Source organism: Seriola aureovittata, chromosome 13, assembly GCF_021018895.1.
Source record: "Seriola aureovittata isolate HTS-2021-v1 ecotype China chromosome 13, ASM2101889v1, whole genome shotgun sequence".
Classification (NCBI taxonomy): Eukaryota; Metazoa; Chordata; class Actinopteri; order Carangiformes; family Carangidae; genus Seriola; species Seriola aureovittata.
In genome coordinates this window covers 4,375,850-4,485,000 of record NC_079376.1, presented here as the reverse complement: position 1 = coordinate 4,485,000, position 109,151 = coordinate 4,375,850, and the positions used below count along the sequence as shown (strand labels likewise).

General features: G+C 39.8%; 7 protein-coding genes, 1 long non-coding RNA gene, 17 other non-coding genes and 1 pseudogene across 49 annotated transcripts in view; 14 read left to right on the top strand and 12 right to left on the bottom strand.

Moving 5' to 3' along the window:
* Positions 1-17,347, bottom strand: part of mark3a (MAP/microtubule affinity-regulating kinase 3a) — a 52,269-nt gene extending 34,922 nt beyond the window's left edge. For 10 of the 20 annotated variants that reach the window (XR_008829348.1, XM_056393109.1, XM_056393112.1 and 7 more), the window contains exons 1-4: positions 16,739-17,346; positions 11,264-11,446; positions 9,228-9,281; positions 574-622 (exon numbers count right to left, since the gene is read on the bottom strand). Coding sequence is in view for 19 of the 20 variants with exons in the window: in XM_056393109.1 (XP_056249084.1) it covers positions 574-622; positions 9,228-9,281; positions 11,264-11,446; positions 16,739-16,789 (337 nt within the window). In the remaining variant the exon portion in view is untranslated. Of the gene's footprint in view, positions 1-573; positions 623-9,227; positions 9,282-11,263; positions 11,447-14,286; positions 15,025-16,738 lie in introns of those variants that run through there. The other 10 variants (XM_056393108.1, XM_056393114.1, XM_056393113.1 and 7 more) reach the window with 3 other exon arrangements.
* Positions 17,348-19,182: 1,835 nt separating this feature from the next.
* On the bottom strand, positions 19,183-27,896 carry eif5 (eukaryotic translation initiation factor 5). Of its 2 annotated transcripts, none has more exons than XM_056393206.1 (12): positions 27,759-27,896; positions 26,966-27,194; positions 25,169-25,448; positions 24,947-25,028; positions 24,137-24,309; positions 23,845-23,956; positions 23,577-23,707; positions 21,931-22,092; positions 21,322-21,483; positions 20,955-21,119; positions 20,296-20,436; positions 19,183-20,152 (listed from the first exon to the last, which is right to left on the bottom strand). In XM_056393206.1, exons 3-12 carry the CDS (start codon positions 25,238-25,240, stop codon positions 20,054-20,056), a joined length of 1,299 nt encoding a protein of 432 aa, XP_056249181.1. In that variant the 5' UTR covers positions 25,241-25,448; positions 26,966-27,194; positions 27,759-27,896; the 3' UTR covers positions 19,183-20,053. The 2 variants fall into 2 exon arrangements, with proteins under 2 accessions (XP_056249181.1, XP_056249182.1); XM_056393207.1 differs by having other exon boundaries at positions 27,696-27,821.
* Positions 27,897-28,230: 334 nt separating this feature from the next.
* On the top strand, positions 28,231-33,592 carry vps29 (VPS29 retromer complex component). Its single transcript, XM_056393208.1, has 4 exons — positions 28,231-28,343; positions 31,047-31,238; positions 32,119-32,354; positions 33,051-33,592. The coding sequence occupies exons 1-4, from the start codon at positions 28,341-28,343 to the stop codon at positions 33,166-33,168; spliced, it is 549 nt and encodes a 182-aa protein (XP_056249183.1). The 5' UTR covers positions 28,231-28,340; the 3' UTR covers positions 33,169-33,592.
* A 1,565-nt stretch (positions 33,593-35,157) lies between these two features.
* LOC130180356 (uncharacterized) lies at positions 35,158-38,275 on the bottom strand. Its single transcript, XM_056393849.1, has 7 exons — positions 37,971-38,275; positions 37,848-37,876; positions 36,978-37,099; positions 36,637-36,763; positions 35,682-35,844; positions 35,470-35,552; positions 35,158-35,294 (listed from the first exon to the last, which is right to left on the bottom strand). Exons 1-7 carry the CDS (start codon positions 38,039-38,041, stop codon positions 35,158-35,160), a joined length of 732 nt encoding a protein of 243 aa, XP_056249824.1. The 5' UTR covers positions 38,042-38,275.
* A 2,696-nt stretch (positions 38,276-40,971) lies between these two features.
* si:dkey-196h17.9 (exocyst complex component 3-like protein 4) lies at positions 40,972-47,630 on the top strand. Of its 2 annotated transcripts, none has more exons than XM_056392779.1 (11): positions 40,972-41,120; positions 42,618-43,065; positions 43,776-43,893; positions 44,116-44,220; positions 44,342-44,442; positions 44,619-44,720; positions 44,841-44,967; positions 45,067-45,171; positions 45,261-45,416; positions 45,522-45,643; positions 45,991-47,630. In XM_056392779.1, the coding sequence occupies exons 1-11, from the start codon at positions 41,030-41,032 to the stop codon at positions 46,148-46,150; spliced, it is 1,635 nt and encodes a 544-aa protein (XP_056248754.1). In that variant the 5' UTR covers positions 40,972-41,029; the 3' UTR covers positions 46,151-47,630. The 2 variants fall into 2 exon arrangements, with proteins under 2 accessions (XP_056248754.1, XP_056248753.1); XM_056392778.1 differs by having other exon boundaries at positions 45,988-47,630.
* A 1,836-nt stretch (positions 47,631-49,466) lies between these two features.
* LOC130179894 (tumor necrosis factor alpha-induced protein 2-like) lies at positions 49,467-59,980 on the bottom strand. Its single transcript, XM_056393027.1, is given in 13 exon segments — positions 49,467-50,105; positions 51,113-51,234; positions 51,696-51,851; positions 52,174-52,293; positions 52,958-53,084; positions 53,191-53,283; positions 53,416-53,476; positions 53,479-53,509; positions 53,683-53,805; positions 54,179-54,290; positions 54,968-55,616; positions 56,067-56,306; positions 59,826-59,980. Coding segments are annotated over 13 exon segments (2,034 nt in total). The 5' UTR covers positions 59,878-59,980; the 3' UTR covers positions 49,467-49,957.
* LOC130179897 (uncharacterized) lies at positions 56,258-78,406 on the top strand. 2 transcript variants are annotated; one of them, XR_008829339.1, is made up of 4 exons: positions 56,258-56,346; positions 59,849-59,904; positions 61,077-61,177; positions 77,910-78,406. It is a non-coding gene; the product is annotated as an uncharacterized LOC130179897 (long non-coding RNA). The 2 variants fall into 2 exon arrangements; XR_008829338.1 differs by having other exon boundaries at positions 59,849-59,958.
* Positions 61,947-62,153, top strand: LOC130180796 (small nucleolar RNA U3). The gene has a single exon (XR_008829472.1). It is a non-coding gene; the product is annotated as a small nucleolar RNA U3 (small nucleolar RNA).
* On the top strand, positions 62,858-63,064 carry LOC130180793 (small nucleolar RNA U3). Its single transcript, XR_008829469.1, has one exon. It is a non-coding gene; the product is annotated as a small nucleolar RNA U3 (small nucleolar RNA).
* LOC130180786 (small nucleolar RNA U3) lies at positions 65,704-65,910 on the bottom strand. The gene has a single exon (XR_008829463.1). It is a non-coding gene; the product is annotated as a small nucleolar RNA U3 (small nucleolar RNA).
* On the top strand, positions 66,383-66,566 carry LOC130180797 (small nucleolar RNA U3; annotated as a pseudogene).
* LOC130180783 (small nucleolar RNA U3) lies at positions 67,139-67,345 on the bottom strand. Its single transcript, XR_008829460.1, has one exon. It is a non-coding gene; the product is annotated as a small nucleolar RNA U3 (small nucleolar RNA).
* LOC130180792 (small nucleolar RNA U3) lies at positions 68,067-68,273 on the top strand. Its single transcript, XR_008829468.1, has one exon. It is a non-coding gene; the product is annotated as a small nucleolar RNA U3 (small nucleolar RNA).
* Positions 68,932-69,138, bottom strand: LOC130180794 (small nucleolar RNA U3). The gene has a single exon (XR_008829470.1). It is a non-coding gene; the product is annotated as a small nucleolar RNA U3 (small nucleolar RNA).
* Positions 69,861-70,067, top strand: LOC130180795 (small nucleolar RNA U3). The gene has a single exon (XR_008829471.1). It is a non-coding gene; the product is annotated as a small nucleolar RNA U3 (small nucleolar RNA).
* Positions 70,664-70,870, bottom strand: LOC130180785 (small nucleolar RNA U3). Its single transcript, XR_008829462.1, has one exon. It is a non-coding gene; the product is annotated as a small nucleolar RNA U3 (small nucleolar RNA).
* Positions 71,657-71,863, bottom strand: LOC130180790 (small nucleolar RNA U3). Its single transcript, XR_008829466.1, has one exon. It is a non-coding gene; the product is annotated as a small nucleolar RNA U3 (small nucleolar RNA).
* On the top strand, positions 73,133-73,339 carry LOC130180782 (small nucleolar RNA U3). The gene has a single exon (XR_008829459.1). It is a non-coding gene; the product is annotated as a small nucleolar RNA U3 (small nucleolar RNA).
* Positions 73,908-74,114, bottom strand: LOC130180788 (small nucleolar RNA U3). The gene has a single exon (XR_008829465.1). It is a non-coding gene; the product is annotated as a small nucleolar RNA U3 (small nucleolar RNA).
* On the top strand, positions 74,678-74,884 carry LOC130180791 (small nucleolar RNA U3). The gene has a single exon (XR_008829467.1). It is a non-coding gene; the product is annotated as a small nucleolar RNA U3 (small nucleolar RNA).
* Positions 75,625-75,831, top strand: LOC130180778 (small nucleolar RNA U3). Its single transcript, XR_008829455.1, has one exon. It is a non-coding gene; the product is annotated as a small nucleolar RNA U3 (small nucleolar RNA).
* LOC130180784 (small nucleolar RNA U3) lies at positions 77,346-77,552 on the top strand. The gene has a single exon (XR_008829461.1). It is a non-coding gene; the product is annotated as a small nucleolar RNA U3 (small nucleolar RNA).
* A 93-nt stretch (positions 78,407-78,499) lies between the features above and the next one.
* Positions 78,500-104,093, bottom strand: LOC130179893 (exocyst complex component 3-like protein 4). Of its 3 annotated transcripts, none has more exons than XM_056393023.1 (14): positions 103,642-104,091; positions 102,305-102,574; positions 99,402-99,524; positions 97,617-97,835; positions 96,169-96,787; positions 94,144-94,261; positions 93,718-93,843; positions 92,778-92,878; positions 91,177-91,275; positions 88,881-89,004; positions 87,369-87,491; positions 86,561-86,713; positions 85,916-86,037; positions 78,500-81,134 (listed from the first exon to the last, which is right to left on the bottom strand). In XM_056393023.1, exons 2-14 carry the CDS (start codon positions 102,537-102,539, stop codon positions 80,915-80,917), a joined length of 2,382 nt encoding a protein of 793 aa, XP_056248998.1. In that variant the 5' UTR covers positions 102,540-102,574; positions 103,642-104,091; the 3' UTR covers positions 78,500-80,914. The 3 variants fall into 3 exon arrangements, with proteins under 3 accessions (XP_056248998.1, XP_056249000.1, XP_056249001.1); XM_056393025.1 differs by having other exon boundaries at positions 103,784-104,091; XM_056393026.1 differs by lacking the exon at positions 78,500-81,134 and adding an exon at positions 83,050-83,396 and having other exon boundaries at positions 103,642-104,093.
* Positions 81,418-81,624, top strand: LOC130180781 (small nucleolar RNA U3). The gene has a single exon (XR_008829458.1). It is a non-coding gene; the product is annotated as a small nucleolar RNA U3 (small nucleolar RNA).
* Positions 83,848-84,054, bottom strand: LOC130180780 (small nucleolar RNA U3). The gene has a single exon (XR_008829457.1). It is a non-coding gene; the product is annotated as a small nucleolar RNA U3 (small nucleolar RNA).
* LOC130180779 (small nucleolar RNA U3) lies at positions 84,617-84,823 on the top strand. Its single transcript, XR_008829456.1, has one exon. It is a non-coding gene; the product is annotated as a small nucleolar RNA U3 (small nucleolar RNA).
* Positions 104,094-109,151: the final 5,058 nt, after the last annotated feature.

Below are 109,151 nucleotides of genomic sequence, written 5' to 3'. Positions count from 1 at the left end.
TTCACGTTCGGCCACAATCAATCAGCGACAGTCGTCCACAGAGGACACGAGTCAAGACTCCAAGTTCGAGTCACAAATCATCGGAGAGAACTTTATTGTCAGATTTTTTCAATGTCACGGGCATTTTATAAAATGTCAAGAATGTTTCTGGCACAGGCCGAAGAGTCTGACCTCGGCTAACCAACCTCATACTTTGGATGGCTGCCATTTTTACAGAAACTTCTACATTTGCCAGGATTCTTTGATTCTCAAGAACACCCTGCAGCGTCTGTGTGAACCAAAGCTGAAACTAAAAAAAAATAAAAAAACGGGCAAGAAAAAGCTCAACAACACTGAAAACATGCTGATGAACCAGTGGCTGGCAGCATGTTGGTGGTTCATGTGACTGTCCAGGGACAGAAAGGTCAAAGGTCAGAGCTCTGCAAGTCAAATGTCTTTGGGCAGAGGCCGAACTCTGACTTGTTGAATTTAAAATGAACGAATGATTCAGTGGAGTGAAATTCGAATGTACATGTGTGGAAGTTTATAACAGACTTGTGATAACAGTGTCGGCCGTGTTTCACGTGCACTTACCTATATTCGGATGATTCAAGATCTTCATTATTCTAACTTCTCTGAAGAGCTGAAACGAAAAAAAGAGAGAAAAGAAGAAATTATAATTCACCCTGCAGGTTTACCATTCAACACTTAATTACCATTTCAATATAGTTAATACGAATATTTTTGCTTTGGTGAGCACATATAAAAGAAAAACCTCAGGACAGAACATTAAACTAACACTTGCACTTTATACAGAGAAATGAGATGAAGTGATAAACCACATTATTCAATCCAACCAAGTAAAAACCACAATAATACAAAGAGAAATCTGACTGACAAGAGCTGTGTCACAAGAATAGAAGCTTTTGAATCAAATGTCCACCTCATTGTGCAACTGTCCATCTTTACAGTTTGAGCACATTGTGTGGAAATCAGTCTGAACAAAGACAATCTTCTCAGTGTCAAACTGACTCTTTTCTTTCTCACAAAATATATGTGAAATAAAGGAAAAGGAGGGAAAGAGATTAAACAATTACTTTCTTTAACATGTATTTTCAGTGAAATTAATACAATAATAAAGTTTCTTAAAAGAGTAAAGTTAGTAATTATATAAGGTGGCTACATATATAACACCCCAGTTCTCTGCAACTATTAGTTGATTAGCTGTTCAACGGGGAATTAATTGGCATGTATGTATTTTGATTATTATTTTACCATTAACAGGTGCAGCATCTCAAATATGAGGATTTGATGCTTTTCTTTGTCGTATATAACATTAAATATTTAATTTAATCAAATATTAAATACAATATATTATATTTGTGCAAACAAATCCAAGATCAGAGTTAGGGTTGCTCCAAGTCAGATTTTTCTGTCCTGCTCACACGTCTCGATGATGAGGAAACACGTAACCAGGTCCCCCCCCCGTCGACACTGAAATTACTCATTCCTATTCTTAGACGGTTCATTACAGGAGCTCATGGGTTCACAGATCCAAACACTGGCGCTTGTGCTCGCCGACGTCAACACATTTGTCAAGGTAATGTGATCATTTTGTCACCGCCGGCTCATCATCTCCACAACAGGAATCCCTGAAGCTCAGAAAGCAGCCTGAGAGATGCTCGGACAACAGCCGACACCCCCACTTCCTCCCTCCCCCCTCCCAGACGGGGGTCGAGAAGAGCATTTGAATTAAGTTAAACATGCAGCATCACATCTCCCCACCTCACACTAATAACAAGACACTCTGTCACAACACGCTCTCCTCCCCCATCAGCATTCAGACTGACCAGGCAAGCAGATTTGTAACGGCCAAAAATGCTTTTTAGTCTTCCGCTGTGCGAGGCATAAAGAGATCTGAGTGCTATTTATTATTGACTACACCTCTCCTCCCTTCCATAAAAATGTAAAAAGCATCAATTCTTCATGGGGCCGGAGTAGTCCGTGTGCTAGTTAGCTTACCGACGAACAAATCGCAGGGCAGGAAACACACAGATAGAGACACAGACACCTTCTGAAGGGATGAGCGCAGACAGCAGAGCATGTGCTGCTTCCACTGTATTTAGGTTATCAGCTCAAAATCCTGCTGATGCATAAATTATTATATAAAACAAATAATGATATGATAATATATAAAAACCAAAGACAATCATGAAAAACTACACATTTTAAAGCCATAGCCATCAATATAACCACTAAGAATTAATTACATCTTTATATTTTAAGATGACAACAAACTAAATCCTTGGCATTTTACAGGGAAAATTCATCAGTTATTAAAGTGTCACTTTTTTCTGTGGAATGAGTCACTGAACTGAAAAATGATGTTTAATAAACTGACGGATCATAAACTCAAACATCTTGTTAAGATGATAAATCGTTGCTTAATTGAGCATTTTTCTTATTAATCTCGGAGCTTGAATCAGTGGGGAGTGAAATGAACGACGTCAGGAAAGCGAGCAGGTCCCGTGCCGCAGAAAACAAAAAGTTCGATGACAGATTCGAACCCGCGGAAGCCTCGAACCCTCGGGTCCACCGAGACGCCCTGACACAGCCTTCTGTCCTGGTGTCTGCCTGAGAGGCAAACAGATGGTGACAAACAGCGGGTGATGTTTTCACATTCAGTGCGGCGCTGCACGCCGAGGTGCTTCAACACACACAGTCACACAGCTCTGACAAAATGTGGAGAGACGCTCGTTGTTTAAGGTCTCTCTCGTGTTTCACAGAGAACCTGCTGCAGTGTGAACCAGGTCTGTCCTCGTGTAACACGTCCACTGTGTCCACTCTGCAGACTGTGGCGCAGATGTCTTGATCATGATTGGACCAAAACTGTCACATGACACTCACAGTACAGCGTAGACTGTAAATAAAGATGGACGCAGCCTCTGTGACGTCACCCACAGGTTTCTGAAAAGTGGTTTTAAATCTCAGAGTGAGCTGCTCCCGTCGTCGCCATCTTGGCAGGACCTGACTCCCTCGAACTCCCAATATTAAATGTAATATGTTACGTTTGGTTGAGGTCCATTGTGCATAATCACATTTATGTTTTTTGTGTTATTTGTAAACACCTGTAGAGCTACATGCATGTCCCATTAAGGCCACAGCTGAGGCTCATGAAACTTAACGAGCAATTAAGGGCAGCCAGTGACAGGAGGGTCAGCACGACCATGCTGTGGATTATATGGGAAATTATGGATATTTGTTTATGGACCTTTGGGATACCCAGAAATAAATGGTGGAATATTATGTTGAAATGTTTGTACAGTACAGGTTCCAAAAAAAAAAAGTACGATATTAAGAAAAACTGCTTCGGGGTGATGGGCTATTTTTTAATTTGGACACCTCATAGCCAAAGAAATTAATCAACACAAAAGTCAATAGATTATGGAAAATCTCTAATTGCAACCCTAATTGGATGCTTTCAAAGTGGCGTAATATTTGTTGTTCTTCTAAAAAGATATTCTATGGCTGCCGTTTCTCTGTATCCTCCTGTGTTTGTCCAGAAAACAACTTAAACACAAAACACGGCTGTAAAGATAAGCATCGCTTGAAATCACATGATTCTGAAATAGTAGCTTAAACACTGAAATCCTCCGAAGATCGTCGGCTGTGGGAGACGCTGAGATTATAAATCTCACTTCACTCCACTTTTCAGAGACAAGTGAAGGGTTAATTATGAACTCCAGTCAGCGAGGCCTTCAGGATGGAGTCGACCGGTTTGGAAGCCATGTTGACGAACTGAGCCAGGACGAGTCTGGCTGCTGACGAAGAGGAGGAGGAGGAGGAGGAGGAGGGGAAGAGGAGCTCTGGAGTGAGCCTGAGGTCTCCTCACTGTCATTACACTCTGCCTGTGATCTGGCTCTGCCCATCATTATCCTGAAAATACTCTCCTGAGCTCCAGTAAGTGCAGAGGAATAAATGTGAGCTGGTGTTTTCCTGTGCGACACTGGGAACCCCCTCGTCACCTGGCGACTGGAGAGAAACTACAACTGAGCCGCGGGACAAATCAGTTCAAGGTAGTTCGTTTTGTCTGTAAGAGACGAGTACACGAGAGTCTCTTCTCAAAAACTGTGTGACTTTGTGAAGTTTTTTTTTTGTTTTTTTTTGGCACAGTCTGTGCTGCCCTACATAGCAGATACGAGCTCTCTGACACAAACGAGTGTATGGGAATACTTTGTCAGGTATGTTATGCCGTAAACAGAATTAGTGAGAAAAACACCAGAGAGAGGCAGAGATGATTCACCACATAATCCAACCATTAGGCCGAGGACGTAAACCTGCTGATGATCCAGTCATACCACCGCAATGATGCACAGCTGTCCCCATTACGCAATGTGTCTTGTGATCAATACACGGCGTCTTCGGGCCAAACGACGCACAGTTTGAGGGTGAAGTCACACACACACACACACACACACACACACACACACACACACACACACACACACACACACACACACACACACACACACACACACACACACACACACACACACACACACACACACACACACACACACACAGTCCACATCTTAGTGGAAAACTCCTTCCCTGTTTCAGCTAGCACAGCCTCAATTACAAGTGTTGTGAGGCTTGTAAACAAAATCCTGTGGGCTCAACATTAGATCGTTTGCTTTTTGGTTTCATCCCACCAGGTCCAGGGACTTTGAGGTGAGTCACAGCAAATCGGATTACAGCCCCTGCAACATCAGCTCAGAACGACGGATGTCTGTACAGTTTTTCTTTTTTTTTTTTTTTTTTTTTTGCTGTAATTGACCCCTTGAGTTTATTTCACTTCAGACAAAAACATCCAGGCTGCAGTTTACCTTCAGTACATTGTGCTAACCTCAGCTTTCTAAGCAGGAGAGGCTGCTCCTCAGTGCAGTTATCTGTCCAGACGAGAACAATAACGTTTGAGCTTTACTGGGGAACAAGCTAATCAACCTGAGGGAATAAACACTATGGATCAAATTTACTCCTGCAATCACACTAAGGGCAGGACACTTTAAAGAAAACAGGTTCGTCTCAGATTTTTGAAGTTATGAGGCCACAAATAAAAAGACGCCTTTTGTCGATTCGACTGCTGCAAAGAGAAACACAAAACCTCAGCACCAACTTTTTGAATCTTCTCCCGCCAGACCAATTAAGTACAGTGTTTCCCAACCCTGAAACAAAACCATGTGTACTTGTCTCAGGTTTGTCACAGCCGGACTGTCCGAGATCGTTTCATTTGAATAATTTTTACAGGCTGAAAATCTAAAAACATCCACATCCGTCGCTGCTTAAGTGGTAAAAGGAAAACTGATAACTATTTTGATAATCAAGCAATCTGTTGGTGCCACTGTGACTATAAAAGTTCCTATGTTTCTGATTTTCTCTGTTTTATACCAGACCAACTGTGTTATTAAAGTGATTAGAAGAAACTAGATTCTTAAGTATCAGGTTTTGTCAGATAAAACTGTGCTGGGTGAAATAAAAACATGACATTTATGTCTTCAATGTTTTACGCCAAACACACTACTTAATAAACAGATTCAAAATAATTCACATTCAATAACATGCTACTGAATCCCATCCATAAATACTGCTAATATGTATCCTGCCGTATCATAGCAGTTATTAAAATAAAATATATATACGTTTTTCCTGTTCAGGCTTTAGTATCGGCTCTACAACCACTTCATGAAAAGAAAAACCTGGGCACGGGGAGCTGAGGTTGTCCCGGACTCCAACCATCTGATGGACAGTGTTTAGATTTAATCAAGACTTCCAAGTGTCACACTCCCTCCCTGACCCTTGACCTGGACGACAACAAGAACCCCGAGCGTGCTGAATCAGGACAGAGCGGGAGGAACAGAGTGGGAGCAGCTCGCCAGGAGCCAGTGACAGATGTGAACGTCGACTCAGCTCCTCCAAACTATTAAGAACAGAGGCTGAAAATAAACATTTAGGCTTCGGAGACGATATCCCCCGCTATCAGCCTCTCGCCAATTCCTCCAGTTACATAAGAGGTCAGGACACAGCGGTGCCGGCTCTGATGCAGGCTGGCTGTTTCAGCAGCAGCGACTCGGAGGCAGAGACGAGCGTAGAGGAAAATAAACACGAGACCCGCTCCTTTAAAGCTCATCTGAACCTGAACACAACATCTGATGCACAAAACCCGGAGCTGCACGATGGTGTTCAGCCCACACTTTCAACAAAGGCCTCAAAACAGCACAAGTAGAAATGTTTTTAAAAAAAAGGATAAGTTTGACTTTTTATATTCATCATTCATTCATTGCCTAAAAACCCCATGAAAAGACCAAAACCGACACAGCGTCAGTCTGTCTCTCGATACTTTCCAACTTCCCCGGCCGCTCTGTGGCTCTCGGCTCCAAGTCCATTGGTTTCTACTGAAGACATGTACATCTTTAAAAAGCAGCTCACTAATACTCATATTTAATGCTCAGTAATTTCCTAAAAACAGCTGAGAACTGTAGTTTTTAGCAAATATTACTTACACAGGAGAAAAAAAGTGCGTTTGTTGGGAACTAATTTCAGCGAATGAATACACATTTGGTGCATTTGGTGTTGTGTGTTTACAGAAACGGTGCCAGGATGTGGCTCATTGGGGCATTTTTAATAGTTTTTAGTGATTAGAGGAGGTTGAGAGAAATCACGACTGGCTGATTAAATATGCTTATTCTCTTTCTTGTTCACTGGAGCTTTGTTCTGTTGAGGGAACTGAACTTATTTTAGGAAAAACATTAGCCCACAAGATTTCTGCTAGTCACAGAACGTTTTGTGTTTTGTTGGTACGAGAAGTCGAATTCAGACTTTCAGTTATTTATATAAATGTGTCTTTGAAGCGTAGCCTCTAAACTTTACATTTGTTCATAGGACATTTAGAGAATTGTTATTATTGTACTGGGGCTATTTTCCACCTCTACTGATTGTTAATTGATCAAATGAATTGATAGATTGTTTGTGTTCTCTCTGTCATGGTCACTTTGGGTGACCTCATTTAGATCAGGTCTAATCATTCTTGGGTCGGGTCGGGTCGGGCCGCGCTCACGTCCACCTCAGATCAGGTCTGTCTTTTTTTTCGGAAAATGAATTGATGCACGTCGGGCTCAGGTAGGTTTACCACTGGTCTGTTTTGGACGATCTCTAAAACTCACTAATTAATATGTTACATCTGATTTGTTTGATTTGTAGAAAAACCAAAGTGGTTCAGCAAAACGTTGTGGTTCTGTGCGGGTCATGATATTAGAGTCGAGTCGCCATGAGAGAGAACCGGACAAACTGCCCCCCCCCCCCTCGTTTCCAGGCTTTATGCAAAGCTAAGCTAATTGGCTAATGGCCTTGGCTTCATATTCACCGAACAGACATGACTGGTATTGATTTTCTCATCAAACTTTCAGCTTGAAAGCGAATAACTGCATTTTGGAAAAAGTTGAACTATTCCTTTAATGTGAGTGACCCTCGTAGATCTGAAACCCTCAAGATCAGGGCCCGGGCTCAATCACCGAGCGTCATACCCATAAAATAAGCCACAAATCTAATCCATGTCAGGATTTCCTTCAACTCTGAATCTCCGACTCACCACTCGAGAAAGAAAAAGGAAAAGGCAGAGAAAGCTGCCTATAAATAGAAACATGTGACAGGAACGGGAACATTTTACGTGTCAATCATGAAAAAGTACTAAGAAGTATTAAATGTAGTTTCTCGTTTCAAGTGTGTTCCAGTTCCTTAAAATAAACATCAAGAGAAATCTTTATATCCCTGTTGGAGCAGCAGGAAAAATAACCTGACAAATGAAGAGAGTTTTTCTTTTCCTTGACTGTGACAAAGCAGTAACCTAAAAACAACAAGGACCGCCGACAAAAGCCTCACGCTTTGTGCTTCCGTGAACAGCGCTGTCATGACTCAGTGTTTTTCTGTCAGAGTAGTGTCACAGCCAATGCCAAAGGGCCCGGGCCTCCGAGATACAAAAGCCAGAATCAATGGAGCTTTGGAAAAACTGATGGAAAACCACTAGCCGACCGCTGAGAGGGACGAGGGAGAGACGAGCCGGGGCGGCGGGGGCCAGTTGAACATCAACACCCAACATCATCGCCGTCACCACCAGCAACAGCAGCAGCCGCCAAGCTCTGCCCCATCCCCTCCTATCTCGTCTGATGAGCAAAAGAAAAAAGCCTCCGGAGTTGCAGCAGCTGAGTCGATATCACTCCGACTTCCCCGAAATGACTTCCAGGCCGAGAGACAGAGCCAAAATGTACAGCGGCACAGATCAAAACAACCATGTGCGCACACACACACGCACATGCGCACACACACACACACAACACACACACACACACACACACACACACGCACATGCGCACACACACACACACACACACACACACACACACACACACACACACACACACACACACACACACACACACACACACACACACACACACACACACACACACATCTCCCTTGCTAATGAGTGTACACATAAAAAGAAAAGAGAAACAGGGCTATGGGCAGCTCATTCTCAACTCGCTGACTTCAAACTGTAAAGTGAAACTGCTATTCACTGGGCAGCAAAAGCAGCATTCACTCTCAGCCTGTGAAATTTGCATTTTAAAAGCAAACCCGCTTCCTGATTTGGTTGATTTAACAAGGAAAACAAAACTGTCACTCCCAGTTGCATGACAACCAAACAGCATGAACTGGAAAAAGGTAGAGGGAAGGGAGGCTAACAGATGTTCAGAGAAACACCATTAATGACAGAGAAAATTAAAAACAGCCACTTGCAGCAGAAAAGCCTTCATGGGGACAAATCTAAACTTTCTTAAACACTTTGAATTTGCCCTTCTATTCCTGTGCTGGCTGAACTGCAATGAAACACAGATACAGTCTCCTTTAACAAGCTTTACAGTCCAAAGTCTTCATGTATAAACCTAAGTGGGGCACTCAGTGTGGAGCTGAATCGTCTCCTCGGCTGCAAAAGCATCACACTGAAATAATAAAAGCTCTTAAGTCACCCCAGGAAGCTATATGAAGAACACATGCTCCGTCCCAGCATGCCCCGCTTCCCATTTACACAATTAATACTCAATCTGTTGTGCTTCATGAATTAGTAAATGAATTCTGCCACAGCATGAGAGTATAAGTGAAGAGAGAGAGGAGGAGGGAGGGGGGGGGTAAATTACCTTCTGAAGGCTGTTTGGGTTCAGCTGCGTCTTGTCTATTATCTTAATTGCCACCTGTGGAGAGAAAAAAAAGCATCGAAACTGAGCTAAATGGGACATAACAGCAGAGGAGAAGTGTAAAAAAGAGGAAGTGGAATCAAATAGAAGAGACACAACAAGCTCAGGAAGGGAAACTGACATTAAAAAGGGGCAAAGCAGAACAGAAAATTCATATTTCTTATAGGAGAAAACACTGGATAAACCACAGTTTATAGCTTTTAAAGTCAATCCGAGACTGTTTCAACATCCTCCTCGAGATGAAGTATGGCAAAAAGCAACTACAGAATAATTAATGAAAGAATCAGGAGGGGATCGGGGGGGGGGGGGGGGGGGCACCGCCGCTTCGTTAAATGTCGTACGCTGTGTTCAGAAGAAGCTTGCTCTTTCTCTTCATCAATTATGAACAAATCAAATGCTCAGCAGCAAAGGCTCGCCCTGAAAACATCCATTACTGCCAACAAGGTTTAGAGCGATGAACCTGGTTGTATTCGCAGATGGTAGAGCTGAGCATTGTTAGAAGATTTCACTGATGCTACTGCTGACACTATCCACATAACTTCTTTTGATACCTTACTGTAAGGATTTTCTTCTTTCTTAAGTCGTTTTTAAAAGTTTTATAATGTTAAACGTTGTCTAAATATGAGCAGTCATACAAATTGTGCCTCAATAAAACGCTCTATAATTGGCAAAATTCTGAATTAAATCAGGAACCGTCTGGTCACAGAATGAGCAAACAAGATTACAAATCTGGCCAGACATTCAGTTTTTTTGATTTGATGAGATACGGACACATTTTGGTCCGTACAAAAGAAGCATTGAGGTACAGTAGCCAGCCCTGGGAGCTGGTATGAGCTTAGTTGAGTAAGACTGAGTATCGGTCCGGCACCCCCCCCCCCATGAAATTGCAGGCATGAGCTCATTAGCTGTTTGAAGAGGCTGCAAACACTGATAAAGTTTTCCAAGGAAGAGTTTCAGTGTTGTTCATGTAGTGTGTTATGGTGGTCTAAATTAGTTATTCATTTCAGGGGATACTGAAGTTCAAAATTTGAGCATTGAAATTTAATGGGAATAGCAGCAGAAAATATAATCTAACGGTTGGATGGTATTCAGGCTTAAACAGCTGAAATCATCAGTGGTTTTTCTGTAGGCTACATCTTCTAGAAGTATTATTTCATGGTGTTGATCTTATCTTGCAAATGTTTTGACTTCATTTTCTACTTTATTTGCATGTGCAATAGAAAAGAGAAAGTTTTCATATCCTCCTAATGGCCATTTTATTAGGTACACCTTTACAATCGAAGGTAATCCAATGAAACAGCTCTGACTAAACATCTTAAAAAGTTTATATTGTTCCATTTTCGGTGACGTTCAAAAATTGTAAATTATCTATTTATCATTGAGGTTGTAGTTAAAGGTGGTGTTGTACAGGACTACATTATTATATTTCATTATTAACATATACATTTTTTGTCCTTCCTGTTTTATCTACATGAGAGGAGCAGGATATTAGAAACACCTCTGAATAGGATGTAGTCCAGTTCAGCAGAACCACTAACTCTCTGAGCTAAAACATAACAACTAACACCTCTATGAAAGTTTCAACAAAAACTTTGAAGTCCATTTTCTGTAGGAGGGTCGTATTGGATTGCACGAGACTGTACAGGTGTACCTAATAAAGTGGCTGCTTAGAGTACATGTCAGCAGAAAACAGTTTTTTGAGTTTGAGTTTTAACATTTACAGAGCTTGATTTGTTGCATTTGTCATTTAAAAAGAGTGTAAATTAATATAATTTTATCAAACAAGTACTCAAGATTATACACATCTACCATCTACATTGTTATTTGTCCACTTTGTTTATATTATACCCTCTTGGGCTGTTCAAATTTATGTCTTCAAACAGAAAATTAGCCCGATTTTCTTCTTCTTTACATATTTTAAGAACCTTAAACTTGACTTGACTCTTCATAAAACACTTCAGTGTCTCTGTGACTCTCACCTCTCTGCCGGTGAGGATGTGTCGGGCCAGTTTGACCTTGGCAAAGTTGCCCTTGCCGATGGTTTTGAGCAGCCGGTAGTTGCCTACGTGGGGCTGCTGCTGCTCCTCCGAGCTGCGCGATCGCACGCCGGTCCGGGCCGAGCGCGTGCCGATCTCCTGACGCCCATTGCTGTGTGACGTGTGCTGTGGAAAAGACACGTTATTTCAGATGATTGCTGGTCGGTTGAATGGTACATTCTGTGAAATCTTCTACATGCATCAGCGGTGACTCATGTTGACCCACAGTGACATATCCACTTAGGATATTTATGGTTTTGCATCCAGACAAAGACAGATGGCTGATAAACTCTGTGTTTTCCAGGCAGTTTCCCCGTTTCCACAAAGTATCAGAGCCTCAAAACCAGGGGAAGATAATACGTTCATTTACCATTGCTTTGGTACTTTTTTATTGTTAATTTGAAAGTGATAATTCTCTGTAATCTGATTAATCGGTCGATTAAATGTCAGAAAATAGTGAAAGATGTCCATCACAAATACCCAGCATCCTCTGTGACGTCTTAAAAATGTTTGTTTGATCCAAATAAAAAGATCTAAATCCAAAGATATTCAGTTTACTTTCATATAAGACCACAGAAAACACATTTAAGACACTGGAATCAGCTTATTGCTTTCTTAAAAATGTATTAAAATGATTCATCCATTATCAAAATTGTTGCAGGTGAATTTTCTCTCGATCAACTGATTGTTACAGCTCTGAAATAAATCATCAGCCAAATCAACAAGTTACTGAAATCATAATAAAGACAAACACTTTTTTTTATCACTTAACTTTCCTGCCAAGAATCTACTGACGATTCTCAAACTGCACAAAATGCATCTTGCAAATTTCCCTGAAAAGACTCGTCTGGTCTCCGGCTTCCAAGTATTAATGAAGGTCACATTCTCGCAGAAGTATCTGTCAACTAAACTGAAAATATGTGACCAGGGTGAAGAGCAGCAATCAGTTTTTTGTTTGTGCTTGTTTCAGATATCTATGCCTCTTGTCTTCCCATTTTTCTCGTCCTGTTTTAACCAATAACTGGTTAATGTTTTAGCAGGTCACACAGAGTAAAAACTAAAAGTGTTCCTAAGAGTCTTTTGCTTTATTTTCCTCCTTTCATTGTGTTTTGAATTTAGTTTTTATGCATTTGTCACATGTAAACCATATTTTTGACATGGTCATATAAAAATAAACTTGCCTTGTCGAAAGACTAAATAGTGAATTTGAACATTAAGTGGCTGGCAACTTCTGTCAGTGTTACATCCTGTGGTTGGCATGCAGCCTTTTTGAAAACAGGAAGCAGAGCAGAGCAAACAGAAACAAATAAAAGTTTAAAAAAGGTTACTGAGAGTTAAAAGGTCAATCCATAAGAGCAGTCTGGTTCAGATGCTTTCACCACACTGCTGCTCTCATTGACCCCCAAAATAATTATTTAACAGAGCCGGTAAACGACCCAGATCTTGATGCATCTCTTCATCATCAGTTTTGCTGGTAGATCACAGTTTGAACATTATTCACACTCATTAAATGTCTGGCATTTGTTTTGAGAAACATCATCTCTGCTCTATTTTACCTGAATGACATTAGAGCTGCAGCAATTAATCAATGGTCGGAAAATTAATCTGCAACTATTTTTATAATCGTTTTTGAAGCTAAAAAGATTCCAGATTGACAATCATGTATTTTTTGCTGCTTTTCTTTGCCTTGAGTGACAGTAAACTGACTATCTTTGGGTTTTGAGCTGATTTTTGGACAAAAAAAGCGATTTCAAGACGTCAGCTTCAGCTCTAGGAAACTGTGATGGGTATTGTTCCACTAATCGAGAAATTAATTGATGAGATTAATCGATAATGAAAATAATTGTTAGTTGGAGCCCGACATGTCATCGGTGTGTATTAATGATCCGAGAGGAGGTGGTCTTTGTTGTAGGCACCACCTGTAAACACTGTGGGAACTCCTGTTTACCAATTACCTTTTTAAAAACCCAATGCATTCAGTTCTGGATCGGATCTTTATCGTGCAAATCAAGATAAACTGCTCGGCTTGAGAAAGAAGTCGGCGTCATGACTTTGTGCTGCACAGCACTGACAGCACCACCAATGGAGGGATTGATTTTTTGGGTGGTGTGTTCAAAAGCAACCCCGTGTCCCTACAACTAAAAAAAAAAAAAAAAAAAATCTGATAGATCGACTGTCCCACTGATGTCTCATTAACAGTGGCGGTGCCCTCTGCCCCGCCCGGCTCTACCCCTCCCACCCCCAACCAAACTGACCCCATTCACCCTGGAGACAATGAAAGGGACAGTGATAAAGTGGGAAAATTAACAAGAGTGTAGACGCTCATGCAAACCTATAACTGTATATAAAAAGGCACATGATAAGCAAGAAACACCATTACTAACACTAACTAACTATACTTTATGTTTTCAATCCAAATCCAATTTTTAAAAATCTGTAGTCACATAATTAAAGTAGTCACAAATAACTCTATGCGATACTATGCAGATACTACAGCCAATATCAGGTCTCTTTAAGAGTACCTCAGAAGATCAGCGGGAAGGTAGGACAAGGTCATAATAAACTTAATAAACACTGCAGACATTAAAACTCCCCATAAGAACATTTTAAAGATGTCAGAGGAGTTATAAAATGTCATAAACCACAATAAGGTCACTTTAAACTCTCTACCAAGCAGCACAGACACTTTAAGTCACTAAAGGAATATTTTAGGACTTCTACAGTGATAGCAGTGGAGATAAAAATACCATCAACTAGGATAAGGTCACTGTTGAATACCAAAGACACACTGGAAAAAGAAACGCCTGTAGGAACATTAAGATGCAGTTTTTTTAACATAGAAAGGACACATAAACATCTACATTTTCTAAAAGAAAAAAGAAAAAAACCCATTTCCATTTTTCAGGCTGACAACTTCCTGTAAGAACAAGGAAAAAATCTCCCTTTCCTTTTCAGTGGTTACTCACAAAGCTGCGGTGTCTCCTGGCTGCCTGAGAGCCCGTCATGTTTTAACAGGAAAACACTCTGCCCTGTTGATGATGCCCATAGAGATTCCCACAACACCAGATTTTCCCTACTCAGAGCCCCGATAACCACAGAGACACAGAGAGGGAGACAGCAGGAGGGGGAATGCACTGATCTGAGTCAAGCCTGCTGAAGGGAGAGACACCAAAACCGGACACCAGACACTACCCTTTCAAAATAAAAGCGTGTGGCCAGTTGCTTTCTCTGCGTTGGGGGCATAAAAAGTCCTCCATGTCTTATTGTGGGAGTATCTGGCTCTTATACAGTGTAATGCTGAAATTGGCAGCAAAATAATTGTTCATACTTTATTCTAATTAGACCTGCAACTAACATTATAGTCATTATCAATTAATTAAAGGCTGAAAATTAATCAGCAGCCCTTTTAGTGATCAATGAATCATTTTAAGTCATTTTCCAATTCTACTGGTCTGGCTTCTCAAAAAGACAATTTGCAGCTTTTCTTGATCTAAGATGATAGTAAAGTGAATATCACAGTTTTGGACTGTCGGTCGGACACAACAAGACATTTGATGACATTGCAGAGGAATATCGGAAATTGTGTTATTTCACGATTTTCTGACGTGGTATGTAACAAAGGAATCAGTCAATTGTGAAAATGATCAGCAGATTAACTGATAATGAGAAGGATCGTCCAAACACAGACTAACACAGTCCAAAACCCAAGAATTTTTTTTTAAATGACTTAAATTATTAATCAATTATCAAAACATGTGGCAATTCAATCGACTGATCAATTAATTGCCTTATCATTGCATCACTACTATCACAGATTGTAATTTTTTCTGTTTTAATAATTGTTTGAACTTCCTTAAACACCGTTTTACCGGCTACTGAATCTTTACATTAGCAGCTACTGTAACGGCCTAATTCCCCCAGAGGGGTCAATAAAGATTCACCACATCTTATCACCCTCAGTGCTCCGTTTGTGCAGTATAAGTCTTATCGCCAGCTGACTCTCTGCTGCTACTGTGATGAGTCATGAGATTTTGATGATATCACATGGCGTTACATGGCTGCAGTTACACAGATGGGATATGGAAAGAAAAAGGGGGATTATTGGCAAAGATTAAAAAAAAAAAAAAGGCGATAAATTGAAAATGAATTTAGAAAAACCACTGAATTCAACAGAAGCACATGGCAAACAGAAGAGTAATAATAATACTGTAGTAATAATACTGTGAGAAGGGTTTGTTACCAATTCAAATTGTGAAAAAAAAAAAAGTTTGAATAATAATTATAAACATTTGTCAGGATTTCCTGGTTCTGTTTTGTATGGTTGTGAATTAAATATCTTTGGATTGTGCGCTGCTTGTTGGACAAATGACCAATACTGTTGCAGATTCATTTTCTGGCCATCAAGAGATAATGTCATCAACAAACAGCTTAAAAGATTATAATTAAGACTGTATACATTAGAGAAGCTCACTTTTTTTTTGTTTACCTTTCGTAAAACAAAGGTTGTAATTTTATCTGGTCGTATGGCTATTGGTGAGAGAAAGTAATACATTTTTAAGACATAATTTCAAACTGATCACCAGTTTATCCGACTAAGTTACCATTTTCTTTCAATTCATTGTTCATTTGAATCACCAAAAAAGCTTGACATGAGGACAGTGAGTCAGAGGTGTGGAACGAGGCGAGGGGCCTAGCTGAGGGTGCTTGGTGAACTTGTATGTTAAGAATTAAAATACATTTAAAATGATAACAGTTAGGTAAATATCTATTGATTCTCCCTGTACATCGCGTTCATTTTGGAGTTTAACTTATTAAATGTTTCTATATGTACATAAAGGCGAGTTTAATTTTGAAAATCCTGACCGGAAGCCCTTATTCTTACAATGAAACACTCTTTCAGAGGGAAGATTCTATTGGTCACGAGGGGGCGGGATAATGAGCCCATATTTGGAAGCTGAGCGGTTGAAACATTTGAGTGACAGCTGGGCGAGCCAGTAGCCAGCCAGAACAGAAACTACTGTTGCCTGCCAGAACCAGCAGGCAAAGTACTGTAGTTTTGTTCGCGGTTGGGCCTAAATATCCTGACTACCTCTTAATCAACCTGCAGTCATATTAAAATGTATTAGTCCCCGTGAATAATAATAATATGATTTATGTGCAAATAAATCAGAATATTAACACTTGTGAAAATTCCAGGGCGTGATTGACGTAGAGGATATGCTTGTTTACGATTTACCAACAAAGTGTAAAACCCCCGTGTAAAACACATTAGCTACCTTCCAGTCCAAAAATGCAACAGATCAGCCACAATTTCAGTAAAATATTCACCTAATTCTCTAAGTAGTTTGATGATATTGCACAACAACAAAGCAAAGTACAGCTACTAAAATACCCCAATAAACAACCCTTTATACTTACACTTTCCGTCACCTTCTCGTTGACCGTAGGCAAAGGAGTTTTTGTTGACATCTTTTAATCGTCCTTCCTTTTACCAGTCGCCGTCTGATGTCCAAAATCCACCGACACCTTCTCAGCCGAAAAATGAAATTATTGCTTTGCTTTGCAGCTCTCTCCGGGGAAACAGTCTCAGCATGGATCGTGACAATTTTCAAACCAGACCGGACGTGTTAAGAGCCGAGCACCTGAACTGTTAAACACCGAAAAGAAATGAGCATAATAATCTTATGTTCAATATTTACATGACGCGTACACACCGTTCATGGCCCGTGTTCAAACGAAATCAGTGTCCGTTTGCCCGTTTGGGTTTGACTCAGTGTAGCTTACTAAACTAACGTTAAGGCGCTGTCGGTCGCCACTTCCAAAAATCGCCCCAGGCTTTTTTTTCTCACAAAAATAACTCTGTCTAGAAACAAGCCATGGCGTCGAGTGTCACCGGTGGGTATTTCTTGGAGGGATTCAAACGGTTTCGGTGGCTGAAATACTCGCCGTCGGCTCGGTTTCTTCCATCTCCGGCGGCCCAAAGTGAAGCTGGTCTGTCTGTTTTAGGTGGGACCAAAATGGCTACTCAGCGGCTGGGCTGGATTAAGCTACCTTCACGGACCCCTCCCAGACTCCGACATCAGAATATTTCATGAGCTGTCGAACAACCATTTGTTGTCAGAATTTTTTCCTCCATTAGTCGATAAAAAAATAATTAGTTGTTAAAATTTAGTGGTAAAATGTCAAAAAGAATGATAAATAGTCATATTGCAAATATATTTCGATTGTTTTTTTTTTCTCGATTTGTCATTTAAAATTCATTATTGGTTAAAATTTAATAGTTGTAAAATTTCAAATAAATCGACAAGTAGGGCTGCAACTAACAATTATTGTTGTTATCAATTAATCTCCTGTGGAGCTGCTTTGTTGCAGCCTTACTCACCAGATTATTGTCTCAATTAATCACTTTGTATATAAACATCAGAAAATAGCTAATTCAAAGTTGATGTATTCAAATAGCTTGTTTATAAAAAAAACAGAGAAAAGAAGCCTATCCTCACATCAGTTAGTCATTAGATAGTTGCAGATTACTTTTCTGTTGATTGTCTAATTAATATGTAATAAGATTCAATTAACTCCGCGACGAAGTAAATCAATGTAATTTTTTTGACATTTTTAGGCCAAATTAGGTTTCAAAGCTAAACTGAAAGGGAAGTAGATTTGTCCCCCAGATACGACACAATAATAAATGTGTATTACATTTATTTACAGAATATATCATTCAAACAGTTAGATTACAATATTAAATGTTGAATTTCATATTTTTTAATAAATGATTGGAAAATTTACAGCTTTTTTTTACTAGCTAGTTGAAAATGTCTTAGCAGGGTAGGATGTTTGAACCGATGACCTCTATTCTACAATTAGTTACCATGTCATTCCATGTAGTAAGTAGGCAAGTAAATCTTTATCTTTAAAGCTGCAAATGAAAACATACAACGCCAAAGGAAAACATAAATAAACCAAAAAAAAAGAAAAAAATATACAAAAAAAAAAAAAACAACAAAGAGAAAACAATCAATGCAAGGAAGTGTCAATAAAATGTTTTTGGGAAAAGATGAAATCCACATCTATGCAATACCCACAGTCGGATTTGGTGTCATGAAATGTGGTTATAATTTCCCGACAGCACATGAACGTAGCATGAGTGTCCAGCTGAACGGGTGGAGGAAGTGAGGAAACCGGCTGACCTCAGTCCCATTGGACCAAAAAGTACAGAGAGGACTGTCATCATCCAGGAGGAAACGTCTCTATGGGAATTTATTTGGCTTCAATGGGAAACGTTTTTTTTTTCTGTTCATGCACGAATTCAAATATTAAAGGGAGGAAACTCGGGATAACGAGACATTAACCCTCCTTTCCTTCTTTACGTGAATAGGCAGTTTGTGAATCGTGTCTTACGCATTTTTTGACGTTTAGCCTACTTACATTTATCACTCGGGTAAAGTTTTTTATAGACTCAGATTTACATTCTATGCTGAGTTTTATTTGTTTCCCAATAAATCCTGAATCATGAATGAATTAAAAGTGACATAAGTAAACAAATGATGTCATAAGTTGTGCCTATGTGTATTTATTTAATACTTTTTCCTTTATTTTGCCTCATAAGAAATTATTACAGCTGATTTTTTTCCTGTGGACTAAGTGAGTGGGGATGAAAATAAACCATAAAACAACTAATTTCTGCAGTTTTATCTTAAATATAACTTCTAAGACTCCTCAATAATGTCTTTAGAGACACGTGACGTAATATTTGATTCATGTAAAAGACGGTTAACGTGGAAGATTATGATTTGTGGATGAATCTGAAAATGAATTTCACACATTATCTACAAATCTCATCTTGAATAACTAATAACTGATTGGCCCCTCATGTACCTCTTTATTCAAGGCAAGTTAAAAAAAAAAAAATGCATATATTTAGCATAGAGATGCAACCACTTTCATTCTTGGTTGATTATTCCCTCCAGTAATTTCACATATTAAACTTGCTTATGTCCACCAAACAGACCAAAAACTCAAACATTTGCAGTTTAATATTACAGAAGTCTAAGGAAATCAGCAAATATCCACATTTAAGAATCTAGAACCAGTGAATTTTTGGCTTTTTTGTTTGGGTTTTTTTTTTGTTTTTATTTGTCGGTATTTCATTTTCTGTCCAACTCAATATTTGAGCTGTAATTTGGAATTTGATTTTGATTTTGCAAGTTCCCAATCAATAACATTTTGTACAACCTGTGTGTGTCTGTACAGAACACACATCATGAGCCAAGCCATTCGCCATTTCTAATCAAACTTCTCAAAAAGGAAAGAGAAAACAATGACTATCACAAAGTAAAGGATATGTGGTGGATAGCAAAACATTCATTCTTTATTGACTGGAAAAATACAGGGACAAAAAAAAAAAAAAAAAAAAAAAAAAAAGTGCAGTCAAAATGATCCCCCAAAACACCCATGATTAAAACTCCCAAAGCGACTTCATTTCATCAACTGAATAGATCTCAAAATTACAGAGTTAATGTGCAGCAAGTAAAGCGCTATGTTAAGTCATGCCACAAAGCAGAGGAGGGCTGCAGGATTGGGGCGGGAAGAAGGATGAGGGTGGTGGGGGCAGGTAGTAAAGGAGGGAAAGGCCAGCCATTTAGGTCTTACAGGGCATCGTGAGTCAAAGCCACAACACAAGAAAAGCATCATCATCATCATCATCATCATCATCATCATCATCCGAGTCTCTCAGATCGCATCAATGTCAATGTCGTCCTCTTCTTTTTCAGGCGTGTCTGGTTTCACAGTCTCCACTTTGAGCTCGCGGGCAGAGGACGAGTACACCACCTGAGGACAGCGTTAAAAACACGCAGTTCAACACACATGAAATCAGCTCGGCTCTACAAAGGAAGGCCAGCGAAGCCAGCGGTGCGACATTAGAAGAGCCACTTCAGATAAAAGTAACTTCTAAAGTCATCTACATCCATTACCTCTACATTCTCATCATCTTCCTCCTCCTCTTCCTCGCTGCCCTCGCTCTCCTCCTCTGCCTCCTTCAGCCATTTGACAAAAGGAGCAGCCTTGGCGTGGATCTCTTTTGCAAGTTCCTTAGAGACGTACTTCTTAGAAACCTGGTGGAGAAAAAGAGTCAGTCATTCAGGTTGTAACAGCTCAGATTAAATACAATGACAATCTAAGTGTTTGTACTGTGGATTAATGACAAAAGATTATCAAATGTGACATTTAATCCACATTATTAGTGTCTGTGATTTAAAGACGTATTGCTTTTTATCAAAAACATGGCTACTTAACTACAGTTACAAGGAAAACTAGGTGTTGAATGTCCACTGTTTACACAAAAACAATTAGCAAGTTATTATCGGATACAATAAGAAATTAAATTTATAAAAAATTTCAAGGCATATTGGAGTATATATATGATATGATTCACAGTTGGATATTTTAGGATTTTATCTTAGTCATGTCACTCCAAGTAATACAAGTGTAAAAATGATATCATTACCCTGTTATTGTATTAAGTTCAACACTCCTACAAGCCAAAAACCTGCTCTAAAACTGACACAGAAGTGACACCAACTGATACCAGGATCTTTGCATTAGTTGAACCTGTAGACACTCCCACACCCACCTTCTCTGCCCAGGCGAATATGACGTCCTCCTCCAGCAGGTCAGCGTCGTACAGGTCTTTGAGGATGATGGGAACCCGCGGCAGGAGCTGGACCTGATGCAGCTTCACGACACACTCGAAGCCTCCCAACAGATACTTCTGGGCCTTTTTGTTGTTGTGGCAGAACTGAGGGGAAATTAAATCAAAACAGTCAGGGGAAGAAAATCCAACACTCTCTCTGATGTCATGAGGAGTAAAATAATCTGACGTTACATTTGATCTACGGAAATGTAGTGAAGGAAAAAAAGAAAATGAAGTTTCAGTTTTCGTTTCACCTGGGCCCAAGAATAGATCGAAGAAAACCACAGTCACGCATCATCCAACTCACCCGCAGGAAGTGGCGCTTGTACTTCTTGATCTGGTCGCGAATGTTCTCGTTGAAGAGCAGCTCGCTGAGGATGAGGGGGCCCATGGCCTTCACATCCAGACGCTCCGCCTCCGCCAAGATCTCCTTTTCAGCCCCGTCGATGGTTCCACTCTCCTTCTTTTGCTGGAAGAGGAAAGAAGAAAACAAGATTTTTTTAAGTGGCTTTTGTTAATTTTAGATGAACAGAAAATTTACAAACACTCTTCCTCCCTTCCCCAAAACTCCAAAACTTTAAATTAAAGACAGAAGTGTGAAGTGCCTCAATGTTTATTTTTTTTCAATAGATATTTGAAATACCTTGTCTTCATTTAATTCATGCTAAAAGGATTAGCCAGTTTGTCAACTGCTCAATAAAAAGGCTTTTGATCAAATTTGACAACTATCACTTATTAAATAAAAATATTGAAGTTATTAAGTCATAGCTCCACTAATGAGAAGTGGAAAAAGAACCTGTTTTCGTCCATTTCAGCTCATAATTTTGATACTTTTGGATTTTTGGTGCTCGGTTTAAACTGGATGTCAGGATAAGTAAGTAAGCCCAGTTATCAATCAGCAGTCAGGGATTCTTACTTTCACAAAGTTGTAGAACAGGTTGACCCTCTCCTCCAGGGGTTTCTCCAGGTCCTCGCTGAGCGTCAGGTTCTTGGCGTGATCGCTGATCTCCTCCATTCGCCGCCTCTGCGCCTCCTCTGTGGTCTCCTCTGCCCAGTCCTCGTCGTCGTCGTCTCCGTCCTGACAACCAGACGCAGAGAGGGGTCAGACAAACTGACGAGTGGATGCAGAATCTTTATTTGTTTGTTTTCTATTGGGGGATCTCTCACACAGTAAATGTGAAAAAACATATTTTCTGTGATCAACAAAGGGAGGACATTTATTAGTAATTCTGTCAGAAATAAACCTTACTGGCAGGAAGACTGTTGGTACTTTTGACTAGAGCGAATCCTTGTGATTTGAGCTGACAGAATCTGCTGTTTGAGGGCTTTGAGGAAACAAACTCAAAATGGCCTCTGGATGTGAGGGGACTAATAGCTTTTATTCAATTTGTGTTGAGTCAGCGCTTTCAAGTCCATTTAAAAGAATAAAGATGCACCTTATTGATACGTCAGCATGGGCTTTAAAATCACTAATACAGTGGCTAGAAAAAGTATGCTCTGCATTGATTGGTGTGTGTCGGCTCAGGGTCTGGGCTCTGACTGGTCCACTACAACAGGTGGATTTTCTTTAAAGCTATTCTATAGCAGAAGTTCTCCAACCTGTACTGTGAATGTTTGAATGACGTTTTCAATATGGACAAGAACAACATAATTTGTGTCCTTCAGTTAAAACTGATTGTTCATAATTACATGAAGATCTGACCATATTATATACAAGTTTATTCATAAATGGCGGTAATTCCAAAGGCTTCACTTACTTTTTCTCACCACTATATATCATACCTTCAAGTAGAGCTAATAATAAGGTATTGTTAAAAACCAATTAGTCTCCTCCATATGTTGAGACATGCATATTATTGACATATTTTGTATTTTCCAGCTACAGCTCTGTCTGTTAAAATCCATTTTCTATGCAGCAGTTTTTTCCAGATACCAGAAAAACATAAAACAGCTGGAGCAGCTAAATATGATAAAAAAAAGGTGGATTATCAACATAGCTAAACTACCAGAATCTTTGTTTGTGTGATTTTTTTTATGAATATTGGGTTTGTGGAGTTTCCCCACAATAAATCTAAATTAGTTTGGAGAATTTCCACAGCACTGGTCCACGCCTGTTAACATGGTTCCTGTGGCTGCACCTTGAACTACTGGCTCTGAACCATCATCGTGTGAATCTAACAGGATTTCCCAGCAGGACAAATATGAGTTTGAGAGGAATAAAGGTCAAAAATGAATAACAACCATAATTTTGTGGTGATCAGAGTGAACCAGTATGTGAATCATTTTATGAAACTTCACTCAATGCAGAGTACATTTAAAAAAAAAAAAAAAAAAAAAGTGGCACTGGACTATGCAACGCTGATTGTGAATCCTGTTTGTGTACTCGTGACTAAAAACAAACATCGGCTCTTAACTAGGTCGTCGAACTCGTGACCACAGTGTCTGAGAAACCATATGGTGAGGTCTTTATAAAACTCTGCAGTTTAGGGAGTGTGTGATATTGAGCCCATCTTGGTGGGTCAAAAAGCACAATCAGAAAGCTGGCAGGGCAAGATAACCCACCACAGCCTGAGGGGCGTCAAAGTTGTCGTGGTTCCCAGCCTCGCCACTGCCAGAGCCATTCTCCTTGTCCTTCTTGCGGTTCTTCTTCTCCTTCTCTTTCTTTACAGATGCAGATCCACTCTCATTGCTCTCTGTTGTTGGAGAAGGGGAATAATCATATCATAATTAAAGCAGGTGTTGGATTTACTGCTGCCTGAGTGCAAATTGCACTGCCAAAACTGCTTATGTTGATGCCAAAGTGTAACGACAAGAACAGACAAAATCTCACCTGGTGGGTTTTTGAGGATGAACGTGCAGAGTTTGTGTCTGGTGTCTAGCATGCCGCGGTTTCCACAGGCCTTACAGGAAGTGCCAATGGTTTGTTTCTTGGGATTGACATGCTGCGAGGACGAATAAAAGATTGTTAGATCTAAAAAGCAGCTCCACAAGTCAAATAAACACTGAGGAAATCACTGCTTTATTAAGTTAAAATGTTTTTCTTTCAGGGTCCATTAACTTGTGAAATTACAATAAAAGCTTTTTCTCCCAGACTTGCGTTACAGATGCTGTGAGACATTTACCAGATCAGTTTCAGGGTTGTCACACTCGGTACACAGCACAAATTTTCTGATGAACCCATCAAGCATGTCCTGCAACTTGTTCGCCTCGTGGGATCCGTTGACGATGTAACGGTCGTTTTTGGTATCAAACTGGGTCTGAGCGCCGAGTTCACAACCAAAAAACTTGGTCGGGTCTGTGGAGGAGAACAGAAATGACATCAGAGATCACAGTGAAGTTAAAAAACATCACAGTTTGTGTTCATGTAACCAAACAGTCTTTTTGAATATTAAAAATCATATTTTAGATTCCTGGAAGTTTGTCTATCTTCTGTTGCTTTATCGACACAAATGTCATCCTGTAAAATAACAGGAAAAAAATTAAAGTGACAGCAGTGCTATCATGGCGAAGCAGTGTTATTTTGGGTGTTCACCTCCAAAATATCCTGTTTCCTATTCCTTATATATTTTGGTCCTGACTTGGAAAACCAATGTATTTATTTACAGCTTAATTTCACACTTATTAACACTGACCTTTCCTCCACTCAACATCCTCAACCTGAGATGACTGATGATTGGTGGTGTGCTTGATTTAAGTGTTTTTACTTAACCCCTTGACATTGTTTGAATGAATAATAATTCAGAAGTGATAAAGGAGAAATGTAAATAAAGCTTCATAAGAGAAAACCCAGCATATTTTGGTGCCGACAGGCAGCTCTTCTGGTTTTTGGTTGATGGTGCTGGCAACAACTGTCTTTTCCACAGATTGTGGAAAACCAGCCATGTGGCAGGGTAAGAAAAACAGAAGATGACACAACACTGGTTATTACTTACATGTTGGAGGCCTGTTCAATGCCTTTGCAACATCAACCATGTTGACAATAACTGTCTTGATTCCATTCCCTTTGCCTTCAACCTGAATGGAAGATAAAAAACTGTTAGGGGAAATTACAGCGTTTCCAGAAGATGTTGTTCTTTCTACTTCTGTAATGACATTTCTGAGAACTTGAACATGTATAAACTATTGTTAAAAATCTGTGACTGCAAGCCATTTACCTTGGCAATCAGACGGGGCATCTTGTAGCGATAGAACTGGTCTGACACGCTGCGGTTGACGTTGACAGACATTTTGGCTGGATGTTAACACTATCAGTAAGATAAAAGGATCTTGGTTGGGGATTTTTCGGGATCTTCTGTCTGGAAAAGAGGGGATGACATAAACGACTGCAAGCGTGCTCGGTCTCTGACATGAAAAACGTTGTGCCGCTGTGGCCGCAAGCTCCTTGCTTGAAGGCTAGATTTCCACCACACAGGTTCCAACGGCTGCGCAACAGCTCTAAAAGAGGAGAGGGACAAAAAAAAAAAAAAAAAAAACTGTCAATATTTAATAAGGAAAGGTTTTAAAGAGTAGCTTCATATGTGTTCTAACCAACTTTCCAAAAACCGACTCTTTTCCAAGCAAAAACAAATTCTGATTTTTGCTTCTCTAACATGAGGATTTGCTGCTTCTCTCTGCTCTATATCAGAGTAAACTGAATCTCTCAGGTTTTTTATTTTAATGGCAAAGCCATTAATACAAATATAATTGACAGATTAAATCAATTATGACAATTATCTTGAGTTGTGGGCCTAATTGTGCACCTATGACTTAAAGCAAAGTGGTAGTTTCCCAGTTCCATATGAGTAGGTAGGTCGTCAAGTCTGTTCCAGTTGTTAGTGAAGAACCTGTAATATAATTACAGGATTTTAATAACTGATTATATCAAAACCACCTCCTAATAAATTAAATAAGAAACAGGTTCAAGTGCCCATTCTTATTCAAAAACTAAAAGCTCAGGGGAGACTGTGACAAAGGTTTTGTTGTTGTTTGACAGCTTATAAAACTTAAAAAGAAAAAAAAAAGAGGAAAAAAAAAGCATAACATTGTGGTTGCAGCACAGATTATATAATTTATTTTATAATGAAAGTGGTCTGTACTCTAGACATATGACAGTCCACAAAAATAGAATAAAACCGATTCCTGTGGTGCATGTTCACTCTTGACTGACTGGCACTATTCAGCCAGGCCAGTCTGAGTTATGACAGGGGATACAAGATCCAGAGACTCTCAGACAGCTGTGGGATATTCAGAGTCCCTTGTGCAAATATTTCTCAACTTAAACAAGTCTGAGCATACATTCCTGCATTACCAGGCTGATTTACAAATATGAAAAGGCTGGGTTCAAACCTCTGCACTCAGAAAATACTGCAAATCCAGCAAATATCCATGTGATCCAACAGCGAGCAAGCAAGCTCAGCAGATTAGTCCAAAGAGGAAAAATAAAACCCAGCCACAAAACTGGATGCTTTCCCCAGCTTTTGTGGCCATATACATACAAAAAAAGCCCTTTGTCTTACATGAGGGCCTCTGGCTTTAGTCACATAAGGCCTGTTCTTTTTAATAGGTCACAAACAGGAGGCCTAGCAGCTGCCAAACTCCCCCCTCACTGTCTCTCTCTCTCTGCTGACGGCTTTGATATCAACTCCCCAGTCTTTAGGATGTCAGGGTGATTCCACATGAAATGACTCACAACTGGCTTGTCAGTGGCACCGTGGAGTCCGAAGCTGAGGTGAATCAGAAGGGCAGAGGTCGAGACTATTTCAGGGGGAGGCTAGTTAGCTTAGCTTGATGCTTGGTGCAGAGTGCGTCATACAGTCACTGCACACGAGTGACGGGACTGGGAGACGCCATTTTGATACAGTGGCACAGAAAACATGACATATTGCACAATAAACACAGAGAAAAACACAACCAGGCACCACACATCTCACCAAACATTTAAAGACAGATCATAAACTGTGCCAAAAACTCACCGTTTTCGCAAAACAAAGACATAAACACAACGCTGATCGTCCAAGAGCCGCAGTGAACGGTGGTGGATGGCTGGTGCTGGTGTTGTATTGATTGCAGCAGGGGTTCTTAATGGTTTTGTGGCTCCCGAAGATGCACAGTTAAACACCCGAAAGCGTCCAAACGGTGCAGGTGCCAGGCTCGGAGACAGAGGGAGGGTTTCTGGAACGTCCTCGGGGTTTTCGGGGGGACCTTTCGAGAGAAGAAGCGTATTGTTATCCCACACAATCTAGCGGACTAAAAACGCTAACGTTAGCATCATCGGGTGTGACAGCCGTTTGTCGTTCACATAACTATCATTTCAACGATACTATGCTAAACAATCCTCAAATGTTCCATTAGATAACGCACCCTGAATGTAACGCAGCTCAAATGAGAAGCTAACTGGCTAAAGTTAACCTTACACGTGTTTCATCACCAAATTTCCCCGGAAAAAAAAATCAAACAAATTATATTTGAATATAAATGTGGTGATGCCACTAAATACTACGTGTACATACAGCTTCGCCGTTAGCGTTGACCGTTATAAAATCGCATAACGTGATAACTCCAGGAAATAGTCCGAACCCAGATGCTATAGCGACGCCAGTTAATAGCCGAGCGTTGTCGACGCAGTCCGGTGATGGTAATGTAATTAAGTAGTATCTTTAACAACTGGTTAGCTAGCTATAGTTTCTCGATGGAAATACGAACATTGGTGTGAAATCCACGTCAGGCCAGGCCGACGAAAAGCGATGATTTAATTTCGGACCTTACCTCTCGAATGTTCTGCGAAGCACTGTTACTCACGGTGCTTTTACTGACGATGTCAAACTCACAGATAGAAAACGGTCAGCCCCTTCCGGTGGTATCATTGACTTCAAATTAAAGGTCCGCTTTCCTCGTGCTAGTAAATGTACACAATTCCTTTACGATACTAAATGTGGGACTTTAATGAGCCACTTTGCGAGGTATTTCAGCGTCATAAAATAATGTCAGATCTGTAATCTAACCTAGGACGGGTAATGAGACAACACGCCCCTAAGACACAGACATGTAAAAGCCTACCCCGCACCCCTCCTCTACAGGGGCATGACACCCAGACTGGCCCTCTAACACATTGGGCCCCGCCCTGGGCTCGGTAAGCACGTTTAGCAATCCATCCATTGATTGCAACCGTTTAATTCACTGTAACCGTGACGACAAGTTTTATATTCTTTATTTTGAAAATGAAAAAGGAAGTATTATATCTTGCTTGACTCACCCAATGATATCCTCTGTTCTCATTGGCTGACGGCGTGACGTTGTACGTGCGTAGGCGCTTCCTCAACTTGACTCGCAGAAACAGCAAAATAGAAGATGGTGAGTATGAAATGGCGAAAAGGCCACGATTTCCCACATTTGCAGCCCGCGTTTCGAGCATTTGGCTTGCAAGATGTTTTCCTAGACTAATTGTGGACGCTAGGAGAGCGACATCGCGGTTTTTCGTGTGACCACATAGTCTAAATATCAGGGTTTTGTTTTTTTAGTGAAGCTCCATTCCGAGATGGATCAACGGTCACATGACAGCTGAGCAGTTTAGTCCCCAAAAATCAGTTCAGCAATCTGCAAGTCACTCTTTTCATTTGCACAATGTGTCTCAGTTTGTCATGTTCATTTATCAACCACCCGTGTTTTTCTGTTTTATTGATATCGTGACATTTTTTTCACTTTTTCCTGTTTGTCAACCAGTTAGCTATCAGGGCTAACAGGCTAACAGCTACTCTATCTTATGAGGCACCCTCCCTGTGCAGCAATAATGATGTTTGTCACTCAATATTTAACCACAACTGGACGTTAAACCATTTCTGAGTAAATACAGTTACTTAGGAAAAAAATGTTGAATTACATTAGAACCAAAGTTGCACATTATTCATTCATTCTCTGTTTTTCTGTGTCCTATCTTAATTTTTCTTAGGTTGGACAGCAGTTATGAGCAGGGCTGCAATTAAACATTATTTTCATTATCAATATATCTGCCAATGACTTTTTCCATTAAAAGATTAGTTTTTTGGTCTATGAAAGTCTCATCATAGCTTCCCACACTCTAAGAGGACATCTTCTCATGTCTATTTTGTCTCAATAGTCCAAACCTCCAAAACATTCAGTTTGCAATTTTAGAAAACAGAAAATCTTTATACTGGAGGAGCAGGAACAAGCACATTTTTGGCATGTAATCTTTCTAATCGATTACTTGACTAATCGTTTCAGCTCTAATTTGTACAAACAACATGTTTAGGATCAATTTGAATCTGCATAGCTTGTTGATTGTGACTAAATTCCAGTCAGCACTTTGATTTGCTTCACCACATGATTTTGCATTTGCTCACAATCAGTCAGGTGACTACAGTATTTTTTGCTTTATCATTATCACTAACCATCCACCATTAACAGTTGATTCAACCACATTGTTGTTTAACTTTTCTTATTTGTTTTTGGATGATTAATATCTGTCTACTTAATCCATTCACTTTTTAATTTCTAATTTCAGTTTTTCCCTCTTGTCCCAACTCTTTCTTGTCTTTTTTTTTTCTCTTTGTATTTTTTCCCCAATCTTTGATCATGCCTCGTGTCATTCTCTCCACACACACCCTGCCTTCCTCCCTGTCTCACCCGCTCCCTTTCCCCTCTACCCCAAACTCCCCCTTCCTTGCGTGTCTCCAATCAACCAGACTGGTCACCGGGTAAGTGCCCTCTGCTCTGTGTTGGATCCCTGTTTTCTGCTTACTCTTCTGCCTGCCACACTAACATGGGATTTGAATTGGGATTGCAAAGCTGTGGAGGTCTGCTGTTTCTGCGTCTCACAGCGCAACCGTGCAGTGATCTCTGCAAAGATGCTTTAATGATACTTTTTCTCAGCTGTTGTCCTAAACAAAAAAACTTACTCATGACTCATTTAGCCAAATAAATACAGATTTAAGACAGCAGTGAACATAAAGCTTCCATATTAGTTTTCTAGAGCTTTTTAAGAAACCTGTGGCACAGGTAGGAGTAATATTCCTTAAGATGTTTTACGAATTAAATGTAGTATTTTTCCCTGAATGAAGGTTTTCCAATTCAGATGCTATTAGAAGGCCTGATTTTAGCAGTTGTTGGGTGAGATTAAAGCCAATTAGGATTTATTTTGCTAGAAAAACAGGAATAAAAATTGATTGAGATTTAGTTACTCAAACAAATGAAATACTCAGCAGTGAGTTGACGATGCATGTGTATGAAGTGACAAAAAATATTCCTATAATCGCAAACATTTAACCTTTGTCCCTCACTCACAGTTCCTGGTTTGTCTCAGAAATTCACCAGTTTTTCAGCTAATCTGATATTCGGTGTACGATGAGACCTTGAAATGTAGGTTTGTTACTCACCACAGTAGTAACTACTACTACAACTAATATTTGCAGAGTCTGTGTTATAGCCACTGGAGTTGTTATTTATTATGAGACCCTCAGGTTTGTTGGTGTTTGATTCTTTTTGACTCCTTATATCCGTATGTCATATATCTGTTATTGAGTGTCTGAAATCCAACTGTGCCGTCAGTGCACATTTTTCCACTATTGTCTGTTTTTGGAATAAATAAGGAGAAACATTCAACACTCAGTTTGAATTCAGACAATCAATAGAGCTTTTTACTTACAAACATTGCTTATCTACAAGTTTGAGCTTCATGAATTTACCCTGATGTTTATCCACTGTACCAAATGAATCTGGAGAATGTTGTTGTTCAGGTGCAGTAACATAAAACGGGACACTATTTGGATGGTTTTAATGATAACTAACAGAGGAGTACAGTGGTTCTGGTGGAGTGTGTGTGCACAATCCTCTACTGCAGAAATGACCAGCGGCGTCCTGCAGTGCTCTGTCTCAGCCAACTTCTTCTTTCAATGTTCAGATGCCACAACACACAGTCTGCACTCTCCCAGGGCTCATCAGTTGGTAACTAACCTTTGTGTTTGCGTGTGTGTGTGTGTGTGTGCGTGTGTGTGTTTGTGTTTGTGTGTGCGTGCGTGTGCGTGTGTGTGATACTGTCAGTTGGTCCTGGTGTTAGGTGACCTGCACATCCCCCACCGGTGCAACACCCTGCCAGCCAAGTTCAAGAAGCTGTTGGTCCCGGGGAAGATCCAGCACATTCTCTGCACAGGAAACCTCTGCACCAAGGAGAGCTATGACTACCTGAAAACCCTCGCTGGAGACGTCCACATAGTCCGAGGAGACTTTGACGAGGTCTGTATGTGTTTGTAGACAAGTCACACAGGGATCTGCTCGTCCTCAAAAATCCCACAAAGCATTGAAATCAGATTCTTAAAGAAAGGCCTCAGGAGGACTCAAGGTTTCTTTCATCAGAGTTAGGGATAAAGATTAATTCTGTCCCTTATAAAACAATTAAATGCAGAAGAGGCACTCAAGGGCAAGCAGCATGTATCATATGAATTGGGCTGACAGTGTGGGTGCGAAATGAATATTTTAGTAGCTGACTGCACACAGGTCGGTGTGGAAAGTCTCTAAGTCAGCAGGAGACATGCTGCTGTTATTTCAGATTCAGTAAAAAATAAGAAAGGAAAAAGAGGGGGGATCTGAGGATAAATACAAAGCTAAAAAGCCAGAATTTATGCAGCTGAATATTTAATTGCAAGGGGGAAGGGAACGGATCTCTTGCAGGTACTAAAGACTAATTGCTGTGTAATGAAATTGTAATTACTCCCTCCTCGCAAACTGAGTTTTTGAACCACAGCTGATTTCACTGTTTGCTGTGTCATGTTAAACCTGTGCACAGGGGTTGCTGCTAACCATTATTTTTATTATTGATTACTGCTTATTATCTTTTCGTTAATCAATGATTCGCTTTGTTATTGAAATGTCAGAAAATAGTGAAAAATGCCCGTTATAGCTTCCCACACCCCACAGTGACATCTCATCTTCAGACGTCTTGTCCGACCAGCTGTCCAAAACCCAGAGATATTACGTTAATCAACAAATTGATCATTGCATTTCTACAGTGCATATCACAGTTTTCAGTCGTAGATGATTCAGAGCAAGTGTATTGTGAGTTTCCTCATTGTGCTTGTGTTTTTGCCCCTTTCTCTTCCCTCCTGCCCCCTCTCAGAACCTGAACTACCCGGAGCAGAAGGTGGTGACTGTTGGCCAGTTTAAGATCGGTCTCATCCACGGCCACCAGGTGATCCCCTGGGGCGACATGGCCAGCCTGGCGCTGCTCCAGAGACAGCTGGACGTCGACATCCTCATCTCCGGGCACACGCACAAGTTCGAGGCATTTGAGAACGAAAACAAGTTCTACATCAACCCTGGTTCTGCCACGGGAGCCTACAGCGCACTGGAAAGGTAGGAGAGCCAGATACACTGATGAAGCTCTGTTTGCTTTTTAAACAGGAGCTGCACAAATGCGCACTGCAGGCCCTCACACTCAGTCCTTGATGTTATTATATGAGATCACAGTGTTGTTACAGATACTTCCTTTTTCCATTGTAGGATGTAACTCATATCTAATACCAATATGAACTTATAAGGATGACACGAACACACACAAAAATATAACCTTGTGTTAAGTTCTTCATTATTTACCACCCTAGAACTCACCTTGTGATCCATTAGATTAATCTTTGGAGCTCTTGTCGGGGTCCTGACTAGGGCTGCAACTATTTTTTTAAAATTTCTTAATCTGCTGATTATTTTTCTTGACTAATCAATACATTCTTTGGCCTATATAACATCACAGTTCAAAACTCCAGATATTCAGCTTACTATAATATTAAGACAAGAAAAATCAGCAATAGGAGAATGTACATATAGAAAACACAACAAAAACAGAAATAAAATTATTTATTATGACACTTTTTTGTGTGTATAAGAATAAACAGAAGAAGACGGACAGTTGGTTCTGGAGGAAACTGATTTCCAGTGTGACGTCCAGTACAACAGGTGTAACTGTAGAACAGACTGAGTATAATTACAGGCAGCCAGAGGTCAGGGGGCAGGAAAAGACCTGACCTAAAACACATCTGTCCTCTCTCCTTACAGCAACATCATCCCCTCTTTTGTATTAATGGACATCCAGGCGTCCACGGTGGTGACGTACGTTTATCAGCTGATCGGCGACGACGTGAAGGTGGAGAGAATCGAGTACAAGAAATCTTAAGGGATGTGACGGGGAGGAAGAGGAGACAGGGTTGGGTTAACGTGGCTCAGTTTATCATTTCATTCCTTTCCACCGGGGAGGGGGGGGGGCAGCAGCAGCAGCAGCTCTCCCCCCACTCCTGCCGTCACCACAATGTTAATCCTGTAACAAACTGCTGAGTAAGTTAACTCTAAAAGACCTGTGTATTATATTGTTTATATGTCATCAGCATTTGCTTGATTCCAAGCCTTCATTTGGTAACTGTAGAGAATGCAATAACGTCACGTGTTTGTTATCAAAAGAAATATTTGGTGCCATTTTCTGTTTGTTTTTTTTTTTTAATTCTAACGCTCATGTCCTGTACATGTAATCAACAATACTTTAGCTCCATTTAGTCAAAGTTTCAGGCATTTTTTTCCCACAATAAAGATCTAATTTCACTCCATCTGTTGTTTTGTCTTCAATTACAGTCACAACAATAACACCCATGCTTACATGCTGTTGTAGACAGTAACATTCTGTGGCACAGTCCATGATTAACAATGTCATTTTGTTAATAAATTATACTCCAAGTAGGAAAAAACGAGTTTGTGTGAAATGGTGTTAACGAATCTAACATTTGATAACTGAGAACATTTCACAGTTACAATACACAACCAAAACTGCAGGGGCACAGTAAGGTAACTAAAGTGGCTTTGGAAAATCTACTGAAATATAAGAACAGTAAAAGGATCTGGGATCTGTTCCTGAAGTCGACGGGCCGACTCAGCTCACCAGTGCAGAGATACAGCAGTGGACACTGGAGGCAGGAAGCTCAAAGTAAAAGAGGGAAAATCAGAGAATAACGAGGGTCACTCATTTATGTGCAGCAATGTAATTACTTGTGAAAATTTTGAGCTCAGCTGATGTGTTTAAAAAATATTAATTTAATTTATTAACTGAAATCTACTGGATTTCTTTTTCATTTGATACTGAAGCTGTTCATTAAAAACAACGTATTTAACTCGTGGCCCATTCAAAGAACTGATCATGTGAACACTTACGTTTAAGCAATGAAATGTGATCCAAATGTTAATCGTTCTTGGAAAGCAGTCAGTGAACACGTGATTTCCTGGACATGAAGTCTTTAAAATAAAATGTCCTCTCTGACACTGGAGGGCGACAGAGCACAAAGAGACCTCTTGCAGGTTTGTCCTGGTTAACTCTGCAAACTGAGCTGCTACTCTTGATCTTCAACTTGACATCTCACACAAACTGAACCTCATTTTTTTAATAGTTGAGTTTATTAAGGAATTACATCTACAATTAACCTTCCAAACAAAAAGTACAGAGTTTGACAACACGAAACCTTTTTTCTTACTTAACTTAACACAAACACACATATATACACAAATGATAATACTTGATAACATATATATAAAGGTTTGTTGGCCTTAACTGGATCTATGAAAGTAAGTTATAGATTATATGGACACGAAATCAGGTTTTAAATCTATGACTTAACACTTTTTAAACTCCACATAGAATGTAATTTAATAACAGCCTTGAATTGAAAGAAATCAATGGAAATGAGTAAAGATGATACGGCCTAGAATTATTCATCAAGTGCATCAGACATTTATCACATTTGTCTCCTCAGCTGCTTTCTCAGCTAAGAATATCATTAAATAATCATTAAACATGACCAAGACCTGAATAAGCAGCAGGAAACAAATGGATAATGGAAGGATTAATCAATTAAAAAAAGCTCTACATATGAATTTAGACATCAGAGGTCTAAGACAATGATACTGGAGGTTTCCTAGTAAGTTTTAACAACACATACAAAAGCAACTATCATTACTGCCCAAGAATAGCACAAAGAACCAGTTAAGACATTTGTAAATGAAATTTAAGAGTTTTTAAAACCTTTAAAAGCCTTTTTTTAAAGTAAACTGAAATCAAGACTTTTCCAGAGCTACAGAGACTCTGAAAATGTCACTGTGATGATGTTTTAAATTTCCAAAAATGTCATAAATCTGTGAAGGTGTTTTCATCCCATTCTCCCATGAAGAGTGAACTGAAGCATTCATTCAGGGAATCGTCCAGTCCTTCCTCCTCCTCCTCCTCCTCCTCCTCCTCCTCCTCCATCAGCCTGATCCCAGCTCCTGGTAATACACGGTACAATAAGATAAATGTTCTGGATATAATGAGCGAAAAGAAGTCTGCAAAGGCTTGTCTGTAAAATGACTCTATATTAGAAGCAGTGGTTTTAAAGAAAGCCCCAGATTTGGCTCAGCTGAGGAAGAAACTACAGTCCTGAACATTTTTTATTTGACTTACTTGTCGGACTTCTTCCTCTCAGTGTTGGAGATGTTGTACGTTTCTTCATCTTCTTGTGTTTTGATGCTGATGCTCTGGAAGGACTATATCATAATTATACATTAGATGTTAAATGGCTTATATTTTCATTTTATCTATAACTAGTTAATTTAACCCTTTTCAAAAAATGAAGCTCATTTAGGATAACCATTACTTGATAACTTGTGTCCCACCTGGCTTGTCTGTTTGATTTCCCACGATGCCTTGCACTAGTATTTATCTTCCCCTTGTGTTTTGCCCTGGAGGAAACTTGGGATTGCGTGTTTGACGATTGACGTTTTTCACCAGCATTCTCAGGTGAGGTCACAACAATGTCGTCTCTCTCAGGGTCGTAACCTTCAACCAGAGCCAAAATAAACATGGTGTTAAAAGTTCCTGTGAGGACATGAAGCAGGTACAGCACTGGACAGTTCAAATATCACCAAAGGGTTATTTGAAATGCATTGTCACAAGAAAAGTGTTTGAAGTTTTGATATCTGTTGGAAGATTTATTTGTGGTTTTAAGAATCAAAAACCATCTCAGTGTAGTTTTACATCTCCTCTCTCAGGCTTCTCTCTGCAGCTCCAGTCACAACAGGTCACACAGCCAATCAGAATAGAGGAGGCTCTGAGCCTCTCTTCTGATTGGCCGACTCTTTTCTGAGTGATCTAAAAAATATAGCAGATTTCAGGTAAAAAAACTCAGAGGAACCAAATCCTGCAAGGTTGGATGGTTGGTCCAGGTGGGCGGGGCTTGGCGCATGGCTGAGAGGGTTGACCGTTTTGTTGTGACATCACAAAGTTCAGGAAGTCCTAACGGCTCATTATGGGGCTCAGTTTCTGAATACAGGCTGTATGCAGTTCTCTGTGGACTGAGGCTTTGATACTTTCACAGTATTAATATTGAACCTAGACCTGATCTATAATCAAACAACACATGGAAATCTACCTTTAAACAAGATGGGACCTTTATATAAATAGAGGAAAAAAACATAAAGAAACCAACCAACTAACACAGTAGATTATACGTTTAAATAAAAAATTAAAATATGTAGATAAAGGATTCAAGCCAAAAGTCAAAGCCGTCAGAAATGTGATTTCAAGGACAAATGCAGCTTGAATAAAACACACCAGTTTTTTTTTCCCTACCTGCTCGTATACGTCTGTGCAGCACGTTCATGTAGTGTTGGGTGATGACGCTGCGCACGTGTGCAGTGCTGTGGGAAGCTGCGAGGGTGTACAGATACTCCTTCTGAGCCGGTGTTAGTGCTGTGTGCTGAGGGACAAACGGAGGTCAGGTTTCACCGCTGAGATCCACAATCAAGCTCAGACACAGACACAGTGTCTTTACAATACTGCGCTTCATTGAAGTTGTATTGTGTTGTATCCTTTCACCTGTTTCACTCATAGGATTATACAGGTGTGGGGTTACACCTCTAACATGAAGTCAAAGGTAAATAAACTTGTAGCACGATGACACGATGGTTTACCTTCAGGAACGGGGCTGCACTCATGGTTTTAGGGATTTCTATCATTGACACGTGTTGGAGTTGAGGTTCAGTTCTGCTGATTTTCAAACCACTGTTGAAGTTTGCGCCGGCATCTTTTAAAGCTGTTACCAGAGAGAAAACAGAGACTAAACTCAAAGAACAGCCTGCTGTTATAGATACAATCAACAGTTAGTAGTGTGACGTTCCTTTGTGTCTTTCTATTCTGATTGGTAAGTGTTTTTATTGATTTAGTGATTGTTTATTGAGCTGATTAAAAAAGTTGTAAACATGGGAATCTTTCCCATGATCACCTTCCCTGTTCCCTCCAACATGACGTGAATGATTTAAAAGTTTCAGTCAGTTCACTAGTTAATTGAAAAGTTATTTTCCAGTCTAAGAAAATCATCCTTGGCTGGTGAAGTGTTACGTGTATTCTGTTACACCTGAGCCAAAACCACAGTCGGTATGTCGGCTTTGTTAAACCATCAAACCAAAGAGCTTCTAATTAAGAGCGGCACGAGTAACTTTTCCTCCTGTAGCTTTTCAGGCGTGACTCAGGTCAGGTTCAGGTGTAGGATTTCCCCTATTTTCCACTGATCTCCTCACACCACTGTGCCCTCAATACAAACCCTGGCTCTCAGGTTTCCAAGCAGACAGGATACTAGGACATGTTTTGTTCATTAAACAAGGAAATAGTGCATGTGCATCTGAAATCTGAACTGAGGACAGACAGTGAAATAGGGAGAATACAGTGGATTCAATATGCTGAATAAAAAGTTGAAATGGCACAGTCATTATTTGGGTTTTCCTATATTTCTGCTTACACTTTTGCTGACTTGTAAAAATGTTCACTGTAGGATTTTCACTCACCCAATTTCGACTCATTCATCCCAACACTCCTGCAACAGAGAGAGAGCAACATTAAAGTGACATTAACACAAACTCACGTGTCAAACGATATATACATACAGTGGAATTCAATCATTACTTTACCTTTGCAAAGCCTCATCTTGACGGAGCCTGTCGACCGTCTGATTCTCCCTAAATGTCACTTGTTTTTTCATGATAGGAAAATGCACAAAGACTCAAATTATCCTTCGCACAAGCTGCAGTTTACAGACACATCGGTCCAGATGATTAAAGTAAAGAGGTTGTCTGGTCTTACTAAGGACCTTAAAGGCCAGTGGGAGTGTCCTCTCCCGTGAAGCTGCAGCTAGTTCACTGTAACACAAGAAAGGAAACTGTGAAGGTATATTTAATCATGCACTAAAAAAAACATGGATTCAACGCTCAACAAGACTTTTATTCAGAGTTTGAATGGTCTCATCTGCAGGTTCTTTTAGTTGCTCAGGTGTCAAATGCAAATCAGGTGAACTGAGGGTTTTGAATTGTGTTTGATGAGCAAACAGCCGTACCCCTGTGCAAATATACCCTTGTCCCTGAACAGGAAAAGCAGGTATGTAATATAAAGGAAACTGGTGAGTGACCCAGTTTATTTAGTTACCTGTAAACGTTTGGTTGCATGAAATCTACTTTTCTATAAATGCAATTTAAAAATAGAATTATGAACCCTGACAAAAATGTACTTTATCTTTTAGTTTAAATGTTAGCTAGTTTTAGACATTACTTCTAAAATCATATTATGGTAGCCACAATGCGTAAGCAAAAAAAGAATATACTTAAGAACTATGTATAGCTAGTTATAGCAATATTACTTTCACTATAGACAAAAGATAAAGTACGTTGGTATAAAATCCTGCATTTGCATTTTTAATTTTTATGTCTGGCGTTTGTAACAAACCGAACTGCTGCAAAATTGTATGACAATTATGATTTAACTCTGGATACATGCTCTGTCTTAATAGACATACACACATTATGAGGTGTTGATGCATGAACAGCAGCAGCCAAAGTGTATAAAAACAGTCTGACTTTTTTACCCCACTGTAGATAGACAGATAGATAGATAGATAGATAGATAGATAGATAGATAGATAGATAGATAGATAGATAGATAGATAGATAGATAGATAGATAGATAGATAGATAGATAGATAGATAGATAGATAGATAGATAGATAGATATTTGGTGCATGATGACTCAGCTCCTGATTGGACAAACAACAGTCAAAAACAAACTCTGGCCTATTTGAAAACACTTTAACAAAAACGACACTCTTGTTACGACACAGCAACTCATCTGAAAGTATCAGACAAGTGGTGCGTTTGAATTTGGGCTCCACCCACTGAAGTTTTACTCAACCAGTCAGACGTACTCTGCCTCAGGTTGCATCACAAACGAATTGTGACATTACTACTGTGTCCGTTTGTTGGGATTTAGGGGAATATCCGACTGTCCTGTAACTGTTGGATAATGAATATCTGAAGCTGTCTCTAACTTTCAGACAGAGTGGGGGAATATCCCCGATCACTGAATTGTTTTTCTGGGGGAATTTAAGTGGAATACCCGCAGCACTGGACACGACCACACAAACTGCAGATGTGCAGAGATTCATTCATCAAACACACACTGTAAAAAATGAAAAATAAAAATCAACATTATATACAGTATGTTGAGGAAAATAACACACCTAAATAAATAATTCTGTCTTATCTTGAATAATAGAGTAAACGATCTAAACACAATAAATATGGAGTTGAAAATAAAATACAGTCTTTCGTAGCCAGCAAAAGCAGAGAGGGGTTAATCCTCTACTAGCCCCACGGTGGGGGAAATTACAATGCAACAAAGAAAACAATTGTAAGTGTTTCCATTTGCACATTTCATCTCTACCCATGACTCGGTAACCCATGCTTTCTATTTGATCGCTGATAATACACACATACCTGCAGGCACATGGGAAATAATGACACCCACTCACTAGCCTGCTGTTTTGTCCTTTCATGTTAGCAGCAAAAGAACAAAGTCATTAATGCACAATGTGTATAAAAGCAAAACATAACTAATACTTTGACGCTATGGCTGTTGTTCTGGTGTTAGTTTTGGTGCGTACAAAAAAAGATTGCGCTGTCCGTGTTCTTTCAGTGCCCCATTTTTGAAACCTTAATCTAAGCAGGAAGTTTCTGTTCTCTAATAGAAACCCCTCCACTTGTTTTTACCCTAAAGTCACACCACAAGGGCAACAAGCTGTGAACACCACAATGACATATAAAGTCATTATGACAGTTGTATTAGCCTGCAGCAGAAACAAGCTAACCCTAATTGCTCCACTAAGTTCAAAAAACATTTAATCTATATGACCAAGCAAAGTAAAAATGACTAAATGTGTGCAAACTGTTTGTAACAGCAGCTGGAAGTTGCATAGTCATCAAATCAGTTTCATTTAAACTGCAGTAACAGGGAAGACAATAAAGACAAAAGGCCTGTAAAAGGCTTCATGGAGCATGTTTGTGTTTTTTATAATTAAAAAAATCATAATTTTACAAAAATGGTTTTATGTGTTTTGTGTGTTTTTATGTCCAATATATTGATAAAGAATGTCAAAATAAAACACAATCGTTAGGTCATATAGGTGATGTTTTGGTGAAAAAAAAGATACCAAACATTGGCATGGTACATGTTTTAATGTGGTATAAAAAATCAGTAAGTGTTTCTATAAGTTTTGCTCCTGAGTTGTTGTTTTTTTTTTTATGATGCTGCACTGAAAACAAGTTTCACCCACTCTGCTCACGATGCCTTAAAAGTGAAGTGAAAATGAGGTTAAGGAACATTTCCATATTTCTAAGCTAAAGTGCTAATAAATATTACAGTTTGTATATCTATATTTACATCAGCACTTTCAATTATTATTATCATGAGCTGTAGTAGTGATAATATTTATCCCTGCACATGATGTAACACTTTTCTTTGCTCCAGTGGGACTACAGTGGAAAGCGAAAGTACTGAGTGATGATGGTGTTACAGGAAATCCCCATTATCTGCCTTTTATAGAGGCTCACACTGCTGACTCAGATAACTCACACACGACTGACTGAGCGGGAGTGTGTAAACATCTGATACACTACAGCATTCGACCTTCAAATCTGAAGACATGAAGAACCTTTTCAAAGGAAGAAACAAGGTTCGGAGGAACGAGAGCAGGACTCCTTTAATGAAGGAAAACAACAACAACGTGGAAGATGGTAAGTGTCTGTTCTTATCGTGGCTGTGATTTGTGGTTTTTATGTGTGTAGATCTTTATCAAAACACAGCTTGAAATGAAGCTTTTGAACCATCAGTCCATGTAGGTTAGATATAGTATTTTCTTTATCTGTGTGTGTGTGTGCATGACTGTGCGTGCGTGTGTGTGTGTGTGGGTGTGTGTGTGTGTGTGTGGGTGTGTGTGTGTGTGGTGTGTGTGTGTGTGGGTGTGTGTGTGCACAGACAGTCTTTTACCTCTGTCTCGCTTCTCTAAAACCCTGAAGCGCGTTGAGAGATGAGAGTTTAAAACAAACAGATATGATGTGGAGGAACTGTGATTGTGACAGTGGAGTCCAAACTCAGACCAGATCAAACTGGTGTAAATGCCAGGGATGCAGGGGGATTCCCCCGCTCAGCACCTCTTTTTTTCCTCTCAGAAATGTTGCCCAGCAACATATTGTGCTGTTGTGCTTGAAGAAGAAGCAAGTTGTAATCTTTCCTTCCTTGTTGTTTAGTTCAAGCCATCACATCTGCAGAAAACCTGTTATTCTGGTTCAATGTGACTGAATGGAAAACCTTATTTGACAAGAAGTAAAGGAGTCAAAGGATCAGCAAAGTAATAACACTTTGTATGGACAGGAAAAACACTTTTAGTTTTAGACCCATCAGCAGAAACTGAATGTAAAATTAATTCGATTTAATAACAAAACAGAGTTTAAAACAAAGGGGAAGGTTTGGGGAATCGGGGCTGGCGTGGGAGTTGGCGAACTAATGCAAAGGGAGGCTTTTGTGGGTTGAAATGCGAGGGAGAAAAGGTAACAATGAACTGGGACAGGAAGGTTCGTGGTGTGGCAGGGTGCAGCATGGCAGGGTGCAGCATGGCAGGGTGCTGCATGGCAGGGTGCAGCATGGCAGGGTGCGGCACGGTGAAGCTGATACAGGAACCTGAAGTAGGAGAGGGAACTGAGATCCATATGAAGATGATGGCTGATGAATGTAGAGTGGTGGGTGAGGCAGGCAGCTCGGCAGCAGAGTTCCCAAAGGAGAATCAATACTAGAAAGTACAAGAAATTGTCCAAGCGCTTGTTACCACAGAGATTGCAGAACATTCTGGCAATGAGTGGAGAAAAGACCAGAGTATCTGTATTGTGGCTGTTGAGATAATACAATAATTAAATGCAGGTGTGGGGAAATCCCCAAGGCCAGGTAGAGAAAGCCACGCCCACAGCACCTAGACACACACACAAACACGCACAAACAGAAACAAACCGGGGGGGGGGGGGGTGGAGACACACAAGGGAACGCAGAGAGAATAAACAGTAAGTTCTCGTCTGAAGGAGCGAACTGTGACAGCAAAGTCCTCATGATTCATGTCTGGCCACGACGTAAGCTTGACTTAAAAATATTTCTCTCATTTCAAGAACGATACAAAAAGTCATAAAGATTGAGTCTGCAAAACCGACGTGCCCTAAACATCTTAAAATCTCCCTCTCTCGTAGGATATAACCAGGCAGATAACGCCGTGGCTCAGCACACCTCAAACACCCATAAGGAGCGGGAGTTCACACTTCAGGAACTGGCTGAGTTTCTGGGCGTGGACCTCCCCAACACCTTTGAGGATGGCTGCTGGTGCACAGTTCAGCCTGGACAGCACAACCTGAACCTGAACGTCATCGGCCTCATACAGAAATCTGTGGTCAAGCATCTTCCAAAGCCGCCGTCACATCTGGACGAGAACCTTCACCAGCACCTGCTGCATGTGCAGGACGCCGTGCTGCATGAGCTCGTGAGGCTGGGTCCCCAGTTGGAGCGTATGGGGTTGATGGGATGTCTGATTGATTGCTACCATCATCAGACATTTGAGCACCTGCATATTCTGCTGCAGAACGCCACCACCGCCAAGAACACGTTTGTGCTGATGAATTGGGTCCAATGTGTCTACCCGAGGTATCCGTCAACCTATACCTGCATTTTCACCCACTGTAACCTCCTTCAACTTAACTTTATTGAGTGTGTTTTCATGCGCTACAAACTCTGATAGTTCAGGGTTGACAGTTTGCTAAATACTCTTATTCACCTCATATAAGAAGACTGATATCACTCAGTTGTCTTTACAATAAATATTAAGCTCCCACCAGCAACTGTTAGCATAGCTTAGCATAAAGACTGAAAAGAGGGGGAAACTGCTAGCCCAGCTTTGTTTAACTCAACCCTGACTAATAAAAAATCTACCTACCAGCCCCTTTAACTCATATCTTATTTGTTTGATCCATTAAAAAAAACAAAAGTGTTGTTTTTACACTTTTTAAACTTTGTTTGGATTAAACAACAGAGGTGCTCTTAAGTAGATTTGTTTCCTTTGAACAGAGCCAGAGCTGCTTCCAGTGTTTGTGCTAATCATCTGTTAGCTGTAGGTTCACAGGGTAGCATCAATCGTCTCATGTAACGTCTTCTCAGAACTGGTTTATAAGATGTCCAACAACACTGGAAATCAAAAGTGTTTAGAGTTTTTCAGAAAATCTTTAGTTTACCACAAATACTTAAAACAAGAAAGCTAGCTAAGCTAATTATGTATTCAGTATTTCTGAACAGTAGAATATTAGATAGAGATGTGAGACACGCTGCTGATGGTGTTTGTATTTGTGGTACTTTCCCAGTAAAGAGCTGCTCGGTCATCCTGACCTTCAAGAAATTGATCCCATTGGAAAAGTCGATGTCCTGCTCTTCAAGGAATGGGACGCAAAAGCAAAGGACAAGCTGCTTGAGAATGTGCAGGTAAGAAATCAAACTCTTCCGGTGTTAGGATTGCTTCATGCGTCATGAGGAAATGCATGCAAGAGAGAGTGCAAGGTCGAAGTAAAAGACATACGTGTTTATTGTTTCCTTTATCTTGGTGTTGATGTTTCTTTCTTTTGTGAAGTTAGCAGTTTCCTCGAGGCTTCCAGTGTCAAGTCAGAAAGGCAGCTTATTTTGTATTTATTATTATTTTGTCCACAGAAATCTGTCAGAGAGTCCCTGAAGATCATCCTGCAGAATGAGATGGCCCAAGATCAATGTGATTGTGAGGAAACTTACGTTGGACTCTACGTGGACATTATTCAGGTACTTGGAACACCAGAAGTTAAGCGATTGAACATGGAGAAGATTTTTTGTTTGCTGTCCTGTTATGATAGATTATTTTAGTAACCGGGTATCTGCCCTTCTTTGTTTGTCTCTATTTAAGTGCATTAATGCCATGCACAATGAAACGAAGAAGATCTCTTCAGAACTGCCTGATGGCGTGAAGGAGGTTTGTTTCCAAGAGCTGCTGATGTTTCTGAAGAGGTGAGCGTCTGTTTTTACCTCAGGAATACAATATTTATTGACACAGATTCCCACACCAGACTCTATATTAAAAAAATACCATTTATTTTGCCCTTGTAATGAAATCAACATAAATATCACCAATTAAACTCAGCATGTTTCATTACTTACTCTGCATATTCTCTTTGGTTTTGAAGGTACGTCACTGAGCAGACTAAGGCTCTGGGGAAAAAAGCAAAAATGGACAAACCAGAAACAATATATTTCCTCAGGACTTTGACAACCTGTAAAGAACTCAAGTGAGTATTTGGGCATTTTTGTCTTTTGGACAATTATTAATTCACTTCAATTCAAATTCGTTATTGTTTCTTTGCACATTTTATCTGCAAACAAGGTTTATAAGTTTTATTTCCCCTCAGGCAGTACGTCCAGACTGAGGGCGCAGGGATCAAACCTTCCCTTCTGAATGAGATGGTGGGACTGCTTGAAAACATGGAGGCCTCTACTTTTTATCTTCTGAAGGACATTGTAACCGACATCGCAGAGGTAGCTGTTCAACTTAATCACAAATATACAGTTTTCTTAATTTCCTAAACGGGAGAGCGGTACGTTACATGTACATATCCCTCTGTTTCTGTCCCGCAGAGCCACCTGAAAAAGTATTTCAAATCGAATAACAAGCAGTTTCTCCTGTGTGCTGCTGTACAGAACAATTTCCCCAAGCTGCAGTACGGCTTGGATGAACAAAAGGTGAGGATAAACCACTGCTGTCAAATGTGCTAAATGTAATCTGTAAATAACTGTGTAATAAAAGTGTATTATATATTTGTGTCTCTCAGAGAGTGATGGACGAGGCTTACAAACTCATCGTTCGTATTTACATCAAAAATCTTGTCCGAAGCAGCCAGAGAAAACTGAAGAAGCACTGGAGTCCTAATGTTGGACAAACGGTCATTGAAGATGCTGAGCTTCTTCACAGCATCATGTCAGACCTGGTGAGATTACTTACTGACGAGAAACTGCTTGTTCTCACGCACTGTAAATGACATTTACCCATTAGAAATGAACTGACCTGTATGTGTTGTGATGTGTTGTGTCAGGCTCCTGGTGTCCAACAGCGGAACTTCACGCTGCTGAAAATCACAGAAATATTGGAGTGCAACAGCGTCGACACACTGAAGATGGAATGTGCAACCATGCAGAATCACTGTCTCACCATGAGGTAAACTATTCTCATGACACACGCTTCTTTTACACACCAGTGTCCAATTTCTCCAGTGTTGCTTTGGCTCCATTTACATGCAAAAACCACCGAATCACAGATTGTAGAGAAATCCTGTTTTAGCTTATGTGACGTTAAGTTTCTGAGGAAGCATTTTGAGTTGATCTCTTGAGTACAGTTATGTTGTTTGGTTAGGATTAAAGTCATTTAGATTGTCAAATGTCAATGTGATTTTCTTTTTTCCGGTTGACTTGTATTTCCTGTTGGGTTATCTTAAAGTCGCCATCCAGTGGTCATTAGAGGAACTGCATCTCAGTAACTTACCTTTCTTTTGTCCTCACCAGCAGGGAGGATATGGAGCTCCTGCCCACCGTGCTGCGATGGAAGGGTCTTTCTAAACGGAAGGTCAACGAGGTGCTGTACGCCCTCCCTCCTGACCTTCAACCCGGACTTGATCCTGACCGTCAGCCCAGTCGTACCAGATCCTGGTGCTGCTGTTTTAACTGACTTGGCTTCTGGTGATGACTGATGCGCTCCGCAGAGGATCAACTGAAACAAGCAAAAGAGGACAGAGCTGATGGTTGAAAAATGTTCACGAGATTCTTTTCATGAACTTTTCTGATCAGATCAGTCGCGTCAGAACTTCGTTACTGATTTCACTTCTCAGATCTGATCTTAAGACGGATGTAGAGAAAGAGAAGCAGAAAAGTCACAGGAGGTTTTATGCGCTTTGACGCATGAGAGATTAAGATTGTGCACACAGTTGCCTATCTATGAGAGTATCACTGATTTTGTTTCAAGTGTTGCTGTCGTTTCAGGAAAGGTAAACATGGTTTTTGATCTTGTTTGCCAAAATTTCCTCTTTTTTTTTTTTTTTTATGTAAATAGAAATCATCATATACTGTATTTGAGATTTTGCATAATCACAATTTCTTCCTCATTCATTCTCGCTTTGTTATGCACAGAAATGCAACTGTACTAAGTTACAGGCCAGAAGAAGCTGAATGAAAAAAACTAAATATACTTTTTAGGTATATAGAAGTTGTTAAAGTTGTTTACATGTTTAAGTTTTTTTTTTTATCTTTAGGTGGATCTTGGTTGAGGGAAAATTTACATGACGTTTCTGAATGTTTGAACACCGTTTACAGTAAAATTAGATTTTGTGGAAAAGGTCATAAGTGATGATTCAGCTGAACTTCAGTGTTTCGTGGTTTGGAAAAGGAAAGTCTTTTTGTCGAGCTGAGTAGTGAAAAGAGCAAACAAGAACAAATTATTTAAAAGAGATTGAGTTAATTTAACTTATTTGTTTTGTTACGTTTCTTCTTTTGATACGTTACTTGAGTTCATTTACTGTAGCTACAAAAATTGAAGGTACTGTTTCATATAGAGCTTCAACATGAAGAATGACCATGTTCTCATATTATTATATAATATTATTTATTATGTTTTAATTATTTATTTATATGAATGTACAATTTTTGTATTTACACAACTGACAAGAATTCATTAGGCTTCAATCAGTCATTAAAATCTAATTTTACTGTTAAAAAAAAAACAATTCTTAGGAAACTCTTCTGAATTACACTTGAGCTGTTCTTTTAAAACTTGATTTTTTTTAATAAGACGTACTGTATAATTTACTATAGTACTGTAATTCTTTTGAAATTCTGAGCAGATATCTGCTTCAAAATCAGGTGAAGATCTGTGTTTACGTTTGAATACATAGTGTACCTTTTGTATGAGGTGAACTGTGCTGGTTTATTGGTTTGAGTTCTGTCTGTATTCGTTAACCTGTGAGGAGAAGGGCTGTGAAAATGTACCTGTCTTACTCTGTCAACAGTTTCATGAATAAAATTCTGTATTATTTACTACAAATATACGTTTTTGGCTGCGTATTCTTTGTGCCACCAGTAAACACCACTAGATGGAGCCTCACATCATCTAACTAAAATGGGACTTGATGAGTAATGGTCCACATCGTTTTAAGGAGCGTTTCACAAAACAGATCCCAGAACAGTGGTTGCTGATCTGGAGTTTGGGACCATAAAAAAAAAAATCTGAGGTGATTAAAGGAGATGGAGTTCATATTTTTGTTACAGTGTTAAGTAAAGATGTTTCTATCTTGTGAAAAATCTGGATGTTTTTACCATTTTCAGACCTGAAAGAATCTTTAAATTAAGCTGCTCACAACTGATGACACACTAAAACCACCTGTGATGAGAACTCACATCAATAAAATACAATTTATTCTAAAGGGTCACAAGCTATAAGACACTGTGAACCGCTTCCTAATAGATTAATATCTTTCTGCATAAATTAGGCAAAGACGATCTTTATCTACATTTTTTTCAAAACAAAAAAGAAAGTTAATCTCATCGTGGCAGAAGAGGAAAAGTCATCCAATAATTGTCAAAACATTTTAGCCAAAACAACAAATCCCAACCTCATGGAGGTGCTGGAGGAAAAGTCAGAGGATCACTAAAAGAGAGTAGGATTCAACCTCTGGGGATCATGAACGTCTGAACAAAATGTCACAGCGATTTATCTAAAAGCTGCAGGGATATTTCAGTCTGGACTAATGTGGTGGAAAGACATTAGATTCATTCAGAGTCACAACGCTGCAAGAAAGAATAGTTTCATTTCATCCACACGCATTACTAAAAACTGACAGTGAAGTCAAAATGTTTCAATAAATAATGAATATACCAGCCTGATGACTTCCATGCAGTGATTCAGACACACTTTGGCAGCGGTCCTGTTCACAGCAGGAGAGCACCATCGATTTCCAGCGTGCGGCTTCCCGTCAACAGGCCAGCCCGATATTATGAGTAGCTTATCATTAGTGGCTTTAATGACTCTCACTCCCGCACGCTCTCCAAAGAGGAACTTGTAGCTGTGGCCTCTGTCTTCCCGAGCACATCCTTCCTCTTACACCAATATACAAACACAGACAGACTTTCAGGAAAGAAATTACACACCGGCAGGCGCTTGCAGTAACTCCCTCTACTTACATCCTTCCCGTAACATCGGGAATGCCAATAGCCACAGTTCACTTTAAAATACTTGAAACACCTCGGCTCGGTGTGTACAGGCTCTGCTCCCTCACGGGAATAATTATTTCCCAGAATTGTTCAAGGCTGATTTCACTGCTTGTTATGTGTGTGAGTTAAGTGGGAAAGGAGGAACTTCAGATCAGTGGTTTTAAGACTCTCCTGATGCAGCAGGACAGTGATGAAGAACTGGAGTCTTTACAGGCCCTGACCTCTGACCTGTGCCTGTGGAAATCGCTCATGAAAAAGCTTCTTGTTGTTTTTGGCTGCTCTTGCGACATGAATCCAGTCCACCAGTTTTTCCTTTACTGGCACCAGCGGGTCAAACGTGTCCCTCACCCCTCCCCTTACCCTGTGAAGTATCTCAACATCTACTCGGTTGACTGGCACATCACTTTTCAGGGACATTCATGATTCCCAGAGGATGAATCCTGCACCGCTGACTTTTCCTCTAGCACCACAGTGAAGTTAACATTTGTGGTTTTGAGTGAAATGTCTCAACAACTGTTCAATAGATTGCACGTTTGGTACAAACATTCAAGTTCCCCTGAGCATGAATCCCAATTGATTTTCATGTCGTACCATCATTAGCCCAAAATTGTAATACGTCTGCAATTTTGGTTTATGACCAAAGACCTGAAAAGCTAAAGACAATCCCATTAGCTTCAGCTAGTTCTGCTAGTCAGCATATATTAGCTCCAAGCACCACTGTAGCTAAGAGATGGAGATTTAAACACACAACAGCTGTATTGAAAATCACTGTCTAAACATACTTGAGGTTTCACCAAATTTATTTATAAATTTAATTTACATTCACATTCTGTACATCAGATGAAAAAACATGTAAAAATATAAAGCTTGTTGTCTCCCTTATTGTACACACATGGCAAAAAATACATAATACATAACAAATTTTAACATTGATTTGATATTAAAAAAATATACACTATTAGAGGAATACACTTGCAATTACTGACCCTGTCCTTTTTTTTCCTAAAACACAAAAACAAACACGGACTCACGCCAAACCAGATTTTTCTTGCAGTGAAAAGGACCATATTAACCGGCACTAAGTTGAACTGTAGCTTATACATTTATACAGTAGCTACAACACTTGATCCAAGCTTATAGTACATTATATTTATGTTAGACGTAACATAAATCTGCCAAACACAGACATTACACTGTACAACCCAACTCTCAGCCGGCATTAAGACGACTGAGATGAGGAGAACTGGATGAGAGCGTCATCCAACCGTGCGGCTCATTTAACCTGCACTTTGGAGAAAAACGGCCGAGCGCCAACGGCGGCGGTTTCTCTCAGCGTGTCCGACAGAGTCGCTTTGACGGTTTTCCTGTCGGCTCTGGAGAAGTTTGTCTTGAGCTTGAGAAGAGCCGAAACGTGTCTCTCACTGTCGGGGAAGGAAAAGAAGGAAAACTTTAAAATCAACATTCTCGTCCTGAGCAGCATTAAGTTAATTAGTACAGGATTCCTATAACGATACAGTCAATTATGTTGGATAAAGCATAACTTTTCTGTTCTTCTCTACAATTATTTAATAGACGGTTGACATTTGGGGAAATACACTACACAGATTGTTAGCTTAGCTTAGCATAGAGACTGGAAACAGGGGGAAACAGCTAGCCTGCCTCTGTTTAAAGGAAACAAAGTCAAAACAAAACTTCTAAAGCTAAGTAATGAACATACTATATTTGATTTGTCTAATCTGTACACAAACAGAAACGTGAAAAGGATGGTTTGTGTTTTACAATATCCAGTGAGCTTAAGAAGTGCTGTACACACTCTCATATCAGTGTAAAGATATGAGCCGTACTTTTATCACTGAACTCTTGGCAAGAAGGCAGAAAAGCATTCAAACCAAAGTGTTTGCATGTGTTACAACTGAGACTCAAAGAACAGAGACTAGGACTTCAGCCAAGACGGATTACTGTGTCACTGTAAACATTTCAAAACAACTCGACCTCAACAGACAGTTTATTCTCAGACACGCCACACAAAAGCTCCACCAGGTGTTCCTCTGTTTCAAGACTATTTCTTTTTATGTGCAGTGTTTAGCTGGCTGCTGTAACTGGCACTGATAACAGGGACACTCTTTCTTGGCAGCTCCAGAGTTGTAGCTCATAATATCATCTTGGGACCGGAAACATCTGAACACATGAGACGTTTTGGCCCCTTCTCATTTCCTGCTGCGTTTCAGCTCTCTCTGAAAAGTGGGTTTGTTTATCCTCACCCTGCTGTCATGTAAACTACTCACATCATGATGCTATTCTGGCCTGTTAAAGCCTGTTGCACTGCAGACCACTGCACATGCATGTGAAGAATGCTGCTTTGTATAAATATATATATATTTCTGTTTGTGCTGTGTTACAGATTGAAAACGCAGAGTGAAAATGTTACCTCAGGTCAGGAAAGGAACTTCCCAGTGATGCCACTTGCATCTGTATGGCAGGGAGGTCTTGGAGTTTCAGCACTTCTGCAATCTTGGTCAGGATTTCCTTCAACCAGTCCTCCTTTGAACCCTGTGGGAACGGAGCAGTTTCGTCAGTCAGGGAGGATTTTATCTTGAGTGGTTTGAGAGTTTTTACTGTGGATTTTCCCTGGTATCACTTATAAGTCACTCTCTGTCGTCACTTCACTGAAGCTTTTGTATTATTGATACATCTGCATTATCTATTCCCCTGAAAACCTTGCTGATACATTTTAATTTTGGAGTTACAAAATATTGTTTTATGTTCTTCCAACAAGGACCTTGAGCCCTTGGCCTTATTCTGGCTTCTCAGCTCTCTCCAAGCCTGATTCTCTCTCCTGTTTCCACTCGACATGGATAGTCAAGTAGTTTTTGGCATTTTGTATTTTATTGTTTAATCCTGTGACATTATTTCCTATATTTGATGCTTAAACCAAAAACTAGCAGTCTCAGTATCAGATGTTCCTGTGCTCCTGTGACCACATCAATACAATGAATACGATGAAGTCTCACCATTTTGACGAATAAATTGTGCAAACGCTCTGCGTTGTCTGTCACGGTCATGTAGGCCTTCTCCTGCCGTTCCTTGTCCTTCAGCTTGACGTCTCCTTTCAGGAGCCTCTTCACATATTCCACTGTCACGTCCTGATGAAACTGGCCGATCAGCTCCTGAAATGAATCCAATCATCAAATCAGAAACCACACTTCAGCGTTTTAGAGTTTTGAATGTATTTTCAGCCATTGGTCTCCATTAATTGTACAATATGAAAACCACTTTACAGACTCTTGAAACGTGATTGTGCAACTCAGACTTTTCAGATCAGTGACCTCATAATCTGTATTACCATGCAGTGTGAAAATCTGACTAAAATATCGCAGACTTGCTGATCGTTTTAATGGATTATGGAACTCAATCAAGTTTTAGGAGTCCACTGACTGTCACACTGGATGGAAATGAATGAAAACAATTTGCTCTTTGGTGCTTTCTTACCTGGTGACAGGATTCTTTTGACCCCTGAAGGTTTTCGATCTGATCTTGAATGCGCCTCAGCAGCTTCTCAAACAGGGGCTTGTTCAGCCATTCGCTGGTTCCCAGCTTGAGGTACTCTGGCTGAGGTAGAAACACAAGGCATTAGACAGTTCACTCCACAGAGTAGCACAGAGTTTGCAGTAAACATAGCATTGTTTACATGTCAAATAAAAAAACCTGGGTTAGTATAATAATTTCAGTGGAACATCCTGAGTATTAAACCTGTGAGGATCTATATTTGTATAATACAACTCAAATTTCTGTGTTTATATAATAATAATAATCCATGCCAAATGCCTTTATTGTGAAGAAATTTGTAACCTTTATTTTGAAAAAGGCCATATAAATACTTGGTGTACATGACTCCCACAGAAGAAAGCAGTGGTCATGTTTGAGATAAGAGTGAGGAAAAATATGTCTAGACTGTTGATCGAGTCTGACTTCCTGATTACATTGAAACTTTTTGTTTGTTGCAGTTAAATGATAAGGCTTCTATAAAATGCCAAAAATGGTTTCTACTGAAGATTTTTTTCTTGATATTTTCCTTTAAGAAAACCCCCAGTAGTTACATATAACAGATGGACTGTGTAGTTTCTATTAAATGACACTCAAAGGAGTAGGATGCATCAGGCTTTGGATACACACATTGCACTAGTTCCTTGGTCATTGCTGGTTTGGGTCTTTTCATGGGATTTGTTGAAAACAAGAAAAAAAAAGTCTTTATATCTCTTGTAAACAAACTTACCTTGAGTTCCTTGTGCACAGGGTTTAATAAATAAGCGTGGGCAGATTCTTTCATGTCAGTCAGAACATGCAAACAGTTTTGCCGCACATCCTCCAGGAACAGATGGCCGTTCTTACTGAGGACATCCCTGCAGATAAACCACAGAATCCACATCAGCTCACAGTGAAATACTCTGGTGATACACTGATCAGATCTTAATACGACCGGACTTCAGTCTAATGTCAGAACCGTACCTGAACTCTTCGACACAGCCGAGGTTCGCCTTGATGATGGCTATGCTGTTGGGTTTGTTTTGCTTCATGACCTCGTCCTGGAAGATCTTGAAGCTGCAGGAGTTTGTGTTTGAAAGAGAACCGTTGATTTTCATCTCCACAGTGTTTTTATTGCGTAAAGTGTAAAAACAGAAATGGATTTTCAAAATGAGATTATTTAGAAGAAACCGATCAGTGTTTTCTTACCTCTGCATTAAACTGTTCAGTTTGCACGTTATGGTCTGGGCCTTGTGCAGGTCTCCCACCACTTCTCAGCAGAAGTCACCATACCGTTGATAAGCTAAAGAGAGATGGAAGACACAAGTCAATAACAGCATTTAAAACTCACTGTAGACTACTGAGAGAAAGCAAGTCATTCATTCATGTCGACCTCTTTCACATTGTTGTGATGCATTATTATAAAATATTGATTATAGCCTCTTTTTACATCATGTTGTCGTATTGATCCTGTACCTGAATGATGTCGTAGGCCACAGGACTGACGTAGCAGCCGTCCTCTTTCGTCGGCTCCTCTCCATTATTCCACATTTGCTTTGCCTCCTCCAGGACACGGCTGATGTACGTCATCAGCTCACTCTGAATTCGAAACAACATGCTGCTGTCACTTATATAGTCTTCAATACATAGTTCAAGTTTTAGCTAAAAACATCTCCAATTCTACCTTTAGAAAACTACACAAAACTCAAAGAATGGCACTGGAGACCCTTTAGATTTCTTGTTTATAACTGAATGTGGCCTGATGATGGTGCTTCAGATTTGAAACATTAGGATTCATCCACTGGGGACCATGAATATCATAGTTGTTGAGGTGTCTCAATCTGAACAAAAGTGTTGGACACACTGATTAGCTGCCGACAGCTTCTAAGGGGAAAAAAAAAAAAATCCAAAAACTAAACCTGAAACTCAATAAAAAATAAACCAAAATCAGGTAAAGGTGAACTCTGGTTACCTGTTGTTTGCTCAGGTACTGTTCCTCCAGAGGTTCCAGTAGCTCTTTCGGCAGCAGCTTTCCCAGCGCTTCGTTATTTATGTCACTGGCCAATTCCCACTTTTGAAGCAGTCTGACACCAGAAGACAAGAAATCATAACTTTTACTAACATAGTAATACATATTAAGAAAAAAGAATTCAATTTCACTCAATCTGTGCTGTCAACTGTGTGAGTTACTGTGTCCATCAACCAGCCTCAGTGTAAAGCAGGGCTTCCTCATTCATTTCACTGATTTCATATAATAAAATAATGACAAAGTTGATCCCTTAAGCTGAGGTTTCCATCGTGTTTGGGTTGTAAACCTTTCAAACAAATGTCTATGTCTACAAACTGTGGCTAGTTTGTCCAAGAAGTAATTTTCTTTTCTTAATTTGAATAAGAAAGTCATGAAGAAGTAAAATAAGAACAAGAAGAAAAGCAAAGATTAGCGGAAAAGTCTGTAATAATAAGCATAGCTTTGTTCCCTTAAAACTGGCATGTTGATTCCACTGAATAAAATAAAAGCAATAAACAGAATGGACAGCTCTCTGGAGACCATGAATATCCCCAACAAAGTCATGCAACAAAACCCAACACTTTGGTATCATGGACCAAAGTCTGGTAGGAAAACAACATGGCCACCAAAATGACTTGGAATCATCCTCTGTGGATCTCGAATATTGATATTGAAGTATTCAGATCTTCTACTAGCAACAGCACAATGCAAAGGTGCTAATTACATCAAGCATAAATTACATTCATTACTCACTCTGGATAAAACTCGTTCACCCAGCGCAGGAGGAATTTGCAGTCCTTGTCCTCCAGACCAAAGTCTGCAATCTTTCTGAGTCTGGAGCTAAAGGTTTGGTGGTACAGCCGGGCGTAAAAATTACAGATGTCCGTCTCTGGTGGGTAGCAACCCTTCACCACATCCACCACCATTAGCAGGTCCATCTTCAGCTGCCTGCCCATGCCGTTGACGTGTGCCGCCACAGACGACTGCTCTCCCTGGCTGGGAGCGGGCGTTGAGGGTTTGTCCATACGATCCTTTACCAAGGTGCGGAGAGTTGTGTCGTGGAACTCCTTCCAGCCGCTGGGCCTCCAGCTCGGGGCTGTCTGACCCCTCTGCTTCCACCGTTGGTCCTGCTTGTCCTCCTGGTAGACGGCCTTCACAGCAGACATCAATGCCTTGATGCCGACCTCTTCCGCAGTGACAGACAGACTCTGCTGTAGACTCTGCTCGATGTGACGTTTCAGGATGCTGTAGTCTGCAGCAAGCTTGTTCACGTTTTCCGCATGATCTGAAAGTCCCTCTGCCTCTGTTATCTCCCCAAACAGACTTTCCTCTCTGTCCATCAGCAGCTGGCTGGCCTCACTAAAGTGGCGTTCCTCAAGGTGTTGCTCAAATGTGATGATCACTGCAAGAGAAAAGCAAAGAGGAGGCTCTTTTAAACTGTGCCAAATGTTGTTTATAAGAAAATGAGGCATCTAAACTTCATAGAAGAAATACAGATAAACAGATTTTCTCTATTATTGGTTAAAAGTTTGTTGCTGCATTATAAAATAGTTTCTCAATGGTTGCACACACTTAAATATTTAATATTTGTCAGGTTGTTTCCATCTCACAGAGACTTATTTACAGATAAGCGATTTCCTATAGTATCACTTCAGTATTGGTGCAATAATTCCACACTGAAATTGTATTTTACACACCATGTAAGTAATAAAACACCGCCAGAACAAAACTGTAACTCTGTTCCTTGAGCTACTTGAGGGTGAAATGTGAGCTGCACCCTCATTCAAACACATTCAACACAACATTAACATCATCTACTGTAAGAGCAGGGTGTTTATTAAATGTCTGCTACCTTGTTGAGACAAATCCTCTCTGGGCGAGTGGCGTCCATCAGTGGTGATGGGGGCCGTGACACTGTCCTGACCTCTGGGGCCCCTGAAAAGTTTCTTGAACCAGCATCCCGCTGATTTAGTACCGTGGCCGGGGAGAGAGTTGAACTTGAAGCCGTCTGGCTCTGTGGAGCCTGACAGGGTCCGCATCCTTGTCCGGGCAGAGAAACGGGAACAACGGACTGAGAAAGGCGCTGACAAATCTGTGGAGACAAAACAAATGTTGTCAAGGAAAAGTAAAAAGTAAGTTACAATCTGAAAGTTGTATGTCGGCATTTCACCTAAGGCTAACGCTAGCTAACTGACTTAGCGCGCTAAAATATTGAATTTAGTTGTTGCTGCTTTCCTACTTTTTGTATTTTAGTTAGCGATTTTTAAAAACAATTCTGTCTTTGCATTTTTAAAATACTACAAAAAGATATGTTCTTATATTTTAAATAAAAAGAAGGCTTCAAAATCGGTGCTAGCTAAACAATTAAGCTAATATAACTTCCGGTGTTATTTTCAAAATAAAACTATAATGAGCATATTTAGTTTTTTGTGCAAAGGCTGTCGAAGTTAAATATGAAGCTATACTAGAAGATGAATCTGTAGTACAAAGGTTGCTTGTTTTTTTTTTTTTTTTTTAAATTGATGAATAAATAAATAAATACATTAACTTAAATTAAGTTACAAAACTATGAGCAACACAAGAGAGCAAGTTAAAAGTCAGTGGTGTTGTGGTTCAACATTATCATCCTCATCACAGTAAGTACAATCTTAATATTCCATGAGTAAAACAAAATTAAAATATATAAAAACATGAAAAAAGAGGGCATCAAGTAACACGTGCAAATATCAGGTAATCCAAATACACATTTTCTATTATATTGCTCACATTTCAACCAAATTTAAGAATAAAAATAATAAAAACTAAAACAAATATGTATAATTAAAAACAATCTAGACATTATAGACATAACTAAAATCTAAATTGACTGAATAAGCACAAGGGAGTTCAAACTGAAATCTCACCCAGTCCCTACACATTAAATTAAACAGTACTTGCGTTATGAGTTTAGTTGAAACCTTCTTGAGGGTAAACACTCAATAATCCAGTCCAGAGTAGACGTGGACATAAAAGTCTGTTGTGCCTTCTTTTTCTCAAACTACCCCGGAGGATGTTACTCACCTCACAGCGTCTGTAAATGGCAACAGTACAGCTGCTGAGTTAGAGAGTCCTTTTTAAAGCTCCAACAAGCTCCTCCTATTTAAGCTCATGCATGTAGAAGATTGGAAAGTCCACACACACACACACACAGACACACACACAGACACACACACACACACACACACACACACAAACACACACACACACACACACACACACACAAGCTGGGCTTTTTTTAGACACACTTGAGCTGAAGTAATGTTGGAATTTGCTAGAGAGGAAAGTATTTTATCAATACTTTTGAAATTCTGTGCAGACATTCATGATGCCTAGAGGAGGAATCCCTCTGACTTTTCATGTAAATGGCCAACTTCCTGCCAGAGATTCATGTGTTCATACTTCCATGTTAAGAATAGCATACTTCATATATGTAGGGCTGAAAGATTATTTTAATTTTCTCATAGTTTTCTCAGTTGGTCAATGAATCATTTAGTCTGTAAAACATCAGAAAATTACAAAAATACCCATTTCAATTGTCCTTTTTGTGTGAATTTATAGATATATGATTGACTGTAATTAAACATCAAACAAACCCAGCAAACTCTCACATTTAAGAAGCTGGAGCCATCAAATGTTTGCTTGAAAAATAACCCAAGCAATTAATAGATGATGAAAATAGTAGTTGATTAATTTCTCTTGTTCAACTTCATGATTAGTTGGCAAATAGACTTTACATGTGTTGTGTTGTTTAAACAACAACACTGGTAATTATTTCAAACTCAAAACAACCTAATGTCCGATTGAGTTTATTGTGACATGTAAATAATGGCTTCTGTCCTTCAGGAGCAAAAGCAGAAATGACATGGGGCACCTCTGTACACATCCTGAATACTGGTTTCCATTAGCCGTGACCACAGTCATACCCTCGACCAAGTACCAACACATAACCGACCGCAATAGTTAATTATTTTAACAACTAATTTGCAACAGTTAATACGTTTTAGGAAGCGTAATGCCGACCAGATTAAGTTTTCTATTTAACATAATAAGGAAATGTTGTTAATTGGTTAATATGAGTAAATTTTCACAGATAACTTAATAATTTTCTGCCAAAATACTGATCTTGCAGTACAATATTCACCCAGTGGAGTTTAATAATACAGTCATTATTAAACTTAACTGTCAGCAGCGTATTTGTGTTGTTTACAACGTATTCAAATAGTCAAATAGTTTTTAAATTTAGTAAACAATAGCTTTATTCACTGGTTCCATTATATTTGTGTTATTGTCTTCAGAAAATATTCAGGCCGTCTCCACTTGTCCATCATTATTTCATAACGTATGAAAAATAAAATCCTGAAATGAAGAAATTTTAATCAATACTCAACAGAAGCATCACTTGCATATGGGTAGAGTTCCCTATTTCCTCCTCCGCGCCTCAGTCAGGTGACGCTGGTTTTCTTCTAAGGGACTCTCTGAATTTTGTCTTTAGTTCATCATTCTGCTTTTTTCGGACAATCCCCGTTCTAGCTGTGGATAATCCCTGTATTATCGCTCCGCCACAACATATTTCACTTCTTAAAAGTACAAAATACTGTACATAATGTATTCAGTATTGTCTCTTTGTTTGTTCCAACATTATATCAAAACTGCATGATGACTAAATTGAAATCCCAGATGCTTTTTATAGATGGCCTTCATCGTTTTGTTTCCCCAAACTCTGCCTCACATATTTAGTGTCTTTGGGTTCGTTCAGGACTTTTTGAGACATCATGGTGATGATTCAAATGTGGAAAAAAACTATAGGTCTCAGAATAAAGATGCATCAATATTTTCTAAACATCAGGATAAGATTTTCTCACACCCATACTGACCTTTAAGAGCACAGGACCAATACCTGACACCAACATCAGCACTTTCAATGAGTTTTTACACATTTTAATGGAGATATTGTTTTTCTTTTGCTTCCACTTCAGCTGTAGTATTTTTATTTATTTATTTTTTACATAATTAGAGCTGGTTCCTCTCTGAATAAAAGCCCTTGTATTCTGGTGTGCTCATATTGCCTCTATAGTTAGATAATATTCATCATATCATCGTGTCTGTGTGATATAAAAACTCATGCAGCAGCAACGTTTGCAAAGTAGCTCAGACCATAAATTCTGTGATAAGGTGTGTGACAGAATGACTGTATTGTCCTTTTTTATACAGATAAATAATGAAATGAATTCACTCCATAGTAATGTACAATAAGATTATAAATATTAAATAAATCAATCTTTAATACTCCTAAAAGGAACCATTTAGAGTATAAGTATATTTTTATGTGTTATATCTAACGTGATGCTTTTTGCTATATAAGGTTGTTCAGTATGTAATGCAGTATAACATATGTTTACAAGACATGGTATGTTAAAGTAAAACTAACAACTAAGTAATTTGTTTTATGATAAAGAAAATATTATAATATAAAACATTATGCTAATATACAACAGATGCAAATTGTATATTTTACAATAAATAGGATTCTAGCAAGCCAATTCAGTCACGGTCACCTGTGTCAGTGTCTCACCTTCTGCTCTGCGGCCTCTGTAGGGAAAACAGCAGCAAAGCTTCCAACACATCGCTCCTGAAGGCAGCTGGACTCACAGGTGTGTAATGTTCATCTGTCTGGGAAGCAGCTCGAGCAAACACTGAACCGAGGGGTAAGATGCAAATAACGTTTGATGTCAGGATGCTGGTTAAATTTACGCTGTGAGAAACTCAGGTCTGATTTCCGTTCATGTACATTTCCTATGAGGGTTTGTGATGCATGAATCCTGTCAAACTGACGTGTGTACTTTATATCACGTAGTCTTTCACGCTTTGGACCAGGTGTTCTTTTATGGTTCTTCATGAATTCATACTTCTCAAAGCGTCTTACAAAGAGGAATGAAGTTCATACCACAAACAACCCACAATTAAAACTGACATACTTCTGCAGAAAACAGAGAAGTCTGAGGTGAGCTCAGGTTTAAATTAGTTTTCTCTGCTTCAGCCACAGCACCTTATATTTTATATGTTGCTATAGTGCGCTAAGAGTTTGTAGCACACCTCGCTTGTTCAGAAATAATCAGTGTGGTTTGTAGAACTTCTCACACATGCAGGTGACCTGATTTAAACCTGTTGTTACTCAGGTCTGCAGGTCTTAAAAAAAACAGTGAGCTTTGAAAAAGTGAACTCAGTATTAAGAAAAGCATCTTAGCAATTTAAAAAAAGAACCCAACACACATTTGTTTGGTATTTGTTTAACCCATCCTACCTGTGTGTGTGACACAGACTAAACCGAGGATCCACTAACTTTCTGATTGTAGTTTAGTAGCTTTTCCACACGTTTCAGTGGTTGATGCCTGTGGAAAAAGTGGCTGCTGAGAAGAAATTATTTTCAGATGTGATCAACAGTTGCATAATATTTTCATTGGAAGCCTTTTCTCTTTTACATCCGAAAATATTTCTTTGGAAACAAAGAAAACTGCAACCCACTGCCTGTTGGGATTTACCTGCAGCTTTCCAACAGGGGAAATGACTGACACTGGAGGACTCTGTGCACGTTTGTGTGTGTGTGTGTGTGTGTGTGTGTGTGTGCGTGCGTTTGCATGTATGTGTGTGTGTGCCCAGTGAATTGATTTTCACCTCAGTCATCTAAATCCTTGCTAAGTTAATCTCAAGCCAAAAGTTTGATTCAAAGGCGGAAAATCTGCCTTTTTTCTTGAGAAATTCGGTTCAATCACATTGTCTCCATCAACAAAGGTTTTGTTTTCTTATCTATCTTTTTTCCCCTCAGACAAGAAGTCCTTGAAGTGCTGAAAAAATGCAGATAGCTGCTGTTGAAGATCATGCGATACAACCAAAAGCTCCAGGACAGCAATCAAATGGCCATGGAGGGTGAGTGAGATTGTTTTCTTGACGGCTGTGACGCAGTTAAAGAGTGAATTTTGAACCTTAATCTTTTTGTGTTTCTCAACCAAACATCATTCAAAGTAATGTCAATTTTACTCCAGTGTATTTACCTCTGCAGCAGAGTAAAGATTTACTTTTGAACCGTTAGATTGTGTGTTTAAAGACTAATATGGATGTGGGATGCGGATTACACATTTACTAGAAAGAGGTTTAAATCAATTTTTGATAGCAATCAGCAGTTTTCATGTGTCTTTGTTTACAGAAGAGGAACTGGTTCTTATTTCAGTATTTTCTTTCATTGACCACGTTTTCACGAAAAGGGTTTTTTGACATAATTTTCCTCCATAATGTCCCAAGAGCCGTTGTGGTTGATGTGACATTCAAACAACGTGTTGACACACCATGGCTTTTGCAAAACAAGTGAACCAACCAAACTAAAAGTGAAAGTATCAGAAGCACAAACTTTCATCGGCGTCAGAAGTGACAGACAGCAGATGTCATGTGAAGCTGAAAGTAGCAGACGCCACAATGACCACAGGTACAAAAAGTGGAAACGTGTGCACATGTAAGAAAGAGGAGAATTTACTGGAAATAAGGTGTTTATCATCCCCTGCAGCCAGTTTTGCAGCAGATGTTTTCAGTATTTTACATGTGATGAAGCTGTGAGGTGTGGCCTTCCTAATCACAGGAGACCACCATGAGTAAAGGTCCACGTCTCCAGGTATAAGACCCTGAGAAACATCCAGAACAAACCAAGACTATACTTTCAGGGATCATTTCTTTAGTCCTTGACTTGAGAAATGTGTTTCTAAAGAGTTTGGTCTCGTTGCCCACGATGAAGAGTGAAGATGTTTCCTTCAGAGCAGGAAACTGGTGGGAAGACTTTGTTTCTTCTCCACTGTTGAAGACTGTTCAGTGTTTCTGAAGGCGACACTGATGCAGGAAACATGATCTGAGTGGACAGCTGCTTATTTAACAAAGTGAAACTAAAAAAAGGTTTTTAATCAATATCACAGTTTAAAAACAAGTCATTGATCTCTGGCTTGTTAACATATGTTCACTCAAAATGCAGAATGGTAGCTTCTAGCAGTAAATGTGAATTAAAAGCCAAAAATGTAAATTATACAAAACAAAAAGAAAGTCACCAGTAGTGATGTTCACCTACGTATGTGATGGCTGCAAATTGTGTTTTTCATTTCTGAGTTTTGGTCTGAAAATATTTTACTTTTAGTTCATATAAATGATTTTTTCCTCGACTCTTTTTACTCGTTTCTTGTTCGACTTCTTTTCTTCTTTTCGTGAGATATTTATCACTTTGTCTTCTCTGTCATCACAGCTGGACGTGTCCAACATTTCTTACAATGAACTACAGCGGGATTTTTAAAGGTAAAATTAAATTCAAGATTTCAATCGAACATAAATTTTATAACAAATGTTACTGTGATCTCCAAATCTTTTTGAAAGACGCTAAGTGACAACAAAGAGAAACTTCTAAGTGATTCATAGTTATTAGTTCTAACAAGTTTAGCTTCAACAGTTTAGATAACGAAGCTGGAGATGAAGCTGTGATGGTAGGAGGTGTGTCCTCCTGCTCCACATGACTCCACCAGGAGTAAAAGTGGTCGTCTGTAGATATAAGACCCTGAGAAACATCCAGAACAAACCAAGACTATACTTTCAGGGATCATTTCTTTAGTCCTTGACTTGAGAAATGTGTTTCTAAAGAGTTTGGTCTCGCTGCCCACGATGAAGAGTGAAGATGTTTCCTTCAGAGCAGGAAACTGGTGGGAAGACTTTGTTTCTTCTCCACTGTTGAAGACTGTTCAGTGTTTCTGAAGGAGACACTGATGCAGGAAACATGATCTGAGTGGAGCTTTTAGCTTAATCTAAAATAGAAACCAACTTTTGAACTGTGATTAAAACTCCTGTAGTTAATCTGCAGAGAGAAAATGAAACTGCCGGTTCTCTATAAAAAATAGTTTGAGATTTAGATTAATAGTCACAGTTGTTTATTGTTAATCACCTATTGTGCAAAGAAACACAAAAGGTTTTTACATGACTCATGAAATACTGTGTGTGTGAGTGTGCAGTAAGCATTTAAACACACACACATACCAGCGCCAAGTCGTTAATGATTTACCGACATGATTTACTGGATGAAGTTATATTGAAATCACGCTTTTATTCAGACAAAGAGACTTTGAAGAGATTTGAAACCCTGATCTGCATTTGTTTAATTGGCTGATCATGTGATTTCAGCTCGGTGTGTTGGGAACCTTCTCAGCCAGAACCGGGGCAATAGATTCATGCGTTGTATGTGTGTGTCTGAGGGAAGTGGACTGTGTGGGTTTGAAGCATTTTAACAGATTTGTACTGTAGGGGCTTTTTGGAGCTTCAGTCTTGTGCCAAACTTCCCTTCCTCCATGTGGCAAGAATGAACTTGGCTCAATATTCACCCACAGAGTTCACGGACATCAACATGCTGAAGGGGTATTCAAGCAGGACAAGGAACCCAGTCTTTCCAGGCTGCTCTCTTCCTGTTTGTCACTTTCCCTCTTTTTATTACAGAAGGATTCGACTTGTTAGGAACGCCTCGAGGCGGTCGGAAAACTTTACTGAACATTAATCGTGACAGTCTCAAACTTGCATCAGAACTCAAACCTGGAACTAACAGAAACCACATCGAGCAGCAGAGACAGTTACACACACGGCCTGAATCTTAACAGGAAACAAGTCATTCATAACTTATTGTAAAATACTAAGAATGATTTACCATTTTGGCACGTTTTATGTGAAATATTAAAGAAATAACACAAAAAAAACATTAAATAACTGCCTGTTTATCACAAGTAGACGATTTACCTTATGATCTACAGATTTATTTACGTTTTTTTTTTTTGTGCTTTTTGCAACTGTGAGTTTTTTCCTTATTCATGATGTGCAATGCATTGTGGGGCAGTATCGTCCATCAACATCAGACTCAAATTCAAGAGATTTTAGTCGCCTTCCAGTCTGAAGTTCATACTATATACTGAAAACATGGTAAAAAAAATAACAATCAAAAAAACCCCCACTAAATTCAAGAGCCACTTACCAGCCCTTTCTGGAGCTTTCAGCTGTGTCATATGGTCTTCATCGGAGGAGGATGTTAGGAGGATCCCATCCAGCTGTTACTGACAACTTTCATGCTTAACTCACATGATGATGATGATGATGATGATGATGAATGAAGTAAAAGTGCAATGAAATGATGATGGTCTGATGAAGACTGTGAAATATGATTGAAAGCTCTGGAGAGGCCTGGTAACTGGACCTTGAGTTGTGACTTGTTTTGTAGAATATGCTGCTGTGAGGTCCCAGACCACAGAGTGAGATTAGCTGCCATCAATTGACATTCTGCACTCTGGGTTTAAAACTGAGCCTCTGACAAAGAGAACGATAGTTTACCGCAGCAAATACCCAGATAATGATGATTAAAAACTGCATTTTAATTAAAATTCCTTGATTCCTGACAGTGTGGACGCTTTTACGCTCTTATCCCATCACTGTTGCCCAGAATAATATGACTTTGTGACGATCAGCTACTTCCAGCTTCTTACTTTAATCCAGTTTTGTGGTTAAACATTTACATTTCACCTTACTGAATATCATTTCTTGTTGTTGCTTTAAGCAAACCTCCCTGCCGGTCTCGCCGTGTCCTCCTCTCTCATATGAAGTTCTTCATGGTTCTGATTTTACTGCTGATGATTAACAACTAATCTTTTACGTGGACGCTCGGTGCAGCCAGGAAACACAAAGAGAGTCAGACAAAGTTGAAGTTACTCTGTGGTAAAGGGACCAGACTTATCATACAGAGGAGATACAGGGTTTGCGTTGTGCAGGTAGAGTTTCAGGTGCACAATCCAGCCTGTGATGCCCTCAGGGGATTTTTATTGATTAATGTCTCTTCACAGGTGGAAAGTTTTTAGTTAAAAGAAAACTCATAAACTCCTGCAGAACAACGTTCCTGTTTATTTACATGGTTTTTAGTTTCCCATGATTTTTTCCAAATGCTGTTCTCACAAACTTTTACACTTTGATAAGAAAAGTGTGGAGGATATATGGAAGAGAGATTATCATGTATAATAAATATTACTTCAGTTTTTAAAATCTCAATCTGGCTGAACCATAGAGATCATCAGACGAACTGACCTACGAGTTCAGACAGCTGCAGACTTTATTTAGCTGTTTGTCAGCAGAGTCACACTGTGGGTTTACAGTTACAAGGAAGGGGTGTTAAAATAAAGCTGATATCTGAAGGTGCAAACAGGAACACAGGAGAGAAACTAAACTCCAAAACACAGAGATTCGGGTGGAAAGTACAAATGCACACAGAAACTTTGTCTCTGGTCACCAACACATTTATCAAAATCACAACACATACAGGAACATGTCAGCTGGGCTCAGCATGGTGAAGAAAACCCCTTTACTTCAGCTGTTAATAAGACTTTATCATAAACAACTGCACCAGCTCCACTCAGACCATGTTTCCTCCATCAGTGTCTCCTTCAGAAACACTGAACAGTCTTCAACAGTGGAGAAGAAACAAAGTCTTCCCACCAGTTTCCTGCTCTGAAGGAAACATCTTCACTCTTCATCGTGGGCAGCGAGACCAAACTCTTTAGAAACACATTTCTCAAGTCAAGGACTAAAGAAATGATCCCTGAAAGTATAGTCTTGGTTTGTTCTGGATGTTTCTCAGAGTCTTATATCTACAGACGACCACTTTTACTCCTGGTGGAGTCATGTGGAGCAGGAGGACACACCTCCTACCATCACAACTTCATCATTGACGAGCCTCTTATTTTGTAGTGGAGAGAAACTGACAGTGATGAAACACTGTCTGAGGTTTACATCCAAATGTAGAACAAAGTTTAACTGAATTTGCAGAGAATCAGCAAAAGAACATGTGAGTTAAAGATCATTTCCATCCACTACTTTTATCCCAACATGATCAATACCTGGTTCAGGAAGACACAGCTCCTCCAGATTCAAGTCACTTTATTTATAGAGCTCATTTAAAAACAAGTAAATCTGTCAACGATGAAGCTGTGATGGTAGGAGGTGTGTCATCCTTCTCCACACGACTCCACCAGGAGTAAAAGTGGTCGTCTGGAGATATAAGACCCTGAAAAACATCCAGAACAAACCAAGACTATACTTTCAGGGATCATTTCTTTAGTCCTTGACTTGAGAAATGTGTTTCTAAAGAGTTTGGTCTCGCTGCCCACGATGAAGAGTGAAGATGTTTCCTTCAGAGCAGGAAACTGGTGGGAAGACTTTGTTTCTTCTCCACTGTTGAAGACACTGATGGAGGAAACATGATCTGAGTGGACAGCTGCTTATTTAATGAAGTGAAACTAAAAAAAGGTTTTTAATCAACATTAGATTTTAAAAACAAGTCATTGATCTCTGGCTTGTTAACATATATTCACTCAAAATGCAGAATGGTAGCTTCTATTAGTAAATGTGAATTAAAAGCCAAAAATGTCAAACACACAAAACAGAATGAAAGTAACCAGTAGTGATGTTCACCTACGTATGTGATGGCTGCAAATTGTTTTTCATTTCTGAGTTTTGGTCCAAAAATATTTTACTTTTAGTTCATATAAATTATTCTTTCCTCGACTCTTTTTACTCATTTCTTGTTTTACTTCTTTTCTTCTTTTCGTGAGATATTTATCACTTTGTCTTCTCTGTCATCACAGCTGGACGTGTCCAACATTTCTTACAATTAACTTCACCTACAATTAAAGCTAAAGCTAATAATTATAGCTTGTTGTTTGAGCAGCTTAGTTTTGGTTTAAGCATAACACCGACCAAATACCATGAGTACATCTACATACTTTGAAAAGCTTTTATAGATTAGACTCAACATATTTGAGTTTATTTAACAACTGCACCAGCTCCACTCAGATCATGTTTCCTCCATCAGTGTCTCCTTCAGAAACACTGAACAGTCTTCAACAGTGGAGAAGAAACAAAGTCTTCCCACCAGTTTCCTGCTCTGAAGGAAACATCTTCACTCTTCATCGTGGGCAGCGAGACCAAACTCTTTAGAAACACATTTCTCAAGTCAAGGACTAAAGAAATGATCCCTGAAAGTATAGTCTTGGTTTGTTCTGGATGTTTCTCAGGGTCTTATATCTACAGACGACCACTTTTACTCCTGGTGGAGTCATGTGGAGCAGGAGGACACACCTCCTACCATCACAGCTTCATCTTCAGCTTCATCATCAGAAAACTTTAGAGCTGAACTTTTAAAACTTTCATCTGCTCAGGATCCAGAAACCAACCACTGCTTTAGTTTCTGTCTGTCTGTCTCTTCATTGACAAATTCATGGAGCTGTTGTTGAGTCACTGGGAAAAAGTTCTCCACTGGAAAGACGTTTGTTTTCACCAGAGAGGCTGATGTGATATCAGCTGATAAACTGGACACACCCACGGTGATGACAGAGACAGGGAAAAAAATATGTCCAAGACAAACAGACACCAAACGAGAAACAAATCTGACCTAAAAGTAAATAATTCCAGTAGAAAACGTTCAGCAGCGACTCAACAACAGCTCCATGAATTTGACAATGAAGAGACAGACGTGTGAAAGAGTGTTACTGTCTCTTTGAAAGTCTTTGAGTCACTTTCTGCTCAGACAACTCAGAAACATGGTGACAACAAAAAGAAACTAAAGCGTTGGTTGGTTTCTGAATCCTGAGCAGATGAAAGTTTGTGAAAGCTGTGATGGTAGGAGGTGTGTCCTCCTGCTCCACATGACTCCACCAGGAGTAAAAGTGGTCGTCTGTAGATATAAGACCCTGAGAAACATCCAGAACAAACCAAGACTATACTTTCAGGGATCATTTCTTTAGTCCTTGACTTGAGAAATGTGTTTCTAAAGAGTTTGGTCTCGCTGCCCACGATGAAGAGTGAAGATGTTTCCTTCAGAGCAGGAAACTGGTGGGAAGACTTTGTTTCTTCTCCACTGTTGAAGACTGTTCAGTGTTTCTGAAGGAGACACTGATGCAGGAAACATGATCTGAGTGGACAGCTGCTTATTTAATAAAGTGAAACTAAAAAATGTTTTTTAATCACCATTAGAGTTTAAAAACAAGTCATTGATCTCTGGCTTGTTAACATATATTCACTCAAAATGCAGAATGGTAGCTTCTAGTAGTAAATGTGAATTAAAAGCCAAAAATGTCAAACACACAAAACAGAATGAAAGTAACCAGTAGTGATGTTCACCTACGTAAACAACAAGCTATAATTATTAGCTTTAGGTTTTATTTGTAGTTGTAGTTAATTGTAAGAAATGTTGGACACGTCCAGCTGTGATGACAGAGAAGACAAAGTGATAAATATCTCACGAAAAGAAGAAAAGAAGTCTCAAGAAACAAGTAAAAAGAGTCGAGGAAAAAAATAATTTATATGAACTAAAAGTGAAATATTTTTCGGATCAAAATTCAGAAATGAAAAACAATTTGCAGCGATCACATACGTAGGTGAACATCACTACTGGTTACTTTCATTCTGTTTTGTGTGTTTGACATTTTTGGCTTTTAATTCACATTTACTAATAGAAGCTACCATTCTGCATTTTGAGTGAATATATGTTAACAAGCCAGAGATCAATGACTTGTTTTTAAACTGTGATAATGATTAAATACATTTTTTTTGGTTTCACTTTGTTAAATAAGCAGCTGTCCACTCAGATCATGTTTCCTGCATCAGTGTCTCCTTCAAAAACACTGAACAGTCTTCAACAGTGGAGAAGAAACAAAGTCTTCCCACCAGTTTCCTGCTCTGAAGGAAACATCTTTACTCTTCATCGTGGGCAGCGAGACCAAACTCTTTAGAAACACATTTCTCAAGTCAAGGACTAAAGAAATGATCCCTGAAAGTATAGTCTTGGTTTGTTCTGGATGTTTCTCAGGGTCTTATATCTCCAGACGACCACTTTTACTCCTGGTGGAGTCATGAGGAGATGGAGGACACACCTCCTACCATCACAGCTTCATCATCAGAAAACTTTAGAGCTGAACTTTTAAAACTTTCATCTGCTCAGGATCCAGAAACCAACCACTGCTTTAGTTTCTGTCTGTCTGTCTCTTCATTGACAAATTCATGGAGCTGTTGTTGAGTCACTGGGAAAAAGTTCTCCACTGGAAAGACGTTTGTTTTCACCAGAGGCTGATGTGATATCAGCTGATAAACTGGACACACCCACGGTGATGACAGAGACAGGGAAAAAAATATGTCCAAGACAAACAGACACCAAACGAGAAACAAATCTGACCTAAAAGTAAATAATTCCAGTTGAAAACGTTCAGCAGCGACTCAACAACAGCTCCATGAATTTGTCTTGGGATAACAGTAGTGGATGGAAATGATCTTTAACTCACATGTTCTTTGGCTGATTTTCTGCAAATTCAGTTAAACTTTGTTCTACATTTGGATGTAAACCTCAGACAGTGTTTCATCACTGTCAGTTTCTCTCCACTACAAAATAAGAGGCTCGTCAATGATGAAGTTGTGATGGTAGGAGGTGTGTCCTCCTGCTCCACATGACTCCACCAGGAGTAAAAGTGGTCGTCTGTAGATATAAGACTCTGAGAAACATCCAAAACAAACCAAGACTATACTTTCAGGGATCATTTCTTTAGTCCTTGACTTGAGAAATGTGTTTCTAAAGAGTTTGGTCTCGCTGCCCATGATGAAGAGTGAAGATGTTTCCTTCAGAGCAGGAAACTGGTGGGAAGACTTTGTTTCTTCTCCACTGTTGAAGACTGTTCAGTGTTTCTGAAGGAGACACTGATGCAGGAAACATGATCTGAGTGGAGCAGGTGCTTATTTAACAAAGAGAAACTAAAAAACGTTATTTAATCAACATTAGAGTTTAAAAACAAGTCATTGATCTCTGGCTTGTTAACATATATTCACTCAAAATGCAGAATGGTAGCTTCTATTAGTAAATGTGAATTAAAAGCCAAAAATGTCAAACACACAAAACAGAATGAAAGTAACCAGTAGTGATGTTCACCTACGTATGTGATGGCTGCAAATTGTTTTTCATTTCTGAGTTTTGGTCCGAAAATATTTTACTTTTAGTTCATATAAATGATTTTTTCCTCGACTCTTTTTACTTGTTTCTTGTTTGACTTCTTTTCTTCTTTTCGTGAGATATTTATCACTTTGTCTTCTCTGTCATCACAGCTGGACGTGTCCAACATTTCTTACAATTAACTACAACTACAATTAAAGCTAAAGCTAATAATTATAGCTTGTTGTTTGAGCGGCTTAGTTTTGGTTCAAGGTGTTAAACACTGATTTCAAGCATAACACCAAGCAAATACCATGACTACATCTACATACTTAGAGAAGCTTTTATAGATTAGACTCAACATATTTGAGTTTATTATAAACAACTACACCAGCTCCACTCAGACCATGTTTCCTCCATCAGTGTCTCCTTCAGAAACACTGAACAGTCTTCAACAGTGGAGAAGAAACAAAGTCTTCCCACCAGTTTCCTGCTCTGAAGGAAACATCTTCACTCTTCATCGTGGGCAGCGAGACCAAACTCTTTAGAAACACATTTCTCAAGTCAAGGACTAAAGAAATGATCCCTGAAAGTATAGTCTTGGTTTGTTCTGGATGTTTCTCAGGGTCTTATATCTACAGACGACCACTTTTACTCCTGGTGGAGTCATGTGGAGCAGGAGGACACACCTCCTACGATCAGTGAGGATTTTATCTTTTATTTCGTTGGGTCATTGCCGCCATGACTCTAGTATTTCAGGAAATGTTGATGAAATGCCTCAGAGACCTTCACAAACTGCTGCTGTGGTTCATTTTCAGATCAACAAGCGCATGAGCATGAAAACTGATCAGTGTTGTGTTTCTTTGTTCCTCACCAACCTGCAGCAAGAGCCACCTGGTTGCTGTCCTGCACTTCAGAGGCCTGGTGAGAGGTCGTGAATACCAGCTGATCCTGCAGCGATTCACGGAGCTCAAGAAAAACTATTTTTTTTTGGCGACATGCAGGTGACCATCAACACAGACTGCCTGTCCAATCTGCCGTTCTCCTGCCTCGGCTTCCTGCTGCCAAACAACTGACTTTATTAAGCTGTTTGTCAGCAGAGTCACACTGTGGGTTTACAGTTAAAAGGAAGGGGTGTTAAAATAAGGCTGATATCTGAAGGTGCAAACAGGAACACAGGAGAGAAACTAAACTCCAAACCACAGAGATTCGGGTGGAAAGTACAAATGCACAGGGAAACATTGTCTCTGGTCACCAACAAAGTTTATCAGAATCACAACAGGTTGAACACAGATGTTACAGGAACATGTCAGCTGGACTCAGTATGGTGAAGAAAGCCCCTTTACTTCTGCTGTTAATAAGACTTTATCATAAACAACTGCACCAGCTCCACTCAGATCATGTTTCCTGCATCAGTGTCTCCTTCAGAAACACTGAACAGTCTTCAACAGTGGAGAAGAAACAAAGTCTTCCCACCAGTTTCCTGCTCTGGAGGAAACATCTTCACTCTTCATCGTGGGCAGCGAGACCAAACTCTTTAGAAAAACATTTCTCAAGTCAAGGACTAAAGAAATGATCCCTGAAAGTATAGTCTTGGTTTGGTCTGGATGTTTCTCAGAGTCTTATATCTACAGACGACCACTTTTACTCCTGGTGGAGTCATGTGGAGCAGGAGGACACACCTCCTACCATCACAGCTTCAACACTGACGAGACTGAGGTTTACATCCAAATGTGGCACAAAGTTGAACTGAATTTAGAGAAAATCAACTTTACAATATGTGAGTTAATGATTATTTCCATCCATTACTGTCGCACTGACATCAGGAGTTGGTTCGTTGAGACAAACAGTCGGCATCATTAAAACATTACTGAAAACGAGAGTGCAACAAGGTGACGTGACTGAAAGAGAGCCAAACCTCAAACAGAGAAAAACCACATAGGAAATGTGACAGAGATAAAATATATATGTTTTTTTTTATGTATGAATTTGAGGAAGGTTAAAATCTCCTCATCACTGCACACAGATCTGATGTTTTCACTGCTGCTGTGTTTCATCTCTTCGGACGATGTTTAGGTCACAAGCTTCATGTTCGTCATGGTTAATTCAATCAATCTTTTTCCATTTCATGTTTGTTTTTATTGATTCATCAAGTTTCCAACTTCAGTCAAGTGTAAAAAACTTTTCTGTTCCTCTCCAGTTTATTTATGTGCAAATTGAAAATGCACTTTGTGACTCCACATGAACCTTTTTTCCACTGAGTGAAGTCGTGAACCTGACACTGCGTTCCTGCAGCTCAGGCACCGGTTTTGGTTTGAATGAAAACTTAAAAAATCTCGACCCTACGTGACAAACGACTGCGTACTTTAAAGAGTCATGAGGAACCTGCAGAGGTGTTTTCACTTATGTAGCCGGATTAGACTTTTCCTCAGTTTGAGAGTGTAACTCACTGACATCTCACTTCCTTGTCACATGTGATTTAGGAGAATATTTTACAACTTCTCTTTAACTTCAACCCGTCACCTGATCTTCTACAAAGCTGGAACTGCAATTAAGAAACAGCATTTATTTAAAACAACTGCACCAGCTCCACTCAGATCATATTTCCACTACTGTTATCCCAACATTAGGAGTTGGTTTGTTATATATAACATATAAAGGTGAAAAAATCCTGGAGCCAATTCAAGAAAGATAAAACGGACATTTACTCTCCTACATGATCAATACCTGGTTCAGGAAGACACAGCTCCTCCAGATTCAAGCTGTGATGGTAGGAGGTGTGTCCTCCTGCTCCACATGACTCCACCAGGAGTAAAAGTGGTCGTCTGTAGATATAAGACCCTGAGAAACATCCAGACCAAACCAAGACTATACTTTCAGGGATCATTTCTTTAGTCCTTGACTTGAGAAATGTGTTTCTAAAGAGTTTGGTCTCGCTGCCCACGATGAAGAGTGAAGATGTTTCCTTCAGAGCAGGAAACTGGTGGGAAGACTTTGTTTCTTCTCCACTGTTGAAGACTGTTCAGTGTTTCTGAAGGAGACACTGATGGAGGAAACATGATCTGAGTGGACAGCTGCTTATTTAATAAAGTGAAACTAAAAAAAGGTTTTTAGTCAACATTAGAATTTAAAAACAAGTCATTGATCTCTGGCTTGTTAACATATATTCACTCAAAATGTAGAATGGTAGCTTCTAGTAGTAAATGTGAATTAAAAGCCAAAAACAGAATGAAAGTAACCAGTAGTGATGTTCACCTACGTATGTGATGGCTGCAAATTTTTTTCATTTCTGAGTTTTGGTCCGAAAATATTTTACTTTTAGTTCATATAAATGATTTTTTCCTCGACTCTTTTTACTCGTTTTTTGTTTTTCTTCTTTTCGTGAGATATTTATCACTTTGTCTTCTCTGTCATCACAGCTGGACGTGTCCAACATTTCTTACAATTAACTTCAACTACAATTAAAGCTAAAGCTAATAATTATAGCTTGTTGTTTGAGCGGCTTAGTTTTGGTTTAAGGTGTTAAACACTGATTTCAAGCATAACACTGACCAAATACCATGACTACATCTACATACTTAGAGAAGCTTTTATAGATTAGACTCAACATATTTGACTTTATTTAACAACTGCACCAGCTCCACTCAGATCATGTTTCCTGCATCAGTGTCTCCTTCAGAAACACTGAACAGTCTTCAACAGTGGAGAAGAAACAAAGTCTTCCCACCAGTTTCCTGCTCTGAAGGAAACATCTTCACTCTTCATCGTGGGCAGCGAGACCAAACTCTTTAGAAACACATTTCTCAAGTCAAGGACTAAAGAAATGATCCCTGAAAGTACAGTCTTGGTTTGTTCTGGATGTTTCTCAGGGTCTTATATCTCCAGACGACCACTTTTACTCCTGGTGGAGTCATGTGGAGCAGGAGGACACACCTCCTACCATCACAGCTTCATCGTTGACAGATTTACTTGTTTTTAAACGAGGTCTATAAATAAAGTGACTTGAATCTGGAGGAGCTGTGTCTTCCTGAACCAGGTATTGATCATGTAGGAGAGTAAATGTCCTTTTTATCTTTCTTGAATTGGCTCCAGGATTTTTTCACCTTTATATGTTATATATAACAAACCAACTCCTAATGTTGGGATAACAGTAGTGGATGGAAATGATCTTTAACTCACATGTTCTTTGGCTGATTTTCTGCAAATTCAGTTAAACTTTGTTCTACATTTGGATGTAAACCTCAGACAGTGTTTCATCACTGTCAGTTTCTCTCCACTACAAAATAAGAGGCTCGTCAATGATGAAGCTGTGATGGTAGGAGGTGTGTCCTCCTGCTCCACATGACTCCACCAGGAGTAAAAGTGGTCGTCTGTAGATATAAGACCCTGAGAAACGTCCAGAACAAACCAAGACTATACTTTCAGGGATCATTTCTTTAGTCCTTGACTTGAGAAATGTGTTTCTAAAGAGTTTGGTCTCGCTGCCCACGATGAAGAGTGAAGATGTTTCCTTCAGAGCAGGAAACTGGTGGGAAGACTTTGTTTCTTCTCCACTGTTGAAGACTGTTCAGTGTTTCTGAAGGAGACACTGATGCAGGAAACATGATCTGAGTGGAGCTGGTGCAGTTTTTTAAAATAAGTTCTGTCTTTTAACTGAATTTCCAGCTTTGTAGAAGATCAGGTGACGGGTTGAAGTTAAAGAGAAGTTGTAAAATATTCTCCTAAATCACATGTGACAAGGAAGTGAGATGTCAGTGAGTTACACTCTCAAACTGAGGAAACGTCTAATCAGGCTACATAAGTGAAAACACCTCTGCAGGTTCCTCATGACTCTTTAAAGTACGCAGTCGTTTGTCACGTAGGGTTGAGATTTTTTAAGTTTTCATTCAAACCAAAACCGGTGCCTGAGCTGCAGGAACGCAGTGTCAGGTTCACGACTTCACTCAGTGGAAAAAAGGTTCATGTGGAGTCACAAAGTGCATTTTCAATTTGTCTCTCTGTCACATTTCCCACGTGTTTTTTCTCTGTTTGAGGTTTGGCTCTCTTTCAGTCACGTCACCTTGATGCACTCTCGTTTTCAGTAATGTTTTAATGATGCCGACTGTTTGTCTCAACGAACCAACTCCTGATGTCAGTGCGACAGTAATGGATGGAAATAATCATTAACTCACATGTTGTAAAGTTGATTTTCTCTAAATTCAGTTCAACTTTGTGCCACATTTGGATGTAAACCTCAGTCTCGTCAGTGTTGAAGCTGTGATGGTAGGAGGTGTGTCCTCCTGCTCCACATGACTCCACCAGGAGTAAAAGTGGTCGTCTGGAGATATAAGACCCTGAGAAACATCCAGAACAAACCAAGACTATACTTTCAGGGATCATTTCTTTAGTCCTTGACTTGAGAAATGTGTTTCTAAAGAGTTTGGTCTCGCTGTCCACGATGAAGAGTGAAGATGTTTCCTTCAGAGCAGGAAACTGGTGGGAAGATTTTGTTTCTTCTCCACTGTTGAAGACTGTTCAGTGTTTCTGAAGGAGACACTGATGGAGGAAACATGATCTGAGTGGAGCTGGAGCAGTTGTTTATAATAAAGTCTTATTAACAGCAGAAGTAAAGGGGCTTTCTTCACCACATTGAGCCCAGTTGACATGTTCCTGTAACAGCTTCGTTGAACCTGTTGTGATTCTGATAAACTTTGTTGGTGACCAGAGACAAAGTTTCTCTGTGCATTTGTACTTTCCACCCGAATCTCTGTGGTTTGGAGTTTAGTTTCTCTCCTGTGTTCCTGTTTGCACCTTGAGATATCAGCCTTATTTTAACACCAGTGGCGGCTGCTGGTCTTATAAGGAGGGGAAGCTCATTTTCCGGCCTACATCATAAAATGTGTCCGTTTATTTAAATGTAAATTCGCAGAGTGACAGAAGAGAGTCGGCAAACACAACGCTAGTCGTTTTTAACAAAGACAAAGTCGCTGAGGATCAGTAACGTCTCCAGATCAACTCCGAACAACGGAATGAAAAACTTGAAAACTGCTCCGGTGGATGCTTATACTTATATGCATCATGCTTATACTTATATACTTCAAGATCGCTGATTCGCTCATTTCGCTGTCAACCAAAAAGGGACTCAGCCTCAGACAGATCATCCAATCATCATGCAGAAGCCGAGCGTCCGGGCCAGCCCACTGTCCCATAGACCCCCAGAGACGCTGAGCGTCCGATGGGCGGGACAAAGCCCAGCATTTATCCAATGACCGTCTAGTTTTGCTGCAGTGGACCAACCCACTCTCTGCTTCCCCATTGAAGTCAGGAGAAGCTCGGCGTCTACACTGTGTAAAGCACTGTGGCGCTGCGGGGATGAATGAGAAGAAGTCGTGTCGGTTACCTGTGATAAGTAGCTGATTCTGAACAAAAGATGAACGTGTTCTAGCGCATATTTAGTCAATGAAATGTTCAAACAACAGAACATATTTGACCACTTATTTTGTTGACATTTTAGGGGAAGCTGAGCTTCCCTTGCAGTCTTAGAGCAATCGCCACTGTTTAACACCCCTTCCTTTTAACTGTAAACCCACAGTGTGACTCTGCTGACAAACAGCTAAATAAAGTCAGTTGTTTGGCAGCAGGAAGCCGAGGCAGGAGAACGGCAGATTGGACAGGCAGTCCGTGTTGATGGTCACCTGGATGTCGCCAAAAAAACCTAGTTTTTCTTGAGCTCCGTGAATCGCTGCAGGATCAGCTGGTATTCACGACCTCTCACCAGGCCTCTGAAGTTCAGGACAGCAACCAGGTGGCTCTTGCTGCAGGTTGGTGAGGAACAAAGAAACACAACACTGATCATTTTCATGCTCATGCGATTGTTGATCTGAAAATGAACCACAGCAGCAGTTTGTGAAGGTCTCTGAGGCATTTCATCAACATTTCCTGAAATGCTAGAGAGTCATGGCGGCAATGACCCAACGAAATAAAAGATAACATCCTCACTGATGGTAGGAGGTGTGTCCTCCTGCTCCACATGACTCCACCAGGAGTAAAAGTGGTCGTCTGTAGATATAAGACCCTGAGAAACATCCAGAACAAACCAAGACTATACTTTCAGGGATCATTTCTTTAGTCCTTGACTTGAGAAATGTGTTTCTAAAGAGTTTGGTCTCGCTGCCCACGATGAAGAGTGAAGATGTTTCCTTCAGAGCAGGAAACTGGTGGGAAGACTTTGTTTCTTCTCCACTGTTGAAGACTGTTCAGTGTTTCTGAAGGAGACACTGATGGAGGAAACATGGTCTGAGTGGAGCTGGTGCAGTTGATTTAAAGAAATGAAATCTGTAAAGCTTTCTCTCACTGTAGCTGTTATTTGCTTTGTTTTTAAGTGTTTCAACATCTTAACCCACAATGAAACAGCCCAAATGACTCACTGATATTATTTCAAAATGATAATAAAGTTGAACTTGAAAATTGTCAGTAGATTTAAACTTTTCCAACACTTAGTGGAAAATACAGTTTTTATTCTCTGATATCTTCAGATCCACAGTTTTGCAATGTGAAACCACATTTTCAAATCTTATTGTGACAGTTTTTGTTTTGAATTTCCCCTAAAACAGTATCTGTCTATCTCAGCTTTTGTTACTTACTGTAATTTTGGACATTCAGTTCCAGGATTTCTTTCCATCACTCACACCGGAGATAAACTCACTGAGGGAGGAAGTTCAGAGGACTTAATAAAGCGGATTGGGAGACATCATTCTCTTTATCTCTTTGCCAAACATGAAATCACCCCATTACCAAACCCTGTTATCACTGATCCTTTACTGTAAGACTCACTGTGCTGCCGTCCATTATTACACAACATCTGGACTGACACATTCTTAACAATACCAAAGTCATAAATACAGTATGTTGTCAACACCTGCTCATGTTCAACTATTCCAACTTTTCATCATTCCTGCCTTTTTTTGTTTTGTTAAGAGGATTTACTGACTTATTGTTGTCGTCTCCACTCCCTGTGGATTAAAGATATTGTTCATTGTTATCTCTGAGTGTATCCAGTCGGAGCCCAGTGGTTATGACACATACTGTAATTTTTCTGCTGGTGTTTGCTGTCTTTATCTTCGCTCTCTGTCCAGTAAAGGTGAAAAGTCCAACAAACAATCTCGAAAAGGAGAGAAAATATTTCCGACACATGTAAAAAAAATCGCTTAATAATGACGGTAAAATTCAAAAAAATTCCATAGAGACCAAAACTGTTTTTTGTATCCGGCTGTAAACATGTTTATTTCTGCTGTAAAGTCGGACATTTTAACACGGGAGTCTCTGGGGACTGACTCACTGTTGGAGCGAGACTCTAGTGGCCATTAGAGGAACTGCAGTTTTTGTCACTTTAGTGTCTGCTTCATTTTCCAGCCCTCGTTGGTCAAATCCAGCATTTTTCTTTCTTCATTTCTTTAAAAAACAAGTGGTGTTCTTGTCAGCCGGCAGTGAGACGCCTCACCTGTGCTCACGATCACATCCTGAAATTCTTTGCACGGTAAATAATAACAACCCACAGCTGCTGCATTGTTAATTTCTTCATTTATAGTTTTTTGCTGAGCAGTCGCTCCGTTAGTAAGACGTGATACTGGTTTTTTTTTTATTATTATTATTTCAGTTAAAATCAGGGACTTTTTCATCCAAAGAGAAACAATCCAATGTTCTACATGTTTGATCTGTTTAACGGATAGTAATAATCAGCACCACTTCTTTTATTTATTTTTTATTTAAGTCATTATCACATGAAGATCCACTGACAATTACATTTTAATTTGTTTAAATGTTTTTATACATTTTGTAAATATCCACTCACAGAGCACTTTATTAGGAACACCACACAAACGCTGGTTAGAGCCTCCGAGACTCTGCCCCATGTTGACGTGATGCATCACATCATTTGTGCAGATTTGTCAGCTGCACAGTCATGCTGCCATTTTCCTGTTCTACCACATCCCAGAGGTCTGTCTACCGGTTCCAGATGTGGTGACTCAAACCAGCCCGTCCGGCACTAACGGTCACGCCACAGGCAAAGTCACCGAGATCACTGTCGGCTTCTCTTCGTAGCTGTGACAGCAGGAGAGCTGCTAGAGGCAGAAAGTTCAAATTCCCCTGATTCAAACCGTCCTGAGTCACTGAACTCTTCACCTCTCACACACAGATTCAGATTCACGGATTCATCAGCAATGTACAAAAACCTATGAACCGATCAGGTTGCAAAGAAAGTGAAATTTAAAGCTGGTTTTTATGCAGTTGTGTTCATATAGCAACATCTGGAATAAGAGATGTGACAGAAATAGAACCACACACATATTTCCCAAATGAACCTCCCTCGTATTTTACAGTCACAGTCCAGCACCACGTCCACAAGCGTCACTTCCTCGCTCAACAGCACATGACAGGTTCACGGCCGAGGAGGTCCGACAGCCGTTGGAGAAGATGCAGTTTGCAAACAATAGTCCCAACGTTACTGCAGAGTAAAGAGCTGTTGAGAAAACCTCCTCACAGCAAAGTTATTGGCATCGAAACCTTTTATCTGTTGCATGAGTTTCATCGTTTTCATCCACATGTTTCCCCCCCCAAACATTGAATTTCATCCAGTTCACTCAATGACTGTTTTCTTTCCCACAAAACAATCCCTGCAATTCCTCACAATGCTGTTACAAACCAAATGCGTCACATTTTAATGAGTTTCATACCATTTTTAAGTGATAACACATTAAATTTCAACATTTTCCTGGGAGTTAGATGAGACATTATTGAACTTATTAAACAATGTTTTTCATTTTTGTAGGTTCACACAGTCCTATTTGTAATTTGTGGAAAGACAGTTGATATATATCCATTTATCTCGTTCATTTATAGCTTCATTTAAACATTTTCCTTATTTTTCTTACTGTCAACAGATGTCATGAAAAGACACAAACCAACAATGTATCTGCAATAATGTGGCTTTTAGCTCGGAGCCCATTGGTTCCTACTGTGAATGTAAATCTTTAAAAAAATAAAATAAAACAGCTGTCAATTCCTAAAACATCTGGACACTGTAGTCTTAATAAACATTCCCCAAAACAGGAGGAAATAGACCATTTGTTGGGGACTATTTTCAGCAGCGGATTAATCCACATTTACTGGATTTCTTATGAGAATATTTAATCTTTAACCTCTTTACTGCGAGGTTTGAGTGTTCAAAGTCACATTCACCAAACTTTCTTTTTTACACAGACTTGTAAACCGCTCAATATGACGATAAAATCCTTCATATACTGTATATATTATATATGTATGTATATATGTACATATGCTGACTTTGCACCTATATTATACAGTAAGTGTATTTTGTGACGCACTGTAACTTTGGTTTTTAAAGGTGCTATAGTCTTATTATTATATGTATATAAATATTTATTTGGCAAGCTGTGATAATGGTATAAATAATATTCTGAAAGTAAAAAGTTTTGTTTTTAAGATTTAACAAAGGTACCTGATTCTGTGTAAAAGGTGCAGTTGGTTTGAGTTTAGTTGGCTGTAATGTGTGATAAGTCACCTGAGAGGAACTGTAACTGTAACTGTCACAAATCCCCGTCTTCAGCTGTTATTCCTCTTCCATAAAACATTTCCTCCTCTGTGTTTTAACAGTTGTTTGGCAGCAGGCAGCAGGAGAACGGCAGATTGGACAGGCAGTTTGTGTTGATGGTCACCTGCATGTCGCCAAAAAAAACTCGGCTTCTGTCGCCGCCGCTGCCGCCGCTCAGTTTTTTCTTGAGCTCCGTGAATCGCTGCAGGATCAGCTGGTATTCACGACCTCTCACCAGGCCTCTGAAGTTCAGGACAGCAACCAGGTGGCTCTTGCTGCAGGTTGGTGAGGAACAAAGAAACACAACACTGATCATTTTCATGCTCATGCGCTTGTTGATCTGAAAATGAACCACAGCAGCAGTTTGTGAAGGTCTCTGAGGCATTTCATCAACATTTCCTGAAATACTAGAGAGTCATGGCGGCAATGACCCAACGAAATAAAAGTCAAATTCGTCACTGATGGTAGGAGGTGTGTCCTCCTGCTCCACACGACTCCACCAGGAGTAAAAGTGGTCGTCTGTAGATATAAGACCCTGAGAAACATCCAGAACAAACCAAGACTATACTTTCAGGGATCATTTCTTTAGTCCTTGACTTGAGAAATGTGTTTCTAAAGAGTTTGGTCTCGCTGCCCACGATGAAGAGTGAAGATGTTTCCTTCAGAGCAGGAAACTGGTGGGAAGACTTTGTTTCTTCTCCACTGTTGAAGACTGTTCAGTGTTTCTGAAGGAGACACTGATGGAGGAAACATGATCTGAGTGGACTTTCCGTTTTAGATATATTTAGGCTGACACTTTGCTTTCACTTTGTTCTCAGGCTTTTCTCATCTCCTTATCTTTACTTCATAAAAACAAATTTGTGCTTCCTCCTGATGACATTGTATGATTTAGGAGTTGGTTCATTGAGATAATTGCTAAACAATGATGCCAATTAAACCTCAAATGGTGCAAAACAATGTAGAGGATGTGATGGAAATTTGGCATTAATTTTTGTTTCATGAATTAATTTAAGCTCCACACAGATCTGCGTCGTGATTTATTCACTAATTGTGTTTTCATGGCACTTTGTTGCTTTTATCTACAGATGTACTTTTCCACTTCAGAGGGTAAAAACATTTGAGATATTCCAATATCTTCTTGGTTTCCCAGGGTTTCCACTCAGGGGTTTTTTATGCAGATGGAGGGAAACACTCGTGGTTAAAACACTAAACTAGTGGAGTCGTTAGAGTCGTTAGAGGCCGATGTCTGTCTGACGTTATGCCAGCTCGAAGGAAATGCCCCCCGTAACTTTATGTCTTTTAATATTTCTTTTTTAGTACTCTGCACATCAGTGTGCCTCTTGGATAATAAAGTTAATCCCTCACTTTATAAAACTGCATCAAAACGTATTTCAGTGAGACCACTGTGTTGCCACGGCAGCTTTATCATTAGTCAATTAATTAATTAATGAACAGAAGAATATTTTTTCTGATTATTCTGATAATTGTTGAGTCATACTTTCAAGGTTTCTTTTGTCATGTCATTATAAACTGAATATCTTTGGGTTTTCAGACTTTTGATTGAACAGAACATCTTTAGTTTATTTTTTAACTATTTTGTGACACAATGAAACAAATGTGTTGCAGCCCTAGTCCCGACAACGAGGGATTTAGTAAAATATGAATCATGGATATGGAGAGGAAAAACTTTCCAGAGTTATAAAATCATCTCTGAGGCAAAGTTTTGGCATCTGATCGGCCTTTAATCTCATGGACGTTTCTCAAACTGGTCTGGGTTACACCGGTGCAGTTCTCCCTCCTCTAACACAGGCCGGAGTGGAAAAGTTGTTTTTGTTACTGTGGCTGCAGGAGGTTTGTTTGTGCACCAGGAATCTGTACACAACTCAGCTGGAAAGTTAACCTTTGCTCTGTTAAACTCCATGTGCTAATGAATATGAAAGAGGCTTAAGCTGCAACAAAACTAAGTGAAGGGTGAAGGAGAGCACATGAGCCCTGTGCAGCATCTTAGCAGCTCCTGCACACACACACACACACACACACACACACACACACACACACACACTCACACACACACTCACACAGGTGTTTGCAGTTACTCTAATTATGATTAGACGTTTCCTCAGGGTTCGAGTTGGACGAAGCAAAACCAGGAACAACATGAAGTGACTGAAACCAGGTTTATTTCCGGTGTAAAGTGGAACATTTTAACATGGGAGTCTAAAGTCCTGATACCTCTGACTTGGAATTACAAGTGGAGAGATTGATGTGAATAATTACAGTTAAAACGCCAAACGAACATTAACGTGGTATAATGAGGTACACGTGCACGTTTGCTGCTGAGAGTCACACACTCAGTCGTCAGGGTAGAAACATGTAGAAAGCTGCGAGGAGCAGCAGAAACCTCCCACACTGGCTCTGAGAGGAGATGTAATCAGGAAACATATGTGAAAACATCTGTTAGTGAGTGTCGGCTGTGCTTCGTGTTTCTGTGGCGTGTGGTACTTCGCCGTGTGGAGTTGGAGGGTAAAGAGCAGAATCTAGAAACAGGTTTGATTAAAGATGTTAGATTTTGGTGTCAGCTGATTAATTAAAATACAGTGTTTAAAGTCACGGTAAAATAACTCAGATTATCTTTTACTTCTATTGACTGGTGTATTTCGGGGGGTTTGCTGTGAACACAACACGCTGGTCTGGTTTTATGTGACGGGGTTCGGGTTAACCACATTTGATTTAACATATTTATGCATCATCATTGAAGCAACACATTTTCTGACTTAGAGACACTTGGAGCAACAGACTCAGACATCTGCCCTCAATAAAGAGTCAAGATGTTTCCATCAGCACAGAAAGTCACATCACAAAACATTGACTGTAGCACAGTTTGTGTAAACTGGAAAACTACTGGGCTGTTAAATGTCTATGAAAAAAAAATATAAAGGCTTTTAAAAGAGTTTTTGAGCAGCACTTTGTTTTTACAGCTACATAATGTCCACTCAGATCATGTTTCCTCCATCAGTGTCTCCTTCAGAAACACTGAACAGTCTTCAACAGTGGAGAAGAAACAAAGTCTTCCCACCAGTTTCCTGCTCTGAAGGAAACATCTTCACTCTTCATCGTGGGCAGCGAGACCAAACTCTTTAGAAACACATTTCTCAAGTCAAGGACTAAAGAAATGATCCCTGAAAGTATAGTCTTGGTTTGTTCTGGACGTTTTTCAGGGTCTTATATCTCCAGACGACCACTTTTACTCCTGGTGGAGTCATGTGGAGCAGGAGGACACACCTCCTACCATCACAGCTTCATCGTTGACAGATTTACTTGTTTTTAAATGAGCTCTATAAATAAAGTGACTTGAATCTGGAGGAGCTGTGTCTTCCTGAACCAGGTATTGATCATGTAGGAGAGTAAATGTCCTTTTTATCTTTATGAATTGGCTCCAGGATTTTTTCACCTTTATATGTTATATATAACAAACCAACTCCTAATGTTGGGATAACAGTAGTGGATGGAAATGATCTTTAACTCACATGTTCTTTGGCTGATTTTCTGCAAATTCAGTTAAACTTTGTTCTACATTTGGATGTAAACCTCAGACAGTGTTTCATCACTGTCAGTTTCTCTCCACTACAAAATAAGAGGCTCGTCAATGATGAAGCTGTGATGGTAGGAGGTGTGTCCTCCTGCTCCACATGACTCCACCAGGAGTAAAAGTGGTCGTCTGGAGATATAAGACTCTGAGAAACATCCAGAACAAACCAAGACTATACTTTCAGGGATCATTTCTTTAGTCCTTGACTTGAGAAATGTGTTTCTAAAGAGTTTGGTCTCGCTGCCCACGATGAAGAGTGAAGATGTTTCCTTCAGAGCAGGAAACTGGTGGGAAGACTTTGTTTCTTCTCCACTGTTGAAGACTGTTCAGTGTTTCTGAAGGAGACACTGATGGAGGAAACATGATCTGAGTGGAGCAGGTGTTGATGTAAAATACAAAGTCAATATTTCATCAGGGAGCTGAAGGGAGCTACCTCACCAGTGAAATAATCTGAATGCATTTTGGTGATCTCAGCATAACATTGACACCGTTGCATCATCACTGTCTTTACTTTTCCTGTTTGATTGACTAATCCCCTCACATGTCTGCAGCCTCATCAACTGCCACTCAGCTGTTTATAACACGTTATTTCAGCGGTCCCTCCCCAAAGCGAGTTTTCCATCTGTATCAAAAACACGACATGTCCTTTGAGAGTCACAGACAAACATTGTCTGTGTTTGTTTTTATGTAAGCACCGGATGCAGCCAAACGATCTCTGCTCTCTGTTTTTTGGTTAAATCATTTACTTAAACATCTTTAACTTCCTCTTCCTCCTGGTGATAATGTTTTACGTCCAGTTCGGCTCATCAAAGTCCAAACGGGGATTTTAATGAGGTCAATCAGCCGACCTCTGTCCACCCCCTAAACAGAAACGACTACTGACACAATCACAAAAGGGAAGCTTTGACATTTTTTAAGTCTTTCAAAAACAAATGAAAATCAGGATGTTGGTTAAAAGTTTCATTTTGGGGTTTTTTTCTGTGCTTTTTTTTTTTGTTTGTTTGACAAAACCGCTGCCTTTCGACACAAGCAGTTAACCTCCACGTCGGGCCTGGGTTGTGAAGAACCGGCCGCCAGTTCTTTTAATATATCACTGCCAGTACTCCTTTGAACATGCCAAAAGAAAACAATCTATACTTCTACTAGGTATTTTATGTTTATTTAAAGTTGTAATGGTAAAATCGAAGTGCGGACCATTACACTGAAAAACGATTTCATCCATATTTTGACACTTTATCGTCTCCAAAGTTATTTGAAACATTAAGGTAGATGTTGTAGTTTTATTTGATATGTTATTTACATATATAAAATCAATTCTGTTAATTTAATTTGATGCGGACACAAGAACGGGCACGGCTCGGCTTTGACCCAGTCCTAAAGACTGTGAGTGACGTGGACTTGTCGTCATGACATCTTCCTCTTGCAGAATGATCACGTCTTAATGAGTGAGTTGCTCCTCATGCTCACCTGAAGTCAGGGTACTGCTTCACTAAAGGTTCAATGTTGTTCTTTATCTCCGTGTTTTTCTTCTGTCCGATGATGTCACACAGCTCGTCTCCTACTGAGTGCAGCCACTCGTGAGTCGACTCCTGCGACAGAAAAAACAGTAATAATGACTGAGCTGCTGCTAAGTTTGAGTTTGATTTTAATTCTTTGAACAGGAAGAGCTGCTAAAACAAATTAGGATTTACTGGTGCTTATGTTTATTTTTTCAAAATACAGCCCTTTAAAGAGGAACTCGACTAACTTACATGTAAAAGGTCAGTTTATTCAGGTCAGGAAACTTCTGAATCTGTCTCAAGTGCAACACTTAAACCACTAAAGTATCTGTTTATACAACTAAAAGTAAAAAAAGTGGAAGAAAAAAAAGAAAGGAAAAGTAAAAATATAAGAAATATTTTCAGTAAAAGTAGTAAAATTGCATTTGTGACTGATAATTATTATTTGCCACATTATCAGATTACTGATGCATTAATGTGTAAAGCAGCATTTTATTGCATCTGCTGGAAGTGGAGCAAGATAAATCTGACGGGGTCATGAAATGATGAATGAGGCAGGAAAGAAGAAATAAAAACAAGTTCTGTTGTTTTGTTTTGTTTTGTTTTTTTTTACCATATCAACAAACACGAAACGGAGTTTATCCCACTGGTGACGGATCTTGCTCGCGGCATTCTCGTGTTTCCGGTTCTTGCACGAGTAGTAATTCTTCATCAGCTGGCCGATGTATTCCCTCGCCACATGGTAGTGCAACCGACTCGCAAACTCCTGTCGCCGGGAAACACACACACAAACACAAACACAAACACACACATGTGCACACACACACACACACACACAGAAGAAGGGAGGTGGCAGAAAAACAGGATAGGCACAAAAAAAAGAGGAAACGTTAAATGTGGTCAGGAGGCATTTGTGTTTTTATCAATCACATGACCAGCAGCTCTCGGATCATCTGAGCTGACACCTCCACTTCCACCTATTCATTCGTCCCGCTGTTACAGTTTAATCCTCTAATTTAGATGTTTTCTGCAGTCGCAGCGTCCGGCCAAAAACAATGGTGCCCAAATTGATTCACTGGAACTTCCAAGAGGGTCGGTGAAAAGTAAATAAGGATTTCCTCTGCAGGCCTCCGAAGCCATTACAGCGAGAAAACCTTCTCAGTAGATTGTTTTTATATTTCATATTCTTCATCTTTTTGTGCTCATTAAACCAAGTCTACATTTTTAATTTTATTTTATTGGAGACCCCAGTTATTTTGGGTTTGTCTAATGAGGACAGGGAAAATGCCAGTAAAGTTTTGACCCTGTCTGGGAATTTAATCGGATAATTTTCTTTGGAAAGCAGCCAATCGTGATTATGATTCATATGACGTTATTGTGTGTTGTGAAGTCGGTCGGCCCACTGATGTTGTTTTCCTCACCTGGAGGTGCGGAGGCCTCATGAGAGCGCAGTGCTGGGAAAGAGTCTCTGTCCGTTTGTAAAGCTGAGTGAAGTCGCTGTCATCATTCAGCCACTTCCTCGTCATCATTCTCCTCAGAAAGGGCTGGACAGAAGCAACAGACAGGTGGTTCAAACTGAACAACAGCAAACGTGTTTTGCAAAACAATCACGACACAATGGGATGTTTTTTAAAAACGCCTGTAACTTTCCCATTTCCGGCTGAAGGGATTCACATGTTCAGCAGGTTGGATTTTAACCTCTTGAACGATGATTTTAATCAGGAATAATTAAATTAAATTAATCGTTTAATGTTTCATTCTCCACTCAAGCTCCACTAACTCGCTTGCTGCCTCTTCATCAGCAGTTGTAGTTTGAGGTTTGGGTGGATGGATGTGTGAATAAAACTTGGGATTTAAACCCAAAGAAAATGATGCAATTAATGTTTTCATTTCCCGCCATACGTTTATTTGACATAGGTGGAGTTCGGGTTCACTGGGTCATAAAAGTTTGGGAATTGTAACAAGTAAACGAATAATTTCCACACAGTGTTTGTGTCGATGAATAGTCATTTCTCCTGTCACAGACCGGAGAATCCACACAAAGGTTGGACTAAAAACAAGCAGATTTATACAATAAGCAAAGAGAGACAACAACCAATCACTGGCTCCAGCTTTTTAAATCGTGAGGAAAACCTGCTTCTGTTTGTCACATGTGGCGGGAAACTGAATTTCCTTGAGCTTTAGACCGTTGATCGGACAAAAGCAAGTAATTTGACGACACATTTAAATGTTTTCTGATATTTTATACGCGATTCATTGATTAATTGAGAAAATAATATGTATGTTATTTAATAAAGAAAAGATTTATTTAATTGTAGCCCCTCCAGCTGATTAGGTTTTTAGGCCAGCGAAACATCTTTACCACTCGAGTTGGTTTGGTGACTGTCGATAATCCCGTTGGCTGTTCTGTAGTTTGACAGATATTTTCAGATCAGAGAAGATAATATTTATATTTTCCTCATGTGGAAATGAATTGTGACTGATCAAAAGATCAAAGAACAAAAAGACTTCTGTAGTTTTATGTGGAGGAGGTTTGTGTGAGCGGTTGGATATAAAAAGAGAAGTGTGTTTGCGTGTCCTGTTTTATTTTATCATGACTACAGCCTTTCCTCAGTTTAATCAAACATTACCTGAACGTTAACATGTAAGGAAGTCACCAGTTCCCTGTTTTGTCCTCTAGATTGGGCGACTTGTGGAGACATTATCAGTTCATTCTGTGGGTAGTAATTTACCACACCGACTTAGGTCCTGTTGTACGCAGTGATTATGTTTTTCATTCGAGGTTCTGGAAGGGAGTAGCTTTTCAAATCCCTTTTTAGAAACCACAAAAGAAAACGGCTGCTGGGTTTTGAGGAAATGATTCGATGAAAACCAGAATCAGGTTTTCCCCTTACAACGCTTACATTATCTGATACACTGGTGCATTATCCTACCTTGACCTCCTCTTTGAACTGGTCCTCCAGGCCCTGCAGCAGCCTGACAATCAGACACTTCGCCTCTCTTCTGAAGCCTTCCACCTCACCTGGACAGGTGGCCAGGTATCCCTCCATGTGCTGCCTGCAGGTGGGAAAACACGACATGGGAAAAAGTCAGTTTCTGACTTTGTAACATGATATTTGATTATTGTAAAGCACTGGCAAGTTTCAGTCGGTAAAAACTTGCCTCCAGTGATTTGCACCTGACTTACTTCAGTTCAGTTAAACTTCGAGCAGGATGGTCAAAAAAACGTGACGCTGAAGTACAATTTTTAGATGCTTAGTTCGTTTCTTTCCAAATTAAGTTTTTAAATACAAATTATTGTCTAAGTTTTTCAAATACAAGATCAGATCAGTGTTTTTGATATTTTGGGGTTTGAGATATTTCTCCTGGAAAACTCGATTCGTCCTCTGGAGAACATGAATATCTGTGTGTGAAATCACACTGTAATCCATCCAGTAGCAGCTGAGATATTTCAGTTCCCCGACGTCTCCACAGACTCCACTGGAATCTGTTTTTTCCAGAACCACTTCCTCCTAAAAGAGGAGCATTATTAAAAGTCTCTGTAAAGCTGAACTCCCCCCCCCCCCCGCATGGCTGGACACTAAAGGCCTGAGTGAGAAGGTTTGTTTGTAATTGTAATTTGGGTGAACGGAGCCTTTAAGCCACAAAGCTGAACGGGGGAATCCAAGGGTGATGAGAAAAAGACCTGAGAGGATCTCAGTCCTCATGAGACAAATAATAAACAATTACAAATTACAGCTGTTGTTTAAACTGTAAAACCTCACAGTTCTTAGAGTTCTTGGCTTTTGCCGTCTTGTCAACCCAGAGACTATAAATAAAATCCACCCCACATGAAACAACATTTTTCTGACATCTTGTGTTTTCCGGGAAACAGACACAACTTAATTTTAGCATCTCATCCTTGAGCTCAATGTTTTCCTCCTTAAGTTTTCTGACGTTCTTGTTCCAGTGATTCTCTCACTCAAATTATACTTTTACTGAATATTCAAACCCTTGAAACCAGGTTTTAGGTTTTAAAACCTGCAGATTATTTCAATTAAAAAAAGTTTAGTTTGTTTTGGACATCATTTCATGAACACTGCTCTTTAATTCAGCAAGTTTCTTGACTGTCAGATTTTGAAAGTAAGCGAACAGTGCTTTTCTGCTCAGCGCAGCTCTGCAGCATCAGATAGAGAAAGCAGACACACGCAGACGTCTGTGAATGACCCGACACGACCCACAACTGCTTGTGTTCTGACTGTCAGAAGCAGCTGGAGTGGTTTTGGATGTTCGACAGGCAAGTCTGCTCTCTGTGCTTTCTCTTTCCCCTGCTTATAATGCAGCAGCGCTTCATGCTCGCAGTCCTGATTCCCGGAAATCACACCAGACGGGCCCCGGTCCAGGAGCTGGCACGTTGTTGTTTTCCCTTCCAATGAAAAGCAAGTGGCATGACCTCATTCTAAATGGGTGTTCAGGGAACCTCTCCTGTGCATTTTAAAGAAACAGTCTTCTGAACAACTCCGAGCCAGTGGAAAGATGTGTTGGCACGAACGCTGAGAATCTCCCAGCAAAGCGAAGAATAGCTCAGGGATGAATCATCCAAACAAAAGCCGCTCCACAGTCTGTGTCTTTAACCGTTTTGATCAAGACACAGACACAAACTCTTTAAAATCAATCAACTAAAGTATAACAGGATTATTGACGAAGACAGTTTGTGAAACTGTCCAGGTTTTTGTTAAAGTAACTTATGTCATGGCTCGCCTTCAAAATAAAAGCTCAAACATGTTAAAAGAAAAGTTTGTTTATAGTCGGAAACAGCAGCATGTTCTTACACCGAGTATTATGCATTACGCATCTGCAGTGTTTCATTTTACATTTGTATTTTTCACTTTTGCACTGTGTTTTACACCTACATTTCTTCCACGTGTTTCATGTTTGTGCTGCTGAGCTGAAGATAAGTTTCACTCTGGTGGACAATAATGTTGAATTCTTTTGTGGTAGATACAAATAAATAAATGTATTTGTAGACATTTTAAGCTTTTATTTTGAAGGTCACAATGAGATTCCTTTTAGCGTTCTTCCTCCTGTGAAGAACCAGGACTCTAAAAACTAAACTAAGTGCATCTTAAATCACACATGTTTATCAGGATCTTAATTAACATTCCCATACTCTCATTTCTGCTGCAGCAGTTGTAAATGCTCTGCAGGGCAGGTCAGATTCCACGCTGTGCAGAAAGTCATGTGACTTACTGTAAAACAGTGAAGGTGTTGATGTACGTTATCTGATAGTTTGTCCAAAGAGGCTGCGGTTTGAGAGTGCTGCAGTGACAGTTGAACTTCTCCTCAAACCTGCAGAGGGAAGAGGAGATGTAATTAGGCCGTCAGACGACTGAGAGGGTTTCAAACTCCCGGATCCATAACAGGATGTTTACCATTTATTTCTAAAAACATAATAATCACAGAGTTGGACAAAGTAACTGGAACATCTGACAATATTTAGGTTAGATTATGTAGGTTGATTATTAGTCCCACTAAAGAAAGTCACATAAGAATCACAAAAACAAACAAGATAATAGACACTAGTTAAGACGTAAAATAATAAAAGAAATATAATGAGCTTAAATCTTTGACCTGAAACTGAAAAACCAACTCTACATTTACATTTATGTTAATAAATAATGTTCATGGTGTCCTCATGAAGTCTGTATCTGTAGCAGCGGTGAGGAGTTACGGTTTATTTAATATTCTCAGACCGTCACATTTACTCATTCACATTTAGTTTTCTTCCAGTTGTATCACCTGCACTGGTGTTTATTTAAATAGATCATCTCTGTGTTTATGTGTTTCCTTTTTCATGTTAGTGGATATTTAATTCCACGGAAATATTATATCTCCTGAGGGAAGAGGAGGAGTCGAGAGTCTCATCTGATCTTTTTCTATTGTGGTTTTGAGATAAAGAACGACGGGGGGAGAAAACAGACACATGATTTCTCACAAGACCTTTCTATATGTAAAACTGTGGGGAGGCGTGATGAAGTTAAAAACAGACAGCGGAGATATTCTCACATTGCTTAATAGAAAATTGCAATAACTCTGGTTTTTGCACAGAGGGGCAGGATCCTGTTTTTGCTTTGTTTTGCTTTGTTTCTCTGTGCAACAGTGGGTAGGTTCCCTCCTCACACTTGCACCTTCCTCTTTTAGCACTTCATCAATATTATTTCTTAATACACTATACCAATAATGCTCTTACAGATACTAAAAGTAGTTATTTCGAAAAAAATTGATAAGCAAAAATGACTGAAAGTAAATTTCTTAGGTTGTTAGTTTAGTGTTTATGTTTTGGTAACTAATTAGACTGACGGCAAAACCAAAACAATGAGCTGAGAGAGGCTAAAAAGCTTCGTAGACTTTCTTATCTCTCTTTGTGGGTTCCTCATTCACATCATCACTATATTTAATTTATAGAGTTAAATTATGTCAATATTAGTGAATGAAAACGTGTTTGTTTTTTAAGTCACAGTGACCTTTGACCTTTGACCACCAAGTTCTAATCAGTTCAACCTACAAGTCCAAGTGAATGTTTGTGCTAAATTTGAAGGCGTTACTGAGACATCGCACTCGCGTCGCGTTGTATCGTTCGCACAAACGTTGCTTTATAAATTAATTAATTAATTCATTTCTGTTTCTGTTTAAATGCTGCTGTTTTAACTGAGGGGCAAAGAGGTGACAATCTTCCTCTGTGAGATCACATTGCTTGTTAAATATTTGTCTAAATAACTCAAAACATTTAGTATTTATACACATAATATTAATAATATGCGCACATTTGTGTTTTTTTTGTGCTGACATACCGATTAGGAAACGGTTTCAGTTCCTCGAGGCAGGAAGACGTGGCTTTCTGTTCCAGCTCGGCATCAATTCTTCGAGAGTTCTTAACAACTCCCTCCATTTTCTGAGGAGAGGAAGCAGAGCCGGTCTAAGTTACAGTGTGATGGTGAAGTACAGGTGAAGCTCTCTGCTGCCACCGTGTGGACAAAACACTGTACTACAACACGGTGGACCAGGAAAAGAAAACAAATCTGATTCATCCTCAGGTCTAACAACACAGGTGACACATTCATAAATATGTAGCTCTTTAATTACTTGTTTTTTTTTAAATATTTTTTCAAACAAAAACAATTGAAAGTATTTTTTAGCTAAATTAAGTCATATAAATTAACGTCTTCTAATATAAGAGTGCATCTCCTGTGTGTTTCAGGTTCTTACTGTATGTGCTTTCATAAACTATATGCTTTCCAAATAAATGATACATGACTTTAAGCCTGTAGGTTTTCAGATATTTACACTTGATTTTGGACACTCTAAAGCTCACAAACTGTGAAGTAAATATCCCTATTTTCTTTCATTTTCCTCTTCCTTTCCTCACCTACCTCACTTCCTTTCCCGTCCTTATCACTGATTGGCTCTTGGTTTCATCCTCATTTACATAGATTGAGTTCACCTGTGCGCTACAGCAGTTTCTGGTAAGACAAGTTTGTTCCTCTCTGAGAATTTTCTTTATCCTTATTTCTTTAAGAAGAACTTAATGAGACTACTTCTATTTGTTCTGATAAATTTAATCTTAACTCTTTATTTGCGTCCGTTCAGAACCAGCAGCCAATGTGTGTTTTCCTTTCCACGTTTGAAACAATTATTTGAGAATAAACCTTTGTTGAATTGGATTTGTTGTTTTGGTTTTCACATGAAGAAAATGTGATGTCTCATCTCTAATATCTTGTGACAGTGTCGTACCGTCCAGATGTCCATAGGGATATGAGAGACAAAGTAGTTCTCCTCCTCTTCTGGATCTTTTTTGACCTTCCAGACTTCTTCAATTTCAATTTCAATGACTCTGTTGAGTGAATCCCGGATGTCGCCCTGCAATAACGGAGAAAAGCCGAGCAGAGTGAGTGTTGGGAGAAACTTGCAACAATTTCAATATTTATATCTCAACTCCACTATTAAGTGAAACAACCACCAGCGTGGTCATTAGTCTTTAATGTGAGTAACTCTCTTTTCTCCACTCTGTCGGGGAAAATCTGAAATGTTACAATTATTACATGTAATCACATAAAATAACATTTTATTTCGACTAATGGAGAAATACTGAACACAAGGTTATAAAAATCCCCAAACACCCAGGACAATTACAGCCCACGTGACGTCGGTGTCCCTCACCTTCACTTTGCTGCAGTATTTATCTTTCAGCTGCTTCAGGAAGTTTTCCTCCAGCTGCAGCTCGGTGCTTTCATCGTTCATCTCCGGCTGCAGGGACTGACTTCCCATAATGCACTCGCTGTCGGGGAGAAACAAGAAACATTTCATTGAGCTGCAATCTGAACTAAATGTCGAGGACGTGTCGCCTCATGTCGGGGGGAAAGGTTCAGATTTTATCACAACTTTGTGGTATGAAGGGATTTGAAAAACAAGCAACAAAAAATAGATTAAAACAAGTTCTAAAGGTATCTTTTAGTTCATGAAAATCCAATCACCATTGCTGAAGATTTTTACTGCATATAATGAGATTTGAACTTATTTGTACGACACAGAAAAGTCAGTTAAAGTACGTGAGGTATGATATACAGTATAAAAAGCTACTTTACATAATCTGTGAGAAACGTGGATGTGACCTGATTATATTTTTCCATTTCGGCCTCAGGAGAGTGTTGTGCCTCTTTATCAGATCAGCTGTTTATTTTTGGTCTCCCTAACGCTGGTTTGAGCAGTTTTTCGCTTTGGTGTGGCCTGATTCAACGAATAATGTCAGCAGTGCTGCCTCTTTTTCAACTGCTTCTCCAGCTCACGCCCGCTGTGGTGGTTATTTGCTGTAAGGTGTCCACTAAATCTGTCTGCACCATCTGTGAGCTCATCTTTTGTATGCAGTCGAGTGTTTTAAGATGTGTTCGGTGAAACGTCCTGCAAGTGTGAGACTGTAAACTTTCTTCAGGGAGACAATCGGATCTACTTTTGTTATTTTCTGGTGTGTACAGAATATTAAAAAAAATTCACAAAATGCAACTGCAGTGACGTTAGCAGCTACGTTTACATGCTGCTTAATGAGCTGCAGCTAATTAGCTATCTAGGCTGCAAACTGAGGTTGGCAGTGCTCTCTCCCCTGGTGAATGTTTGTGCGGTGGCTCCTTCAACAAGTCGAGGGAGAGGGCGAGACGTGTGTGTACATGTCTGTAAGTTAGATCAGGAGTCTTAACAGAGTAGCTCAGTGTGACTGTGACTGACCTTCCTGTTTCATGCACAATTTAGTTTGTTGTATCTTAATGTCTTCTCGATGTAGACGGACACTGAACAGTTTAACGTGAAACAAAGGGGCGCCATCATAAAACCAAAAAGTCGTTCATGATTTATGGAGCAAATGTGGACCCTTTACTCTAGAGTGAGAAACAAAGCAACAAAAAATGGAAGTTGTGTAACTTAAATTTACATGTATTTCTATATTTAAAGTTATAATTTACACTTCACCAGTGTTTTATTTGAATTGTTAATTCATAAGAAGATATATTTGTGGTTTTAAGAACCAAAAACCATCTCAGTGTAGTTTGACTCTCCTCTCTCAGGCTTCTCTCTGCAGCTCTAGTAACAACAGGTCTGTGAGCCAATCAGAAGAGAGGAGGCTCTGAGCCTCTCTTCTGATTGGCTGACTGTTTTCTGAGTGACTGAATAAAAATATGTCCAATTTCAGGTAAAAACACTCAGAGAAACCAAATCCTGCAAGGTTGGATGGTGGGTCCAGGTGGGCGGGGCTTGGTGCATAACTGAGGTCAGTGACTATATACTATAGTTGTGACATCACAAAGTTGCAGAAGTCCTGACGGCTGGTTTTAAGGCTCAGTTTCTGAATACAGGCTGTGTGCATTTCTCTGTGGACTGAGGCTTTGATACTTTAACAGTATTAATATAGAAGCTAGACCTGATCTATAATCACACTACACATGGACATCTACCTTTAGACTATATGGGACCTTTAAGTTATAGTATGGTAGCTAGCTGATTAGGAAAGCACTGACTGACTCTCTCAAGTCAAGCTTTTCCGGATGACTAAGGCATTTTTATTAAAAATATGATTTTTTTTTTTTTTTTAGTGTTCTTTAATTATTACATTATCATCTCCATAAGCAAAGCAGGTGTCAACATGTGTTTCACATGTGTCATTATGTTTCTGAAAAACAGCCGTACTGATGCTCTGACCTCTTGTAGGTGTTGATGATCCAGTCCAGCAGACTGTACAGTTCCCTCAGCTCCGTCGCCTGCTGCTCCAGCTTCTTCAGATGCTGCGCGACGCCGCGGTGGTAACTCTTCACGTAGGTGCCGAAGACTTTGAAGCTGGGCGGGTAAGACCACCGCAGCTTCCTTTTCACGTTCTCCAAGTCCTCCACGATGGTCTTACCCAGCAAACCCAGGTGATCAGCCAGCCAGGAGGCCTTCTGCTCCCTCTGCTCCAGACCCACGCTCTCCAGCTTCACCTTCACCCCCTCGCCCACCGCCTCCCTCCAGGCCTCCATCCAGCTGCCCTGCAGACTCCCCGGTTCCTCGGCTCTCTTCTCCTCCTCCTGGATGATGCGAGCCAGGGGGAGCAGCAGTTCTTCGTTACCGGAGGAAGGAGAGTTGGAGTCGCGCACTATGGCGGTGATCTTGTTCCTCAGGTTTCCATAGAGGAGGCTGAGGTCTTTTTCCTTCTTCATCAGCTCCACGGGCGAAACCTCGCCACAGCGCTCCTTTTCCTGCTGGAACTCCTGACGCAGGGCGAGCAGGTGAAGGTGAGAATCCTCCAGCTCCTTCATCTCTATCAGTTTGCTGATCTCCATCACTGGAAATAAAAATAAAATAGTTTCATCTTTCCCAACATGCAGTTACAGCAGTTAATCTCACAAAATACAGCCGGACTTTTAACTAAAACAAGGAAGAGGTTTCAGCTTCACTCCACTGGCTCCCAGTCAGTTTCCTGCCAGGAGCTTTAAGGGTCTGAACATTTTTAAACCGCAGCTGAAAACCTATTTTTTAATTAATTCTTTCATATTTTACTATTCTTACTGGTTTCTATTTCTATTTTCATTTACACATTTTATCATCTACTGTCTTTCTGTTATCTCATTTCATTGTCCTTCTATTCACGCTTATTTAATTATAAGATTTCATTTATTATTGTAAAGCACTTTGAGCTACATCTCTTGTATGAAGAGTGATCTATAAATAAAGTTCATTATTATCATTTATTTATTTATTTCCTGTCCTTTTGGGCCACACTGCATCTTTTAATACTCATGGGCTCGGACTTGTTTCATATCTAGTATTTGATTTATTTTTTACATGATGTATCATTATTCTATTAACTCTTCTAATTATTAACATGAGAGGAAATCACTTGTGGCTGTTGTTTCAATAGTTAAACTAATAACTCTTCTTGGAGCGTTTGAAATATTTCAGGCAGAGGCATCAGTGTCTGCAGACAGACTGAACCCCTGTGTATTTACACCAGGAATTAGACTCGTTTTATTGTTGCCAAAACAGAGAGAGATAAAGAAGCTGAAGTTGAATGTATGGACAGAGGAAGAGACGCCAAGGTGCCTTTGAGCGAGACACACCAGCGAAGCCTCGTCCGTGACCTGAGGTATGAAAAGGTGCGGGCGAGACTGTACCTGACAGCAGAGTGTGGGGTAATTCTGGCAGTGTGTACGTCTCCTCGACCTCTGTCAGCACCTCTTCCTCCTTCTCCTCCTCCTTCTCCTCCAAGGTGCCTTCAGGGACAGCTTTATTTTCTTTAGCGTTTTTATTTTTTAACCTCCTGCCACCGAAATTCATACTTTGAGTTAAGCGTCCTCTCATGAAATTCTCATGGGTCGCTGACATGTTGGGATCTGAGGATGGAGAACACACAGTTAGCACACAGTAACCGCAGCAGTAACACATGACACCTTTTGTTTTCCCTCCATTTTTTAACGTCGTGTCAACAGCTCCTTGTGTTGTGAACTCGCTGCTCAAAATCAAATGAATGGATCATGGTTTGATTTTTAAACATTTTAATGAAGTTTTAACTGATTGAAACTTTGAATTTGCTGCTTTGCTCTTTCAGTGATGCACAATAATGAACTTCCTGACAATATCTGATATCTGATGACAGGTTTTCTGTATTTATTATTATTATTATTATTATTATTATTTATTTTTGCCTTTGGTCATTTATTTGAAAGGAAGAGAGCAGGAAGTGTAGCGAGCAAAATCTTTTGTGTCCCAGATGAAACCAAATGAGAAATGAGAACTACATATAGAGAGTGAAGCTTCATTATCCTGTCCTGTGAGTTTGTCCTGGATAGTTCTGTTTTTCAATGATCGGTGGTGACAAGATCCTGAACTGAAAAGGATCATCAGAATAATCAGTGGTGAAGCTTTTCAACTGGAAACAGCATGTTTCCTTTTTCTGTGCGACCAGCTCCAGTAAACTTGCGGTTCAGGGTTCGACCTTTGTTCAGCTCGTGTTTTTAACTGTAAGCATGATGCGCGTGGTCGGTAAACGGGAGCGCTGATGTGCTGCATCTGGGAATAGAGAAGCTGAGGTTCTTGCAGGTTGCTCAACATTTATTCACCGCGCACGTCACAACCTGGTGTTGTTGAACGGACGGTGAATGTGACCGAACGTTCACTCTGACACTTGAAACACAGCTGTTATGAAGGTGGAAACTACTTTACAACGGGAAAGCAGAGCAATCCTAACTATACGTATGTGTCCGAAAGTATGTGGACAGGCTTCTCCACATTGTTTTTGTACTGTACTTCCAGGTCTAGCTGCTTGGTTGAGGCCCTTTAGTTCTCATTATGTGAAATCTTAATGCTACAGTTTGTGTTTGACCATTTCCTGTTTCAACATGTCTATAGAGAAATGGTTCCCCCTGTTTGTTGTGGAGGAACTTGTCTGTCTTGCACAGAGCCTTGACCTCAACCCCATCCAACACCTTTCAGCTGAACAGGAACTCGAGCTAGCAAAGACGAGGTCCGTGATGCTCGTCAGTCGTTATTCACGTTGCTGTCACCGCTGGTAGTCGAGGCTGATGAGACCCGAGTCATCGTTCGCAAAGGTCTCTGTTTCAGCCCTGAACTCCAGAGTAGTGTGGACGCCAGGTGTAAACCTAGCAAAAGTGATGTGTTTTAAAACTAAATCATCGGGGTGTGTGTGTGTGTGTGTGTGTGTGTGTGTGTGTGTGTGTGTGTGTGTGTGTGTGTGTGTGTGTGTGTGTGTGTGTGTGTGTGTGTGTAGCCTGAGCCAGGGCCTCGTCTCCCAACATCAGTGATGTACCTCACTAATGTTGTGGTTGAACGGGCTTTGGCCGCATGTGATGTAGGAAAATATATATTTTTATTATAAGTTATGTGCAAGAAAAAAAAAATCAGTATTCCAGTATTAAACCAGTATTAAATAATCACTTTACCTGTCTTTGTTCGCTTTATAGATATGCTTTTCTGTTGAGGGACGTCACCATTGTTTTCCTGTTTGCTCTGGAAGATGCTCCCAATCATCTTCAGAGGAGATTTCACAGAGCCGGTGCTCGGACCTGACGGAGAGGTGGAGAGAGGCGGAGAGAGGTGGAGAGAGGTGGGTCATAATAAAAGCACAAACACTTTTCAGCAGAACTGGCTCTGCTGCTCCTGGTTTCACAATCACGTCTCTTTCTCTTTGTCAAGGCAGCAGGAAAAGAAATCAATCTGATGCGGTTTCAATTTCTCAAGGTTCATATTTACACTTAATGTGTGTGTGTGTCTGTGTGTGTCATGTGATTTGGCAGCACTTTGTCTTGACTGTGACCTAAGAGCTAAACCCAGAGAGGAATGCAAAGATTAACTTGTGATGAAAACACACAGGTTAGTTTGGCTTTGCTCCAGAATGAAAAGTGAAAGTCACCAGCCGAGGTTTGGCAGCCGTCTGTCCTTGTTTGTGCTGACGGACAAAACGATTTAAAAGTATCCGCAGGACTTGCGCTAAAATGAAATGATGAAATGAGCTCATGTGTATGACTAAAAGGGAAGTTAAAAACATAGTTGTGGGTAACGTTCACTGGTTTCCTGCATCTATGTTGTGTATCTTTGTTCTGTAGAACATCTTTCACAAACTCACTAAGCTGCAAGACTTCAGTCTGGAAATCATCTGCTTCAGAATAAATTCAGATAATGAGTGATAATAGTCAAATGAGCCACAATTTCACTAATGATGATGATGATGATGATGATGTGAGCCGCTGCCTCTTATTAACAGCTATTAAACTTGAAGTAGAGGAGATCTAAATGAGGCTGAATGATTCAGTATCTGCTTCATTAAAGGGTCACAGGACAAATCTGAGGCTGGAAAACAACAATAACCGTGATTTTCCAGATTGACAGTCGGCAAAGACGAGAGCTTAGCAAATACTGCATGAGGTGAACGAAGTGTGGCAACGAGTTCAGTGTCAATCATCTCCTGTACAACACAGTTAACATGATGTTTAACTCGAGGTTAGTCATTCACGGCCAGGCCACACCGAGAAGGTGTGGATGAATGTTTTTTACAAACACAGACGACTTAAAGCCACAAAGCCTGAACATACCAGATGTGTCGGTCGCTTCCATCAACTTTCTTTTAGTCTTGAAGGTCAGAAAACTCCAGAATCCTGCACACTGTCGCGCACTCGAACTCACTTTATCAACACGTTTCAACAGCTCAGTTTTCCCAAAGTGTAATGTGCAATAAGAAATTAATGCGATAAGAAATGACTAATGAGCAGTGATGCTACGTCCTACAGGAAGCTTCACGTATCCAACAGTGAAGTGAATGTTAAAACGCTCTGGTTGTTTCTGGGGAAAAGCCTGGAAGAACTTGAGCAACTGCTCTAAAACCTGATCAGGTGGATTTCACAATAATAACCGCTCACAGCACATCACACTATAGTTTCGTGTTTGCTTTCTGCGACAGTTTCGTTTGTATAACTCTGCAACTGGCAATTAATTTATCGATTAATCATTTGATCTACAGATAAATTCTGCAGGAATATAGTGAAAAACCCATGTTAGTGTCCTCAGCTCGTTTTATCTGATCAATGGTCGAAATCTCAAAAATGATCAATTTATTATCACAAAATCTTCACGACTGAGACGCTGGAACTTGGGAATGTTTGTTATTTTTTTATCAGTGAAGAATTAACCTGTAGTTTCTTCTGCCTTAAAATAATTTAAAAGAAGGGAACAAACAGGATTTTATCTGCCGCTGAAGAAGCCGACCACCTTCAGATGTTTCTTGCTGCCATAACAGAGAGTGAATCAAACTTGTGCAGAGATGTTTTAACAATCATCCAAATCAAATCTACCCCACAGAGACACATTCCTTCATCCACAGCAGCAACACAGGGTTTTTCTTTCTTTCTTTTTTCTGCTCTGCTTTCTTGCTCTTTCTGCACTATGCTCCCACGTCATTGCTCTTTCCACCTACACACTCGGTATCACCCACAGCTGAGGGAAACAAGTTCACACACATTTTCTTGCGAGCGTTTCAAGCCGCCAAATCACTGATTTGAGGAGAATTAAAAAGGAGGCAGGTTGAGGCAAAGCACCTTCGCCTAAACAGGCAGCTGAACACAGAGTGACAGATGTTTGATAAGAATGAGATATTCCTTATCGCATTTTATATTAGCTTGTTTTTCCAGTTATTGCCTCGCTGTAGCTCGCTGGGTTAGAAGTTCAATTCCCACTGAGCTCAAACTATACTCTCTCCTCATACTGTACTTTACAGGAAGTATTCAGACCTCTTCACTTTCTGCACACATTGTACACGATGTAAACCCTGAGTTTTCTAATTCACAAAAGTATTCAGACCCTCACAGCAGTGCTTTGCAGAAGCTCCGAGTCTTTCTCGGCTGAGACTCTACAAGCTTTGCACACCTGGATTTGGCAAGTTTATCAAATTCTTCCTGTCAGTTCGTCTTAAACTTTGTCAAACTGGATGGGAAAGTGTCTGTGACCTGCCATCTTCAAGGAGCTGTGTGAAGTCTGGACTGTGCAGCGTTGTCTTGGCTGTACCTGAGCTGCAGGTCATCGTCATGCTGAAAGGTGACCAGTCTTAGATCACGTGAACTCTGGAGCAGGTTTTCCTCAACACCAGACCGTTGTATTTGATATGTGTCTAACTGACGTTGGCTTTGGACGCTGCCCTGATGTCACAACCTACATTCAACCAAATATCAGCGTCTCACGATGCTGGCGTCCAGCCTCGCGCCTGCAGGGCACGTGTTTCTATCTCTCAGGTAGAGAACATTTCTGTATCTGCTCCACCAATCCCGTGTCTCGTGAAAACCATGATGGTACTCACTGGGTGAGGGAGGCGTTTGTAACCCCAACTCTTTTCCAGCTGTGTCCGCCTCGGGTTTGACCTTTGACCCTTTGCCTCCAGGTGAAAGTGGGTTCTTCGCTGCAACGCGTCGGGCGCTCTCTCTGAACGTCCGAATGAAGCCCTGTTTCTCCTTCGTGACACCGCAGGCCGGCGTCTTCCCGTTGCTCCTCAGGGACACTGTGTCCTCCTCCGGGTTTTCAGTGGACTTGTCCATCGTGTCTGTCAGCGAATCTGTTGATTAACATCCAACTGTGAGGAGAGAGCATCGGATTAAAGACTGAAGCCAGCAGAGGAAACGTCTGCCTGCACGCTGCTCTGACAGGAGTTGTATGTGAAACAGCGGTGAAGGTGTGTTTCAGCGGGGACGGGGGGATCAGTCTTGTTTACAGATAACAAAACAACCCGCCGGAGCAGTTCCTGACAACAAAGTGTTCAGAGCTGCAGACGTAAAATGACAATGAGAAGCTGCTGAAACGGCAACCGCAAGAAATCGAGAGCAGAATTCCCTAATATTAATAATAGCTCTAAAATTTGGCCTCTGCGATTGACAACAAATCCAGACGCTGTGTGTCAACATGTCCGGCAGTGTTGCATTTACTGTGCAGATACTTTTGGTTTTATTATTGAGTGTTGAATGTCAGACTCGGCCTCTGTGTGTGTGGGCGATAAGTTCAGTGAAAGTAAACAAGCAGCTTCTTCAGTTTCCTCCACAACATGGGTTCACAGTGCAATTACAGTTTTACTGAGTGTGGGTAATTAATTTGGATGCACTAAAAGTCATCTGCTCATTTGATCCTTTTAGCAAAGGCCGAGAAGAAGCACAGAAGTGTCTGTTAAATATCAGTGAAGTAAGCACCTTTAGTTGAAATAAGTCGTACTCTCCACCCGAATTTTGAATATTATTTTACTATTTTAGATTTTTATCAGTGTTTTTGACGAGAGAAAAAAAGGAGACTGGAAAGAAACAGGGTGAAAGTTGAGTGTGAGTTTATAGATATTTCTTTAGCCCATGTGAACACATTGATATAAATATAAAGGTAGAATTGCTTCTGTTTTGGTCCATTCTTACATTAAATTTCCCATTAATTTCTGAGAAATCTCTGATCCCATAAAAAACCAAGCAATGTCAATTTAAACGTCTTCTGAAGACCAAAACTCATTATATTATATTATATTATATTATACACACTTGTCATTCTTTATGTCAAACACGTTTTATATTTAAAACAGTTCTGAATCAAGACATTAAAAACGCATTAATCTGCTGAAAACAGCGTTAAACAAAGAACAAATACCCGGATATATACTGCACATACAGGGCGCCATAGATTGTTGTTTCCCCTCCTGTCGCTGATCGACCAAAAACTTATCACCACGTCTAAAGTCAAAGAGATAAATATGAAACCGACACACACTGACCGAACACCAACATTGTAAAACAAAGACGTGTGTCCTTACCTGCGTAGCTCAGGTGAATAAGAGGCTGTCGGCTCTGCTCTCAGATCACCTCCTCTCTACCTGCTTTCACTTTCTCTACCTGTGCAAACGGAAAGTTTCTCATCTTTTGAATTGATCAAATAAACCGATTTAAGGTAAAAGCTGTCGGTGCCTGTGTGTGAGACAGTGTCTTTTTTTTGGTGATTTTCTTCCTGCGACAAGGACGAAGGTAAAATCACCTTTCATCCCGTGAGGTGATTAGTGGATGAGTTAATGATTAGATGGTTATAAACGGAGCTGCTCAGGCGGCTCTTCACTCGGAGGGTTAATCACAGGAACATTTGTCTACTTTTCTCTACAAACACTCATCAGTTTACAGGTAGATTTTTATTTTTTTACCTGGAATGTGGCGTTGAAGAATGTGAGTGACTGTGCTGCGTTTAAGAACCTTTGTACAAATAAAAGCTCTTTATTCTAAATTGCACTGTTGTAAAAGAAATACCAGAAAATACAATATTACTTGAGTGTGAATGTTGGAAAGTAACTTTACTCCACTACTATACTTCAGTACAGTTCAAGGTACTTGAGTATTTCCACTTTATGCTTCTATTATGAACTATAGTTATTTTTTACTGCACTACATTTATTTAACAAGTTGCTTTCCAGATTAAGATTTTACACAAAAACACATGATAATCTTACAAAATACATTGCATTATTAAATATTAATTAAGTGTTTTTCAGTATCTAATTGGGACCATTTGTCATATCTCAGGTTTCATGTTGCCCTTGGAAACCACTGGACTAACATATTAACCCATAAAGTAGTTAAACCAGCTCCTAATTCTCAACTTGTAATGGAGTAATTTTATATTGTGTTATTGATCATTTCCTTTAATCAGCTAAATTAATTCTCACGTTGTTAACTCTTGCTTTTCACCCACATATTTTCAGGTCAAAGTGTTTCCCTGGTTGCATTGACCTGTGATGCCATTTCATCCACTAGAGGGTGATATGTGCCATGTTTGTTTCAGCCCAAAATTTATGCTTGTGCGTAGCTGAGGCCCTGTCCTCACCTTTCAAGTGCAGGTGATAGAAGTTTAATTAACTTTACACGTGTTGATAGAAACAACAGAGATTTGTTTCAGCTGCTGTTTCACCCAGATCTGACATCTGTTCTGCTGCTCCTCCAGCATCAGACATTTCCGGTCCAGATGAATGGCATCGTGACCAGCTGCTCCATCTTGTGTGTGTGTGTGTGTGTGTGTGTGTGTGTGTGTGTGTGTGTGTGTGTGTGTGTGTGTGTGTGTGTTTGGGGGCATCTGTGGGTGACATACACTGGGCGGATTAGAGATACATGCAAATGAAACAGTTTCTGAGCTGGTATCTATAGTGTCAGAGACGGCTTAGCAGAAGTCACCACATCCTGTTTGATCCGTTTTTTCTTCTTCTTCAGTCAAACACAAATTCTTTTATGAAAACTGAAGGTGGAACTTTGCAAAAAGAAAACATGTTTCAAATTCTTGTTTTCACATTTCAAATGTTATTTTTCACATGTGAAATGAAAATGTATGTTTATTCATCATTATTATTATTCATCATGAAGATCTATTATTATTATTATTATTTACTATTATTTATATAGCACATTTCTTTACAACTCAATGGATTTTACAAACAATATACAGAATCAAAGGAAAATATCACTCAAAACAGTAACATGTTCTTCTGTATATTTCAAATTAACATATTTATATGAAAAATTTCAAATACATTGTACAGTGAGTCTGCTGTTCTTATTTTTTATGCTTCAACTGAGCGACTTATCGCTGCTGCTGATGTCCTGGTTTGGTCTAATCTCTGTGTATCCAAGCACTGGATTGATTTAGTGTCATCTGATGTCACGAATCTGTTTCTTCTTCAATTCCTCTTCAGTACTGATCTTGTTGTTCCAAGAGGTTAGTCAGTCGTTTCTGGGAACTTTTATTTGACTCCTCCCAGCTATAAATTCAACTCAGCGGTTGAACAGGTTGAGCAGAATCTATTCTCCCAGTAAGATTTTACTATCGTGAGCGTAACATGACGTCTGTGTGCCAGTGCCAATTACAATCCATTCACATGTTTAACTTTCCATTCCTGTTGATCTGCTTCTCTACGTGTTGGCTTTGGAATAATACTTATTGTATGACCGGTTCCGCCAGCAGTCCAGGGATTTCCACACTTTCCACACAATGGCTGCGGCAGAGCTCAGGCTTCAGATTAGTGTTGCGTAATGAAAAGAAAGCTGTAGCGTGAGTGATTTATGTGTGCGTGTGAGCCCAGATGTCAACGGGTTTAGTGACCATGGTGAATGTTCAGTTAAACTGTAGTACTATGAAACACTTATTGTTAATCTGAGCAAATGTTTTTGAGATTATTAGATTATGCTTGTCGTGTTGTTGTATTGTGTGGAGCAACGGAAGCAAATTAACAACATGTTATTCTCAACCTCAGATATTTACTCAAGTCTATTTTCATTCAGACAGCAGAGCTCAAATGAACTCAGTTTGTTTATTTAACTGAGCTATTTGTAAATTTTACCATTGCTACATAGCCAACGCTAACATTAACAGCTACTACTGAAATTAGCATGCTAACCAGCTAGCTAGCCCCAGCTTGGTCGTCACTTGCTGATACCGAGTCACTGCAACGTCCAGTCTGCCCAGGAAAATTAGCGCTGCTCAATGGACGTATTACAACCTCTTGTCTATTAAATACGATGGCTGAAGCTCTTAGCAAGACCGGTAAGTAAAAAGCTGTTAATGCTAACGTTAGCTATGTAGCAAGAGAAAAACTTATAAATAGCTCCTTTTAATGAATTTGTATTTTGTTGCAGCAGAGCCATCTTGAAAATGGCAGAAATGGTAACTGCACTTCCTGCATTCTGGATGATGCTTATCTAGGCTAAGTTGTAGGAAACTAAACTCTCTCATGCTATGTTATGCTATACTCGACATTGTAAAATGTTAGGTTAAATAAATGATGCTGATTAAGATCAAGTTGGAACTAATTTGCACGTGATTTGATAAATGCCATTTTCCAGTGTCTCACTACATTAAAAATTGTTTGGGGCAGGTTGGGATTATTTGAGCTACTTTTTGCACCATTTGGATGATTTCCACCTACGAAAAGAAGCTAGGCTGTATCCCAGGAAATCAGCCTCTCCTCTCATCCGAGTGTAGCCTCAACTCGGCTGCTGTCTGAACTATTTCGCTTTGTTCTGCCATGATAAGCTAAAATATGATGCATTTCATATTATATATATATATATATATATACATTTGGATTACGTCATGTTGTGTTACGTTGGTGTAAATAAGGTATGTGATGCTGAGTCCTAGTTTCACACACCGACACCCACGTGCACGTACAGAAACATATACCACCCACATCGCTATGTTGTGTCACCTTGTACCCACCGGCAGCCCTGAGGTGAAGAGGAGTCTTGATTCCTCATTTGAATACACTGACAGTGATAGCTCAGTGCTGATACATCCTCCACACACTGACATAACACAGACTGATGATATTTGGAAGAAACATTACATTCCTCTGCGTGAAAACGACCACAACCGCCATATGGAAATGAGGTCCATTCCTGGCTGTCAGTTGGCCGGTGTTCAGGTGACCCAGACAGCTCGGAGGGGTTTCTTCCTGTCAGTCACACGCTAACAAAAGCTGCACATCTATTGTTGGCCAGAGCACTCAGGCCTCATCACCGCTTCGCTGCAGCTGGAGCTCTGGTATTTGCGGTTATACAACACATCAGGTTTGAACTCTGCTCTTCAGAGAAAACTGAACCAGGATAATTAACTGCCCCACACTGTTTCTGATATGTCCGTCCAGTAAATTAACCGAGGAGTGTCTTTTAACCGTGCATGTTTTTGGCTTATTGCTCAATATTTTGAAAATGCAATTTAAGTTTCACTTTCCTCAGTATCTTTTTTCCTTCATTTATATCAATATCAGTGTCAGTAAAATATTTACCACCATAGTTTGTCTGAATTAGCTTGTTGAAAGGGAGAAATTGTGATTTTATGTTTGAATTAAGAGCATATATTGTTTAGCTGTTGGAGATTTATTCTTTTCCCCATGAAGCTGTGTCAAAAAACAAACAAACAAACAGAACAAAAAAAAAGAACCAACCTTCCCATCAACTTGCCCGATTTCTGTTTCAGTTCTGTTCGAGCTGTCAACCCGTCTGTCAGTGTTTCTGCTGCAGAGCCTCGACATACTTTTATTATCTGTCACAGTGACTGACTTATTGTTTCTGTGCATCTCAGTCTGTCATGTGCAGTAGCTAAAATGTTAGCTTAACAAGCTAGCTTGTCTACCTCTGTGTGAGGTAACAGATTGTTTCAAAAATGACTTAAGATTTCCAAAAATCTGCCTCTGCTATTACTGAAAACAGTGTACTGTGTAAAGCCTAGCAATTGATTGATTGATTGATTGACTTTATTGTCCACCTCATTGGAAATTTGTCTTCATCTTCTCCCAAAGAAGTTACAATAACAACACAAACAATCCACATAACACAACACACCATTAAAAACATACAACATGTACGACATACAATAGTGTAAATGAGCAGGTGGCAGCGAGGTTAAATAAATAAATACCAGAGAGCAAAAATCTTATAAATTAAGAAACGAGTGCGTGTTCCCAGATGCAGTGATTTTGTGTTCAATTTATGGCATAGGAAAAAAAAACTTCCCGTCCCGACAGACGGAAGCAATTCAAACTTATTACCCCTTTAAAAGTTTGTTGTGGTCCTAACAGAGAAGCTGGAACCCATCGGACAGTCGCTATATGTGGTTGTTTCTCAAAGCTCCAAAATTTTGCCTGATAGCTAATATGTTTCAGAACCTGTACGTCAGACAGCAGAACAAAATAAACTTATTCAAGGATGCAATGAAAGGAGAAGTCAACAGGCAGGTGGCAGGAGAGTTTCAGCTACACAAGCAAAGTGAAAGCTGAGTGAATGTTTTTGTCTGTTTCTTTATCTTTCTAGCTGGATTTCTGCGCCGTGACTCATTCTGTTTTCAGTTTTCTGAGCTCAGGGGAGAGCAGAGAAACAGAAAAGAACAAAAAAATGTGTGAGGTGAATTTTTATACTTGTGCTGTCAGTGATGGGTTTCATTGAAAATAGGTTTTGGGTAAAAGCAGAAAAAGAAAGAGACAAAAGATAAAGGCAGATATCTGGAGAAGATAAACTTCAGAGAGATGGAGACCGACAGAAAAAGAGTAAGGGAGGAGAAGAGTGAAGGTATGAGATGAAAAGAGTATGAAAGGAAAGTTAAGTAGAGGAAAGGGGAACATGTAGAAAAGATATGGTGAACAGGAGGATTTA

Coding starts and splice junctions, on each gene's coding strand:
- eif5 (XM_056393206.1), bottom strand. CDS start 25,240: ATGTCTGTCAACGTCAACCGCAGCGTGTCAGACCAGTTCTATCGCTAC. Junction 22,093..23,576: donor TTGACGCCCCTCAGGCTGTG/GTGGGTTATCTT, acceptor TCTGGTTGTCAG/GACGGAGACGACGACGACGA. Junction 21,120..21,321: donor ACAAGCGCCACTTCCTGCGG/GTGAGTTGGATG, acceptor ATTTCCCCTCAG/TTCTGCCACAACAACAAAAA.
- vps29 (XM_056393208.1), top strand. Junction 31,239..32,118: donor TCCGAGGAGACTTTGACGAG/GTCTGTATGTGT, acceptor GCCCCCTCTCAG/AACCTGAACTACCCGGAGCA. Junction 32,355..33,050: donor GCCTACAGCGCACTGGAAAG/GTAGGAGAGCCA, acceptor CTCTCCTTACAG/CAACATCATCCCCTCTTTTG.
- LOC130180356 (XM_056393849.1), bottom strand. CDS start 38,041: ATGAAAAAACAAGTGACATTTAGGGAGAATCAGACGGTCGACAGGCTC. Junction 37,100..37,847: donor GATGAATGAGTCGAAATTGG/GTGAGTGAAAAT, acceptor CTCTGGTAACAG/CTTTAAAAGATGCCGGCGCA. Junction 35,553..35,681: donor AAATCAAACAGACAAGCCAG/GTGGGACACAAG, acceptor ATTATGATATAG/TCCTTCCAGAGCATCAGCAT.
- si:dkey-196h17.9 (XM_056392778.1), top strand. CDS start 41,030: ATGAAGAACCTTTTCAAAGGAAGAAACAAGGTTCGGAGGAACGAGAGC. Junction 45,172..45,260: donor ACGGCTTGGATGAACAAAAG/GTGAGGATAAAC, acceptor TGTGTCTCTCAG/AGAGTGATGGACGAGGCTTA. Junction 45,417..45,521: donor ACAGCATCATGTCAGACCTG/GTGAGATTACTT, acceptor GTGTTGTGTCAG/GCTCCTGGTGTCCAACAGCG.
- LOC130179893 (XM_056393023.1), bottom strand. CDS start 102,539: ATGGACAAGTCCACTGAAAACCCGGAGGAGGACACAGTGTCCCTGAGG. Junction 99,525..102,304: donor ACAAACGCCTCCCTCACCCA/GTGAGTACCATC, acceptor CCTCTCCGTCAG/GTCCGAGCACCGGCTCTGTG. Junction 89,005..91,176: donor AACACCTTCACTGTTTTACA/GTAAGTCACATG, acceptor TCCCACCTGCAG/GCAGCACATGGAGGGATACC.